We start from the raw sequence: 130,464 nt of genomic DNA on the forward strand, positions 1-130,464 counted from the left end.
CCGGCGGGCGGAGGCGGGCTCTTCGGGGGCAAGGCAGAGGCGGGGCCGGAAGACAGAGGCGGGGCCGGGAAGAAGGGGACGGAACAGGGTGAGGAGGCGGGATCGGCGGGTAGAGGCGGGGCAGGGTAAAGGGGCAGGGCCACGGGCGGGGCGGGGCCGGAAGACAGAGGCGGGGCTGGGAAGAAGGGGGCGGAACCAAGTGAAGAGGAGGGATTCGAGGGCGGAGGAGGGGCCGATGGGCGGGGCGGGGCCGCGGGTGGGGCGGGGCCGGCGTGTGGAGGCGGGGCCGCGGGTGGAGGAAGTGCCAGAGGGCGGGGCGGGGCTGGCGGAGTAAAGCCAGCCCGGCGGGGCGGGGCCGCGGTTGGAGGAGGGGCATCCCTGGGGGGCGGGGCCACGGGCGGGGATGGGCGTGGCGGGTTGGTGTGGGGGCGGGGCCGCTGGCGGAGGCGTGGGCAGCCGGGTAGGGCGGAGCCGGCGGGCGGGGTCGGGATCTCCCGGGCCGCGGTTGCTGGCTGGTCTGCTCGCTGAGGCCCCGCGTAAGACCATGTACTGGCGCCGCGCAGCGCTGGTGGGGACTCGGCTCGTCCGGGTCAGGAGCAGCTCAGCGGGCCGGCTGGAGGGGCCAGCGGGAATTTCGGGCTCCGGGTAAGCGGCTCTGCGAGCAGCACGGGCTGAGCGTGGCTGTGCGGCCTCGCGGGGGTCTGGACCTAGCGGTGGGCTGGGGCGGCTTCTTCCCGGGCGCCCGGTGCACCCCGAGTCGATCGAGCCGCTGAGGCGCCTCGGAGGGCGGGAGGCCGGGAAGGGACCGGGAGAGAAGGAGCCTTAAGCGCTCTTGGCGATTTCGGGACCACGTGATCTTCAGATTGCACAAGCCTAAATCTTGCTGGCTTGAACCTCCCGTCCTCCTCGGTTACTAGATAAAATACAAGATGCCCTAATAAATTGGTATTTCAGATAAACAGCGAATAATGGTTTGGTTTAAGTATATTCCAGATATTGCACGAAACATGCGTAGGCTAAGCAGTTATTCGCTGTTTATCTGAAATTCTAATTTAACGGAGCGATCTGCATATCATTTGCTAAATCTGGCTCCTGAGGCAGGAAGTGGAAGTGGCGCTTTCTACCAAATGGCCAGGTCTTCGAGATAGGACTGTGTCGCCTCTGGCTCCAGCGAGGTCAGTGAACACCCGCGGCCCGCAGGCCTGCGTTGCGAGACCGCCTCCTCTCTGCCGGCCTCACTCCCGCGCGGCCGTTCGGGACTGTCCTACCAGCTCGCCTGTCTGTACACCCATCCCTCTGTCTGGGACGTTATTCCTAACTCCTCGATCTGTTAACTTCTGCCAATTTTGCAAGACTCGAGGAGCCCCTGATTAACCTCTGCTAAACTAGAAACCCCCTCCAGAAGGTGCCAATCACATAGTGTAACTATTTGACAAGTCTTGGAGGTTCAGTGGTGTTTTTACAGTGATAATATCCCTGCGGCATTTCAGCCCTTTGCCTGCTTAGCACATAGTAGGTGTTCCATAAACGTGGCATGGCTAGTGGCTACTTCATTAATGGAGAAGAGAAACGTGTATTGAACAACTTACTTTCTTGCCTGGAATTGGAGAAAAGTGCCTTCCAGCAGCTTTCTCTTTTCTTTGGCAGAGAAGGTGATGTTTCAGAATACACCTTCCACCTCCTCTTTGTATGTAAGGAAATATGGTCTTAGGAAAGTTCTACTAGAATTCCTGCTTCCAGAGTAGATGCAAATAGTAGGTGGTTTGGGAATGCTAATTAAGTGTTGGAACTGAGATGAAAAGGATGTATTCTCTTAGTTGATAAGACAAATAGATGGATGTATTGTTCCAGCAAAGCTCCTACTTAGGTCCACGCCTTCATCCCTTAACCTCCATTTTCTTTCCTGAAAGCTAGATAGGAAAGGATGCAGGCCTTTGTTATATTAGTAAACAAATACTTTGACAATGCTATTTTGTACTGATAGCAAGTAAAACTTTTCTCTTTCATATGTTTGGATATATATTTGCATATTGGGTTTCTCTGAATGGATCTCATCTGATATATTGTCCTTAATGTTTAACTTCACTGCTCTTTAAAATTCATTTTAGGATGGGGAACAGCACATCGTCATCTTTGGGAAACGCAGCAACTGCTCCCGTGAATCAGATCCAAGTGAGTGATGGGGGACATGTAGGAAAAAACTTTCCTTGGTGGAAATAGAATTGTCTTACATATTTAACATGCTTATCCAAACTTGACATAGTCTAATAACTTAATTACTAAGTTAATGTATTTTTAAATCTGCTGTCAAAATCATGCATGTTACAAAGAAATTCTGGATCATTTTCTTAGAATTTATGTGATTTATTCTTTTTCTGGCCGTGCCAAATTGCTTGTGGAATTTTAGTTCCCCGATCTGGGATTGAACGTGTGCCCTCTGCACTGGAAGCACAGAATCCTAACCACTGAACTGCCAGGGAAGTCCCTATGAGGTTTATTCTTCATGGTGCCTTCGCTCCTCTAAGTTGGGTCTATGAGGTTGACTGCTTTTTCCGTCTCACCCACTTCAGGTCTCCTGTTGTTACCAGTCAGGGTGCCTTAGCCAGGCATAGTGTTTGTTTCTGCCCTGGGAAGCTGTTTTTCTAAAACACAGAATCTAATTTGCAGTAGTTATTGTAGGACTGATCCTCTCAAGGATACTGCGCTGCTGTGTTCTCTTGTCTTTCTCTTGCTTGAACTGCAAAGCCCAGTTAAGTCTGCCTCAGAAAATTCCTCTTGTATGTGTTTTTCTACCCTTGTAGCCTATAGGACATATGTATTTCTCTGTTCCTCACCACCAGACACCACTACACACAAACATTTCTGCCTTTGGTTTACTTGACTACAAAAGTATTCACTCACAGCTGCTGAATATAACAGTAATGTTGGAGACCTGTAGTGAGGGATTGCTTCTTTTAAAATAAGAATAGGAAACCATGAGGAACTTCCCTGGCAGTTTCGTGGTTAAGATTCCATGCTTCCACTGCAGGGGGGCACAGGTTCAATCTCTGGTCATGGAACTAACACCTCGCAATTTGGCCAAAACCAAACAAATGAAAAGAATATGAAACCATTTAGCAAGGACAGGGTTGAGAAAAGGTGAGGAGGAAGGTTCAAGACACTGACACTGTCATCCTGAGTTTCTGCTCAGTCTGGAACCTCTCAGTTCAGTTCAGTCGCTCAGTTGTGTCCGACTCTTTGCAACCACATGGACTGCAGCAAGCCAACCTCCCTGTCCATCACCAACTCTCAGAGTTTACTCAAACTCATGTCCATTGAGTCAGTGATGCCATCCAACCATCTCATTCTCTATCGTCCCCTTCTCCCTTTCCCAGCCTTCAATCTTTCCCAGAATCAGGGTCTTTTCAAATGAATCACTTCTTCGAATCAGCTGGCCAAAGGAGTGGAGTTTCAGCTTCAGCATCAGTCCTACCAATGAATATTCAGGACTGATTTCCTTTTAAGATGGACTGGTTGGATCTCCTTGCAGGCCAAGGGACTCTCAAGAGTCTTCTCCAACACCACAGTTCAAAAGCATCAATTCTTCGGCACTCAGCTTTCTTTATAGTCCAACTCTCACATCCATACATGACTACTGGAAAAACCACAGCCTTGACTAGATGGACCTTTGTTGGCAAAGTAATGTCTCTGCTTTTTACTATGCTACCTAGGTTGGTCATAACTTTTCTTCCAAGGAGTAAGCATCTTTTAATTTCATGGCTGCAGTCACCATCTGCTGTGATTTTGGAGCCCCCCAAAATAAGGTCTCACACTATTTCCACTGTTTCCCCATCTATTTGCCATGAAGTGATGAGACCAGATACCATGATCTTAGTTTTCTGAATGTTGAGTTTTAAACCAGCTTTTTCACTCTCCTCTTTCACTTTCATTAAGAGGCTCTTTAGTTCCTCTTCACTTTCTGCTATAAGGGTGGTGTTATCTGCATATCTGAGGTTATTGATATTTCTCCTGGCAATCTTGATTCCAGCTTGTGCTTCATCCAGCCCAGCGTTTCTCATGATGTACTCTGCATATAAGTTAGATAAGCAGGGTGACAATATACAGCCTTGACGTGCTCCTCTCCCAATTTGGAACCAGTCTGTTGTTCCATGTCCAGTTCTAACTGTTCCTTCTTGACCTGCATACAGATTTCTCAGGAGTCAGGTCAGGTGGTCTGATATTCCTGTCTCTTTCAGAATTTTCCAGTTTGTTGTGACCCACAGTCAAAGGCTTTGGTGGAGTCAATAAAGCAGAAGTTGATGTTTTTCTGAAACTCTTTGCTTTTTCTACGATCCAACAGATGTTGGTAATTTGATCTCTGGTTCCTCTGCCTTTTCTAAATCCAGCTTGAACATCTGGAAGTTCACAGTTCACATACTGTTAAAGCCTGGCTTGGAGAATTTTGAGCATTACTTTGCTAGCATGCGAGATGAGTGCAGTTGTGTGGTAGTTTGAACATTCTTTGGCATTGCCTTTTTTGGGATTTGAATGACAAGTGACCTTTTCCAGTCCTGTGGCCACTGCTGAGTTTTCCAAATTTGCTGGCATATTGAGTGCAGCACTTTCACAGCATCATCTTTCAGGATTTGAAATAGCTCAACTGGAATTCCATCACCTCCACTAGCTTTGTTCTTAGTGATGCTTCCTAAGGCCCACTTGACTTCGCATTCCAGGATGTCTGGCTCTAGGTGGGTCATCACACCATCGTGGTAATCTGGGTCATGAAGATCTTTTTTGTATAGTTCTGTGTATTTTTGCCACCTCTTCTTAATATTTTCTGCTTCTGTTAGGTCCATACCATTTCTGTTCTTTATTGTGCCCATCTTTGCATGAAATGTTCCCTTGGTATCTCTTAATTTTCTTGAAGAGATCTCTAGTCTTTCCCATTCTATTGTTTTCCTCTATTTCTTTGCATTGATCACCGAGGAATCTCTACGTCACTGTTTGTCAGGGCTTCCCTGGTGGCTCAGATGGTAAAGAATCTGCCTATGATGCAGGAGACCTAGGTTCAATTCCTGGGTCAGGAAGATCCTTTGGAGAAGGGAATGACCACCCGCTCCAGTATTCTTGCCTGGAGAATCCCATGGACAGTGGAGCCTGGCAGGCTACAGTCCATGGGGTCTCAAAGAATCACATGCAACTGAACGACTTTCACTTTACTGTGTGTCAGCCACCGGGGTGCTCCTCTCTAATTTATGGTCTCATAAGTTAGCACAGTGAAGAAGGAGCACTGAGGCAGACAGTGAGGAAGGAGCACTGGCTTGGGTTTGGGGACAGGGTGGGAGGAATCCCACCCAGTGCTGTGAACTCCTCAACCTCAGTTTTCTCATCTGTAAAATGGATTCAGTAGTACATCTCTGGCCTGCCTAGCTCTCCCTGAGATAGACTTCTGTAGTAAATATTGAGAGTGAGCAGAAGAGAAAGCATGAAAATAGATTTGCAGACACCTAGACTCTTGAGAGTCCCTTGGACAGCTAGGTGATCCAACCAGTCAGTCCTAAAGGAAATGAACCCTGAATATTCATTGGAAGGGCTAATGCTGAAGCTGAAGCTCCAATACTTTGACCACCTGATGTGAAGAGCTGACTCATTAGAAAAGACCCTGATGCTGGGAAAGATTGAGGGCAGGAGAGAAGGGGATGACAGAGGATGAGATGGTTGGATGGCATCACCAACTCAATGGATATAAGTTTGAGCCAATTCCAGGAGATAGTGGGCTGCAGTCCATGGGGTCGAAAGAGTTGAACGTGACTTAGTGATTGAAGAACTGAACAAAGACACTGACTTAGAATCCTTCTGACCCCCTAGGGCGGATGTAACTTCTGAACCACTTTGTCCTACTCCCTGATTTTTGAGTTTCACCTTGAAGGTGCTGCTTATGACTTGCACTAGGACAACCTAGCACTGGGTGCTAGATCTGTCCATTCAGAAATTCCCGAAGGACCTGGGCATTGATACACACAAAGCTCAACAAACTTCACCCGTGAAGTTGTGACACAGATGTACAGCGAAGCCTCGGGGTCTTTTTGATAAAGGCAGGCAGGATAGCTTTCAGGGCTAATATAGCTTCCAGGCTGATGTTAGAATTGTCGGGAATGTTTTTCAGAAATAGTTTCTGACCTCTGCCTCAAACCCACTGAGTCAGCATCTCTGGAAGTAGCTTTTCTAGGAACAATGAATGCTGGGGAATATCTTATCAAAACAGTGATGACAGTTGTTTTTTACTATAAAGATGCACAAGGAAGGAGTGGAAGTTGAAGGGAAAAACTATTGTTTATACCTGGATCCTTGAAAGCCCTACATTTTGAAGAGATAGCATACATCATTGGGGCTTCAGGTGTCACTAGTGGAAAGGAACCTGCTTGCCAGTGCAGGAAATATAAGAGACATGGGTTTGTTCCCTGGGTCAGGAAGATCTCCTGGAGAAGGGCATGGCAACCCACTCTAGTATCCCACAGACAGAGCAGCCTGGCAGGTTTGCAAAGAGTCAGATGTGACTGAAGGAACTCAGCATGCATGTGTACATTATTTCTCACCATTTAACATTAAGGAAGTGGGTTGATCATTTTGAAAAATAAAAAAAGACCAAATCACCATGCTATACACCTAAAACTAATATAATAGTGTAAGTCAGTTATATTTCAATGTTTAAAAAAAAAGCAAAGAAGGGAACTCCCTGGTGGTCCAGTGGTTAGGACTTCAGGCTTCCACTGCCAGGGACATGGGTTTGATCCTCGTTGGGCAGCTAAGACCCCATAAGCTGTGTGGAGCAGACAAAATAAAAACAGAAAGAATGGTTAAGATGGTTAAAAAAAAAATTTAAAAAGACAGTTAGGTAAGGAGTTAATTCCTGAACACCTTCTGAATATTTGAGAAGTATTCAAATACTTAAATACTTCAAATACTTAAGTACCTGGGCTGTGGACTCAGACTTGCACGGGTTCAAATCCCAGCTCACCCACTTACGAGCTGAGGACTCGGGGTAAGTTATTTACCCCCCTCTGTGCCACAGTTTCCTCATGTATGAAGTAGAGGCGATGATAAAGACCTATCTCAGGATTGTAGTGAGGTTTAAGTGAACTAGTGAAGGTAAAGTGTTGAGGATTGTGTTGGCACACAGAAGTGTCTGCTATCTATGAATTGGCTGTGATTATTTGTGTTATTACTCTGTGCCAACACTTTCTACCCACAACATCCCTTTCCCCTAATAATGTTCCTTTGTCCTCAATCTACAGATGAGAATTAGATGATGTTGGCTGATTACTCTGTGCCAACACTTTCTACCCATAACATCCCTTTCCCCTAATAATGTTCCTTTGTCCTCGGTCTACAGATGAGAATTAGATGATGTTGGCTGAGTCTGAGCCCTGAATAGTGAGGCTCCAAAATCTGTACCCTTCCTTCTATATCATGTATCTGCTGTATCATGATTCCTTTCTGAGAGGTAATGTCTAGAATTAAAATGATTTTGTTTTGTTTTGTTTTGACTTTACTTCAGGAGACCATTTCTAATAATTGTGTGGTGATTTTCTCCAAAACATCCTGTTCTTACTGTACGATGGCAAAAAAACTTTTCCATGACATGAATGTTAACTATAAAGTGGTGGAATTGGACATGCTTGAATACGGAAGTCAGTTTCAAGATGCGCTTCACAAAATGACTGGTGAAAGAACTGTGAGTCCAGCCCCTGGGGTGCTTTGCCCCAAAGTGGGTGGTGAGCTGGGTCACCTCGGGCCTGTGTCCTTGTGTTGGGAAAAGTGAGCCAGACGTACTCTGAGACTCTGAATTGATAAACGGCAGATTTGGGAACAGACTCATAGACCAGGAAACAATGAGTTCTATTTTTTTTTTAATGTTTACTGTGGTGTTTGTGAGTAAGTGTGTGAAATGGGTGGGGTAATGGTGTTGGCATGAGTAGTGGTCTATAAATGGTTGACAAACTCCTGGGACTTTTCCAAGATGAAAGTATTCTTCTTTCCTCACTTTAACAGTGCAGATCAAGGGTCCTTCATTTTCTGTACTAATAAGAGTGCTTTCGGGCTCCATGTTTTTAGATTCTTGAAATCTGAGGATATTCCCATAATATGCATTATGGAAAAAAAAGAGGAAATTCCATGGTTGTCCAGTGGTCAGGACTCTTGAGCTTCCACTGCAGGGGGCTTGATCCCTGGCCAGGCAGAATTAAGATCCTGCATGCTGCATGGTGTGGCAAAAAAGAAAAAAAAACAAACCCCAAAGGAACAAAAAGGAAAAATAATGTTGCCATTTTCCTTCCTGTTTATATGTGCCGGTTAAGGAGTTGATAATGTACTCTTCCCCTTTAGTAAACAATGGTAAGAAAGAACCACTTAAATATTATTAATCATTAGAGATTGCTGATTGCTTTATTTTGCCTTTTATATGCTAAAGCAATGAGGAGAAAGGGGTTGAGTCAGTTTGTCCTGGGTTTAAATCCCAGTTCTGTCACTTACTTTGTGATCTTGGGCAAGTTCCTGTGCCTCCTTTGCCTCCAAAATAAGACTAAAAAATAGTACCTACCTGAAAGGTTGTTGTTTAGACGCTAAGTCTGACTTCTTTATGAGCCCATGGGCTGTAGCCCGCAAGGCTCCTCTGTCCACGGGATTTTCCCAGGCAAGAATACTGGAGTGGGTTGCCATTTCCTTCTCCAGGGGACTTTCCCAACCCAGGAATTCAACCTGTCTCCTGCATTGGCAGATGGATTCTTTACCACTGAGCTAACCAGGGAAGCCCCATCAGAAGGGTTGGAAAGTTTAAATAGGTTATTATCAAAGAGCTTTATATGGGCTTTGCCCATAAAAGCACCCACAGTGTAGCATGTATTAGGATCCTATGAATGGCTTTATACTTCTGACACCCAGGGTGACATCTAAACTTTCGTTTACCCAACAGGTACCACGAATATTTGTCAATGGAACTTTTATTGGAGGTGCAACTGACACTCATAGGCTTCACAAAGAAGGGAAATTGCTTCCACTAGTTCACCAGTGTCATTTAAAAAAAAGTAAGAGGGAAGAACTTTAGTGATGTAAGTGCATACAACTCTGCTAGTAATATGTCACTATATATTTAAAATGATGTTGCCTGATAATGCCTTTTAAATATTTGAAGGTGTTTTAAATACATGAATTATCTTCATGAAAAGGTTGTAAAAATAATGAACAATAAATCACTGTGGAAACATCTTATTTGCCAATTCTTCAGTAAAAAAAGATATTTAAAACTGAAGGAGCAGATAATAGGTGACAACCTGGACAGACAGGCATCTGAAGTGAGTGCTTCAAGGGACAGTCCTGTGGGACTAAGCAGCTGCCCAGGTGACATGCCAGTCCCAGATGACTAAGAACTGTAGTCTGACTGACTATGCAGGGACTTGTTACCAAGCGGAGGATTAACAGGAAGACGTTTGGGTCGGGGGACGTAAGTTTTCAGTGGAAAAAAGCATAATTGTTCCTGGGAATGAGGGTTTCAACATAAATTTTGGGGAGATACATTCAGTCTGTAACACCATAAATTACAGCTGGATTAAAGTCTTAATATAAATCTAATGCAAAACTAGGTTTTGGCAGTTGTACTTTCTTTCCAGAATCATAGGTTAGGAAGAAAATGGTAACCTGTTTAAGAAAAAGTATGATCTTTTTTTTGGTCTTTGATTCTTAATGTTAAGATCTGAAACACAAACTGCTTAATATTTTAAAAAAACAGGCTTTTCCCACTCACTTTTACCACTAAACAACTTAGACATGAATTGCCAAAGTATTTAATTGGGAAGCTGAAAAGCTGCTGGGAAAAAAGGGATTTTTTAAATATATTTGAGTTTCATTATTTACTAATAGTAAAAAAAAAATACTGTTTGAACAATGTTTTTTTAAAGGCAAGTTTCCTAATTAAGGTTTAAAATAAAGTTTAGTTTTGCTCATCTGTGAGGAAATATTTACAGTTGACTCCTGAATAAGGCAGGGATTGGGGCTCCGAATACCACCTTGAAAATCCAAGTGTAATTTAGAATCAGTCCTCTGTACCCTCAGATTCATCCCGCTACAGACTGTAGTATTTATTACTGAAAAAAACCCACACAGTTCAAACCCACGTTCCAAGGGTAAGCTGTAGTTTGTGATCTTCCTTTCTCCATACAGCTGTTCACTGCCGTCTTTAAATGGAGAACTCTAATATTGAATGAATGTTTATAAAGTTTGGTGGGTATATTCATATGTAGTTTGTTCTCTTCAATTCCTATGGCTCAGATCTTAGCACTTTTAATATGAAAGTTTGATGGGAATTTAGGGAAAAGAAATCTCTGTAAATTGGCACTTAAAATATTTTTATTTGCATAGTTGAGTTTTGGTGTTACCTTTTCCCAAAGGCAACTTTTATTTTCTATTTTTTAAAATTTTGTAATTGAAGTATTGTTGCTTTTCAGTGTTGTGTTAGTTTCAGGTGCAAAGCAACGTGATTCAGTTACAGATTATATACCTATTTTATATATGTGTGTGTGTATATATGTGTATTCTTTTTCAGATTCTTTTCCCTTATGGGTTATTTCATAGTATTTACTAGTTCCCTGTGCTATACAGTAGGTCTTTGTTAGTCACCTGTTTTACATATAGTAGTGTGTATATGTTAATCCCAAATTCCCAAGTTATCCTTTCCTTCCTCCCAAAGGCAACTTTGAATAATTTTTTTCCCACAAAAGAATCCTTTTTAAACTCTTTAAAAATATGTATTTTTATTAAATCTAGTTTTGATTCTATAATTAATACCCATTGGAAAAGAATCCTCAAGCACATATTTTAAATAAACATTGAGGCATTTCAAGACCAGCATTAATGATCAAATCTTAATTTCATTTTATTCAACTATTATAAGATTGAGTATTCAAATACTGTAAGATTATAAAATATAAGGCCAAGAGCCTTACATCTTTTAAGCCATGCATGCTAAGTCACTTCAGTCATGTCCCACTCTGTGGCCCTATGAATTGCAGCCCGCCAGGCTTCTCTGTCCATGGAATTCTCCAGGCAAGAATACTGGAGTGGGTTGCCGTGCCCTCCTCCAGGGGATCTTCCATCGAACCTGCGTCTCTTATGTCTAACCTGCACTGACAGGTGGGTTCTTTACCACTAGTGCCACCTGGAAGCTTCTTATAAGGCATATAGTAACCTTAAAATTCTTCTTTCAAGAAACAAAAAGACAAATACTTGATGTGCATAGAGTTTATTTGGTACCTCTATCAAATTCTACAATAATACAAGTGACCAGAAACAGTTCACATTGTGCCCACCTGCACTCGATGTCTAGAATGATTTATCCAGTATGTGTTTTGCAGGGCTCGACAGGAGAGTCCAGACTTCACAGTATTGGTGGAAACTATTTTGTCATGAAACAAATTTCATACATTAGTGTTTCATCCATCTTTCTATCAGAAAACAGCAGAATTACATTGTTAGATGTGTTATTTACAGTGATAACTTGGAAGACTCAACAGAGTATCAGTGAGTTTATCACCAGATCTAGGAAAACCCTGCCCCTCCTTTCAGGGTCCTTTTTCTTTGAAATGGAATGTGTTATAAATCAGACTTTATATACTTTAAAGCACCAGCTTGACAATTTAAAGTTTTCTCTCATTTTTATAAAATATTCCTGCTTTAAAAGGCAAAGTGAATGTAAAAATGTGAATGTAATTAAACATCACTGGCCTTGATACTTCTTATTGCAACTGTTTTACAACTGTATTCACTTTTGGAATGAATTGCTGGTAGGCTTGAAAGAAAATATTTGCCTTTTGTCTTGAAAAATTCCCTTAAAAAATTAATCATTTTTGGAACTGTACAATTTTATTTTTCACTCAGAGTGTTTAAATATGCAACTTGGTCCTTGGAGATCATGTTACATAGAGTCCAGCTTCTTGGATAATTTGTTATATAAAACAATAAAAAACCTTAAACTAATACAAGGTATTACTGATGTTAACAGTCATGTATGTATAACACATCAGTGTCCTAGATTATCCTGTTAATGGGTGCTTAAACAACTAATGTACAATCAGATTTTAACACTTGTTAAATTTCCATTCTTTATGTAAAAAGAGAAAGCTGTAAAAGAACCTTCAAGTTCTATACTTCAGAAATACTGACACTATTAAGGCATTACTTAATGAACAGACCCTAAGCAAAGTATGTATGCCTGTGTTGGAGAGCTAGTCATATTTTAAGGCAGTCAGAAGGTTCATTTTTTTCACTTTAAGGCTCTTATATACTTCAGTTTTATTCTATGCGGGCATTAGTCTGTATAATTTAAATACTGAGTGGTCAAATATGGAAATCAAAGCCTTTATATAAAGAAAATGAGATTTTATAACTAGATCATAACAGTTCTTCCCCAACCAATTTTTTTAAAGCTGATTTCATATATCTCATCCCTTAGGAGAATTTCTTCATTATCAGAAGCTGACAATAAAAGGAGGAAAATATAATTCAGACGCATTACAAGTTATGTCTACTCAAACCATACCAAATTACATGCAGTCCATCTTTAGTAGTGCAACAAAAATATTTTTTCTTGGTTATTATTCATTAATTATATAATATCTTTGATTTGGCCGTGTGTGGATTCTAAACAGTTTGCATTGCAAATAAAGCTTAATAAGTAATTTAAACAGAGGTTTTGATACAATGATTGTATTGATATAATGTTCCATCAATTATGTGGTAATGATACATAAAATAGCAAGGCTTTAACCCCATTTACTACCCTTAACAATCCAAATGTTCATCAAGTGAAACGTATCTAACTTACTATTTCTTTTTTCATGTAGAGATTCTGATAGCTTCTAAAAGCAGAAAAATTTAAATATATTTGAAAATGAAATATTTTCACTTCTGTTCATAAAATTACTATAACATGGCGGTACTAATTTTAGTATATGTGCTGCCGAAGCGAGCACAACATGGCAGTACTAAGTTAAATAGAAGCAAATGGAAAAATTTTCTTAGGCTCAGAAATACCTTTTATATGTTTTCATTGTATTTAGAAAATTAACTCTCATTGAAAATAATCACATTAATTTCAGTCATAGAATTCTGCAACATATCTCCTAAATTTATGTTTCTTTTTACCAATTTCCTATATAATTTGGTATTTTCAGAGTTTAGGAAAATGTGTCATTTATTATAATTTCTATTCAAACAGTAAGTTTAACTATATTATTAGTTTTTTTTTAATTATTAGTTTTCTACATGAAAAATACTACCATAGGATTAATTTTTAAATTAACGTCATAATAATTTTTCAGAAGTAAATAAAATACCAAGTAAAAAAATGTCCAATGTGGATACAAAACCTTTTATACTACAAGCCATGTATATACAAGCATCGTCAAGTACTTGGTAGACCAAAGATTTTGTGGGTAGTCTTTATAATTATGGAAATATGAGCACTGAGGTGTGCTACTTTCTGAGAGTCTTCAGTTATTTATTTTTCAAAGAGTGCTTTTTCTAAGAGCCAGGTACACCTGTAATTGCAAACAAAGGCTGAATAACTAACCCTACTCAAAAGGCCACAGAATTTCTGCATACAGCTTATATAAAAGGTATACAAGTTAACTTGATTGGGAAGAATTTATCAATTTGATTATTGTTCCAGGAGACCTGCCTGTTATTAATTTGAAAAAAAATGTGACCTTAACTCTATGTGGAACAAAAAGCAATCTGCAAAAGATGGGTCCCAAACCTAAATACAGGTGACTTTCTTGTCATTCACTTTATTACTCAGGTAGAGCAGGAGTAGAAAAACAAAAGACCAAAATGTCAGAACAAAGAAAGGAATTTTAAAAGGAAAAAAAGATATAGAAGTAATCTTTCAACAAATAAGGGACTAGGGGGCAGGTATATGGGATATACTAGATTAAATGCGTACAGTAAGTTCACCTAATTAATTAGTCCAACTCACCTTTTTCCCTAATTATCCCTTGTGCATGTGTCCATTGCAGCTATCTGACATTTCTCTAGAGGGGTTATCGCCTTAACAAATCTCCCATGTCTGTGGTAGACAAGACTAGAATTTTTCATTTTTGATTACTTACTGTAAGGGCCTTATTGAGAAATGTGTGGGTACCTTTAAGTCAAATTAAAATAAGTCCAATAAGTGATCACAATCATTTTCCTTTATAGTTTAGACATAGCTTTACTGTGCTTCTAAAGACATTTCTCACTTAACTATCAGATCCTCACATTTATTCAGAAATCCTGTCTTAAATTTTCCAAATAACTTTAAATTGTTTTGCAGAAAAAAAGCCTGATTAACTGATATTCTATCATTTATAGATTTACCTATTATTTAAAAGGTTAAGCAAATGTTTGTAAGACCATCTTCTTAGAGTATGAGTTTGTTTTTTAATGGGATCTTAGACTTGGAATATATTACTTCTTTCTCTTACCAGAGAATGATGACATTTCCCATTCAGAACAGGAGTGTTTAAAAAAATTACTCAGCTAATGAGCTGTTTTTCTAAAACATTTTATCTTTCAAAACATATACCCTATTAAAAGTTTTAATTTTAAAGAAGTTCTAATTTGTATTGCAAGCCCTCTTCCCAATTTTGACTTTCATACAGATATAAATTCATTGATTCTTCTATGACCCAATGATCAGATATGTTGTTTTTTAAGGATAGCACAATTGAATCACACAGGTTAAACTGGTTGTCTCCAGTCACACAGTAAGTTAGAGTGAAAGAGGCTCCAGGGAGATGATGGTACATCCCGTTCATTGAGCATTTTCCTCAACAATATTCCCATAAGGTGATCACTAAACTAAACAATACAAGACAGTGTTCCTAAGTGGAATTTCCTAGAAATTTCAACTAACAAGGAAAGGGTAGGATTATAAGATTAGTTTTTGTTTTTACTAATTACAACTATATCCTGAAAATATTTACCTATTTTCTGGGACATAAAGTTTATTTTTCTTAGGGTTGTTTTTTTAAAAGCAACATTTTCCTAATCAGCGGTAATGCTAAAAGTAATTCAGAAAATAAAACTTCTTTATTACTTGAGAATATTTTATTCATAATGAGGTAAAAGTTTTTATTTTTTCTATATGACTATGTTATATAGCAACACAGGTTATTAAGATATTAATTGTGCTTGAGGGTCACTATGAACTACAAAAGTATACATGTTCACAATTTCTCTGTTTTTCTACTCCTAAAGCAATCATGTATATACATTAATTATTTCCTAATACCTAAAAAGATAAAAGTTTTGAATAATTCTATTTTATCCCTTACTCTTGTAAGTAAATGTCCTCCCATTTTGTGGGGAAATGAACACTGGGATGAGAATGAGGAGGCCGTTTCTCGATCTAGGGCTCCAACGTCACACTCTCTTGGACCTCAGGTTCCTAGCCTAAGTCAAAGAATTACCTTTTACGTTTCTAAGGTTATTTCCAGCTCTAAAGCTCCATGATTTGAAAATAAAGCTACCTTGTGTGGTGGTCTTTAGTTTTCTTTCTCAAATCTTAACATTTAATAGACTTTTCTATGTGACTTCAAAAAGGTCACAGCTAATGTTACTTCTCTGATGGATTTATTAATATTAGTTCCTGAATAGTCTGTCTAAAAACAATATAGAAACAGTATTTAACCAAAGGAAATAAGCGTTTATATTATATTCTACTTAATATTTCTATTAGGAATAAAAAGTTAGATCATGTTATAATTTTTAATTTAAGACGACCTTGGGTTTATGTAATGAATTCAAGTACAATTACATGATTCTATTAGGTTCTTTAAACTTTAAATTCAATCTGAGCATAATATTTTAATGTATTGAAAGTAGCTACCATTTCAAATCTAATGCCTGAAGGAGGGTAAAAAAACCAAAGATACCAGAAGCGATGTATTTTTGGGGTGTTGGGTAGTGATGCCACTAGCTTTGTTGACCAGTATCTCAGGTAAATCACAATATTTACAAATTGCTACCAGTTGCCTTGAAGGAATGGCTACATATCAGATAAACCCAATATAAATATGTCAAATAAGTTTGAAAGGGACATTTTCTTGTCACTCCCAGAGCCCAAATTTCTCATGAAACAGAAAACATACAGATTCTAACATTACTTAATCCTTCTGCCCCCAACATAAAATCTCTAACCCTCAAGCACACACACGTGTGTGATTTACACTTATTGTTTGACTTTTCATAGTGAGAAGGCTTTAAAAATCCCCAGTAAATCTTTAAATACATTTAAAGAACAATACATAAAAACTAGGTTTTATGTGCACATTATCTTAGATAACCATGATATAATTATGAGCAAATATATTGGCATTTCAACAGCTTAAAGCTCCCCACACAGAAGGGGTATTTGCTCAAGGAAATAATGCACTTTATAATGAATAGGAAGTTTAATACACACAAATAAGAAAAATTTAATTTCCTATAGACTGGTTAGTGGTAATATGCCACTCAAAAATTGCCTTTCAAACCTGAAAGACCTAGCTTGCTTATTTTTTTACACTATCAAAAAAGAATATTTTGCCACAAATGAATAGTAGGCAAAGAGAGGAGGATGCCAACATGTTTACAATTAGAAATATCTAAAACCCATTTATACTTGGCTAAAAAAAGTAATTAAAATTAAAACAATATTTTAAAGTAAGGTAAAATATTTTAAATTAAGGTATAACCAGATTATGGTTATAGTTGAGATTTTATTTGTCATATTTTTCAGATTATGAGTAGGGGAAAAATGCTTGAAACATCTTATGTTCTCACAAGATGAAACATGTAAAAAGTGTCCCTACACATGGCTATGTTGGTATAAGCCACAGGAAACCATCAAGTCATGCCCCTCACAGCAATAAACAAACAAAAATAAACCAAAATAGACTTCCTCAGCTGACAAACTTTAGTTTCTCTTCTCAAAGGTTTCCATTATGTTTCTGGTTAATGGTAAACAATCCTGTACGTGTTAAGTTAACCCTCAGAAACAGAGCATCTTTTTCAGTGACTGAGAATGCTGCTATCTATGCGACTGGAGAAAACTGTTAAAGCAATTTGTAAAACTCATTCATAAGCATATGTCTTGGTGGTTGTTTTATCCCCTTGGTATAAAGATTTTCAAGGAGTTTTATAATCAATCACAGTACATGGTCCAGTGCATTTCAGATTATTTGGACATTATCAAAGCTGTCCTTTACCAATGAAAACATTTAAGAAAACTTAAAGGCATTTCTCAAACAAATGACATGATATAGGACTACTTACACTTTTGGCTCTCACTTCTTTTAAGTACAAATGTGATCATTCACCAAAGCAGAACTGTTTGACTATTTTACAGTGTCTCAACAAGAAGTTCTCTGTTAGGCAGAGGGGGCTACAGTGTATTCTGAAGCTATTTCCCAAAAGCTAGTTTAGTAGAAAGAACTTTGGGCTCATCTTATTGTTCCTTCCTTTTTTTTTTTGGTAAGGTAACCTTTCCATTATGCACATACTGTACCATTGTCTGACTTCTTTCAGTGGATTAAGATTAGCTGGGAAGTAGCTGTGTGTTTCTAGCGAGATCACTGATGGCAGTGGACCTCTTAGATTGCGCTGGTGCTTATGGTTAAATCATATCTAATGTGAAACTTCGAATCACATCCAGAGCTCCAGTATCAAAGCCACACATGTCCAGCATGCCTCTGTCATCTGGGTCTGCAATGGTAAAGCCACTTGATGTCATTCCACAAACAATCAATTTAGCTGGAATATCCATATTCTGTAGGAAAAGATCAAAGACATTTTAAAAATAGTATGTTAATAAGCAAAAGCAAATAATCTCCAAAATTAAAACATTTTAAATTCTATCATAGCTCTTCATTACAAAGCCAATTTGTTTTTCCTCCATAAAATCTGTCAGTCTTCTAGGGCCAGAAGACTTCAGAAGAACAGAATGTGATCTTTAGAAGTATAGACGATTAAACATGTGAACAACCTGCCTGAAATTCCTGCTTCTCTGCTCATTTTATGGACACAAAATACATTCCTGAGCAGCACAGGGACTCTGTACTCATGAAACCTGTCAGAATATTCAGAGACATCAGACATTTTTACCAGCACATCATACACTGGGGCAGTATGTATGGGTACACATAAGGAAACGGTTCCTGGGGTTATCAATTTTTGTTCTATGGCTTTGCTATGTATGACATATATAAATGTTGTAACTATAATGTCAATGTAATAACTTGTTTTCTGCAACTGTGATTTAAGGCTAGAACACTTGAGTTTTTGAGAAAGACTAACAATCACTGAGTGTGCACTATGTCAGATACCATGAGCTCTTTAGACAACTGATCTAATGTTAACTGTTATAGCGAGGGCTTCCCTGGTGGCTCTGTGGTAAAGAATCCGTCTGCCAATGCAGGTGACAAGGGTTCAATCCCTCGGTGGGGAAGATCCTCTGGAGAAGGAAATGGCAACCCACTCCAGTATTCTTGCCTTGAAAATCCCACGGACAGAGGAGTCTGGATGACTATAGTCCGAGGAATCACAAGAGTAGGACATGACTTAGCAACTAAATAATAATAATTGTTATAACAACCCTAGAAGGTAAGTAGTACTTTTAACCAACATGGTACATACCACAGCAGTGATACACTATCAAGACATGTATCAGTTAAATAATTCACTTGGATCTACAGCTAGTATAAAGAGAAAGATCCAGGACTCAGAACCCAGGCTTCTTGACTCTGAGTTCCATTCTCTCACTTGTTCTCTTAAGCACACACGAGAATCCCCAGAAAGGGTTATTAACACACAGTCCCATCCCCAGAGTTCCTGACTCAGCAGGTCTCCCAGGGTCTCTAGGAACATGCGTTTCTAACAAGGTCCAGGCAGGAAACCACACTCTGAGAACCACCGCTCTTCATCAAGTTCTGGTTCTACTTCCAGTCACACCTGCCACAATTCAAGTGCTCCACATTCTCACCTGACTAGTAGATTCCATACCAGATAGTGCAGATACAGAATAATTAATTCCCTCATTTCAGAAAGTTCAACTGCAGAGCACTGACTGGAACTCAGAAATACTCATAACACTTAAAACACACATTATATTATAGCTTTGCTTTACGTTTATGCAGTTGTTAGCAAAACTCAGAAATGATGTTGAATCATTAAAAAATTTATTGGTTAAATTTAAAAAAATTTTGATTGTTCCTGAAAATACTGTTTGCAAAGGATATTAAAATGTGTACATCTGGAACTGGTTGAAATAAATTATATATGTGTACTCAGTACTTCCTCATTTCAAGTACTGTTGAGTCCAGAACTGGTGTCGCATTCCTTTTACAAAGGTACACAGCTACCTTCAGTATCGTTTAAAAATATATATATTGACTGTTTTAGAACTGAATCTTGTTTGGGGTGAGAAAGAATATTAGAATTTGCTTTACCTTTCGATATTCCCTCAGAGCGGTAGCAGGATGGACACTTCCAGCAAAGGTCTCATTATCAGTGAATACGATGAAGACATCGGCAGCTGTATTTGTCTTTTGAGCCCAGATCATCGGAAGAGAGCAATCAGTTTCACCTGCTGGGATCTAACTCAGAATAAAAACATGGTTAAGAATAAAAGAAAATGCTCTCATTTCCATACTGAGATGTCTTAAATAATTAAATACTTAAAAATACTATTTTACAAAAAAAAAAAAAATACTATTTTACACGTTATCATCTTGTTTAGCACCAATGTATATGCCTTCTGAAAGCTTGTAAATATATTTTTTATTTTGTGCTCGTAAAAAAAACTGAGATGTAACACAATGTATTCTCATATATTGATTAATATCAGGCATGACATCAATACAAAATTATTATAAAATACATGTTAAGTAAACTACATGAAATAGTTTCTTACCTGACTCATAGCCAGTAAAACTTGTTGTAAGGTCATATCTGTAGTCACTGGACATGGTACCATTTCATCTGAAAAAGCAACTATAGAAGAATCTTTCTCTGTTCGTGTGACAACCTGAAAAAATCAATAGAAGGAATTTTTAGTACATTTAGGGGAAACAAATACAGTCTCTTGAAGTTCATCTTTAAAAGAAAGTATGATGATTTATTTCTGAACTTACTGCATTTGAAAACTATAGTAGACTATAGTAAACTAAAGCAGCAGTATAGCTTTCAAAGCACTTTCACAAACTCTTACAAAGAAACTGGTTGTAACAACAATCCTTTGAAGCAAATAGACTATATATTATTATTCTTATTTTATTAAATAGGCAATAAAGCCACAGAAGAGAAGCTAAGAAACTCGCTGACGGTTACTCACTATTGAGTCAGGCTAGAACCGAAGTCTCCTGTCTGTTATTATTAGTCCCTGATCTTTTAACATCTATATTCATTAATAATTTCTCTAAGCATTATCTATTTCTTTAAAAATACCAGTAACATTTAATCTGTTAATGTAAAATTAAAAGTTCTACTCTGATTTTTCTTTAGACATGCTTTTTCAATATACCTACAATATCGTATATACCTAAGTATTAAAGTATATGTAAGAATGTTTTTGTTGTTCACGCGCTAAGTTGTATTTGACTCTTCGCAACCCCATGGACTGCAGCCCGCCAGGGTCCATGGGATTTCCCAGGCAAGAATACTGGAATATATAAGTATACTCAAGTACATATACAATACTTAAAGCTTTGCTTAAAACAAGTGAAAATATAATTTTTGATCATATCTAACTTTATAGTTTTGCGCCAGGTAAATATTTTCAGTATGGCAAAATCCTAAATTGCCTTAGGAGTTCTCACCATGCACATTGCTGCAGCTACTGTGCTTGCATTGAGTACACTACCCAAAACTCTTTGGTCCATAGAAGCACTGACATCGATTGCCAGTAAGAAACGCTTTCCAGTTGGCTCGACTGTCTAAAGAGAAGACAAAACAATCATTAAAAGCAGTCACAGAAACTGTAAATAAATTAAATTTCTAACATATCATATTTCCTTACTTTTCACTTAAAAGACTAAGATAAAAAGCTTGATTTTTGATTTACCAATTGACAAATACTTAGGAATGCTTAGCTTTAACTAGAGGTAAAACAATGAAAATAAGATGGCCTATTTAGTAACTTAAAGAAGTTACAATCTTTCTTTTTTTTTTTTTAACTTTTCCTCATGAAGTAAATTGGGAATTTCTAGCACGGAATTTTTTTTGTAGTAAAATATAAACAACATAAAATTTACTTTCTAATCATTTTTAAGTGTATGATTCAGCAGCATTAAATACATTCACAATGTTTTATATATATATATATGTATGTATATAACCACTATTACTATTTCCAGAACTTTTTCATCATCCCAACAGAAACTCTGTACCCACTGACAATAACTCCTCATTCTTATCCACCTCTAGCCCTAGGCAACTTCTGTTTTACTTTCTACATCTATGAATTTGTGTATTCTGGAAACCTCATGAGTGTAACCATAGTATACTTATCCTTTCCTGTCTGGCTTTTTTTCACCTAGCATAATGTTTTCAAGGTTCATCGCTGCTGTAGCATCTTTCAAGTTCTACTACTTTGTAAGGCTGAATACTCCATTATATGCATATATCATATTTCATTTGTCCATTCACCTCCTGATGAATACTCAGGTTGTTCCCACCTTTTGGCTGCTGTGAATAATGCTTCTATCAACATCTGGGTATAGGTACCTGGGTATAAGTATATGATTTCCGGTTTTCAATTCTTTTGGGTATATACATAGGAGGTGGTATTTTTGGATGGCCAGAGCCATCCAACTAGGTGTGAAGTGGCATCTCACTGTGGTTTTGATTTGCATTTGCCTGATGACTAAAGTTGAGCATCTTTGCATGTGCTTAACTGGCCATCTGTTTACCTTCCTTGGAGAAATGTCTGTTCAAGTACTCTGCCCATATCTTGAATTGGGTTATTTGTATTTTTACTGTTGAGTTGTAGGAGTTTTATATATATACACATATATACACACACACACACATATGTATATAAATATATATATACACATATGTGTGTGTGTGTGTGTATTCTGGATGTTAAACCCCTGTAAAATAGATGATCTGCAAATATTTCCTCCTTCTCTGCAGGTATCTTTTCACTCTGTTGACAGTATCCTTTGATGCACAGAAGATTTGAGTTTTGATGAAGTCAAAATTTATCTACTTTTCCTTTTCTTGTCTGTGCTTTTGGTATCACATCTAAGAATCTACTACCAAACCCAGGGTCATGAGCTTTTTTTTTTTTAATGAGCTTTTATAATATGTCTTATTCTAACAGCTGTGCAGTTTTAAGTCTTATCTACAGGTCACTTTGAGTTAATTTTTATATGTGGTGTAAAGTAACGGTCCAGCTTCACTCTTTTGCATGTGGATATCCAGTCTCCCCAGCACTATTTGTTAAAGACTACATCTTCTCTTCATTGAACTGTCTTGACACTCTATTAAAAAATCAATTGACCATCCATGTGTGAGTTTAATTCTGGGTTCCCTGCTCTATTCTGTTGGTGTACATGTCGTGTTTATGCCAGTACTACACTGTTTTGATTACTGTAGCTTTGTAGTAACTTTTGAAATCCTAAATTTGGAAGTTTGGGTCTTCCAACTTTGTTTTTTTTTTTTTTTCAACATAGGTTTGCCGATTTGGGGTCCTTTGAGAGTCCATATAAATTTTAGGGTGGGGATTTCTGTTTCGGCTAAACATGCCACAGGGATCGCACTGAATCTGTAGACTGCTTTGGGTACACCGGCATTTTAACATCATGAAGTCTTCCAAACTAGGTACAAAGGATGTCTTCTCATTTATTTATTTTTTAAATTTTTTTCAGTAGTGTTTTGCAGTTTTCAGTAAGTCAGTCTTACACCCCATCGTTAAATTTACTCCAAAGTTTCTCATTATTTTTGATGCTGTTGTAAATGGAATGTTTTAATTTTGTTTTTGGACTGTTCATTGCTAGTGTATAGAAATACTACTGATTTTTTTCCTGCTCAATTTATATCCTGCAACTCTGCTGAATCCATTTGCTAGATCTAATATTATTTTGTGGAATTTTAAAAAAAATTCTTTTTGGTCATGCCACGTGGCATGTGGGATCTTAGTTCTCCAACCAGGGATAGAACCTGTGCCCCCTGCAGTGGAAGGGTGGAGCCTTAACTACTAGACTCCAGGAAAATCCTATTTTGTGAATTCTTTATGGTTTTCTCCGTGTAACATCAAATCATCTGAGAACATGACAGTTTCTCTCCCTTTCCAACCTGGACTGAGATTTTCCTGGTGGTTCAGTGGTTAAGATTCTGCGCTTCTCCTGCAGGGGGCATGGGTTCAATCCCTGGTTGAGGAGCTAAGATCCTGCATGCTGCAGGAGTGGACAAAACAATTTTTTTTTAATAAAAAATTTAAAAATGGAAATGAAAACAACCTGGATACATTTTAATATTTCTTTTCCTTTCATAACTGCTAGAACTTCTAGTAAATGTAAATCAAAGTGGGAAAAGTGGGCATCCTGGTCTTGTTTCTGATCTTAAGGGAAAAGATTTCAATCTTTTACTCCTGAGTATGATGATAGCTGTGGGTTTTTTACGCAGGACCTTTATTACACTAAGGAAGCTTACTTCTATTCCTGGTTTATTGAGAAGTGGTTTTTTTTTTAAATCAGAAAGGGTATAGGATTTTGTCAAATGCTTTTTCTGCATCAATTGAGATATCATGTGTTATCTTTTAACATGATGTTATATTACACTGATTTTTCTTTTTTTTTTAATTTTTCTTATATTGTATGATCCTTGTATGTTGAGGGTGACTCTCACTTGTATAATCTCTTTAATCTGCTGCTGAATTTGGTTGCTAATACTTTGTTGAAGAGCAAGATTTTTTAAAAATCAAAAACTTTAACTTATGGCTCTGATATAGAATTTCCATTTGTAAAAAAAATTATTCCCTATCAAGACAGAGGAGATCTACTACTGATTAATGGGGAAAACAGGACAGAAGATCAAGTCCCAGGACTCCACAGGAATGCATATTTTTAAATTTAGTAATTTAACACATCAAAATTTAATGGTTGATGTCTGGTTGTTGTCCAAAGGTAGAGAGAAATACTTTATTCATAAGCTTATGAATATAATCATAATTATATATTCATTTTCACATGAACAAATGAATAATCAAAAGTGGTTAAACTACTAATATCATCTTTAAAATGTGTTTCTAAATCTTAACTGGGTTTTTTGTTTTCAAACAAAAATCAAACCATTACCTTAAATGTTTTATAAAAAGCAGCATCCAAAGCTTGCAGAATTTCTTCATCGGGGCGCCACTTCAGTTTTCCTCTGAGCCCATGACCTGTCTTATAAGTTTCTAACGCAATTAAAACATGAAATGGATGTATACGAGCCTAGAACATGACAGAGACAGAAAGCAAATGTCAAATTCAAGTGAAAAACAGTAATCATGTCTCTTAGATTTTTGTTATTGTAGCTAAAAGATCTATTTCATAAAGAGAAAAATGAGGACATATTAAACTTAAGATTTCAGAGTCAACGCAATATGGTACGGAGAAGGCAATGGCACCCCACTCCAGTACTCTCACCTGGAGAATCCCATGGATGGAGGAGGCTGGTAGGCTGCAGTCCATGGGGTTGCTAAGAGTAGGCCATGACTGAGCGACTTCACTTTCACTTTTAACTTTCATGCATTGGAGAAGGAAATGGCAACCTACTCCAGTGTTCTTGCCTGGAGAATCCCAGGGACCGGGGAGCCTATGGGCTGCCGTCTATGGGGTTGCACAGTCGGACACGACTGAAGCGACTTAGCAGCAGCAGCAGCAATATAGTATGATAAAAGTCTCAAAACACCTAAAAACTTCGCTCACTCCATTTCCAAAATTTAAGAGCCAACTTTTTCAATTAGTAGTAGTTAACAAAGGTAACACCTACCTTTTTTAACAGTTTTTCATTACACAGCTTTTCACATACTAAAGACACTTCTGAGTTTCCTGGTTCAAGCACTGAGTTAGCTGTCATCTTTCCCAGATTCCTTAGTAATGCTGTGAGAGGCATTTCTTGTAACAAAGCCTTCCATACCTATTGCAATAAGACAGGCAGAAATAAAAGCAATTAAGGGGAAATGAATACATGTAACATACACATATCAATTAATAACAGTCTTTAAGGCTTTCTTTTGGGGGTTCGGACCACTTTCTAAATAAAAATTTGTGTGGGTTGGTCAAAGACTCATGGAACAAAGTAACCTGCTCTTTATTAGAGTAATAAAGTTAAGTACATTATATTTTGTGAAGGAACTGTATATAAAAATTTTATTATTTAATTAGCGAGGTAAACTAACCAATACATTTTCTGGAGTGGAGCTAATACTTAAAAATTGCCAACTACATCTGGGCATTGTGCCCAGGTGTTTTAAATAAATGTTAATTTTAAGATATATTTAAGGTTTTTAGGGAATTCCCTGGTGGTCCAGGGGTTAGCACTTGGCACTTTCACTGCCGGGGGCCTGGGTTCAATTCCTGGTCCCCTGGTCAAGGAACTAAGATCCTACAAAGCATGCAGTATGGCAAAAAAAAAAAAAATTTTTAAGTATTAATATAGTTTAAAAGCATTAGCAAAATTTATCCTTTTACTACACAGCCTAAGTTCCTCATGTTAAATGTATTATAACTTTCTTACCTCTTTAGACTTTAAGTGATTTGTTAGGAGATGTTCCCTAACCAGTCTGTGCTCTTCTATCAGATGAATGACTTCCAGTTCATCTTTTGTGTGCTTCACTTTCTCTACAGCCTCGAGATACTTTAATAATTTTTCAGCCTCCACAGAAAGCGCTTTTTCTTTATACAGTTCATGGACCTCTTTCCAGCCCTTTGTAATATATTTGGTGACAATAGCAAGTCCTTCAACAAAATAAAGAATTAAAAAGGCATGTAGGATTAGCAGGTAAAAAACTGGACGTGTTACTGAGAACACCTTCTGTGAATGGCACATCTAGATACACAGGAGTTTTAAGCCCGGATGCTACTTCCCATAATATGACAAACACACTTAAGCAAACGGAGTCAACTAATTTCTGCCTATCCCATGAGACTCTGGAGGTAAAACTCTAACCTAATGTGTTTTGAAGTATAATGACTCCAAAGTCATTTTATTACAGAGCTTTTTTTTTTTGAAGCAGTAGCATTAGAACCTTTAGTACACGGTGGCTATCTCAGGTCCACAATCTCAAATCACAAAAGTATAGATCTTCCTCAGTTAATCTCATATTCACTTGCCCCTTTACCTGCTAAATAAACATGCATTTGTAAATTACAGAGATAAGTGAAGTGGACAGGTAGGTAGGTAACTTGTAATTTTTAACAGCTGAGAAAGTATGACAGGGCTAAATAATGTGTCCATTTCTTCTATAATTCCTTTCAGTAGTTGAAAAAGCTTTGGGTTGGGGGAGTGAGGAAATCTGGGTTCTAGCCTACATGCATGTGTGACATCTGAAGCCTTAGTTTCCACTTCTGTAAAACAGTGGTGGGACATAATTATCAATTTCAAGATCTATAGGGGGAAGGTAGGTAAAATAAATAAAAGAAAGAGGTCATTGATACAATAGTGGTCATGACTATGGTGAATTAAACAGAATACGCCTGACAGATATTTTAGTGAAATATTTGGGAAAAAAAATTGGCTTGGTGCTGCTAAAGGAATGTATTTTCAATATAAGGTACAATATGGATTTTTATGTAATACTGGCAAATAATTCATTTTTTTCCCCCAAAATATAGTTCAGGCCAACTAAAATACACCTCTAAGGCAGATTGAGCCTGTGTGCTATTTCTGAACTCTAAATAATTTGACTAAAAGTTAATATTAACCTGAAGGAACTTCTAAAGTATTGTGACTCTGCTGTCTTACACATCTTAATGTGAAATCTGGAATTCCCTGACAGTCCAGTCGTTGGGACTATGTGCTTTTTCTGCAGGGGGTGTGGATTCAATTCCTCATGGGGGAAACCAAGATCCCACAAGCTACACAGTACCAATAAATAAATAAATAGAATATATATAACAAGCATGTAATTTCTAATAAAAAAATCAAAATATACATGTTTGTATATACAAATATTTACAGTAATTTATTGCTTAAATTTCATCTGAAAAAGTTCATTTGTAGTTTTAGAAAAAAGTGGTAAAAGAGGAACTACTGAGGAGCTTCCATGTATGATGACATCACCACACAAGATGTGTAGGAAGGAGAAGCAACCAACACTGCTCTTTACTTGTGTCAGAAACTGTGTGTGTAAGTATTCTGATACACACTATCACTGTTAGTGACAGTAATTTCAAGGGCTATTCCCTTTCTACGTTTTTTTAATAGATGAAGATACAGAAACTCAGACAGGTTCAGTTCCTTGGTATACGGACACACAGTAATAAGTAGAACTGAAATCTGAACTAATCTGAGGGGCTGTCATTTCAAGTTTCACCTCTGCTGAAAGAAAAAATGTCAAATTTGGACATGTTTATTTTGTGAGTGTTCACATTTAAAATTAATCCTGTGCAAAAGTCTTTCTTATTTCCTTTCTAAGAAGGACTAAAGAGTCATTGTAGAGCCAAATAACTTCTCAAAAGTCTCTTCTCATAGACACAGAAAAACTGCCCCAAGTTACCATGACCCCTGGATGACTGAAGACAGTTCACATTCTGATTTGTTAACTTCAGCACTATTTGAGGTAGCCTTTAGGTTCCACGGAATGTATGTCCAAGGAAGTGCTTAGTTGTTCAGTTGTGTCTGACTCTGGACTGTAGCCCACCAGGCGCCTCTGTCCATGGGATTTTCCAGGCAAGAATACTGGAGTGGGTTGCCATTCCCTACTCTAGGGCATCTTCCTGATCCAGGGATCAAACCTGCATCTCCTGCACTGGTTGGTGGTTTCTTTATCACTGAGCCACCTAGGAAGCCCCAAGATTTAGAATATCAATCTGCAAATCTGTCATTTGATTCTTAATCATTAATGTGTAGGTGTTTAATTCCAAGTTGGCATTAAACATATGAATTAGTCAATCAATGTCTTATGACTGAAAGACTATTTCTAGAAAATGTTACACAGTTGTCTTACAGCAAATAAAAATTTGCCATTTACTGGATATCTGTACCTCACCTCTCGCCATGAAGATCTCACACTTACCTTCACTGGAAGGTTTAAGATGCGACAGTCTTAACAGATCTTTGTGAGACCAGCCATTTCTCTGTTTGTATTTTGTAACTGCCAGGGCGAGGGCCATGCCACCCTTTTCATTGTACCAGTCTGCTACAGCCTTCCGGAGGGCACGACCCCACATGCCACACTTCATGCTTTCCTTTAGATCTTTCTTAAACTGGATAAAAGTAAAGAGGTGTGTAGGGATGCGACAAACTTCAGGAACAGCTTTGAAGGCGGCTTGTTTGGTGCTTATGTCGGAACACTGGGAGCAAATGGCGAGGGCAAAGAGCGTGGGTTCCTGCTTTGCGGTTCTGCCTTCTTGACTAAAGGACTTTATTTCCTGTATCACTTCACATCCTCTGCCATCTTCAATCAATCTGATTAAAGCTTCGGCATTCTCAAGGCCCAGCTTCTGTTCTTTGATATAGTAAGTCCCACCTTCAGAACCAAAACATAAGAACCGGTGTAGCCGATTCATATCAGTGACTTGCCACACATATCCGCCTTCGGAATTAGCTATCTGCTTCTCATTCAGTGGCTGCATTTGGTTTACAGATTCCTCCATTTTTCTGCCTTTAGGAAGTCTATCAAAAAGCAAAATGTTATTACCAGAAAATAATAGAATTCTGTATCACTGAAAACTACCATTTAACAGAAAAACTTGTAGTCACCTTGAAAAATCCAGATGCATTAACAGAATTATCTTGGAATTTTTTGAAAAATACAAATGCCCAAAGTGAAAGTGAAAGCCGCTCAGTTGTGTCCGACTCTTTGAGGCCCCATGGGCTATACAGTCCATGGAATTCTCCAGGCCGGAATACTGGAGTGGGTAGCCTATCTCTTCTCCAGGGGATATTCCAGACCCAGGAATCAAAGTGGGGTCTCCTGAATTGCAGGCGAATTCTTTACCAACTGAGCTATGAGGGAAGCCCCAGTATCACTATTTTCCCCAGAAAAAAAAAAAAAACCAAAATATTATTACAGCTAGATAGAAATGATAAAGACTATAAAAAGGAAAACCATTTATTACTCTAGGCTTATTGAAATCTGCTATGAAATATTTTAATTTAAAAGTATTGTTTAAGTAAGTTATGGTATGATGATCTGAAGTGACAGTCAGGAAGTTGCATTTTTGATGTAGTTTGCTGCTCCAGAGTCTGAGCAGGCAGCTTGGCGTGGAGTCCAGAGGAGCAGACAGGGGAGAGGAAACGGGGTGGGGGCGGGGCAGTAATGGTCTCTGACACAGTGACTGCAGACAAGCTCTGCTTGTGTACCCAACATCTGTTTCTCCTTCCCCGTTTCTAACTATTATCCTCTTTCTGGTAGCAATATCCTTCAGGGGACAGTCCCCAGCCCCAAGGGATGAATCTTGATTGCTCTAAGCCAGTGGTTCTCACAGTCTATGGGCATCAGAATTACTCGAAGTGCTAGTTTAAACAGAAATTGATGCGCCCCACTCACCCTGTTCCCCCCAAGTTTCTTTCACAATTCAGAATGTCTGGCTGAGGCCTGAGTTTTGGTACCAGTTATGAGTTCCCAGGTGATGCTCTCACTCCTCTTGCCATGTGACTGGTACGGGTATTGGGCAAGTATCACAGCTCCTGCCAGTGAGACACAATAAATCTGCTGGTAATACTTCGGAGGTCTCCTTCCCTCTTAAAAAGGGGCCCGGACTCTTAAAAAGGCATGTTCTCTAAAAGAAACAAAAGACCTATATATAGAAAACTATAAAATACTGATGAAAAAAATCAAAGATGACACAAATAGATGGAGACATATACCATCTTCATGGACTGGAAGAATCAATACAGTGAAAATGAGTATACTACCAAAAGCCATCTATAGATTCAATGCAATCCTTATCAAGCTACCAGTGGTATTTTTCAGAGAACTAGAACAAACAATTTCACTATTTGTATGGAAACACAAAAAAAACTTCAAATAGCCAAAGCAATTTTGAGAAAGAAGAATGGAACTGGAGGAATCAACCTGCCTGACTTCAGACTATACTACAAAGCTACAGTCATCAAGACAGAGTATGGTACTGTCACACAGACAGAAATATAGATCAGTGGAACAGAATAGAAAGCCCAGAGATGAATCCAAGCACCTATGGACACCTTATCTTTGACAAAGGAGGCAAGAATATACAATGGAGAAAAGACAATCTCTTTAACAAGTGGTGCTGGGAAAACTGGTCAACCACTTGTAGAAACTAGAAAAGATTCTAACACCAAATACAAAAATAAACTCAAAATGGATTAAAGATCTAAATCTAAGACCAGAAACTATAAAACTCCTAGAGGAAAACATAGACAAAACACTCTCTGACATAAATCACAGCAAGGTCCTCTATGACTTACCTCCCAGAGTAATGGAAATAAAAGCAAAATCAACAAACAGGACCTCATTAAACTTAAAAGCTTTTGCACAACGAAGGAAACTATAAGCAAGGAAACTATAAGACAGCCTTCAGAATGGGAGAAAATAATAGCAAATGAAGCAACTGAAAAAGAATTAATCTCTAAAATATACAAGCAGCTCATGCAGCTTAATACCAAGAAAATAAACCCAATCAAAAAATGGGCCAAAGAACTAAACAGACATTTCTCCAAAGAAGACATATAGATGGCTCACACACACATGAAAAGATGCTCAACATCACTCATTATCAGAGAAATGCAAATCAAAACCACAATGAGGTACCATCTTATGCCAGTCAGAATGGCTGCCATCAAAAAGTCTACAAACAATAAATGCTGGAGAGGGTGTGGAGAAAAGGGAACCTTCTTACACTTTTGGTGGGAATGCAAACTAGTACAGCCTCTATGGAGAACAGTGTGGAGATTCCTTTAAAAACTGAAAATAGAACTGCCATACAACCCAGAAATCCCACTTCTGGGCATATACACCAAGGAAACCAGAACTGAAAGAGACACATGTACCCCAATGTTCATCACAGCACTGTTTACAATAGCCAGGATATGGGAGCAATCTAGATGTCCATCTGCAGACGAATGGATAAGAAAATTGTGGTACATATACACAATGGAATATTACTCAGCTATTACAAAGAACACATCTGAATCAGTTCTAATGAGGTGGATGAAACTGGAGCCTATTATACAGAGTGAAGTAAGTCAGAAAGGAAAACACCAACACCATATATTAACGCATATATATGGAATTTAGAAAGATGGCAATGATGACCCTATGTGCAAGACAGCAAAAGAGACATAGATATAAAGAACAGACTTTTGGATTCTGTGGGAGAAGCCAAGGGTGGGATGATTTGAGAGAATAGCATTGAAACATGTATATTACCATATGTGAAATAGATCACCAGTCCAAGCCTGATGCATGAAACAGGGCACTCAAAGCTGGTGCACTGGGATGACCCAGAGGGATGGGATGGGGAGGGAGGTGGGAGAGGGATTTGGGACAGGGGGACACATGTACTCCTGTGACTGATTCATGTCAACGTATGGCAAGCCCCACAATATTATAAAGTAAATCCAAGTAAATCCAATTAAAATAAATTAATAAAAAAAGGAAAATAAAAAAGGCATGTTCTTTCTGCCTTGAGATATTCATTTGCAGCACATGATGCCTGAAGTGGTGTCAGCTGTCTTGAGTCATGGGGGTAGCCAGTTTAAGATGACATACAAATAAGGATGGCAGAGCCAGAAAAGATAAAAAACAACAAAAAAGAGAGTCTAGGCCATTGATACTATGAAGTTACCTGGAACTTAGAAATGTACTAATATATCATAGCGTGTTAGTGTTAGCTGCTCAGTCGTAGCTGACTCTTTGCAACCCCATGGACTGTAGCCTGCCAGGCTCCTCTATTCATGGGATTTTCCAGGTAAGAAGACTGGAGTGGGTTGCCATTTCCTTCTCCAGGGGATCGTCCCAACCCAGGAATCGAACCCAGGTCTCCTGCATTGCAGGCATATTCTTTACTCTCTGAGCCACCAGGGAAGCCTAATATATCATAAGTGTATCTTTATTGTTTAAATTGTTTATAGGTTTTCTGTTACCTGTAGCTGAGAGCATTCTGATTAATATCCTGTATCAACAGTGCTCATTTATAATTTGTGTCCTCTGTAACTACCCACATTTTCCTCCTTCCATTATCTCTAAAGCTACTAGAACTGACTGTCTGGCAGCAATATCACTTTCTCTCCTCCTAACAGAGTAACCACAATCATCCGCTGCTTCCCACTGCTGTTCTCTGTACAAGTGTTTACTCTCAGGTCTCCTGCCTGCACCACTACAGGTGCACTGGGCTTCTCCCCATGGCCAACAACACAATGACACAGCCAACAAAAAATCCTCAACCAGCATTTACTGCATACTATGTGTAAGGCATGAAGGAGATCTCTGTTCCATTAAAAATAAGATTTTCAAAACTTTTCCTGCCCTCAGGGAAATCACAGTCTGTATGATGTGGTAGAAATTTATTTATTCCTCAATTTAAATTTATATACAATTATGCACAACTTTATATACAATTGATAAAGCACTTGTAATCAAGTGCTTTGATAGAAAAGTGAATAAGCAGAGGAGGATAAACTAATGCTGTCTCAGTAACCCAGGAAGGCTGAAAAACTGGTATATAAAGTTTGGGGAATGCATTCCAGGAAGGGGTACCTGTAATCTTGCTCTGTGTCTTTAAAGTTTAGAAAAGGAAGTAAGAATACTGCAAAGAAATGTTGACAGGTAAGGCAGTAAAATAAAGAGGCAAAAGAACATTTTTTTGAAGACGATAAAACTTTGAGCATGTTTATATACTGTAGGGAAGGCTAAAGATAGAATCTTGGTGAATATCAACAATAAAAGCTAAGGAGAAAAGGGTCCTTTAAAGGAGAAATAGGAGAGGCCCACAGACTTTAAATCAAGAGAAAGTGGTATCACAGATCGTAACAGAGAATTTCACAGAGTGAATGGCTGGTAATGTCAAACACTTGGTAATCAAGTAAATAAGGCTGAAACTGGCAACAGGAATGCTGAAGAGAGGCAATCGCAATCAGGGGCTGTGAGAAATAGCTTGATTCCAGTGTGGTGAAGAGGGCACACAGCAAGGAAGAGCCTTCACGGGTAAATGCTCTTTTATAGAAGGAAAGTTATAAAGGCAAGGGAAAAGCAAGGTGGAAGATACAGGAAAAATCTTTTTACTTTTTCAGATGAGAGGACAGGAGGCTGAGGTTGGAAGTTTAATCTGGAGAGTTGAAGGCAGTGGAGGAAAGGCGTTTAGTGAGGCAATGAGATCCCTGAAAGCTGCTCAGAGCATCCACATGGAGACTGGCCTTGACAGCAAAAGAGCTATCCCCTTCCCTAAGGGTGAAGGTGATGGGTAAGGGCCCCTCTGAGGGAGAAAGAGAAACAAGGAAATGACGGAGTTCCCAGTGGGGAAGTAAGTCTGGTGAGTAAGGCTGGGTCTCAGAGCGGGGAACACACAGTTCCTGGGAGAAGGTAAGTAAGGAGTAAGTGTTTGGGAGAAAGCCTCAGGTTCTGAATGTGACTGAGGGGGACAGAGATTTGGATTGTGTGGAAATAGCAGTGTCAGTATTTCAGTAAGGCTCTGATACAAAGTAGTGAATGTCAGGGCAGGCCTCCCCTCAGGTGGTATCCAGAGGCGGTGGTCACATTGTATCAGTCACTGGGGACCCAGAGCAGCACAGGCTGAAACTCCTGGTGTGGTGGATGGTGCTTTTTCTATGTATTCTTAACCTCTCTTCAACATGGCATTTACCTCTTCTTTTCAATCCAAAAACACTAACTGCCTTCTCAAAGGCTGACAACATTAATAGCTAATTCCAGTAGAAATTATTATTTTGATTTTTATACTGCATTTGACATTAGTGGCCTCTCCTTTAGATTTTACAGAAACATACTCTCTCTGGTGTTACTTCAACCTGGCCATTCTTGCTCACTAGTTATGTTTGTTGGATGAGTGTGAAATGACATTCAATTATTAGATTATACTACTACCCCAGCTTTCCTGCACCAAGGCCCTGGTGGTGAGAGTTCAAGGTCCCAATATAAACCTCAAAACCCCCTCCTCTCCAAATTTTCCCTTGTATTATATTCTTTGTGACACATCCAGCTAACAATGGTTCCCGTGAGAGTGGGGACCAGGTCTTACTTGTGTATCACTCCTCTAGAGTATCATTTTAAAATAATTACTAATATATATTTAAGAATAACTAAGCAGGGCTTCCCTGGTAGTTCAGCTGGTAAAGAATCTGCCTGCAATGCAGGAGAACCCAGTTCGATTCCTGGGTTGGGAATATCCCCTAGTGGAGGACATGGCAAACCACTCCAGTATTCTTGCCTGGAGAATCCCTATGGACAGAAGAGCCTGGGGGGCTACAGTCCATGGGGTCACAAAGACTTGGACATGACTGAGCAACTACACACAGGACAACACCAGTAACATTAAAGTTGATTTTTCTGAACCATTTATGCATGACTTGTTTTTCTTTCCCGTAACGTTTACTTTAAAAATAAGTCTCAATGCATGTAATTAAAAACATAATTCTCTAACATAAATTCTGTAATCAGAATAAAATAATAAACATACTATATGCAGGTAACAGAAATACAGTTAAGAAAAATAAAACATGAAAAAGTTACAAAGTAATGAGTTCTGAGTAAAAAAGTCATCTGAGGATAGTGTTTCTCTGTAAATTCTTCTAATATGTTTAATATTAGGTATTCAAGTATCTTTTGTACAGCAAGCAGCAAAATGAACTTTAATTCTAGGGAAGATGCCTGAAAAAGAAATGTAATTTTTATAATTCCTATTATAAGAAATGAAATTACTTATTCATAGCTGTACCAATGGAATCTCCCCTTGCGTCTTAAATTAATGACAACTCTGACCATGTATCTTTTCAATATTTCTGCAAGAGAAACTGTTCACCTTTTTCATATGCTTCTGTGAAAGTACTTTCCAGGATGCAAGTGGACATATAACATCATTAACAGCTATGGCACCTGTCTACTTGTTTATGTAGATATACCAGAGTCAGAATTTTTAGTTTAATATAAAAAACAGAATGGCAGCATATTCCAAGCTACACTGAGCCTGCAATAGAAATTAACTTCAAAATTGGCTAGGTGAAAAAAATAAATAAAATAGGCTAGGTGATAAAACTTAGTGGTATAATAAAGAATATTTGGTTTTTGTGGGAGGTACAAACTACTGGGGGGAAGGGCTTCCCAGGTGGCGTTAGTGATAAAGATCCAGCCTACCACCAATGCAGAAGATATGAGACATGGGTTCAATCACTGGAGAATCCCATGGATAGAGGAGCCTGGAGGGCTACAGTCCACAGAGTCGCAAAGAGTCAGACAAGACTGAAGCAACTCAGCACACACACAGACTTCTGGGTATAAGACAGGCTACAGTGATGTATTGTACAACACAGGGAATATAGCCAATGTTTTGTAACAACTATAAATGGACTGTAACCTTTAAAAGTATTAGACTATCTGGTTTTTGTCCATGATTCTCAAAAGGCTTCAAAAACCACTTGGGGTTTATATTAAAAAAAAAAAAAAACCTCAAAAATATACATGCATCCAATGTTCACAGCAGCGTTATGTACAATTGCCAAGGTATGGAAGCAACCTAAGTGTCCATCAACAGATGAATGAATAAATAACATGTGGTATATGTATATACAATGGAATACAACTCAGTCATAAACCATAAAAAGGAATGAAATTTTGCCATTTTCGGCAACATGGGTGGACCTGGAGGGCATTATGCTACGTGAAGTAAGACAAAGACAAATATTGTGTGGTATCACTTATGTGGACTCTAAAAAATACAACAAACTAGTGAATGAAGAAACAAGAAACAGGTTCACAGATATGGAGAATAAACTAGTGGTTACCTGTGGGGAGAAAGGGGAGAGGCACAATACAGGTTATAAGGAGAGTTATTATGAGATTATATGAAATCATGTGTGTTGAAACTTAAAAATTGTACAGCAGCATAGAATTTAAAGAATCTTTTATTCAAAACAATGTTAACCAAAAAAAAAAAACAAAAAACCTAGCAATATCCTGATTGATGGGTGTCTTTGTTATGCTAATGAGATGGCTCATTCTGGGCCTTTGGATTGCTTCCAGATGGGATCACCATAAAGACCAATCCTCTGATTAGAAGGCTGGAACTCTGGACCAGATCCTCCTCCCAGGAGGGGAGGACAGCAGCACACTGGGCTCAACCATGTGGTCAATGAATTCATCAATCCTGCTTAATCATAAGGCCCCCACACACAAACTCCGGACCCCCAACTTCAGCACAGACACCAAGTCAGTACTGGTGGGGTGACGTGCCAGGATAGCACAAACAGAAGGGATCCTGCTGCTGCCTCCAGACTGGCCTGGGCATGTCCTCCATTTGGCTGTTCCTAAACTGCGTCCTTTTAAACAAAACTGTAACCATAAGGCTGGTGCTTTTAGGGAGCTGTGCCATCCGGGTGAACTACTGGCCCTGAAAGGGTTGCGGGACGCCCACCTGGGCAGGCAGAAGTGTGGGGAGACTGGGGCCCTCCCAGAAGCTGCTGTCTGAAGGAAGGGCAATCTGTTGGGGTTCCTGCCCTTTAACTTGGGAAATCTGATGGAACTGCACTCTGGAATGGAACTGAGGTGAAATGAACTGTAAGATACTGAGATGACATCAGAGAATTGATCTCAAAACACAGACACCAAAGGCGTAAATGAAAACAGGAAAAAAAACAGACAGGCCTTCATCAAAATTTAAAACTGTGTTTCAAAAGAAAGCAAACAGACATCCCAGAGAAAGGGAGAAAACATTTGCAAATCATACATAAGACAAAGAATTTGTGTCTATAATATATAGAACACTCATAACTACATAATGATAAATACCCCAATTAAAAAATAGGCTAAGAGTCTATATAGGCGTTTCTTCAAAGAAGATATACAAATGGCCAACACACACAAAAAATGCTGAATATCACTGGTCATCAGCAAATAAAAACTGCAATGAGATACCATTTCACATGTACTAGAATGGCTATAATCAAAATGACAATAATAAGCAGCAATGGTGAGGATCTGGAGAAATTAGAACCTTCATACCCCGCTGGTGGAATGTAAAATGTTGGATCATATGATCTCTCTATATTTAACCTTTTGTGGAATTGCTAGATTCTTCTCTAAAGTGTAAGGGGTTTCTTTTGGGGGATGATGAAAATGTTCTGAAATTAGATAGTGGTAATGATTACACAACTCCATATGTGTGTGCGACAACTCTATGAATATACTAAAACTCCTTGAATGGGATGTGTGAAGTCTATCTTAAAAATGTTTTTTAAAAAAAAATTTAAATTGACTAGGCAAAAGATATTTGGGAAGTTATTTAAAAAGATAAGCATTTAAATGATATTTAACCCTATTTTTTATATTTGTCTTTAGAAAGCAATTTGAGATACACATAGACATATATATATCCGTGTGTGTTGTTGTTGAATTGCTAAGTCATGACCGACTCTTTTGTGATCCCATGGACTGTAGCATGGTAGGCTCCTCCGTCCATGGGATTTCCCAGGCAAGAATACTAGAATGGGTTGCCATTTCCTTCTCCAGGGGATCTTCCTCACCCAGGGATTGAGCCCAGGTCTCCTGCACTGGCAGCAGATTCTTTACCACTTAACCACCTGGGAAGCCCATATGTGTACATATATATACATATAAAAATGTGTGTGTGTGTGTGTGTATAATGAGATGGTTGGATGGCATCACTGACTGTATGGACATGAGTTTGAGCAAGCTCTGGGAGTTGGTGATGGACAGGGAAGCCTGGAGTGCTGCAGTCCATGGAGCTGCAAAAGAGTTGGACACGACTGAGCGACTGAACTGATACATATAAACACATGTGTATGTTATACACACATACACATACATATATAGGACCTTAATTTCTTCCTTCCCCAACTGCTTTCATCCCCCTTCTCAAAGCTTAAGCTCCAATGTCAGTGGTTTAGAAGGCAGTTGGGCAGGGAGTTAGGTCAGAGCCTGGTCATCAGTTAATCCACTCCTGAACATACAAGTGTTGTAAATCCAGATTAACAAAGATAGTTAATTCTTCTTTCAGCTGGACTGACACACCCAGTATTCTTAAAGCAAACCCCTCCAAAGAAATTTAATACAGCTAAAGTTTTATTAAACTTCTATAAATTAAAATTTGGGGAAGCAATCAAACAAATCACAATATTACTAAAAGCACAGCCACACTTTGAAATTGGTTGTGCTTCTCTTTTTCCTAATTTTGAATGCAAAATCAGTGAATGCTAGTAATTCACAGTATGTAATAGCATTTATTTCTGCTTCTTATTCACTGGAACTAGAACAATTATTGAAGCTGAAGCTCCAACACGTTGGCCACCTGATGCGAAGAGCTGACTCACTGGAAAAGACCCTGATGCTGGGAAAGATTGAAGGCAGGAGAAAGGGACAATAGAGGATGAGATGGTTGACATCACTGACTCAATGGACATGAGTTTTGAGCAAACTCCAAGAGATGGTGAAGGATGGGAAGCCTGGTGTGCTGCAGTCCATGGGGTTGCAAAGAGTCAGACAAGAACAACTATAGTACTTTTTAATAATGCTAATAATACATGTTTTCTAAGGATTCCTACGTTTTTCTTGAAAGTACACATCTAAGTATCTTTCCAAAGTCTCTTGATCATTTGTTACTTGAAAAGGCTCCCTTTTATCCCAAGAGGTCAAATAAGTTTGCAGCTTACTCCTTTTTAAATGAAGTCAAAACTGACTTACACTTATGAGAGCAAGATCGTTTCAAAAAAGAGGGAATACTGCAAAACCAGGGGCCACACGTTCAGATAACTGTATCACTCAGACTGGTAATGAACATAAGTGGATCAAGTCAAGTGTGATGCAATAAAAATCGGTGAGGAACAGTAGGAGACATAACAGCATGAGATCCTGAAGGCATGCACTTCCAGCCAACTGGTCAACATTGTAGTAAGGGCCTTGTAATTCCAGATCCTCTCATTTTGCCCAAAGACCCAGAAATCTGGATTTTTATGTGAACTCTTAGGATTAAATGTTAACAATATAACTAAGGAAATTTGACCCCCATCCCTTTTCTGATTACTTATAGGTTCTGTCAAGGGCTAATTTTCAGTTTGGTCTCTCTACAACAGGCACCATGTTGAGTGGAGTATCAAATGTTAGTTCTGCTGTATTTACTTAGCACTGAAGTTCTAGGTTCTATTTCAAGTTCACAGCAATATTGCAGATTAAAAAGTACCACAAATTACTGCAAACAGCTCTGGGGTCTGATGACACTCATTCTAGGTGCGGTTCATACGGAAATAAGCCTAGACTCCTCGCCTCACAAACTTTCCCATTTAAGTATACTTAGCAGAACTCCCCAGAGAAGGCAATGGCAACCCACTGCAGTACTTTTGCCTGGAAAATCCCATGGACGGAAGAGCCTGGTAGGCTGCAGTCCATGGGGTCGCAAAGAGTCGGACCCGACTGAGAGACTTCACTTTCACTTTCATGCATTGGAGAAGGAAATGGCAACCCACTCCAGTGTTCTTGCCTGGAGAATCCCAGGGACGGCGGAGCCTGGTGGGCTGCCGTCTATGGGGTCGCACAGAGTCGGACGCGACTGAAGCGACTTAGCAGCAGCCGCAGAACTCCGCCACCCTCCCCCCACCAGCTCGAGGACAGAGTCTTTCAGGTATAAACTTCCAAGAAAGTTTCCAAAAATTTTTTTAAATCCAACACCTGACACAAACTCGGGCTTCTACTCCATAATACAACCATGTCTGTCTTAATATTAAAGCTGTCCCGTTGTTGCTCAATAAAATTTGTCACGTTTATTTTGTGGCTTCACACAGCCCTGTAGGACAAGGTTCCCTTCCAGGTCCACCAAGTTGAGAAGCAAAGAATCAGAGTTCTACCAAGTAAAGATTTTTTTTTCCCCCATGAAAGTCAAGGGCCCCTCCTGGGAACTCAGATTTATTGAGTGATGCAAAAGTACTACCACTCTTAAAGACTTTATCTTAACATCAGTATTCTGCAAGGCCTTGGTGAAGGGGGGCTGTTCGTGATTTAGTGAAGACAGCCATTTTTGGTCCAACGCATCCTTTAGTCTTAGGACCATTATACGTGTTTTCAGATTTAACACACTACATTTTTCAACCTCCTGTGCCTTGGAGGCATCGCACAGCACTTGTCTATCACCCCCCGATGGACGACAGGACAGATTCTTCTCCTCTCCCTCGTCATCCCCCCAGCACAAACTCGTCCTGGGTCTTCTCACAAAGATCCTTGTCCTCAAAGCCTGCAGGCCGGGCAACGCCTCTCGGCGCAGCAGCGGCGGGAGGAGGAAGGAGGAGGAGGAGGAAAGCGGGTCCTCAGAACGTCGGCCGGTGGGAAGCTCCGCGAGCAGCACCGGGACGGGTCCAGTCTTCCCGAAGGGTCCGGTCCAGCGAGGAGGCTCACGGAGCGGCCGGTTCCGCTCCCCCACCCCCGAGACGGGCAGAGCCCCGAGGCGGGGTGGGAGGCGGTCTGCTCCGGCCGCGGAGATGCGGGGCGCGGGCCACGGAGAACCGGCCGGACCCTGCGCGTCCCCCACCCCCACCGCGCGCCGCTCAGACCGCACAAAGGGCCGCGGCCAGCCGGCCTCCCGCGGTTCCCTCACCTTTGCCAGGCGGCCGAGCCTCCGAAGCCGCCGCGCCACCGGGAGAAGCGCTGCGCGGTACCGCGCCGCCGCCGTAAGACGACAACGCACCGCGGCCTGACGGGCGACGACTGCTCCGGGGCCGCCGCCGGGGCCTCGGGGTTCGGCTCCCGGGCGCGAACCCCGCCCCCCGGCCGCGCCCCGCCCCTGCCCCAGACTGGCTAGGGGCCCGGATGTTCCCTCCTCAGGGGCCCCCAGGCCCCGCCCTTTCTCGGCTTTTGCCCAGTTCGCCCGCCCCCCACCCCTTCCGAATCGGCTCCTGGTCCTGAGCGGCCCAGGGAGAGTCTCGCCGGCTCCCGGGTGGCTAGAGCGTCCGCCCTCGCTCTGTCGCGCTCCAGGTGACGGCGCCGCGAAGGCTGTCGGGAAGTAGGCGGGGTGACGTGAGGTGGACGAGCCCGCGGCGGGTTTGCCGAGCTCAGTGGCCGGCGGTGGCAGGAGCGAGGGCCGGGGGCTCCCGGAGCCGGCGGTGGAGCAGGGCGGCGCGCGGCCGGGGCCATGACGGGCAATGCCGGGGAGTGGTGCCTCATGGAGAGCGACCCCGGGGTCTTCACCGAGCTCATTAAAGGATTTGGTGAGAGCCCAAGGGGGCCGTCCTGGGCCGGTGGGGGGTTACGAGAGGAGGCCGAAGCTGGGCACCAGCGCTTGTCTGCGGCTCCGGCCGCCCGGCGTCTGAAGGGAGGCGACTCCCGAACCCTGGAGTCGGGGACAGGCGGGGGAAAGGTAGGGCTTCAGCCCCGGCAAGTCGCGTTTCCGTGGCGATCTGAGAGCCACACCTCGGGGACAGGAAGGTGTCCCCGGGATTCGACGCTCCAGGACTAGGTTCGCTGGCCCGAGCCCTGCGCCCCGGCCGCCACTTTACGCCTTGGAAGCCTCTTCTTTCCACCTCGGGGCGCCCCCATCCCGGGCAGGTGTGTCCAGGTGCGTGTCTCAGGTCATCGGTCCTGCAGAAAAAGTCAGGTGTGCCTTGTCGAGGGTGGGGTGTCCAGGGCCCCAAGCTGCGCGGGAACCTGACATCCGAGTCATTCGAAGCAGAACCTGTCGAGTGTGTGTGATCGGCCCTGCAGCCGTCCGCGCGGGCTGGCTACACGGGACGCGCGGGCCACCTCGCTCCTTCTGCTCGCTTGTGGCTTCCGGGAAAGTGTGGTTTCTCCAGCGAGTGTTCTAGAGGCCACATGCTTGCCTCTTAATTGCTCTCTGACTCTATTCCGTGTCTCCGGTCCCAAGTAACCATCGTATTCGACTTGGTGGCCTTCTCTGCCCTTCTTGTTCCCTGTTCTCTACTTTGGCAGTAAGTTTATTTTTATCTGTTACATTTTTTCAAGTATTATTCATTTTAGCTACCATGTTATTAAAACTTGTACTGAGGGTAGAAATTCAACATTGTATACTGTTTGTCGTCCGTCCGTGCCCAGCCGATTCGGTTGTGTCTGACTCTCCGGGACCACATGGACTGTAGCCTGCCAGGCTCCTGTCCAAGGGATTCTCCAGGCTGACAAGCAATATATAATGGCGTATTAACTGCTGCCTTAGAGTATTTACACACAAGTCCTGGAAGAACACAGGCAGAAGGAAAGGCATAAACAGTAGTTTATTATATATTAAAGTATATGGCTTAGGGAACAGCTGCTCAATCCTGTCCATTAGCTCAGTTCTTTACCACTAGCGCCACCTGGGAAGCCCAGGGAAGTGGCTGGGGAAGTGACTAAAACAGTGTAACAGATTAGAGGAATATTTGAATCCCAAACTGAAAAGATAAACTGAGGCCCAATTGTGTGCCATGCTGTGTTGTGTGGATTGGCCTGTGATCCCCGGGGACTTAACTGTCAGATATTTCAATGCTGAAATGACATTTTTATAATTGAAAAGCATTTACTACATGTAGTGTGCAGTACACTGGAATGGAATGAAGTGAGAGACTAGAAAACTCTTAAGATGGTCAGAATCTGAGAAGGTTAGCTCAATATGAAGTAGTGATTTGGAGAGGAGGTAGTCAATAATTTTGGCTTTATTTAAGTCCACAGGACAGTTAACTGGTGGGATAAAGGGGGAAAGGTGATAATGACTTTAGTCTCTAGCTTAGGAGACTGGTGAAGTAAAAGAGAAGAGTAGGCTTGATGGACAAGGAAATAGGTTCAACTTTGGACATACACTGAATATGAAATGTGCACGGGTTTAACCATGAACTTTTACCTTCAAAACCTTAACTGTTATGACATATTAAAGTTAACCTTAAAAAATGTTGTACCAGGCAAATTTGCTTATTTTAAAGTTAGTCCATTCTATTAACAGATGTTGCTTCGCTTTCATATGTGCAGAAAACTTGGAATTGAAAGTGGTTTAAGTAAAATCATGTGTAAGAGACTGATATGGAACCACACCTCCTGTACCTGCACTTGTGAAGAGTAAAGTGATAGTTATTAATAGATTGGCTCAATTAGCAGGAGACCTTTGCCAAAAGTTAAATGATGGAAGTTGTACATCATTATCAGCTGCTTCAAAGAGACAAAAGTTTATTTCTGTCTTTTTTTTTTCCCCTCATTCATGTCATGGATTTAAAAAAGCTTTTGGAAGTTTATTCTTTCAAAAGTGAAACATCTTATTATTTTATAGGTGGCACTGTAGTTTTAGGTTTCTTCACTGAAGGGGAAATTATTTGTGAGTTCAGTGATTATATAATTAAAAATTCTGGTGGAATATAACATCAGGGTAAAACAAAGTTCTTGTATTAAGAAACTGATGGAACAGAACTATATTTTTAATTGATACGGTGCATACATGATTAATAAATTGAGTAAAATAAACTATGATAGTCTACCAATTAAAAATAGAAGCTGTAAATTTCTGCTTCTAGCCAGGATAGAGTATCAGGGACTGGATTTAGTACAGCAAATCAATGACCCCAGCTTTCCATTCAATAAACTAGAAAAAGAAGAGCAGTTTAAACCTACAGTAAGCAGATAAAAGGAAATAATAGAGATCAGAGTTGAAGTTAGTATAACAGAAAAGAGAAGAATAGTGGAGAAAGTCAGTGACACCAAAAGCCATTGTCTCAAAGATCAGTAAAATGGATAAACCTCTAGTCAGACTGATTGGAAGAAATGAGAGGAGAAAAATGATGAATATCCAGGAATAAGAGAGATGACACCATTACAGATTCTATAGATATTAAAAGGATAAGTGAATAGTCTAATAAATATTTATGCAAGTAAATTTGACAACGTAGCTGATGTGTACACATTTCTTTAGCACAAATTACCAAAGCTCACTCAAGAAGTAATTGATAAACAGTATAGCCTTATGTGTTTTAAAAAAATTGAAATTGTAATTTAAAATTTTCCTGCAAGGAAAACTAGCCAAAATGGATGTCACTAGTAAATTCTTGCAAATATTTAAGGAATAAGTAATACCATTTTTACACAGACTTCTCCAAAGATATTGGAGAATAAGTACTCCTCATCTCATTTTATGAGGGTCAGTATTAATTTTAACACCCAAACCAGACAAAGACATTGTAAGAAAAGGAAACCGCAGGCCCATATCTATTGTCAACATAGACAGAAATATTCTAACCAAAATATTAGCAAATCATATCCAATATTAAATAGACAGTATGTCATGAGTGAGAGGGGTTTATCCCAGGAATTCAGGGTTGGTTTAACATTTGAGATTCAATGTAATTCGCCATATTAAATAAGAAAAACCATATGATTCGATTATCTCAATAATTGCAAAAGATGTTGGACAAAAATCCAGCATCTGTTAAGAATTACAAAGTGTTAGGTTTTAGCCTACTTGCCAGCCAACAAGTGAGCCTGCCACTATATTATAGATGCTGGCAGACAAGTTCAACTTTAGAGGTAAATAATAGTATTACTCATGGCTCGGTAGTCAGCAGGACATTCGTGTTTGTATTGGTGTCCTTATCCTTCGAGTCCATAGGAGTGGAGGTGGACGCCACAGGCATGAGTTTCTGTCAGAGCTGAGGAACCCCTGACCTTTGGGAGCCTTAGCTTTAGAGTCTGCTTGCACACTTGCTCAACCTTTGACTCTAGGGAGATGATACAGTGGACAGCAGATCAGTCTTCTCTCTGCCCCACAGGGAGATACTATCCCTGACTTTCAAGTCTGTTTACTGTTTTGACATTCTTGAAAAGACAGTTCTGAACACATCTCGTAATTTGTCTCAGAAGTCAAGCAGTAACAGTAGAAACTGATTGAGGATTGTCTCCTCGTACAAATCGATCCTTTCTTACTATACCAAACATGCCATTCCGTCAGCTGATTACTCTGACTGGACCTGCAGGACTGGTATCAAACCTGTTTATCCCTTGCGGTGTTTATGTTAGGAAGCCAGGTGACTTTCTCAAGTTTTTGTATTGGCCTTTCCTCTTGGCTTAAGGCATTAAATCAGGCATAACAGTATGTGTTAGTGATCGCACAGACCCTACCTGGGTCTGCAGGGAAGAAGTCTAAAACAATTCCATCATCTACAACTCTGGCCCTTGAGTTGAGGAGTGTCTGAGGGATTCAGGGCCAGTGTGGTGTTTCCTTTACATGGAGGTCTATTTCAAACACTCATAAGGTGTATGTCCATTATTGTGGGGAAAGAGGTGAGTTAATGCCTGGTATTTACACAAAAAATAAAAGAACAGTTGAGTGTGCATGTGGTACCCTTGGAAGTGAGTGTTGATTCTAATCTTTGGGACCTCCAAAAAGGCACCTTCTTATGAGTGAAAGTGAAAGTTGCTCAGTTGTGTCCGACTCTTTGCGACCCCATGGACTGTACAGTCAGTGGAATTCCCTAGGCCAGAATACTGGAGTGGGTAGCCTTTCCCTTCTCCAGGGGATCATCCCAACCCAGGGATCGAACCCAGATCTCCTGAATTGCAGGAGGATTCTTTACCAGCTGAGCCACAAGGGAAACCCAAGAATACTGGAGTGAGTAGCCTATCCCTTCTCCAGGGGATCTTCCTGACCCAGGAATTGAACCAGGGTCTCCTGCATTGCAGGTGGATTCTTTACCAACTGAACTACCAGAGGGGTATACGTTAATAATGCCTCCAACTTGGGGCTCCTTGTTCATTTTCAATAACTGAGTTTAGTCCTTTTTGGAGAGATTGCCTAAGAGTTGACCATATAGTTTTTCCCATTTCGTCACATCACCAGTTGAATGGCATTTGTCTGTGCCATGTAATAACTGAAAATGGGCTTGGGAAAGATATCTGGGGCTGTTTTTGTGGGAGGTGCAGAAGCTGGCACCATGCCTGCTGCTTCTGGTGGAGCTGTTTATACAGTCATGGGTTTGGCAATCAATGTGTCCAAGCTCTTGGTTGAAAGATACCGTCCCTAGCAGTCAATTAAATTTAAGTCATTGATAGTGGCTTAGTGTTAAAGAATCCACCTGTCAATTCAGGCGACACAGGAGATTCTGGTTCAATCCCTGGATTGGGAAGATGCCTCAAAGTAGGAAATGGCAACCCACTCCAGTATTCTTGCCTGAGAAATCCCATGGACAGAGAAACCTGGCAGGCTACAGTCCATGGGGTCACAGAGACACAACTGAGCACGCACAACAGTTAGGAAGCGCTTACCCAGAGGATTTTTCTTGGGGAGAAAGACTTCAGGTATATTGTTAAGAATATTATTTTTAGAATTAGTTTCTCAATAGAGCTATTTTATGGAACCACCAGCACTATAGTACAAATGTGTTTGTCAATATATAAATATTTTTAAACAGTTTAATGAATTAATTAAAATTTTATTTAATGTTTTATTAAGTAAAATCAATTAGATAAAAGCAGTGTTCTGGTTTGAATGGCGGATTATTTGGTTATCCTATTTAAGGCCCAGGTTAGCTGTTCTTCAAAGTTTTTTTCTGACCTGCAGTGATATTCTGCTACCTCTTAACTTGCAGAACGCAGCCCATGTACTTGTCATATGCAAAGTATGCAGACTGCATAGTCTTTGAGTCATATATATTTGTTTCCTACTAGGTTGAAGTTCTTGTATATATCTGTGTGTGCTCATTTGTGTCCTACTCTTTGCCACCCCATGGACTGTAGCCCACCAGGCTTCTCTGTCCGTGGAATGGTTCAGACAAGAATACTGGAGTGGTTTGCCATTTCCTTCTCCAGGGGATCTTCCCAACCCAGGGATCGAACCCGTGTCACTTGCATCTCTTGCACTTGCAGGCGGATTCTTTACTGCTGAGCCATTGGGAGAGCCCCAGGTTGAAGTTTTTAAATATTGTTAAAGTAGTTTATTATTTTTTGTCCTTGTTAGGGCCTAATACCATGCTTGGCATGTGTTTGCAACCTGTGTTTGGTTGACTCATGCATACAGAACCTATGGATACTGAGTGCTGAATGTATTTGTTAAATACCAGCAATTCATTAACTTTTTAAAGCTCAACTCCCACTCAACATTTTACTTAATAAATATTAGAGAAGTCAGCATGGTGATTCTTTGTGCTTGGTATTTGAGAATGTATACCTCACTAGAGAATTTTGAGGATTGGATGAAGCAGGTAGTATTCTCATTTTAAACTTGAGGAAAGTGAGGCTCAAAGACATTTTCATGCTAAAGGCAAAGAACTTAAAGGCATTGCTAGGATTACAACCCAGGCCTCTAGAATAATTGCTTATTTTTATTTCCATTATAACCTGCATTATTTGAAATTGAATGTACATAAAGGGAATATTGGGCTTCCCTGGTGGCTCAGATGGTAAAGAATCTACCTGCAATGCAGGAGACCCGGGTTCGATCTCTGACTTGGGAAGATCCCCTGGAGAAGGGAATGGAAACCCATTGCACTATTCTTGCCAGGAGAATTCAATGGACAGAGGAGGGCCTTTGGGCCACAGTCTGTGGGGATGCAAAGAGCTGGACACGACTGAGTGACTAACACTTTTACATTTTCACAAGGAGACTATTAGATATTATTAGATAGATTAGAAACATCTATCTCCTTATACATCAAATTGGGTACTGTGTTTTCCTTTTACAGAGATGTGCTTGTGTCTAACATAAGGTTATTTAAACATTGCCACCACTTGAAATTATGCCTTTGCAAAAGATTTTGGGACTCTTAGTGACTTTTGTCGTCGTGTTTTTGTGTGATATGAGCAATGTTTTAATGTTTGGCCTTTTTACAGTAGATTTCCAGTAGCATAACCAGTGTTAGCAGTTGCATCACTGCCCTTTTGTGCCCTTTTCTGACACTGGTATAATTATAGGTTCAGTTTCATAAGGTTTTTTTCCCCAGCTTAATTATGTGGACATCTAGCAACATGTTGTACACGTGTGGGTTGTTTCTAGTTCTTCTCTGCTACAAATAACAGAGGGCCTCCCTCGTAGCTCAGCTGGTAAAGAATCCACCTGCAATGCAGGAGACCCCGGTTTGTTTCCGGGGTCAGGAAGGTCCCCTGGAGAAGGGATAGGCTACCCACTCCAATAATCTTGCCTGGAGAATCCCTGTGGACAGAGGAGCCTAGTGGGCTACAGTCCATGGGGTCACAAAGAGTCGGACACAATAGAGTGACTAAGCACACACACAAAAAACATAGTAACTCTCCTCGTACCTGTAACTTTAATGCCTGAGTGGGTGCTAGTAGATATTCGCTGAACAGAGCAAATTGTGGTAGTAAATGGTATAAATTTACTGCCCAAAGTCACAGAGTTGGTTGGTCCAATTTTTTTTTTTAAACCAACTCAGTTTTGCAGTTGGTCTAAAAGCTTCTCCAGCTCTGACTGGAAAATAATCTGGAGTATTAGAAAAATGCCCAGACTTTGGAACCAGACATGTTTTAATTAATTTTTTGGCATATGTTAGTGTAGTGAATTTAGGCAAGACACCTACTATCCCTAAGCCTCTTTCACATAATACTTGCTTTGTAGGAGTTAGAGAAAATCCATTTAAAGCACTTTACCCATTGAAGTTACTGGTAAATATGACTGTTTTTTTTGTTTTTGTTTTTTTCTCTTGTGATAATACTACTACCTGACATTTAGTGAACCCTTAAAGTGTGTGAAAGTGTTAGTCACTCAGTTGTGTCTGGCTATGACCACATGGACTGTAAGCCCACCATGCTCCTCTGTCTGTGGAATTCTCCAGGCAAGAATACTGAAGTGGGTTGCCATGCCCTTCTCCATAAAGTGTGTGGAGGCACTGTATTGAATGTATGTCATGCATAATAAATTATCTTATGAGATAATAAGTAATCTTTATTCCTAACAACAGCTCTATGAGTATGGGGGCAAGAAGTTCAATGGTAATGGAGGCAGGGTTCAGACCCTGGCAATTTGGAGGCCACGTTTTAACCAGAATACAGTTACCACCATATGAACTACTAGAGCTGGATTCTCCACCTTGGTCCTCTTGCCTTTTTGGGATTAGACACTTTGGGTTTGATAATTCATTTTGTTTTGACACTTTGGGCCAAGTAATTATTTGTTTTTGGGTGCTGTCCTGTGCAGGTAGGATATTCAGTATCTCTGGCTTCTATGTACTAGATGCTACCTGCCCCCCCAAGTGACAATAGTGGCAGTAAAAATGTCTTCAGACATTTTGAAATGTTCTGCGAGGGAGAGGGGGATTATCTTGGTTGAGAACCATTGGGGGACTCTGATGTAGTTGACATTAAATTAAAATTTTAATTTGTATAGTATAAAATTTTAATTTGTATAGTAATTTGTATTTTAAAATATATAGTATTGGAATTTTGGAAAGGGATCAGATCTGAATATGTGATCTGAAAGTCACTGTTAAGTGGTAGTTATGTATTCCCACCTTATGGATCAAGTGGACAGTAAGGAAGAAAGAGGGCCACGGGCAGAATTGTGGAAACTTAGCAGCTGAGTGAAGAGGGTGGATGAAGAGGAGCCAGAGATAGAGAGAGACTGAGAAGGGACAGTCATGGGTGGTGCTTCAGTGAAAATAAATGGGGAAAGTTTTTAAAGTTGTCAAAGTAATATACTCCCTTTGTAAATAATTAGAAAATAGTAAAGAAAGGGCTAGGATTTGACTGTGAACTTGATCAGTTTTACCATTTTAATTTGTCATGTTGTATTGCCCCTAAATGTGCATTTCTTTCCATTGGTATTTTATTTAACGGTGAAGGGGAAAATGCGTAGTTCTGTCTCCTGAAGAAATAATTTCTCATTTCAGGTTGCCGAGGCGCCCAAGTAGAAGAAATATGGAGTTTAGAGCCTGAGAATTTTGAAAAATTAAAGTAAGTGTATTTTAAATTATGTTAAAAATATGTCTATACTTAAGCAAACTTAAGCACATTATCTCCTTTATTTTTTTCAACTGTGTAAGGGGCTTCCCTCATAGCTCAGTTGGTAAAGAATCCTCCTGCAATACAGGAGACCCCGGTTCAATTCCTGAATCAGGAAGATCCCCTGGAGAAGGGATAGGCTACCCACTCCAGTATTCTTGGGCTTCCCTTGTGACTCAACTGGTAAAGAATCCTCCTGCAATGCAGGAGACCTGGGTTCGATCCCTGGGTTGGGAAGGTCCCCTGGAGAAGGGAAAGGCTACCCAGTCCAGTATTCTGGCCTAGAGAATTCCATGGACTGTAGAGTCCATGGGGTCGCAAAGACTGGGTGACTTTCAAAAACAGAAAAAAGTCGATATTATTCCTATTTTATAACCAAGAACCTGATGATCATAGATAAGTAATTCACAAGGGATTCAAAACTAGGTCTGTATAATTTCATATCAACAAAGTACTGATTGGTCAACTTTTTTTTAACAACATTCACTTTATAGATCAATAGTGTTAGAATGTGGAACACATTTTAACACAAACACATGAATAATAGGTCAGTCTACAAAACTCTATTTAACAGATAATGTATTTGGCTAACGCAATATATTGATAATAATTCAGAACTTTCTTCCCCTACATTATTACATTGCCTCGTGGGGAGGTGTCAGTTCAGATTCCAAATGTTGATGCCTGGAAGTACCTTCCTCTTACCCCGTCCTTCTGACTGGAGTCACTTGTCTGAGTCTCTCCCTAGCCCTGAAACCTCTGTGTCCACAAGCACCAACCCTGTATTACAGATGGAAGGCTAGAAGAGTTTTCAATGTGGGGAGCATTCTTAGAGTCCTGGAATGGGGACTCTAGGGATATGCTTTTAATATCTTTAGTAAGGAAATAGTTTACCCCCCCCCCCCATTTTTTCCTTCCCCACAAAAGGAACAGTCATTTTAGATGGAGTAAGAGGATGATCAGGGAAGGTTAATTAAAAGTGTATCATTTAAGCTGTCTTTGCGGAATAGGAAAGAATTTGTTGTGTGGAAGGTAGTGGTGAAAAACTGGAGAGACTCCTCACGTGGTGATTTAATTGTTCAGTGGTAACAACCATTGTAGGGAAGTGGGTAACTTTATTATGTGTGAGATGCAGCATCCATCCAATAATTACATAGTTTGCAGTATATATGCCATCAGCTGATTTATCTGTAAGCATCCTACGTGAATTTTGTTCCTGTATATTGGAATTCACTCTAGGGCTAACAACTTCTAGTTTTGCAGCGTTCATTCTGTTTTTAAGTGAGGGTGATAAGAGGTAGAACTGAATAATTCACAAGACCCAGAGGAATCGGGTGGAGAGGGAGGTGGGAGGGGGGATCGGGATTGGGAATACATGTAAATCCATGGCTGATTCATATCAATGTATGACAAAACCCACTGGAAAAAAAAAATAATAAAAAAAAAAAAAAAGAATATACCTTTCATTATAATTCCATTTTAATTGATGTAATTTTAAGTTTTGTTAGCCTTATCTTGGGCAACATTCTAGTAACTATGAGTAGCAATAGAAATTGTAAAAAATTTTCCCACATTTACTTCATTTTCACTGTATTTCTTAAGTAAATGACTAAAACTTAATATATTGACAATGTTTTATAGGAAGTAAAGAATCTTCCCACAATGCGGGAGACCTGGGTTTGATCCCTGGGTTGGGAAGATCCCCTGGAGAAGGGCATGGCAACCCACTCCAGTATTCTTGCCTGGAGAATCCCATGGACAGAGGAGCCTGGCAAGCTACAGTCCATGGGCTCACAAAGAGTTGGACATGACTGAGTGACTAAGCATAGCACATATAGGAAGCAGGGTTTGGTGTCACTAATTTATATTTTATTTTGTAGGCCAGTTCATGGGTTGATTTTTCTTTTCAAGTGGCAGCCAGGAGAAGAACCAGCAGGCTCTGTGGTTCAGGACTCCAGACTGGACACAATCTTTTTTGCCAAGCAGGTATGTTCCTTGGACACTTTGAAGTCTCAAGAGCAACGCTTTTTATAAACAAGATTCTTTTCCACCTGTGTGTCTCTAGTGTAGCAGCTCTCAAGTTTCTTGGTCTTAGGATTCCTTTACATTCTTAAAATTATTGAGATCCCAAAAGATCTTCTTTATTTGAATTTTATTTATTAATATTTATCATTTAGATATTAAACTGAGACATTTAAAATATTAATTGATTTAAAAGAGTAAATTCTGTAAATGATAACATTTTTAAAATAAAACATATGTATATTTACCAAAGCAAAAAAGACTGCATTGCTTTACATTTCTGTAAACCTCTTTAATGTCTGGGTTAATAGCACACAGCTGGCTTCTCCTGTCAGCTTTATTCAGTCTGTTGCAATATTTTTGTTTTGTCTTGTTTTCAGTTGAAATATATGAAGAAAATTTAGTCTCACACATGTACATAGTTGAGGCGGGAGGAGTATGTTCATTTCTTTTCCAGGAAATTATGGATATTCTTTGATATTATATCAAAACTCCAAAAATGTCCCTCTTCTAAAGATTGGTTGCAATGTGAAATCTGAACTCATATTAGTAACCTTTGTACTTCGTTTTATTAAAATCCTTACTCCTGTAGCATGTGATAACATTGTGCGTTGGTCATTTTGAAAATTTACCGACTGATTTTGATTTTGTAAATGTTAGTATATATGAGTATACACATTATAACAAGTCACATTTATTAATATTATCATCTGTATCATCAGAAAAATTGTTAAGTATCATGAAACTTTTAAACTCACAGTGGTGAATCTAAGTCTTAGAAAATTCTAGTTTTCACTTGAAAGCTCAAATTTTATCAAGAATACGAAATGTTATCAGGTGTTTTCCTTAAAGTGACAGACTCAATTCACACATTTCAAGAGAATATCTGCCAGATATAGCTTGAACAACTATTTATCTGCCATATGTCCTTTCAAGTAAAAATGATGTTCCTGGAGAAAACTTAGCTGACAGTTCAAACAGTAACAAGAGTGCCTTTCCTGGAATTGGCTGGCATATTTTGGTTTACAGTAGAAGTGCTTTATTTGTACTTCCTGTTTCACTCAGCAAATATTAAAGAATTGTACTCTGAGGTCAAAATGCAATAAAAATAATTTTTACTGCTTTATCAAAGACGTTCTTCAGTAAAAACTGGTTTTTGTTTTGTTAGTTTTTAGAATTATGCCTATGTGTCAGTGAAAGAATTCAGTGCCACTGCCTAGGTATCTTAATAAAATACCAGCAGTGTTACCCACGATTGCGATTATGCTGCAGTGGCAATATGAAAGCAGGGGAAAACCAGCGGTCCATGTATCCCATTTTGAGAACTGCTGTTGTAATGTATACAATAAACATTTAAGCAACATTATTAGATGCCTACATATTTTAGAGTCCATTGTTTGGAACAGCTGGAAAAGAGAATGCTGAAAAAAAAGAGAAAGAAGCTTGATTAATATATAAAATCTGAGCTAAAGATGATTGCATTTGTTTGAAAATAGCATTTCTTTCTAAGACTCAAAAGATTAAACTGTTAAACCTTTAGAAAGGTGGAAACAATAAAACTGCTAAATCTCATTACTGCCCTTTTAACCAAACGTTTCCTATTCCAGTTAGTAGCTTGTTTTTCTTTTTGCTCTTCTTTTATTACTTCTTGTTTTCCTCCCAGCTTTTAAGAACTGAGTGTTTTTAGAGAAATTAGAATTTTCTTGCTTTACTTCAAGGATTAGAAAAACATTATTTTATCATTGTGTAGTTAAAGTACTTAAGTTACAGAAATGTCATGATGAATATACACCTGTGTCTACTAACCCCACCCAACAGTTTGACTCATTCATTTAATCATCAAATAGCTGTTGAGCACTTCCTTTGTGCCGGACTTTACTTTAGATACTAGGGGTATAATGGTGGGTAAGACGGGCATGTCTCTTTGATTTGTTATTACTGTCATGGTAACGGTACCAATGGAAGCCAATGTTTACCATTCCTGTTGTGTGCCAGATGTTGTGCTTTAGACTATATTATTTATTTAATCCTTGCAGCAGCCCTGTGAGGTTGTTATCCTCATTTCACAGATGAAGAAATTGAGGCCTAGAAAAACTTACTTGGCTGAGGTCCCACAGCTAGTACATGGTGGATCCAGAATTTAAACCCAGGTCTAAAGCCCAGGTTTGTGGTTTCACATTCTGTACTACCTCCCACATTCTCTATGCATCTGTTGACACATTCTTATTATCAGTTTTTTAACTGAAGTTGGACTGTTGTGCAGAATATTTTGCTTCTTTTTTCACTTAAAATTTGATTTTGTTCCCTTTCAGTGCACATAACAATATTAGATAACATATTGAAGGTTTATTAGGTACTTATATATATCTTATTTTTTATTAATTTACTTGTAGTAACTGATCCTCACAACCCTATGTGGTTTTACAGCTTCCTCGTTATTTCACAGATGTGGAAACTGAGTCCCAGAGAGATTAAGGAACTTGCCCAAGTCAGTGGCAGAGCTGGGTGCAAACCCAGGCACTGCTACCTTGAAGTCCATCCCATGTCACACCACCACTTCTTTTAAAAGCATTATTAGTATAGTCAGTTCGGTCAGTTCATTCGCTCAGTGGTGTCTGACTCTGTGATCCCGTGAACCGCAGCACGCTAGGCCTCCCTGTCCATCACCAACTCCCGGAGTTTACCCAAACTCATGTCCTTCGAGTTGGTGATGCCATCCAACCATCTCATCATCTGTCGTCCTTCTTAATATAAGTGTCCTGTAATTTTTTAACTCACTTCTTAAGGATAAACATTTTGAGATTCTTCTAATGTGATGCAGATAGTCCATTTATGAGTTGTAATATTTTGTATTTGTGTAAGTACCATTGTACTACAATAATTATAATAATATAATTATAATCATAGTGTGTGATATTCTAGATAGTTCAGAAGACATAAGGGACAGATAATTTCATCCTTCAAGTGATTTTTCTAATTTTTAAGAACATTTTTGTTATTTTTTAAAGGTATATAAGACTGTATACCCATTATACAAAAATGTAAGCATAATGATTGTATGATGTAGAAAATAAAGACCCTTATAATCCCTACTGCAGAGATAACCACTTAAAACAATTTATATTTTTCAAGATGTTTTTCTTTGTGTATGTCTATTATTTAATTATATTTCTTCCATACTAAATTGTAAACCCAGGAGTCAGGTGTTTTGTTTTCATGTATAGTTCCTGGCACATGGTCAGTATCCAATAAATGTAGAAAGAATATTGTAACTAAAGAGCACTGGAATTCACTAACACTAAAACACTAATGATGTCTGACTTATAGAGGCCTGGGTGTTTTTTTTAAGGTATAAGAAAATCCTCTATAAAGAAAAAAAATGTTACTAAAGTATGAATTTATACTTTGAGTCCTGTGATATTTTTCTAGTTCTGTATTGCATTTCTACCTTACTATAATTTAATGTTTTATTTATATTACACTATTACTGCCATGTTTACTAATATTCCAGATTAGTGATTTCCTAGTTATGTCATATTTTTTATTCTGTACTGTGCCAGCAGTTCCTGGTCAGTAATTCAACATTAATATCAGTTCCTTTGATATATGTATCCTATGAGCCTGTGTGGGAACTTTAATAGTATATATTACCTAACATATAATCCTATGGTTCTAGGCTTTACGAGCTTATAGTAATGATTTCTAATCTGGACTCTGAGGAATATTTTCAGACATTAAAAAAATTAAAATTGTATCTATTTGTGATAAGGTCACATAGATTAACTAAATATATAGTTTTGTTATTTCTGTATGGAATCGCATCAATTTAGAGACTGTTACTGCCTGTCTTAGGCTAATCATATGCTGTAATTGAAAGTATGCAAGTGTGTGGGTCATTGATTAACAAAATATTGAGAAAAGAAATTGTCTTCTGGTAATTATAATTTGTGTTTAAGGATCCAGGAATGACCTTTTTGATAATGCTTCTCTGCAAAACATTGTTGTCGTGTTACTGTTTCGCTGATGAGAAGCTGAGTTCTGTCTGATGTACTGTTGAGGTCATGCTGTGGTGGTGTTGGGTGTGTGTGTGTCTCTGCCTGTTCAGTCTTTCAGGGAAGATCGGTTGCATGTCTGCAATGTGCCAGATACTGTGACAGGTGCTTGGGAGGCAAGCTGCAGTCAGCATCCCTGCCCTCGAAGGTGTTCAGAGTTTAGTGGAGGAGATAGGTTAGGCAGTGAAATGAAAAACTATAGTGGAAATAAATGCTACATGGAGTGAACCATCTTGTGAAGTTTGAAAATAATCTATTAAGACTACGCTCACTTTGGACACTGACTGCAGAGTTTTGGGTCTTCAGTCCACCTTCCCTTCTGACGCTTGCCAGTTTGGGGAGTCCCCAAGACCATCCTCAGGTTCTGTAATTTGTTAGAAAGAGACACAGACCTCACCGTAAGCTATGTAATAAACTGTTATAGTCACACGATGGCTTTATTACAGTGAAAGGACACATTAAACTCAGCCATGTGAAGAGACACATGGGTCAGAGTCCAGGAGCGTTCTCTGCACACTGCTTCCGGCTGTCTTTTCCCAGGGGAGTCACAGACAGCGCCAACTTCACCGGCAGTGATTGTGACAAAGTGCACAGCATTCAGGCCGTCTCAACTGATGCCTGGTATCCAGTTTTTATTGGTCCTCGGTCTCCAGCCCCACGAAGCCTGAGCTGTGGATCCAGAACCCACCCCAGTCACGTTGTGAGACTGTCTGCGTGGTTCCCAACCCCCAGGTGAACACGGACACTTTACCAGGCATGCTCTTCAGGAGCTTAGAGGTCACCGCCCGGGGGCCAACGGCCAGGGCCAGGCCTCTCTTAGGCGAGTCTAAATTCTTCACTACACATGTGAAAATGGGACTGACCTTTCAGGGAGATCTGAGGAAGCTTCTCTGAGTGAGTGACAATTCAGCTGAAATCTAAAGGTTAAGTAGGTATTAAGTGGGGGAAGGAAGCTGAGGATCATCCCCGATTACTACAGCTGTGTGGTAGAAGGGAGCAGGGCTGGGAGCGTGCACTGGAAGAAGGCCAGCGCAGCTGGACTGGCGAGAACACGGCAGGGTGGCGAGAGATACACGCAGCGCGTGAGTCGGTTTAGTGTGATCAACTGTAGAGAAACAGCGGTTTATGAGAAAGACAGGTTTTCCCATCCACTGTCAAAGCCAGCAGGGTGGCAGGCTTTTTTGCTTTGTTCCTGTGCTTTCTATTCCAGAGTCACTTCTTGGTCTGAGATGATAGTTGGAGTCTCAGCTGTTTCGTCTCAACTCCACATTCTCGACAGTAGGAGAGGACAGCACACTCCTTTTTGACAGACGTTTTCTAGAATTTTCCTGTGTCGCCTGCTTTCTTCTCTTTGGCTAGAACTAAGTCACAGGACTGTACTTAGTGGCAGAGGAGAGTGGGGAGCTGTCTTCATTCCAGGTGAATGTGGACCCAGATATATGTGAGTCCTTGGTTCTGGAAGAGCGAGAAGGTGGATATTAGAGACTGACTCTCCGCTTCCTGCCAAGGTGCCGACAGAGGCGGATCATGCTTGAGCCCTTTGTCTGTATCCTAAGAGCAGTAGAAGGTTACTGAGGTGTTTTAAGAAGGGTGATGTGATTAGATTTTCATTTAGAAGAGATCACTTTGGCTCCAGTGTGGGGAATGTGTTTGAGGAAGAAGGAGTGGTATAGGGTATGAGATGACATAGCAGTTAATAGACTTCTGTAGAAGTCCATGCCAGAGTGGGTAACACTCCTAGTAGGGATAGATGTGAACAGATTTGAGTAACACTCGAGATAAAGCAACTAGCACCTTTAATGTGTAACGATTGGGAATGACTAAGGAAGAGAGCTTATCAGTCAATGATGATGCTTGTGCTTTTCTTTTTTCCTTTTTAAAAAATTGACCTTCCAGTACACAAAATGAACATATTGATTATCCCTGATGGATGACATACATTCCTGCCCTCCTTTACTTTAGTTATTCATTTGATTGGCTTTCCTGGTGGCTCAGAGGTTAAAGCATCTGCCTGCAATGTGGGAGACCCAGGATCCCTGGGTTGGGAAGATCCCTGGAGAAGAAAATGGCAACCCACTCCAGTATTCTTGCCTGGAGAATCCCATGGATGGAAGAGCCTGGTGGGCTACAGTCCACGGGATCGCAAAGAGTCGGACACGACTGAGCGACTTCACTTACTCACTCAGTAAGCACCTTAGAACTCACCCTAGTAAACCTACCCAAGTAAACCTGTCATCTGTCATTCCCTGTGTCCCCCCACATAGCTTTCATCCTCCCTTCCTCATCTGAGTAACCTGCATGCTGAATTCTGTATCTCATTTCCTTGCTTTCTACTTTCTGTATTTTTTCTAATCCTGAAACGGCTGTGTATGTATAAAATTTTAACTTTATAAAAAGTATCATGTTCTGTGTATTTATTAAGATTTATCCAGCTTATTTTGCATGGTGTACAATAGTGATTGCATAAACATGCATGCAGAGTAAGCAATTGTTTGCTGTTGTTTAGTCACTGAGTGCTGTCCGACTCTTGTGACCCCGTGGACTGTAGCCCACCAGGCTCCTCTGTCCATGGGATTTCCCAGGGAAGAATACTGGAGTGGGTTTCCATTTCCTCCTCCAGGGGATCTTTCTGATCCAGGGATGGAACCCATGGCTCCTGCATTGGCAGGGAGACTCTACCAATGAGCCACCTGGGGAGCTTAAATAATTGTTTCCTCTTCATAAGTTAGTGTTTTAGTTTTCATTTGCATCACTCTGAACTGTGCAGCTCTTATTTTTGTACATCTATTGTATATGTGTGAATTTCTCCTGGTGTGTAACCAGAAGTACCATACTACATCTGATAGGTAAATGTAAAATTTTAGGAGGAAATACCAAAGTGCTTTCTGAAGTAGAGGCTCGAGTTTATACCTGTACTAGCAATATCTAGGTTACTGTGTAGCCATGTACTCCAATATGTGGTATTGTTAGGCCTCTTTGATTTTTGCCAGCCAGCTCATTCTAAAATGGTACTTCTTCGTGGTCTGGGTTTACATCTCCCTGGTCACTAATCGTGTTGAAAGGGTCTTGATGCCTAGTGGCATATGTGTTTTTTCTGTGAAAGTCTTAAGTTAACTTTTCTGTAGGGTTAATGTACTTTTCTTTTTGATTTATAGGCATTGTTTATATATTCATGATACTGCTTCTCCAAGTTGGTACTTTATTGTTTTACTTGTTATGGGTGTTTTTTGATGATGGAAATTTGTATTTTAAAGCCAGTGCTTTTTGTATCTTGTTTAATAAATTGCTATCTATCTGAAGTTATGAAAGATATTTACCTATACATTTAAGTTTTAATTTTTGATATCTATGTCCATAATTCATCAGGAATTGGATTTTGGTATATCATGTGAGGTAGGGTTTCAATTTTACCTTTTTCCCACATGGATCACCCTTTTTTGAACATCCATATTTCCTTATTTATCTGACATGCCACCCCTGTTGTATATGTGTTCCATACGTGTGTATGTGTTTCCTGAATTGTACTGATCACTTTGTCTGTCTCTGTGCCAATAGCACCCTGACTTAATTCTTTTCACTTCTTTATAAGTTCTTATATCTAATAGATCATGTCTCCCCTACCTGCTCTTTTTTAGAAATATCCTTCCTGTTCTTGACCCTGGGTTCTTCATGTAAATTTTAGTCATCTTATCAAACTGTACAAAAACTTCTGTTGGAATTTTGACTCGAATAACATTGAATATATATATGTGAACTTGGGGAGAATTTATATCTTCATGATATTAAGTCTCAAACATAATATGTTTCTCTATTTAGACTGGCTTTTATTTATTTACTTTTAGATTTGCTTTTATTATCTTTAATATGTTGCATAATTTTCTTGATAAAGATCTTTTACATTTTTTGTTAGAGTTTTTTTAATTCCTTGATATCTCTGTTATAAATCATCTTTTCTTCAATTGTGTTTTCTAGATGTTTGCTGCTAGTATAAAAGATAATTTTTTTGTCTTAATATTATATTTAGCCATCTTCCTAAACTCTGTTATCTCTGTTATTTGTTGGTTTGAGAGAAGTGTTTCTATCTAAATTACTATATCAAATAATACCAGTTTTATTTCCTTATTTTGAATCCCTGTGTCGCTAATTTATTTTTCCTATCTTATTGGTTTAAACCTCCAATAAAATCATTGTGATTTTAGAGGGAATGCTTTTACCATTTCCCATTTCAGATTTTTTTTCCTTAATAGTCTTTTTCAGGTAAGGACATTCTTTTAATAATTCAGTAAGTGTCCTTATTATGGAAAGACTAAGTTTTTTCAAATGTTTTACTGCATCTATTAAGATGATCATTTTTATTTTCCCTCTTAATATGTTAATATGATTAGTTACATTTATGAATTTTTCTAATATTAAATCATTCTTTCATATCTAAGATAAGCCCAGTTGGTCATGATATATTCTTTTTTTATGCACTGTTGAATTTAATTCAATATTGAATTTAATTCAATATTTGTTTAGATTTTTTTTTAACATGTATATTTTTGAATGAAATGGGCCTTAATTTTCCTTTCTTGTAATGACTTTGGCTAGTTTTAATATTAGGGCTATGCTTGTTTCATGAATTGGGTTGAAATTTCTTCTTTTTTATAATTGTCCTGAAGAATTTGTATAAAATTTAAATGGTCTGTTTCTTCAGATTTTGGTAGAATTGGCCTATGAAACCATCTGTGCCTGGTATTTTCTTTGTGAATGTATTTTTAACTACTGTATCCATGTGCTAGTTAAAAGACTTATTTGGGCTACTTATTTTTTCTTGACTTAGTTCTGGTAAGATTTTTTTTTTAATTTCTCCATTTTAGTTTAAGTTTACAAAATTGTTTTGTATGGTTGTTATTAGTATCCCCTTATTTTGTTTTAATCTTGTGCTTAGTTGTATACCTGACACGTTGAGTTCTGACTTGCACATTTGGGTGATCCTGGTTTTGTTTGCTCCATTAACCTATCGCCCTTTATTATTTCATACTAGCATTAAGGTGGGGCTTCCTTGGTGTCTCAGTAGTATAAAATCTGCCTGCCAGTGCTGGAGACATGGGTTTGATCTCTGGGTCAGGAAGATTGCCTGGAGAAGAAAATGGCAACCCACTCCAGTATTTTTGTCTGGGAAATCCCATGGACAGAGGAGGTTGGCAGGCTACAGTCCATGGGGTCACAGAAGAGTCAGATATGGCTTGGTGACTAAACAGCCACGAGCATTAGGGTTGGAGAAGGAAATGGCAGCCCACTCCAGTGTTCTTGCCTGGAGAATCCTGTGGACAGAGGAGCCTGCTGGGCTGCTGTCCGTAGGATCTCACAGAGTCGGACACGACTGAAGCGACTTAGCATGCATGCATGCATTGGAGGAGGAAATGGCAACTGCTCCAGTATTCTTGCCTGGAGAATCCCAGGGACAGAGGAGCCTGGTGGGCTACAGTCCATGGGGTCGCACAGAGTCGGACATGACTGAAGCGACTTAGCAGCGGCAGCATTAGAGTAGCAACCTAGTGGATCTTGTTTGTTTTTAGCCATTTTCAATCCTTTCTGTAAATTGTATTAAACCGAACCTTTCTGAATCACTGTTTTTACTGCTATTTCCTATTTAAAATATCTTACTCCTAGGGTAAGCTCCTAATTGCTTATCAATACTGATTTAGTAGATGACAATGACCCCATACACTGACTAAAAGCATACTAATACAGGCAGACCAATATACTTATTGTATCAAACATCTCATCTTAATTTGTTTCTTTTTGTACCCTTTTCTCTGCCTAGAATGAATTCCCTTCTCTGTTCTCTATGTTCTATTATGTTTTCCGTGCTCTCTTAAAATTTCACATTCATAGAGAAATCTTAGATACTCCAGTCCAAGATGATTTCATCATTTATTATTTTGGTTTTCTATTCATCTCTTTTTCATGTTTTATATTTCTAAATTCTGAATAAGCAGGACATTTATCTTATATAATTGCCTCCCCTTTAGGAACCTAGTTTCATCCTCAGTCTTTTTTTCTCTTGACTACTTTTTTGTTGTTCAGCCACTAAGTCATGTCAGACTCTTTGCAGCCCCATGGACTGCAGCCAGGCCTACCTGTCTTTCACTGTCTTCTGGAGTTTGCTGAAACTCATGTCCATTGAGTTGGTGGTGCCATCCAACCATCTCATCCTCTGTCATCCCCTTCTCCTACCCTCAACCTTTCCCAGCATCAGGGTCTTTTCCAGTGAGTCAGCTCTTCACATCAGGTGGCCAAAGTATCGGAGCTTCAGCCTCAGCGTCAGTCCTTCAGTGAATATTCAGGGTTGATTTCCTCTAGGATGGACTGGTTTGATCTGTTTGGTGTCCAGGGGACTCTCAAGAGTCTTCTCCAACACCACAGTTTGAAAGCATCAGTTCTTCTGTGCTCAGTCTTCTTTATGATCCAGTTCTCACACCTGTACATGACTAATGGAAAAACCATAGCTTTGACTGTATAAACCTTTGTTGGCAAAGTGATGTCTCTGGTTTTAAAAAAATTTTTTATTTATTTTTAAGTGAAACAAAGATGAATATTTTTAATGCTAAAAGTACAATTTACAAAGAAGATAGAAATCATGAACCATTAGACAGTTGACAACGAAGAAAAAAGATACATAGAGCAAAAATCAGAAAAAATATAAGGGAAGAGAAAAATGTATATAATCATAGTGAGACATGTTAACATTTCTCTGAGAATATTTTATCCAGTGCAGAAAAAATAAGAATAGGAGCATCTTACCAGATCTGAAAGAGACACGTGCACCCCAATGTTCATTGCAGCACTGTTTGTAATAGCCAGGACATGGAAGCAACCTAGATGCCCATCAGCAGATGAATGGATAAGGAAGCTGTGGTACATATACACCATGGAATATTACTCAGCCGTTAAAAAGAATTCATTTGAACCAGTCCTAATGAGATGGATGAAACTGGAGCCCCTTATACAGAGTGAAGTAAGCCAGAAAGATAAAGAACATTACAGCATACTAACGCATATATATGGAGTTTAGAAAGATGGTAACGATAACCCTATATGCAAAACAGAAAAAGAGACACAGAAATACAGAACAGACTATTGAACTCTGTGGGAGAATGTGAGGGTGGGATATTTCAAAAGAACAGCATGTATACTATCTATGGTGAAACAGATCCCCAGCCCAGGTGGGATGCATGGGACAAGTGCTCGGGCCTGGTGCACTGGGAAGACCCAGAGGAATCGGGTGGAGAGGGAGGTGGGAGGGGGAATCGGGATGGGGAATACGTGTAAATCTATGGCTGATTCATATCAATGTACGACAAAACCCACTGAAATGTTGTGAAGTAATTAGCCTCCAACTAATAAAAAATTAAAAAAAAAAAAAAAGAATAGGAGCATCTTGAATGATGTCATTAATAATTTAAATATAATAGTTTTTTTGCTTAATTTATATTAATCTTATACCCTACGCAAATATATTTAAAATTTTGTATCTCATATATCTCATACATTGTTATTAAATTTCCATAGGACATTTAGAAAAATTGGCATAAAGATAAACATTACTAAATTTCAAAGAGTAGACTCCTTTTTTTGTGTGTGATTCAGTTATACATATACATGTATATTATTTTTGAAAGTATTTTCCATTATAGGTTATTACAAAATATTGGCTATAGTTCCCTATGCTATATAGTAAACCTTTGTTGCTTGCTGCATATCTACTTATTTAAAATTAGAAATCTAGCATTCTATTCATACTGTCAATTAAGTGGACTCAAAATGTCACAAATATTTTAGTTAGGCAAAAATTTGTAAGTTTTCTAAAATATATGTATTATACTTATTACCTATGTATATATATACAAAAACTTTTCTACTGTGCTTGATAAAGTCTTGAGAAAGAACACAAAAAGAAAAAAGAGATCGAGAAATTGGAAAACATAAACTAAATGAATGGCGACACTGAATTTGAAATAGAAAAAGTGAAACAAACTAGATAAAAGTGAGAGATCCTCATGTAGTTCAGTAGTTTTGAAACATGACTGCTCATTAGAAACATCTGGGGCTCTGGTGAAAAAAAATAATACCTAGGCAGCTGTATTTTTCAAAAAATTCCAAGATAACTGATACGCATCTGGATTTTAAAAAGTGTGATTACAGGTTTTTCTATTAAATGGTAGCTTTGGTGATGGAGAGTTCTGTTATTTTTCTTTTGACGAATCATGATACAATGGTTTTAAGTAATAGTTGCATAATCACAGTAATAAAAGATGTTTATCAATTTTCATGATCAATAGGTAGACAAAAAATAAAAGATAATTGCAATTGCAAGCCATAATGGGAACATGGTTAACCTACAATATAAAATAGTTATGTACAATTTGGGGGATCAAGCAGAGTGATGTGGTAAGTGGAAGTACACACATGCACATGTTTTCATCTCAGCCAGTCTGTGTCTTTTGATTGGTGCATTTAATCCATTTACATTTAAGATAATTATCAATATGTATGATCCTGTTGCTGTTTTAATTGTTTGGGGCTTATTTTCTACAGGTAGGTCTTTTCCTTCTCTTGTTTTCCTATCTAGAGAAGTTCCTTTAGCATTTGTTGTAATGTAATGCTGGTTTGGTGGTGCTGAATTCTCTTAACTTTTGCTTGTCTAGAAAGCTTTTGATTTCTCCATCAAATCTGAAGAAGAGTCTTGCTGGGTAGAGTATTCTTGGTTGTAGGTTCTTCCTTTTCGTCACTTTAAGCATATCATGACATTCTTCTGGCTTGTAGAGTTTCTACTGAGAAATCAGCTGATGGCCTGATGGGAGTTCCCCTTGTAGATTATTTGTCATTTTTCCCTTGTTGCTGTTAATATTTTGTCTCTGTCTTTAATTTTTGTCGTTTTGATTACTTATGTCTCCGTGTATTCCTTCTTGGGTTTATCCTGCCTGAGATTCTCTGTGCTTCCTGGACTTGGTTGACTATTTTCTTTCCCATGTTAGGGAAGTAAGTTTTCAACTATCATCTCTTCACATATTTTCTCATGTCCTTTCTCTCTCTCTCCTCCTTCTAGGACCCCTATAATGCAAACAGTGTGTTTAATGTTGTCCCAGAGGTCTCTTAGTCTGTCTTCATTTATTTTCGTTATTTGTTTCTGTATTCTGTTCTGTGGCAGTGATTTCCACCATTCTGTCCTTCCGGTCATTTATCTGTTCTGCCTCAGTTATTCTGCTGTTGATTCCTTCCAGTGTATTATTCATCTCTGTTGATTTGTTCTTTAGTTCTTCTAGGTCTTTGGTAAACATTTCTTGAATCTTCTCAATCTTTGCCTCCATTATTTTTCCGAGATCCTGTATCATCTTCACTATAATTATTCTGAATTCTTTTTCTGGAACGTTGCCTGTCTCCTCTTAGTTGTTTTTTGGAGTTTTATCTTGTCCCTTCAACTAGGACATAACTTTCTGCTTTTTCATGCAGATTAACTTTCTGTAATGTGGCTTTTGTTTTAGTTACCGTAGGATTGTGGTTCTTCTCTCTTCTGTCTGCCCTCTGATGGAGGAGGCTAAGGGGATTGTGTAAGCTTCTTTATGGGAGGGACTGGTGGTGGGAAAAACTGGCTCTTGCTCTGGTGGGCAGGGCCTTGCTCAGTAAGCTTTAATCCAAGTGCATTCCCTCCCTGGTAGTTTTTTTGGCCTGAGGCGACCCAGCCCTCTGGTCTTCGGGCTCTATGGTCTGGTTAATGGCGACCTCCAAGAGGGTTTATGCCAAAGGGGACCTTCCCAGACTGCTGCTGCCCGTACCCCCATCCCTGTGGTGAGCCCCTGCCAACCCCCACCTCCACAGGAGACCCTTCAACACCAGCAGGTAGTTTTGGTTCCGTATCCCATGGAGTCACTGCTCCTTTCCCCTGAGTCTTGGTGCACACAGGGTTTTGTTTCTACCCTCCAAGACTGGAGTCTCTGTTTCCCCTGGCCTGTGAAAATCTTGTAATCGAATCCTGCTGGCCTTCTAGGTCAGATTCTCTGGGGATTCCCAGTCCCTTTGTCGGATTCTTAGGCTGGGAAGCCTGACATGGGGTTCAGAACCTTCACAACAGTGGGAGAACTTCTTTGATGTTATTTTGTGGGTCACCCACTTTTCTGGAATGGGATTTGATTTTATCATGACTGTGCCCCTCTACTGTCTTTCTGCGGCTTCTTCTTTGTCTCTGGATGTGGGTGTCTCTTTGGTAGATCCCAGTGTCGTCCTGTCGATGGCTGCTCAGCAGCTAGTTGTGACTTTGGTGCTCTCGCAGGAGGGGATGAGTGCACGTTCTTCTGTACCACCATCTTGAACTGGAAGTCCTGTCTCTGCTTTTTAGTTCACTGTCTAGGTTCGTCATAGCTTTTCTTCCAAGGAACAAGTGTCATTTAATTTCATGGCTGCAGTTACCATCAGTAATTTTGGAGCCCAAGAAAATAAAGTCTGTTAATAAATATTAAAAAATTACTAATTTATCCTATAGCTGTGACTCAGTGAAGATTGACTATAATTTATAATGCAGTACTTCAAGCAGTTTTAGATGTGTTTCTCTAGGCATCTGCCATGTTCATTTCTGTGCACCAGGATAAGAAGTTGTTCTTTAGCCTGTGTGTTGTGAAGTCAGGTAGCTGCAGGATCAGATTGGCAGCATGAATGTGTGAACTGGATTTTGTGTAAGAGGTAGAGAGTGAAAGAGCTGAGATGAACTAGAGAATATATGGCCTCTTCAAGGTATTCAGACAAAATTCTTCAGGTTCTGGGGCAACCATTCTTAGTGACCTCCTGGTCTAGCCTTCCTTCTGTTGTTAAACTACTGCTTTATTTAAGTGTGTTATAAGTCAGAATGCTTTTAGTAGAACACTAAGGACTAGGTAAAGATTTAAGCAGTTGGGGACTGTATACATAATTTATACTGCAGAAATTATTTTGTGAAATAAGTTAAAGTTCTTCCAAAAGGATGTATGTAAGGTGATTTTTACATGTTTCATGAGGACAAGGACCACATCTCTTATGTTCACTGTGTGTTCAGTGTTTGTCACAGTGTCTGGCCCGCAGTGGGTGTTTCAGTAAATATTTGAACAACTGAATGGCTGTGCACTTTTTAGTGTCTGAAGAAGAATTTTTTGCTGCTTCTGTGCAGTATTCCCCCCATATCTGCTGTTTTACTTTCTGTGGTTTCGGTCGGCTCTAGCTGGAAATATTAAATGGAAAATTTCAGAAGTAAACCGTAAGTTTTAAACTGTGTGCTGTTCTGGGCAGTGATGGTCTCATGCTGTCCTCCACCCCACATGGGGTGTGGCGCGTCCCTCTGCCCCCCCGTGGGAGCTACCAGCCCATTAGCATAGGAAAGAACGTTTTATTTTTCGGGGTTGGCACTGTGCATGTTTGAGGCATCCCCTGGGGTCTTGGAAGAGCTCCCCCAAGAGTGAGACTAATGTGCTGTTTATAGCCTTACCACTTGGTGGCACTACACTCATTTAAAAACCTGAGGAGGTGTACTCACACCCGTGCACACGCAATGACTTCCTCACACAAACACAGAACAGACTGCAGTAAGTCATGGGCACTGTTAAGTCATTATTAACTCCAGAAGAGGAGTATCAGTAACCACATGATTTTCTCTCTTTTTTTAAACCCAACTTTATTGAAATATAACTGATATACAAAAAAACTGCATATTTAATGTATACAGTTTGATGATTTTGCATAGAGTTCTTTACTAATCCTTTAAAAAAATTTCTGAAGTGATAGATTACAGATTTGAAGTTCTTAGATCATAGGAGTGTTTGTTAGCATTTTCTGCTATAGCCTCAGTGTCTAGCGTAACATTGGGTGTAGAGTATATCTTTAATGTGTCATCATTTTGAAAGAATGTGTGAATGAGTATAAATGTTAACTTCTGTTGATTTCACTCCTACCAACCCATCCCCAGATAATTTTGGCCCAAGATAAGAGAGCCCTAAGTCTTGTTTTAGTTAATGACCTTTATGATGTCTCCTTTAATCATTACAAATTTTCATCCAAATTTACTAAAGAACTGTGATTAAGATCAGAATACATATTAAAAGAAGTCAGCGGCGATGTTAATTGGATTCTAGATCTACTGTTACTTTTCTTTAATCGTCAACCATAAGATAGATTTGAGGACAAAATACTGTAATAAGGGGAATTTCAAGAGTGTGGTGGTATTACTCTTTGAGAGTTGGGAGTAAGAGAGTGTTCTCTAATGGAAAAAGCAGGCTCATCAAGGAATTTCTTGAACATATTGCAGTCAAAAGTGTAAGAACTCATGGATATTTATAAGACTTCAAAAGTCTCTGACCACAAAAAAGTGTAGGAGTGCAAGAGTTAATGAAGGAAGATGATTGAAGGATTTTATTTTGAAATTAGGCAGGATAGAAATAATTTACCAAATTTTAAGATCATAAATGAATTAACATTTTTGGAAAATGGGTTTTAATTACAGTGTAGTAATGAAATATAGCAGTAGGAATAATATTTTAAAAACTAATTTATCAAGTTTAACTTTACAGTGAATCTAGCTGACGTTTGCAATGATGGTCTGAGGCGCTTCCCAGCTCTGTAATCTCAGCCCTGAATAGGTGCTGTAGGGAGTGTGGCAGAAGCCCTTGTCCTAAGTAGGTTATAATCTTGTTGGAGAGACCACAAGTGTGTATGGAGCCAGCCTCCAGTGTTGGCCAAGAACAGCCAATTTCTCACATCAGATCACCTGCCTCTTAGCTCTGTGCCCTCTGGGCAAGTTACTTAACCTCTTTGTTCCTCAGCTTCCACAAATGTAAAATGAGGATATTAATATTACTCCTCCTCCTTAAGCTTTTGACTGACAGGATTAAAAGAAGCCTAGAAAAGGACTTGGCACATAAGTGTTATCTAAATGTTTTCTTCTCTCACTAGAATGTAAGGTCCTCACAGTTGGTTAAATCAACAGTTAATAGCTAGAGGTCAGAGCTGTAAAGATTGCATTGAAAAATATGTGGACAGTATACTGTCATATATGCTGTCGTTTTTAGGAATTCAAATGAGGGAAGAAACTAATATAGATTGTAGCATAATTTTTCTAACAATTACACAGGTAAGTTAGAGTTTGCACTGGATTCTGAAATTTGGATTGAATGTTTGTAGGTAGAAACAGGCTTATTAGGAGGAAGTGAATAGGAGGGAAGGATAGGCTCTTTTGGTTTTATCAGGTATATTTTAGACCAGGAAAGATTGGTTTTGTTACTCTAACTAGATTAGTCTTCACTGATATTATGAGTTCATTTAATTTGATTCAGCTCCAGAATTGCAGAAAATTCCTGAAAATAGATTAAAAGTGGAAATTAATCATGTTTGTTATGTTTATGCTAATACTATATTAAATAAAATTTGGAAGCTGTTATTTTTTTCATATTTTAGGGGTCAGTGTCACCAGTTGAAAGCTGGGTTTTTTTTAAACACATTGATAATATATTTCCTTTAATATTTTATAGGTAATTAATAATGCTTGTGCTACTCAAGCCATAGTAAGTGTGTTATTGAACTGTACCCATCAAGATGTCCATTTAGGAGAGACATTATCAGAGTTTAAAGAATTTTCACAAAGTTTTGATGCAGCTGTGAGTACAATCTTATTATTCCTAAAATACCCTGTTTGTGGTGGTTCTTATTTTAATAGGCTACTTTTAAAACTTATTTCAGATGAAAGGTTTGGCGCTGAGTAATTCCGATGTGATCCGACAAGTGCACAACAGTTTCGCCAGGTAAAGATACTTTATATTAAATAAATATAATATTTGCAGGTTTATCTTTGCTGGTTTGTTTTTCACCATTTTTCTCTTCCCTGTAGACAGCAGATGTTCGAATTTGATGCTAAGACAGCAGCAAAAGAAGAAGATGCTTTTCACTTTGTCAGTTACGTTCCTGTTAATGGAAGGCTGTATGAATTAGATGGATTAAGAGAAGGACCGATTGACTTAGGTAACGTGGTTCCTATTCCTGGCATTTCAATTTTGACAAAGAAAAAAAGATCGGATGTTCACCTTTGTTTCAGTCCCAGTGCTGCATAGGTTTTGAAAGGGGAGGTGACTGAGGTGTGATGTCCTTAAGCTCTTCAGTCTTTTATGAAACTAAGTAACAGGCAGGGAGGACATGTTGACTACTGTAGTTTCATTGGGGCCTTTAATTTTTTCCTATGAGAAAAGTGTTTTTAGTCCCTAGATTACATAATTTATTTTTTATTTTTCAGTTAACTTTTAAAAACTACTTCTTTTAGTGAACCTAAGTTGTCATTGATAAGAAATACTGTCCCATCCCTGTCATCTGTGTTAAAATATTTTCCCTTGGATTTAGGTCTTTCAGAATCTCTGTAATTCAGTGTTCAAGAGTCTATAGAAATGTTTTTCTTCAAAGCTGCTATTTAAATAGTGTAGTAATGTGCTGTCCTTTGTGCCAAAGGGTGAATTTGTCCTGATCCCACCCCAGCTCCAGCCTTGAGCTCATGATAAATGGTTATTGAGTGAGGCTGAGGTGGTTCTGATCTAGTAATGAACAGGCCCACCAAAGAAGTTTAACTCCATATTTCACCTCATTAAGTTTTTTTTTCTTTTTTTAAAGTTAGGTTTAAGTTCAGTGAAACCTGTTTTTATGAAATCTAATGTTATTTGCTGTTCGCAAAACTTTATACTTTCAGATTAAAAAAAAAATTTGCAGTTTTATTTTGCTTATTCTTATTGCCCACACCCATGTCTGGAACCAATAGTTCATCTAATGCAGATTTACATGTTTAAAAATATTTATTTTTCTATGTTTCCTAAAGAAAATTAATAGAATGTTCTTTTAATTATGTAGAAGTTGATTTTCTCTGGTTTGGGGGTTGATCTGATCTCTGCATTTTTTCTCTTGGCATCTGTCTGATCAGCCATTCTCTATTCATTGGATCCATCAGCTATAAAGGACGTAAACTATAAAACAGAACGGCCAGTTTTGCTACACAGCTGGTGGCTATGCTAAAATATAGGTAAAAATGGAGGATTAAAACAATTGGGTAAAATCAGTTTTGCATTGTGTGTGGATTTCAGGATTTTTTTTTCTATAGTTGTGATGGTGGGGAGTCAGATAAGGATTCAGTCCTTACTTTGTCACTAACATGTGAGCAGGCTTTTCTTAGCCCTGAGTTTCATCATCTGTAAAATGAAAGGCAGTCATCCTTATCTCACAGAGACAAGAGTTTTAATGAAATAATTCCCTAATTCATTGCTTTCTCAAACATTTGTCTAGCACCGCAAGTGACACAATAATGTGGCAGTGCAGATTATGATAACTTATCATTTCCTCCTAATCATCACTGAGAAAGTAAGAGTTGAAGCTTAACATAGTTATGCTGAAAAGTTTTTTCACTATACTGAATTTGCCAAAATATTAATAAAAAGATGCTTTGAATAAACTTTTGAAATAATATTGATGTCGGATCTGATATAAATGCTTCATTTCTTCCTAGGTGCATGCAATCAAGATGACTGGATCAGCGCAGTGAGGCCAGTCATAGAAAAAAGGATACAGAAGTAAATGCTCAGCTTATTTTTTTTGCCTAACGAATGTTCTCATTTTAAACATTTCTTTAAGCCTTTTTTTTTTTATTGTTTTAGCTGTACTTACTGCACTTTTTCTTTGGATTGGATTAATATGTTCAGGAAATCATACAGAAAAATCTCTGAATTCTACATAATAATAAGTTATCTTGTCTTTATAGGAGCTAAACGTGCACATCTCTGTTTAGGTAGATACTTTTTACAATTATTTTGTGAAGTTTATTGTTTTAGGACTCTGTCTTTTTTATTAAATTAATTTTTATGTTGAGATAATTATAGATTCACATTATAAAAATAATTCAGAGGGATCCTGTGTACCCTATACCCTTTGGGAGGAACATCTTATAAAACTGTGGTACAGTGTTGCAGCCAGATACTGACGCTGATATAGTCAAGATGCAGGATAATTCCATCACCGCAGTGGTTCTTCATGATGCCCTTTTATAGCTGCAACCACTAAACCCCCCCTTCCACCCCACATCCTTAATCTGTAGTTCTATAATTGTTGTCATTTTAAGAGTGTTACATAAATGGGATCATAAAATATGTGACCTTTTTGGATTGACTTTTCACCCAGTGTAATTCTTCGGAGATTCATCCAGGATGTTTAGTATTATCAGTAGTACCTTCTTTTCTATAGATGAGTAGTAGTCCATGGTATGGATAGTCTATTATTGGGTTTTTTTTTTTTTTTTTGTCCATTCACCTATTGAAGGACATCTGGATTATCCTCTGGTTTTTGCTATTATGAATAAAGCTGCAGTAAACATTTGTGTACATATTTTTATGTGAACATAAATTTTTGTTTCTCTGAGATAATACCTAGCTGTATGGTAAATGCATGTTTAATTTTTTAAAAGAAATTGACAAACTCTTCCAGAGTGGCTGTACTATTTTATGTTACATTTCCACCTGCGGTATAGTATAAGTGATCCAGTTTCTCCACATGCTAGCTAGGACTTGGTTTTGTCAAAATTTTTTATCTTAGCCATTTTAATAGGTGGCTATTAAATCTGGTTTTCATTGTGGTTTTAATCTGAGTTTCCCTAATGACTAATGTTGCAAATCATGCCTTTTGTTTATTTTGTAATTGAATTGTTTTCTGACTGTTGAGCCTTGAGGTTCTTTATATACTCTTGATATCACCAGTCCTTCCTCAGACACTTGACTGAAAACAGTCTCTCCCAGTCCCAGCCACTCATCCTGCCACTGTGGTCTTTCACAGAGCAAAAGTGCTCCATTCCAGTCAAGTCCGGTTTGTCAGTTTTTCCCACTATGAATTTGTATTTTTGTTGTCCAATCTAAGAAATCTTTGCCTAGACCTAGGTCCCAAAGATTTTCACCTTTTTCTCCTGAAGGGTTTATAGGATAACATTTTATGTACAAGTCTGTGATGTATTTTGAGTTAATTTTTGTGTGATGTGAAGTTAGGTCAAGGTTCATTTTTTTGCTTTGTATTTTCAATTGGTTTAACACTATTTGTTAAAAAAGTCTATCCTTTACCGAACTGCTCCTGCACCCTTGTAAAAAAAAATCCAGTTGGGCACATTTGTGTGGGTCTGTTTCTGGGTTCCCTCTTCTGTTCCATTGATCTGTTTTTCTCTTCTCTGCAAGTACCTCACAGTCTTGATTGCTGTAGCTTTATTATAAGTCTTGAAATGCAATAGACTGATGCCTCCAACTTTATTCTTTTTCTTTAAAGTTGTTTTAGCTGTTATAGTTATTCTGCCCTCCATGTAAATTATAGTGTAATTTTATATCTACAAAAGTTCTTGTTGGGATATTGACAGGAATTGTGTCAAACATCAGTTTTAGGAGAACTGGTATTTTTTTTAACTCAGCTGATTCTTCCAATCCATGAGCATGGTATGACCTTGCATTTACTCGGATTTTCTTTCATTTCTTTCATCAGCATTTTGTGGTTTTTAGCATACTAATTCCATACATATTTTTTCAGATTTATACCCCAAGTAGATCATGTTCTTTTGACTGATAATGAATGATACTGTATTTTAATTGATTTCCATGTGATCATTGTTAGTGTATAGAAATAAAGTTTAATTTTTTTCTTTCTTTGTCTCGTATCCTTCAACCTTGCTGAACTCACCCACCAGCTTTAGAAGTTTTTTGTGAATTCCTTGGCATTTCCTACATAGATAATCAGGTCATTTGCAAACAGAGACAGTTTTGAATTTGCCTGTTCCTAATTTTAGTTTTATCAGTTTTTAAAGCTTTATATATTTTTGCAGGTCTGTTGTTTAGTGCATAAACACTTATGATCACTATTTCATGTTGGTGGATTGACATTTTTACCATTACACAATGCTGTCCCTCTCTAGTAATTTTCTTTGAAGTTTACTTTATCTCCGGTTCATAGTCTTTTCTTTCAGCACTTGAGAAATGTTATGCCTCTCCCTTCTGGTCTCCATGGTTTCTGCTGATAAATTCAGTTATTCAGTGTGTTTTCACCCTGTAGATGTGGTTAACTGTATCTGTTAACTTTATTCCTAGGTATTTTATTCTTTTTGAAGTAATTGTACATGGAATTGTTTTCTTGGTTTGTCTTTCTGATAGTTCATTATTAATGTATAGAAATGCAGTAGTTTTTATTAGCTATTAATAGCTCTAATAGTTTTCTGATAGAGTTTTTAGGGTATTTTGTATTTAGTTTCATGTCATCTGCAAATAGTGAGTTTTGCTTCTTCCTTTCCTATTTGGATGCCTTTTATTTCTTTTTACTGTGTGATTGCTGTGGCTAGGACTTCTAATACTGTGTTGAATAAAAGTGGTGAAAGTAGGCATCCTTATCTTGTTCCTGGTCTTAGAGGAAAAGCTTTTTAGCTTTTCACCATTGAGTATGATGTTAGCAGTAGGCTTGGCCCTTACTGTGTTGAGATATGTTCCGTCTATACAAAGTTTGTTAAAGAGTTTTTAATCATGAGTGGATATTGAATTTTGTCAAATAGTTTTTCTGCCTCTATTGAGATGATCATGTGATTTCTCTCCTTTGTTTTGTTGATGCAGTTATCACACTGATTGATTTGTGTATATTGAACCATCTTTATATCCCTAGAATAAATCCCACTTGATCATGATGTGTGATCCTTTTAATGTATTGTTGAATTAGTTTGCTAATATTTTATTGAGAGTTTCTGCATGTGTGTTCACCAGGGATATTGGCCTGTAATTTTCTTTATCTGAAGTGTCTCTGATTTTTGTATCAGGGTAATGCCATACTCAGAATGAGTTTGGAAGTATTCCCTCCTCTTAATATTTTTTAGAATAGTTTGAGAAATATAAGTATTAATATTAGCTGTTCTTTAAATGTTTGGTAAAATTCCCCTGTGAAGTCATCTGGTATTGGATTTTGTCTGTTGGGATTTTTTTTTTTTTTTAGTTACTGATTCAACTGTTGTTACTGTTTGTTGTTTAGTCTTTAAGTCATGTCTGACTGTTGCAACCCTATGTAGCCTGCCAGGATCTTCTGTCCATGGGATTTTTCAGGCAAGAAAATTAGAATGGGTTGCCAGTTCCTTCTCCAGGGGATTTCCCAACCCAGGTATCAAACCCACGTCTCCTGCGTTGGCAGTATATTCTTTACCACTGAGCCACCAGGGAAACCCTACTCATTCAATTATATAATTAGTAATCAGTCTATTCAGCTTTTCTGTTTCTTCCTGATTCAGTCTTAGAAGGTTATTTCTAGGAATTTATCCATTTGTTGGCATATCATTTTTCATAGTATTCTCTTATGATTGTTTGTATTTTTGTGATATTGGTTGTAATGTCTTCTCTTTACGAAAGCTTTCTTAAAATGTCAGTTTTTATGGTTAGCCAATTCGTAGATTTGTGTTTACCCCAGAGAATAAGGGAGTAATCAAAATAGATTATCTTAATTATAACAGTGTTAGATTTCTTTATTACAGTATAAACTATAATTTTTTCTTAGGTACAGTGAAGGTGAAATTCGATTTAACTTAATGGCCATTGTGTCTGACAGAAAAATGATCTATGAACAGAAGATAGCAGAGTTACAAAGACAACTTGCTGAGGTTTGTGGCCATGTGTTTTATGTACAAAGTTCTAGTTATTCTCTCAGGGGAACTATTTTCTTTTCTTCTTTCCTTCCTTTCTTTTTCTAAACTATAGATTTAATCAAGTGTCCTGAGTGGTGGTTAAGATAATGCACCCTGGAGTCAGGCTTCCTAGATTCAGCTCCTGCCTTTGCCACTTAGTGAAAGTATGATTTTGAGTGTATTTCTTTGTGCCTCAGTTTCTTCATGTAAAGTGAAAATAATAGTCTTTACCTTAAATGTTGTTGTGAAGAATAACTGAGATAATATACATATATACAAACCACTTCAAAAAAATGATGGACAAAAGTATGTACTAAATAAGTGTTCACAATTAACTATTTACTGTAATTTTATTATATAATTAAGCAAGTTCGAATATATTTGTTACAGAATTAATTGGGTACATTAGAATCACATGTAATCTTTGTTATTCCTTATGATGATTATCTTTCTAGTAAATATGATTGGCAAAGAGAATTAGTAATAGACAAAGACTTTTGTTTACGTTTCTTTGATCACATTTTCCTGAGTATGTTTAAGCACATTTATTTTATAGCTAACAGAAGATTGTAACAATTCATTACATTATACAATGGATGGTTTTTAGGTAAAAATTCTGATATATTGTAGGACACAGAAATTTGGGAGAAATACTACTTCTTCCTTATACTTACTTATAAGCCCTAATAAGTATTTCTTTCATCCTTTAGTATTACAGTTATTAAGCTGATATTCCATCACCAATATTAAGATCAAAATTGGGAAATGACTATACTATGTTTATCATCTAAAAATGTTTTAGATTTAAGTCTCAGTTATTAGGGTGTGCTGTTTCTTTTTCTTTTCCCCAAGGAGGAACCCATGGATACAGATCAGGGCAGTAATATGTTAAGTGCTATTCAGTCAGAGGTTGCCAAAAATCAAATGCTTATTGAAGAGGAAGTACAGAAATTAAAAAGATATAAGGTAGGTATTTTTCTTTTGTTCCTTAACGTTTTAACATAGAGTAGGGTATTTTGATGTGAAGGTGTATTGACTGCTTGAACTCTTCTCCCCATCACTTACGTGTTTTCAGAATGTGTTATCTGCCTGGCATCCTACAGAGGTAACTAGTAAAGTTTCTTTCCTTTTTATTTTTTTTCAAGTATGACTGTGAACAGATATTTAACACATCTGTTGCTAATGTTCACTGCAGTTATTTTTAATGCTCAAATTACCCCATCTTTGGCCATTAGGAGGCACATCAGGCTGTCTACCAAGTTCTTTGGATTTGACTGTCTTCATGTCTAATAGCTTCCTTGCTTCCTAGCATGACAAGATGTTTCAGACTCTATCTTGTACATTTCCTGCTTCAGACTTGAAACTGGCCATTTTTTCAAGAAGTCCTAAGTGCTTTAGGTGAGAAGTAGTGTTTAGAAACCATTATCTGGTTGCTCAGGGTGCTTAGCAATATTGATTCTTCATTATTTCCAGGACTTTTCAGAGTCAAGAAATACGTTTTTACTTGTTTCTTGTTTTATCTTTGAAGAGAAAATACAATTTGAACTCATGTTAATACTCGAACTGAGGATTAAAGGGCTTTATATTTGAAGTTAAGCATTTGTGTCTTTTCAGTTGAAAATCTTGGTTCCTGTCAGCATTAACATAATTACTTACTTGCTTTCTGCTATCTGTGTATGTATTTATGTATGAAAAGGTTCAGAATAGCAATGCCAGTAGTGTTAACAACTGAGACGTGTTCTCTTAATTTTTTTCCTTAGGATATATTTCATTTTGAATGTGCAATCAAACTAGCATATTTTAAAATTCACTTGAGAAAATTTTCTCTTGGTGTCATTCTGTCAGCAGTTTAGTACATAGCTAGGTTCATTTTTTAAAATTTTCTTTCTAATTTGTTTAGGGTTTTAAAAATTTTAAATTATGTCAACCATTATATAACTCAGGGTGAAATACTAAGCAAGCCTATCTTCAATTATGTCATTTTTCTTCATTTGCGGTCTGTCTGATAAACTTTTCTCAGAGATGGAGAAGAGTGAAGGAAACTTAGTTTTGTGGGATGTTGGAAACAGTACTTAGGTGATCTATCATGTTTGTCACAGTAGAAAAAGCAGTTTTCACCTGAAGCTCAGTTAAGGGCAGGGATTGTTCTTCTTTCTCTTGTTTACCATAGTGTGAGAATGCTGCTCTGTAACATAATTAATAGCCAACAATGTGATTGTTAAAGTACATGGACCCTGGGCAAGTAGGATTTCTTCAGGTGGAGGTGGTAGGGGCTGGCTCCAGAGTGTTCCAGACAGGAAAAAGAAGGGCCAAATTCATGGAGACAGGAAAGTAAGGGATGGAAGCTTGAATGATTTTCTCTTTTATGTGGTATTAAAAAACTTCCTACTATTTATGTATTCTGGTGCAGTGTTGTTACATAATTAACTAATTTTTCATATTTGCTTTAAATATAACACTGAGTTTAGAATGTTTGCTTTGAGAATGCTTTGTTCAAAAATTGGGCTAAAGAATTTAGCCAAAAAGAATTCTCAGACCAGATATAAAATAAACATGCTAAAATTTTGTTTACTTCATTAATTGAGCAAACCTGTAAGATGTAACAACTAGTTCAAAGGAGAAGTCAAAGAAGCTCAAATTTATGTGAACTGTAGGAATGCCGAAATGAATTTGCAAAAGGTGGAAACTTTTTTTTTCCTGTGGAAAGGAAAGTAAATTGAACCTCTACCAGAAGCACAGATTTTTGCCTACAGCTATTCCCTTTTGGTCAAAAATAATCAAAGAAAGATTGTTCTTAATCACACAATAAAACTGGCCTTATTGTTTGCAAAAGTGTAGTAGCAGGAGTATTAATTTATCTTGTGGGCCTTCTTAGTTTGCTTTCATGAGTTACGTTTTCTTTTCTGGGCGCCTGATGACCTCAGCTAGCGATCAGAAGTTGTTTTGTGAAGTTTGCTCTGCGTTCAGATATTCTTTTGATGAATTTGTAGGAGAGAAACTGGTCTCCCCGTCCTACTCCTCCGCCATCTTGACTCCCACTCCATGAGTTACGTTTTCATAGATTATCTCCAATTAGACTTTTAAAAGCCTCTGTTGTTTGCTAAGCCAAGAGTAGGATGCTATACCCCAGAGAATTCTCTTCACATATTTAATTGTAATTAATCTTTATTCTCAGTGGCAGTGAAAATCTCATTATTTCTAATGCTTTTCTTAATGTAAGATTTTCTTTCATTTCTATTTCGAGCTGGATCCAAAAATTAAAATATCAGAAACTTATTGAAAATAGTGTGGTTTGATATGTGTTTTATTTTCAGATTGAAAATATCAGAAGGAAGCACAATTACCTGCCATTCATTATGGAATTGTTAAAGACTTTAGCAGAACACCAGCAGTTAATACCACTAGTAGAAAAGGTAAGTCTTTTACTGGTGAGTACTTAAATTAGATTTAGTCTCCAAAAAATGTTACTTGACTTGAGTACAGATAAAATTTGTTGAAGCTTTGCTTTTACCTGCTTGTTTTTCAGCTTGAGAAATGCTGGGTCAGTGTCATATTGCAAAATAAAAATAAGGAATTGCTTTGTTGCTTTAGCTTTCTGGAATGCTTAATGTTAGAAATTCAGATTGTGCTATATTAGAATGAAATTTAAAACATCTTTCTTTAGCTGAAAACAAATTTAATTATTGAAGTGATGTTTCTCATTTAATTTAGCAAAAATTTGAATTATCATAGAATTTAGAACTAGAATGAGCATTGAAAGGGGGAAAACAGCATAACCTAGCCTGAGAAATAGATTTCCTTATTCCCAAGCTGTTATCCTTTGCACTAAGGGAAAACTACTACAGGTTAGTGAAAAATTCTGATTACTAGGATTTTTTTCTTCCATATAAGGCACTTTAAGAAAAATTTTGAATAAATGAAGTGTAGTAGTTTTTTAAGTTTATACAATAAATCAGTGTTTCTGAAAGTGACCACTGGATACTCTTTTATTTATTTATTTTATTTTTAATTGGAGGATGATTGCTTTACAATGTTGTATTGGTTTCTGCAACACAGCATAGATCTCTTTACAACACATGTTACCTGGCCCCTCCCCAGATAGTCTGGTATAGGGAGGGAATCTGTAATAAGTTCTCTCAGGGGATTCTAATTAAGCTGGTCTGTTTACCACATTTTGACAAGACATTACTAGGCAAGTACCATTTTGGACCCTTAACTTAAAGACCAGAATACATTGTAGATGTTTTTTCTTATTAACTTTAAAGTTCATGAAGCACAGATATATTTCAACCCAACTCTTTGATACCATCATGCTGCTGCTGCGAAGTCGCTTCAGTCGTGTCCGACTCTGTGCGACCCCATAGACGGCAGCCCACCAGGCTCCCTCGTCCCTGGGGTTCTCCAGGCAAGAACACTGGAGTGGGTTGCCATTTCCTTCTCCAATGCATGAAAGTGAAAAGTGAAAGTGAAGTCACTCGGTCGTGTCCGACTCTTCGGGACCCCATGGACTGCAGCCTACCAGGCTCCTCCGTCCATGGGATTTTCCAGACAACAGTACTGGAGTGGGGTGCCATTGCCCTCTCCAGTACCATCATGAAATCTGAATAATTCAAGATGTGTGTTCAGCTTTTTGTTTATACTTTATTATCTAGATCCTGAACATGCTATGTATTGTACTTGGTCACTCAGTTGTGTCCAATTGTTTGCGACCCCATGGACTGCAGCCCGCCAGACTCCTCTGTCCATGGGCATTCTCCAGGCAAGAATATTGGAGTGGGTTGCCATACCCTCCTCCAGGGTGGTCAAACCCAGGTCTCCCACATTGCAGGCAGATTCTTTACTGTATGAGCCCCCAGAGAAGCCCAAGGATACTGGGGTGGGTAGTCGATCCCTTTTCCAGGGAAACTTCCTGACCCAGGAACTGAACCATGGTCTCCTGCATTGCAGGTGGATTCTTTACCAGCTGAGCTACCAGGGAAGCCTGAATTACCAAGGAAGTCTGAAGCATATGAACATGTGCTTCAGCTTTTAACATTAAAAGTAAAATTGTTGCAGGAACACTGCTAAATCTTCTCTGTATCCATATAGATTTTTTTCTATTTATGTATCTCAAGGTAGTAAAAATCATAAAAGTCCAAGATGTGAAACTAATTTTTAAAGGTTTAGATTAACAGTTAGGGTCCTGTAATCCTCAAGATTGCCTGGTTAACCAAATATCTAAATATTAATATTACTTGTATGAAGCACTGTGAAATATTTCTCTGTTGAAAATACTAGAATATAGACTGCTGTGGCAAATTGTATGATATATCTGTTATTAAATGTAGATAAATATTATCAGGAACCAGACAAATACTTTCGAGAAATTTTAAATGTATGTATTTTGCTTTAAAATTGGTCACTGAGTAAACTTTTTTGTGCAACTTAAGAATAGGACCATTTTTATATAACTTTAATGATAGTATACTTCCATAATTTTTTAAAAGCATAGTTAAAACACCTTTCAGCTTTTTGCATTAGAACCATAATTCCTTAATTCCTTAGTTCACATTATTTTGGACACAGGGTGGCAGTATATGAATGCCTAGTGTTGGTGGAATACCAACCCAGTCTGTTCTTCATCTGTATTTGTTTTACTGAAAGAGTAGTTACTGACTTTCTTGTTCTTTGACTAATAATACTGCACAGGCAATATTGAGATACATTTATTTCTTGTATATATGCACCATCTGTTATGTGCATAGATTCTGAAGGGAATTCAGATTCATTATTTGATTAGAGTTTTTGAGATGTTTTGATTATCCAACATTTATCTAACTGAAACTGTATTTGAAGCAGTCTGTTAAAGTCAACAGATGTACACATAATTAAGACACATCTCCTGTCTTAAGCAACCCAGTTGGGGAGAGGATAGGAATACATAATTATAGTACTGTGCTGTATAGTAGTATTCTGATAAGTGCCAGAATAAAGTCATGCTAGAGATTCTGGGGGAAGCACAGGGTAGCTCCTAAATATTAACTTTATGCCATTTAAAATTTCATATCCTCAAATTTTTAAATCTGTGGTTAGAATTAGATGCTTAATTTTGACCAGTGAATCAGCTTCTTTAGTACAAATATATTTTTGTTCATCTTATTTTGAAAAATCATATCATACTGAAATATCAGTTTCTGCTGATAACTGCAAATATTAAAAATTAAAAACAACAGATCAAGATTAAATTTTATAGTTATATCCAATATAAAGATTTTGGTAGTGAAAGTTACTTAATAAATAAGTGACACTTCTAGGAAAAAATTACATGTAGAGTTCAGAAATGGATTATTACATTGAAACCCACCCCTCTTCCCCGCAATGCCAAGTGAAAGAAAAATTAGGGACAAAGTGTGGAAGGGGTGGAAGGAACCGGACAGGAAGGTGTGGCTACTCTTGGCAGAGTTGCTAAGAGCTAAAGCTGTCCAGGATCAGATTTCTGAGAACAGTGGCATTTACTTACTGCCTGTGATGGCTTGGAAATATTTGAGCTGTGAAAATCTTTTCATTTTACAGAATAATAAAGAGTGCAGACTTTGATTCTCTCAAGGGCCTGTGCCTTTAATGAATTAGGTTAAGATCTTGCCTTATAAGTGTTCTTGTTCTATGAAGCTTCTATTCTTATCTGATGAGTTCCTTGAGTGTATGTTACATAAAAACTGCTCAGGAGGTAATATAAAAATGTATAGTTATAAAATTTCTTGTGCCATACATCAAATCTGTTCCTTAAAGTATGAAATAAAATCAGCAGATTAACGTTTCACTTGTGAAACTTTTACTTATTCAGATATAATTCTTTAAAAATTTTATCCCAACTTTTAGATGTGTTTCTGAATCATTGTCTGTCTCAGGTTTTTAGCAACCACCGATACCTACCATAATTTAAAATCATAGATTTTGTTACTGTGGGGGGTTCAGAGCAACCTCACAGTATTGAATTTTGTCCAGATTTTACGAAGACATTATAATTCAACTTGTAATAAATAACTGATGTACAGAATTTACTTTTTCTATCCCTTAATAGAAACAAGGTAGAACATAGTTAAGTTGTTCACAATAATATCTATATTAATACCTATGATTACAGAATTATCTGACTTGAGTCAACAATTTTTAATATCTCAATAGCACACTAAATAGAAGGAACATATTTCTGAACAGTGAACATTTTTTCGATGCTATTTTGAAATACAGTATTTTTTATGCTTCAGTAAAGGCCAGAATACAAACTTGGTTTAAATCTCAGAAATGTTATTTATTGTTAGCTGTTGCTTTTAGGCAAGTTATTTATTTTACTATAGAATCTATTTCCTCATGTATAATTTGGGAATCATACTTAGTTCACATTCTTGGGGATTAAATGAGATCTTATTGGTCAAGGTATATAATTATTTTTAACTTATTTTATTTAACTTACCTTTAGTTTTATCTTAATTACATATTTTAATACATGAATGGATACTCTACATGTCTTTGGTTATTTAATTACGTTGTGAAATTTGTTATTAACCATTTTTTTCATTCTTATTAATCCTAGTAAGGTACCTGTGTATTCAGACATCATTAAGAAAAGAAGTACACATTTTTATTTCCCAGTTACATCAAAAATGGAATTGTGTTTTTATTATTTGGAAACAGAAAACTTCTTTGAGAAATCATATGCATCAAATTACAAATTATTCTTGTTAACTGAAAATGTTTACATACACAGTTTAAAAAACTATATGGTACATACAACATATTTACTTTAATATATTGTAAGGCCTAGCACTCAGTTTTATCATACAGTTGTGTAATAATTTTATTACCTAATGCAATATAAAAAAAGATTATAGTTCTAATCAAGGAAGGTTTTTTTCCTTAATTGTATAATATCAAGGGTTTAATTTATTTGTTCCTTTCTGATTCAAGTGCCATAGTGAAAAGAACATTATGTTCTAGTCTTGTAAAATGTTGCTTCTTAAAGTGTCGCCTGAGGGCCAGCAGAATTGGCGTCACCTGAGAGTTAGAAATTTAGATCCTCAGGCATTTTACTGAGTTAGTCTGCATTTTGACATGGTTCCCAGGTTATTAGTTTGATAACACTTGTTAGCTCTGGCCTCCTCATCTGCTAAAAAGTAAAATGGAATTACTGTGTTCAAGCTCTATACTTGTTATGAGCTTCAAGTGAACAACTCTTGAAAATATTTTTTGAGTCATTTTAGTGAGGTTTATCAACATTAAGGGTATGTGATCCTTTTAGTTAAGTTAAACTCATTTAAACTATTATGTTAAACTCATTTATTCAAATATACAGAAATCAGTGTAGGATTTTTCTTATACTTGGTTTGTATGAGTAATGGACACATACGTAAATATATTGTTGTGAAATAGTTATGAATGAATATGACTTTATGGAATGAGTAATTTTTTAGTTTAAAATTATTATCATTATAATAATACATTTTCAACTTCAGGTAAGAAATAACTGCAAACCAAATATGATCCTTTTTTATTGAGGACAAAGAGTCACTATATAATTGTCCAGGAGGAGTTCATTGTGAGTCTCAAGTTATAAAAGATAATACTTTAAACATCTTATAAACAATGTATTTTAAGCATTTTAGCTTAAGAGTGTCCTCTTAGACACATTTTAATATGACCTGAAACATACTTTTTTTTTTTTTTGAAACATACTTTTAAGATGTTATTGTGTGCTATCTTTAATTTCTAGGCAAAAGAAAAGCAGAATGCAAAGAAAGCACAGGAAACCAAATGAAGAGGACGCTTTGGGATGTGCATACATTTCTGCTTCTGCACTTATCTTCATGGAAACCATTAAGTATAAAGAACCTTGAGCAACTTTCTCACTGACTCAGTGCACGTTTGGCAATAGTACCAGTCTGTCTTGTCTTTAATGCATGGATTCATAAACTCTCCCTACCTGCATCATGTGCATGTGATGCGTACTAAATAAAAGCGGTGTTCAGAGCACTTGCCCAAATTCCATTATTTGACCTTGGATCTGAGAACTCCTGTTGGTTCTCTGGATAGATAACCGTCATAATGAACCGAGAAAATGGACAAATGCTATTCTCTACCTGTAATTGTTATAATTAATCTTTCATTCAATCTTCCAGCTCGGTTAAATGCTTAATATTTATAAATGTCAGATCTTGATTAAACTGAATCTGTTTTCTTCTCATCATTAATGGAAAAAAAATCAATATTTCTATCTTATAGTATCTTAAGTATTTTGAAGATTTAAAAATGATTTTATCTTCTATACCAATTATTTAAAAAAGCTTGATTTTTAAGCAGATCATTTGAAAAGAACAAAAGTATAATTTCTAGTGATTTTCATTGCTACCAGTAGAAAAAGTAATAAACATCCCAATTTTATTTTAGCAAACTTTTTTCAGTGTTTGGAATTATTTATGTATTGTAGAATTGTTTCAGGAAGGTGTATTATGCGTCAAAGCAAAATTTTAGGTAAAGAGCAAATTGTGAAATCTTCAAGATTTTGGGTGTTATTGTTTGGCAACATTTTTTCAAGCTGGTAAGCTCTATCTTTATAAAAAATCAAAGGTTGGTCAATTTTGGCTATTACCTGCTTTTTTATAAAAAAGGTGATGGTGGTGATGGAAGATCCTTGTTTGCCAATTTGAACAAAATTAGTACAGCCCAGTAGTTTATAAGAGCCATCTATAGTTTGCCCACAATGGAATTTGCTATTGCTTTGGAGAATTGCTTTGTTCTTTATTTTATAAAATGATACTGTATTCTTGCTCTGAATCTTCTTTTTCGAGTTAAACTTTATAAAGGAAATTTTATAAAACTTCTATTTATAAAGGAAATAATCTACTTTTTTTCTTTACTAGGTACTTTTATAAAATTGATTCATGACTCTTTAGTATTTTATTATGGAAAAATTTAAATATATGTAGAGAGACTGTATGCATCCTCTAATTTGAGACATATGAATTTTTTAAGATTTTTTTTGTTGTTGCTGCAAAAAGCTTTATTGTTTCCATTTGGTCCAAGGCTTGGAAGAGGGCCCCAGGGTGGTTAATAAACTGCCTAGTGGCTGCAGAGAGGGGCTTTAGGCAGAAGTCCTGACACCAGTGGAGCTCCTCAAAGGCCACTGGGCTCCAGGGTCTCCTAACTGTGCTCGAGGGTGGGCCTCTCAAAGAGATACTCATTCGGGTCAGCCTGGGGACCTCCAGCCTGGGGAGGTTAGCCAGGTGGTGGCTTATCTCCTGGATGTTTCACCCACTCGTCTAGGAAGTGGCTCTCTAGAAAGTCACAGAGGTGGGAGTCCACCCGGGCAGAACCCAGGGCACGCAGACCCAAAAGGGCCTGGTTCATAGCGTCCTGGGTTTTGCCCCATTCATCTTGGGATGGCTTCTGCACCTCATGGAAGAGGGTGTGGTCGCCCCTATGGTTTTGCACCCTTCAAGAGTCGCTGGGGGCCCTGTTGCTTCATCTTGGCCAATTCACAGAAAAAGTGGCCCACACTCTCCAGAACCACATTGTCGCGGTGGGAGCAGAAGCCCAGAGAGGTAAGTGTGGGAGACCTGCAGGTGCATGTTGACAGGTGGTGAACCATGGTCTCTCCGTCTGTGGAATCGGATGAATCTCGGATCTCATGACTATTCCGGTAACAAGGAGTTCAGTTCAAAAAAGAGAGTTGGCTGGTTCCGGACACCGAGTGACTGATTCTGAGGGTTGAAACTGAATTAAAGCTTGGAGGGTGGTCGAAAGCTGGAGTACAGGGGCGTCCCTAGGTCTGTTCTGTCCAAACACTGTTGAAATAAGAGACAAATCCACAAGTAGCCAAGCGCACTGCTTAAGGATTGTTTTTATGCTTACTATATTGTGGTATTTTTAAAATAATGTGAGAAAACCTGGTGGGAAATTGAGTAGTGAAATTAATGAAATATTTTTCATACATGATTTCAATTAAAGGTCATAAAGAAAATTGAGTTTTTCGTTTGTTCATGAGTAAATAGATTTTGCTTTGGATACAATAGTGATTATGGAGTGTTTTCAAAACCATGATAGAGTTTAAAAATGATTTCATAAGGATTACTTTAGGTCCGTCTTGATCTATACATTTATTTCAACTTTATATATTTTGAAAAGCAATGCTAGGAGTGTTGTAGTAAGTAGTATCCAGTGATCAAAGACAGTGTGATACTGGCATTGTTGTCCTTTAGTTGCCAAGTTGTCCCTGACTCTTTGCGACCTAATGGACTGTGGCCTGCCCTGCTCCTCTGTCCAGGGAATTCTCCAGGCAAGAATGCTGGAGTGGGTTGCCATTTCCTTCTCCAGGGGATCTTCCCGACCCAAATTGAACCCACAGTCTCTTGCATTGGCAGGCAGATTCTATACCACTTAGCCACCAAATCTGTATTTATAAGGTTACTTGAGTTTTGACAGAGATAGCAAAGTAATCCAACAGAGAAGGAAACTCTTTTCAACAAATGGAGCCAGAAGAGCTGAATATTCCCATGGAAAAGATGAACTGTGATCTTCTACCTCACAAAAGTGATTTTGAGGTGAATCCCAGACCTACATGGAATAGCTATAATACAAAGCTTTTTATAAGAAAGCAACAGGTGAATATCTTAGGTCACAGAAAGCAGTGACCATAAAAGATCTAAAATTAGTGTTCATGATAATTAAAAACTTGTCATTGAAAGATTCTTTTAACAAAAGTAACTAGTATCAAATGACATTTAAAAAATGTGTCATAGTGAATTAAGTCAGAAAAAATATATTAATTCATTTATGTGGAATCTAGAAAAATGGTACGTTTCTGTCTCTCAGTCATGTCAGACTCTTTGCGGCCCCATGGACCATGCCAGGTTTGCTGTCCATCACCAACTACCAGAGCTTGCCCAAACTCATGTCCGTAGAGTTGGTGATGCCATCCAACCATCTCATCCTCTGTTGCCCCCTTCTCCTCCTGCCTTCAGTCTTTCCCAGTATCAGGGTCTTTTCCAATGAGTCAGCTCTTTGCATCAGGTGGCCAAAGTATTGGAGTTTCAGCGTCAATCCTTCCAAAGAATATTCAGGACTGATTTCCTTTAGGATGGACTGGTTGGATCTCCTTGCAGTCCAAGGGACTCTCAAGAGTCTTCTCCAACACCACAGTTCAAAAGCATCGATTCAGCGCTCAGCCTTCTTTATGGTCCAACTCTCATATCCATACATGACTACGGGAAAAACCATAGCTTTGGCTAGATGGACCTTTGTTGGCAAAGTAATGTCTCTGCTTTTTAATATGCTTTCTAGGTTTGTCATAGCTTTTCTTCCAAGGAGCAGGCGTCTTTTAATTTCATGGTTATAGTCATCATGTACAGTGATTTTGGAGCCCCCCAAAATGAAGTCTGTCACTGTTTTTTGTTGCTTCCCCATCTATTTGCCATGAAGTGATGGGACCAGATGCCATGATCTTTGTTTTCTGAATGTTGAGTTTTAAGCCAGCTTTCTCACTCTTCTCTTTCATTTTCATCAAGAGGCTCTTTAGTTCTTCACTTTCTGCCGTAAGGGTGGTGTCATCTGCACATGTGAGGTTATTTTATTTCTCCCGGCATCTTGATTCCAGCTTGTGCTTCATTCAGCTCAACATTTCGCATGATGTACTCTTCATAGAAGTTAAATAAGCAGGGTGACAATATACTGCCTTGACATACTCCTTTCCCAATTTGGAACCAGTCTGTTGTTCCATGTCCAGTTCTAACTGTTCCTTTTTGACCTGCATACAGATTTCTCAGGAGGCAGGTAGGGTAGACTGATATTTCCATCTCTTTAAGAATTTCCCACAATTTGTTGTGATCCACACAATCAAAGGCTTTGGCATAGTCAATAAAGCAGAAGTTGATGTTTTTCTGGAACTCTCTTGCTCTTTCAATGATCTAGTGGATGTTAGCAATTTGATCTCTGGTTCTTCTGCCTTTTCTAAATCTAGCTTGAACATCTGGAAGTTCTCGGTTCACGTATTGCTGAAGCCTGGCTTGGAGAATTTTGAGTATTACTTTACTAGCATGTGAGATGAGTGCAATTGTGCCATGGTTCAAACATTCTTTGGCATTGCCTTTCCTTGGGATTGTAATGAAAACCAACATTTTTCCAGTCCTGTGGCCACTGCTGAATTTCCCAAATTTTCTGGCATATTGAGTGCAGCACTTTCATAGCATCATCTTTTAGGATTTGAAATAGCTCAAGTGGAATTCCATCACCTAGCTTTGTTCGTAGTGATGCTTCCTAAGGCCCACTTGACTTTGCATTCCAGGATGTCTGAGTGATTACACCATCATTTTTATCTGGATCATGAAGATCTTTTTTGTATAGTTCTTCTGTTGTATTCTTAATATCTTAAGAATTATTAAGATATTCTTAATATCTTAATACCTCTTCTTAACATTTTCTGCTTCTGTTAGATCCATGCTATTTCTGTCCTTTATTGTGCCCATCTTTGCATGGTATAGATGAACCTATCTGTAGAGCAGAAATAGAGGCCCAGATGTAGAGAACAGATGTGTGGCCACGGACTGGGGGAGAATGGGGCGTGGGATGAATTGGGAGGTTGTGAGTGACACATATATACTAACTGCCGTGTGTAACATGGACAGCTGGTGGGAAGCCTCTGTATGGCACAGGGCACTCAGCTCAGTGCTCTGTGATGACCCAGAGGAGTGCGGTGAAAGTCCAAGAGGGAAGGGATGTGTGTATACTTACAGCTGATTCATGCTGTTATACAGCAGAAACTCACATTGTAAACCAACTATATCCCAGTTTTTTAAAAAAAAATTAACTGTATAAAGCCACTGAATTAATAGCTATAAGGGTATTTTCTTATTAACCTAATTCTAATAAATTCCTTGATAGGCATGCACATACCTTAAGAATGGTTTATTTTATCGGCTCCTTCTTTGATGGAATGCAAATGCATTGTGACCCTGCATGATAATTTCTGGCTTTGAATAAAGAAGTATGTTATCCTTTCCTGTGTCCTAAATCATGAAGCTAGTGGAGAAAATTGAGGAATAGGAGCAATTCAACAATATATAAACTTTGGTTATGTGGAAATTTTTTTTTTTAAGTTTTTAAAAAGAAAGTCTTATTTGCTCATTTCACTTCTGCCCTTTCTTTTCTAAAATCTGGTTTAGTGATTGGGTAGATAAAGGCACTTCCATTCTGTTTTATTCCTTTTAATATAGCCAGTCGTAAGGGATATACTTCTACTGTTTTAAACAAAGAAAGCTTGCCAACAGCTGCGGTACTGGTTAGTCTCACTTCATATGTTTAGTTCCCAAGATAGCTGCCCTTTTTCTAGCAGAGAGCAGTCAGCTTGACTGTGTCACTGGAATAGACAAATATTTGTTCTGAGATCATGTGCTGTGGGGACTTGCTCCCCTATTTAGATCATGATGAATACTCCTGTGTGTCTTGTGGTCTTACATGTAGATTAATACCATTTAGTTACTAATCCTAGTTGCCTCAAACATTTCAAGGTACATTAAGAAATTGCTGTTTTCCTGTAAGATGATAACTGTTGCTTATGTTTAAGGGGGAAAAATGGCTTTTAAAAGTTTTCCCCTTAAAAGAAAACTTAAAGAAAGATAAGCAAAATAAAATATAAATTATTCTTGATTCTACCACCAGAGATGACTACATTAACATTTTAGAACCCTGAATATTGATTGGAAGGACTGATGGTGAAGCTGAAGCTTCAATAATTTGGCCACCTGATGAGAAGAGCTGACTCATTAGAAAGGATTTCGCTGCTGGGAAAGATTGAAGGCAAATGAGAAGGGGGCAGCAGAGGGTGAGAGGGTTGGGTAGCAGCACCGATTCAATGGACAGGAGTTGGAGCAAACTCATGGAGATAGTGGAGAACAGGGAAGCCAGGCATGCTGTAGCCCCAGGGGTCGCAAAGAGTTGGACACAACTTAGCGCCTGAACAACGAAAGTGATCCTTTTCCCTACATGTTTTTATGTGTTGGTCTTACATGCCCTCTCCACATCTGAAATAGATTTAGGTAGTATACATTATTTTTAAAGTTAGTGGTACTTTTTCTGTATCATTGATGACTTCCTTGCAGGAAATAAACCACTCTAGCTAGTTTAAGAGGAATGGGAATTAATATTGGGAATTTTGAAACTTAGTCCCTTACAAAGTCATTAGAATGTATGGAGGAATGAGCTCAAGTTTGGGTCTCCAGAAATGACATGTAGGAAAATTGCTGGCCAACCAGGGCAACTGCCACTGCTGCAGTGTCAAGGTGTTCTCCACTGGGTTCCTGACATCAGAACAGGTTACAGTGGCTGTGTTCTGGGAGTGGGAACCTGCTGCACCGTCTACGGGCAACGAGTGACCATACATGGGAAAGCAGAAAACCGCCACCTCTCCATGGCTGCACATGCCATGGAGATGGCTTCCACCTTACCTGTCTCTTCCAAGTCTTAGATTTTCTGCAAAGGGAGTCTGGGAAATTAAGTGTTTAGCACTTCAGTCTGCAGAGTAGGAAGGCTTCCCAGAGATGGATGAAGAGATCGATGTGTGTGCTGGGTGCAAATCCATTTCATCCCACACTGCTGTGTTCTCCACCAAAATAAACAAGTCCTTTTTACATGAGTGAAACATGTTTATTTTAGAGAAATGAGAAAATACAGAGAAGGAAAAATGTGTAAAAATAAAATTTAATCCCATTAACCAGAGATTAATAGTGTGATACAGATTTCTCCAGAGACTGTGTGTTTACACTCACACATGTAATAGATTTTTTCTTTTTCTGAAAACGGGACTTTGTTGCATGTGTTTTCACCCCAAACATCTTTTCATATTGGTAATTATACTTATGTCACACATTTTTTCAGTGGTTGCTTTGAATTCCACTATCTAAATATGTTTTAATGTATTTAACAAGCCCCCATGGGGGCTTATAAGGAATAAAACTTAGAAATAAAATGGGCAAACTGGATACCTCAGTTTTTAGGGAGAAATTTCATTTTTCATTTTTATTTTTTAAACAATGCATTTTTTGCCAAAAACCACTACAATATTGTAAAGTAATTAGCCTCCAACTGATAAAAATAAATGAAAAAAAAAAAAAAAAGAACCAACACAGTGGTCAAAAGAAAAAGAAAATGCATTTTTTTTTTTAAGTCTGTTTTGAATTTGTTACAGTGTTACTTCTGTTTATTTTCTGTTTTTTTTCCTGCAAGGCATGTTGGGATCTTAGTTCCCCCACCGGGGACCAAGGGCCTCCTTGGTGGCTCAGTGATAAAGAATCCGCATGCAGTGCAGGAGATGCAAGACACGGGTTCAGTCCCTGGGTCGGGAAGATCCCCGAGAGAAGGAAATGGCAACCTGTTCCAGTACTCTTGCCTGGGAAGTCCCATGACAGAGAGCCTGGTGGGCTGCAGTCCATGGGGTCGCCAGAGTCAGACACGACTTAGTGACTAAACCACCAGCACCATCGGAAGTCAAACCAGCACCACCAGCATTGGAAGGCAGAGTCTTAACTACTGGACCACCAGGGAAGTTCTTATTTTTTAAAGTAAATTCAGCTCCTAGATCAGTCAATGATACATATCTTTAATTTGTTGTTTTCCTTATCACATGGTTACTGGCACTAAATCCAGTGACCAACTAAAGATTGATCACTCTTAGCGTACCTAGGACTTTTGATTTTGACTTGATATGTTAGTATCTTGACATATCTTTCTAGATACATTAATATCTTTGGTAATTTATTCTTATGGTCATTTATTCAGCATACCTGAGTTGTTCTAGATGCTGGAGATATAGTGGCGAAAGAGATAAGGCCCACTATCATGGTAAGACCAGTAATAGACAAGCCTGTATAATACCGTTTTTCAAGTAGTAGTGAGAACTATAAAAAGAAACCAGGACAAAAGGATGAAGGGAATTGAGGCTTAATAGGATGGCCATGGAAAATCCCTTTAAAGAGATGATATTTAAGCAGAGACCTGAATGAAGAGAATTTTCTTTCTGAAGTACTGACTCAGCAATATGAAAGTAAATTGCATATAAGCACAACTAATGTAATAATTCAGAATATTAATTTGCAGTAATGTTTGATGCTGTGGTTTTTCCAGTGGTCATGTATGGATGTGAGAGTTGGACTGTGAGGAAAGCTGAGTGCTGAAAAATTGATGCTTTTGAACTATGGTGTTGGAGAAGACTCTTGAGAGTCCCTTGGACTGCAAGGAGATCCAACCAGTCCATCCTAAAGGAGATCAGTCCTGGGTGTTCATTGGAAGGACTGATGTTGAAGCTGAAACTCCAGTACTTTGGCCACCTCATGCGAAGAGTTGACTTTTTGGAAAAGACCCTGATGCTGGGAGGGATTGGGGGCAGGAGGAGAAGGGGATGACGGAGGTTGAGATGGCTGGATGGCATCACCAACTCGATGGGCAAGAGTTTGAGTAAACTCCAGAAGTTGGTGATGCACGGGGAGGCCTGGTGTGCTGCGATTCATGGGGTCGCAAAGAGTCAGACACGACTGAGCGTCTGAACTGAACTGGACTGAATGTTTGATGACATATGATTTGGGGTGTCAAGGTGAAAATAATAGGTTGAATAAAAGTTACATTGAGAAAAGGCTAGGACTGCTGGCCTGTGCTTTTTAGGCTATCCAGATATTTACATAATAAACTTCTTTAACCCTTTATTGTAACAGTAATGTAGTACTGACTAAATTGTAAAATCTAGTGATAAAAGCCTCATGCAAATATATTTTTAAAAATAGTTTGAGATATGACTAATGATTTAGATGATACAACTAAAATTACTAGAAAAATATATTTTATCTATAAATTTATAATATTTTATTATTACTAGAAGAATATTTTATTATTTGGGAGTCAGGAAAAGCTTCTAAGCAAGAAATAAAACATAAAAAAACATTAAAAAAGAATCCAGAAATGAAATGCTTGATTCTATGAAAACTTCTGTACAATAACATACACCATAAAACTTTAAAAAGACAGCAAGCCAACAAAATCTTACCATAAAAAATGCAATATGTATATTAGAAGTATAATATCTAATATGCAGAGAGCTCTTACCAAAAAAAAAGGTAACCTAGGAGAAAAATTGGCAAGTGATATAAAACAAACAATTCACAGAAGAAATTAAAATGGCTAGTGATATTTTAAAAGATAGCAAATCCCACTAGTGATTAAGAAAATGAAAGTTAAAATAATAAAAGGATGCCTTTTTCCTGATTATGAAGGCAGTTAAAGTGATTGCCAATGTCTTTTTCACAGTGTGGACATAAGACAGGCTCCTGAAACAGTGGTAGAAGCTGTTTTGAAAAGCAGTTTGGCAATTCTCATGTTTAAGAAAATTCATCATTGTATTATTTGTGAGTGTGTGTGTGTGTGTGTGTGTGTGGCTCAGTCATGTCTGACCCTTGTGGCCCCATGGATATAGTCCACCAGGCTCCTCTCTTCATGGGATTTCTCAGGCAAGAATACCAGAGTGGGTTGCCGTTTCCTACTCCAGGGGGTCATGCCAACCCAGAAATTGAACCTGAGTCTCGTGTTTTCTGTATTGGCAGATGGATTCTTTATCATTGCCACCTGTAATTGCAAGTAATTGGAGACATCCTAAACACACAGCAATAGGGAAGGATAAATGAGTTATAGTATGTTGGAATACTGTGCAGTCACTGAAAAGGAGGAGGTGAATTTTTGTGTATTAAGATGGAAGGATGTTTGTGATATATTTTTGAAGACAGAACAAGTTGCATTATAGTAATGTAGCAAGAATCCATTTTCGGAAGAAAAATCTTACATGGATTTATAAGAAAAAATACTTTAAAGTATCATACCAAACTCTTTAAAGTTTTCAGTCTAGGAGCTTAGAACTTTAAGGGTGAAGTAGGGGGATTTTTCCATCTTAAATTTATAGGTTTCTGAGATAATTGAGGTTTTCCTACCAGAATATATTACTTTTGTATTCTAAACAATAAGTAAATTATCAGTAAATTAGCTAATTATTGTCATAACAAGAGTATTGGCAGAATTTTTTTCAATAAGATGCTCCCTAAGTACAGTTAAATATGAACAAAACAAACAAATGTAGCTATATGCATATATATATAGACACATATATAAATAAGACATATATTTGAAATAGATATATTTATTGTGCAATCTAAGGCATACCTAGAATGCCTTCTGAGCAATAATAATACAACGGATTATGGAGTTCTCCTCTCTAGTGACCATTCCCCTCGCATTTTTTTTTTTCTTTTTTTTTTAAAAATATGGAACGCTTCACGAATTTGCGTGTCATCCTTGCGCAGGGGCCATGCTAATCTTCTCTGTATCGTTCCAATTTTAGTATATGTGCTGCCGAAGCGAGCACTCCCCTCGCATTTTAAAGATATTCTTTGATTTTACTTTCTTCCTCCTAGTTATTTTTTCCTTCGAAGCAAACCATCTATATATAGCTGAGCTACTCACAGACCAGCAGCATCAGCATCACCTGGAAGCTTGTAAGAAATGCAGAATCTCCTTGCCTTAGACCAGGGGAATCAGAACCTGCATTTTAACAAGATGCCCAGTTGTTCCTTATGCACATGAAAATTTAATAAGCACAGCCTCACTTGTTATGTTTATGGAAATGTTTTTATAATCAGTGGGCATTGGGCTTTATTTGTTGCACTTAAGAAATTGGTTTTAGGATTTTTACAGTTTCTGTGGCAAAATACAAAAGTGCAGTTGATTAGAAAATTTATTAGAAATCAAATGCAAAAGCATCCATAATGTGCCAGGCACTGTCCTGTGTATTTTTACATAGTAGCTCTAACCCCCTACGAGATTCAAAGTAAATCCTGTTATACCCGTTTTTCAGACGAGGACACTAAAGCACTAAGATAGTTCCTTGCTCAAGTTCACACAGCTAGTAAGGAGTGGTCCTAGGATTCAAACTCAGGCTGAGGCTGCTCAATTCATACTTCTTTCCTTCTCTCCCTCCCTCCTCCTTCCGTCTCTCCTTTTTTTCCTCCCTTTCTCTCTTTTCTCTATCTCCCTCTTCCTTTTTTTCCCTATCCCACTCTTCCTCCCAGCCACCTTTTCCTTCTCGCCGCCCTTCTACTCTCTTTCTTCCACCCCACCTCCCATTCTTAGAGGTGATGTTGCTGTTGTTGAGTCACTGAATTATGTCTAACTCTTTGCAACCCCCTGGACTTCAGCACACCAGGCTTCCCTGTCCTTCAGCATCTCCAGGAGTTTACTCAAACACATGTCCATTGAGTCGGTGATGCCATCCAACCATCTGATCCTCTGTCACCCCCTCCTCCTGCCTTCAGTCTTTCCCAGCATCAGGGTCTTTTCCAGTGGGTCAGCTCTTTGCATCAGGTGGCCAAAGTATTGGAGCTTCAGCTTCAGTCCTTCCAATGAATATTGAGGGTTGATTTCCTTTAGGATTGACTGATTTGATTTCCTTACTGTCCAAGGGAGTCTCAAGAGTCTTTTACAGCACCGCAGTTCAAGAGGTGAAGTTGCATTATCACAAAGTCTCAGAGTGGAAGCACTCCCATGAGAAAATTATCTCTGGATTTATTAGAAGCTTTGCAGGAGATGCTGATGACCTTTGCTGGGTTATTCAGGAATGCACATAAGCGGTAACCAGAGCTCTGGGGCCTGGTTATTATAATGATTCTGATTAGAGACTAACAAACTCTCCAGCTTGGGCTGTGTCTCCTAGTGAGATTACCAAAGTCCAAGATCTGCCCTTTAGGCTTATGATTTGAGGCTTTGAGTATACACAGTGAAGGTGATAAGGACATTGGATAGTTGAGACAACTTAATAAAACTTGCAGGAGGCTAATGTACACCTGGAAGACAATTTATTAATTTACTTTACAATTAAAACTGCCAAGAGAGCCAAATATTCCTGATTGCCTATCAGTACATTCTCTCTCGGGTTACCAAGAAAACATAATTAAGACCAGGAGGTTCGTTGACTGTGGTGGTGTGGTTTAGTTGCTAAGTTGTACCCAACTATTGTGACGACTGTCCCCCCTCCCCTATGGACTGTAGCCCACCAGGCTCCTCTGTCCCTGGGATTTCCCAGGCAAGAATGCTGGAGTGGGTTGCCATTTTCTTATCCTGGGAGTCTTCCTGACCCATTAGAAGTGATCCCAAAGGAAAGTACTTGTGTTTTAGAGGTACTGGCTGTTGTAGCCTGTGACGTGTTTTGCCATACTTAATGTATGTCAACCAAATCTGCCTGGTTCACTACATACCTCCTTGGTCAGAGTTACTATATCCTTTTCCTACATGTTGCTAGGACTCAATGATAAAGTTTTAAACTCCACAATTATCACTGGTTGATATTTTCCTACTACTCATATCACATGTTTTCAAATATGTTTTAAGTTAGGTTTATTTATTTCAATGTTGTGCTAATCTTATTTCTAATGACATGTGGAGGGAACTCTTATATTTTTTAAAGTTTAGTATTTTAAACTGTCTCTAAATAAGGGGACTGTTTCCTATAACCTGTATAACATCTGGGTTCAGGCCCTGGGTTAGGAAGATCCTCTGGAGAAGGAAATGGCAACCCACTCCAGTATTCTCTGGGAAATCCCATGGACAGAGGAGCCTGTCCATGGGGTTGCAAAGAGTCGGACACAACTAAGCACACACACGTTTAACACCTATGGACAAGGAATCAGTGCTTCTGTCCTAACGTGGCCGGCAGGATCTTTCTTAATATCACCTTCCTGAGAAAATTTATGTCTAATTTATGTATTTGGAATGCCATGCACACTTCTGTGGAAAGTTTTTCTCTTAGAGCACACAAGTTTGTTAATTGGGATAGTTGTTAATACTGTGAACATTTGGTGACACAGTTACTTTTTCAGATTTTCTGGCAAACTTCATTTGGATGAACATTTTCAATCACAAACACTGATGTGTCCACGTAAGTCCCCTCTTTATATCTTCTGTGAATCACTTGATCACTGTAGCCTCGACTGTCATCCTAAGAACTGAGCGTAGTTGCTAACTTGCTTAAAGCTGGTAAACACAGCTTCACAGTTAAAACACTGACCTTTCTGCATAAAATTTTCTTCCCAGATTGTAACTTCCTGGTGCAAAATATTACCAGCTACTGTACTTGGACTTGAGAGGCCTAGGATTCTAGTCTTCCCACACTACTAACTATCGTGTGACTGTGACCTATATTTTGTTTTCTGCTTTTGAAACGTACTTTGTCCTTTGTTATACATTTCAAGTAGCCCTTCTGGGGCAAACAGATGGCTTTCACATCCGTTTATACAACTAACCCTTAAAACAAATACTGCTTTATTAAAGCTTCATTGTTTTAGACACACACTTCTGGCCCTCTCTTGCTCTCATGGTTGAGTCTAAACATAAGAAATCAAGGCTGTGAGTATAAGCTGTATAAACTATGTATTCTGACACAGCATCTCCAATCTGACCCTTAGTTGTTTGTATATACCATCTTTATAGCTTCTTTCCAAATGTATTCACCAAAATGAAAATCAGCTGCTTTCTGGATGTGTCTTTAAATAAATGCAAACAGTCTGGGGGCCTTGGGATAGAACTACCATTTTAAAAAATTTGAGGGACTTGGCTGGTGGCTAATAGTCTGCACTCCCAATATAGGGGGCCAGGTTCAGTCCCTGGTCAGGGAACTAGATCCCACATGCCACAGCTAGGAGTTTGCTTTCCACAACTGAAAAGATCCCACGTGCTGCAACTCAGACCTGGTGTAGCCAAACAAATAAATACTTAAAAAATTGAATTCTATATATTAGCATCAGTAAATGTCAGAACAGAAGCCCTGATTTTATAAATGCCACATGATAGTATTCTAATAGAAGGAAGATTGAGAATAGGCTTTACCCTCTGCTTGCCCGTTCACTGGCTCATTCAATCTGAGGTTCACTGCTTTGTTGGGAAAATATGGATGAAGAGACATGGTCTTGCTCTGTAGTCTTGGGCTGTGTTTTATCTTGAGAGATTATAATAGTCACTGGTGATAACTTCCCCAGAGAGCAGGGACAACATGATGATAAGTAACTATTACCCACCCATTAGACAAAACAGTCTAAATGAAGTCTAGTTACTGCCGCACATGCAGTAATAATATTTATGTAGTTCGAACAAATGTTTATGAGAATCAACTTCCACTTCAGATACCGACTTACTATTATATGTTGTGGTCATGGTGTAAATACTGCTGTCAACATTTTTCTTTTTTCAGATTCAGTAACAGCTTCTTGTGGGGGGCAAGAAATAGGAGAAAAGAGAATAGAGGTGTTAGCTGGTCTTCAGTTTAGGTTCTAGATAAACAATATGTAACAATGGTGACTTTTAAGTTCTATCAGCATTTGGGGGCTAGAGAAATACTCCCCAGGAACTGGGGAATTAAGGAAATAAGATTGCATTCTGCACGTTAAATTGTAAGGTCAACACCTTAACAGAGTATTGAAGTAGACAGTCCCCAGAATGAGGCAGACTGTTTCCAGGCCATTTGCATATGACATATACCAGAGGTCACACTTGGGCCTGCAGACCCAGGCAGGTCATATAAAATAGTGAAGCTATTCAGGTTTAACATACTGAGCACAAAGTGATAGTCGTCACTTTTCACAAAAATACATGCTTTCTTCTGTTGTTCTTTGACATATACATCCCCCTTTGTTCAATTTCCTTTTCTCTCTCATCTGTGAGATACAACAGCACATATTTTATTTTTCTCTCAAGTTTGAGGGGGAGAAAGAAGAACACAAACAGATTAATGGCAGGTGACCCGTGGCCAGAGTGGCAGAAGTCTAGTGAGCAGGAGAACTCCCACCTTACCTGAAGGGCACAGCCATTCCTCAGACATGGCTGATTATTTCAGGTGAAAACCAGGGCTGTTAATTGCAGATCTGTTTTTGAAAGAAGCCCCCAAACCAGGATTTACTAGAATTTCTCAATTTGGCAGTGTTGGTTTCCGTTTCCTTTGAAACACCATGCACCAAACAAAAACCATCTGTGGGCTGAGTTTGACCCAGTCTCCACTTTAAAACCTCAGCTATAACGTAACTGAATGTAGTAATATTTTATGAACATAGCTCACCCAAAAGGAGTTAGTCAAAAAAGAATGGCCAACTGTAGACATGCAGTTATAATACAGTCATAGTATATATTGAAGTACGTCTGGAGGAAGAGTCTTTCCCGCTAAATGCCTGGGTGTCTCTGATCTCAACACTTAGGTATATCTAATGTTAAACCCATCTTCCATTTCTTGGATAAAACCTAATTTGTTCCTGCTATAGTAGGTGTTTTTATATATTACTGAATCCTGTTTGCTAACATTTTGCTTGGGATTTTTGTCTCTATAACTGTGAGTAATATTGGTCTTATTTTATCTTTCTCTTACTACTTTGCTTTGATTTTGATAATAAGGTTTTGATGCCACATAATCAGTCTGATCATTCCAAAATCTGGAGTCTTAGTGGATCTTTTTTTAGGTTTCTGTTAGTTCTTGCTTGAGTTGCCGTGTGTGTTACTTATCTAATTGTTCTTGAAAAGTTATTTGTAGGAATATTTTGAGGCCTGGGCTGCAGGTTTCCTCCAGAAAAGGTTTACATTGCTTATACCAGGAACCCAGGGTTTCCGTGGTGGCTCAGGGGGTAAAGACACTGCCTTCAATGTGGATTCAATCCCTGGATCGGGAAGACCCCCTGGAGAATGGAATGTCAACCCACTCCAGTATTCTTGCCTGGAGAACTCCATGGACAGAGGAGCCTGGTGGGCTACAGATGGGGTTGCAAAGACTTGAACATGACTAACACACACACATATACCAGGTACCCAAGGCTCAGCAAGTTTGGAATAACTTTAATCTGTGTTGAAGACCAGAGGTTTCTTGAGCTTCCTGAATGGTGCAGACCTGGGCTATTGGACTGTGCAAAGGCTGATTTAAGTATGTATCATACTTTGGAGTCAAATTTTTTTTTTTTTTTTTTTTTTTTTTGTGGAGAGAATTTACAATTGAATCCTTATTGTACAGAAGACAGGGCTTTGATTTCTCTTCCTGTTGACCTGGGTGGCCATAACAATTAGTTTAAATTTTCAGAGCTTGACATATGTGTAAAGAGCAAAGGCATCTTTCATGGGTTCTTGTCTCTTTTTTCTTTGGCTTGGTAATTTCTTATTACCTTGTTGGTACTTTGATAATTTCATCCATTGTTTTTTGTTTAAAGTTGTTCTAAGCAGGAGATTTAGTCCACTACCAGAATAGCATTAGTAGACAATTAAGTTCCTGCTCTGTTCATTTCTACATGTAAAGACTGTCAAGGTTTACTAGTAGAGTTCTTTTTGTTTTAATTTAAATGTAATTGACATACAACATTATATTAGTTTCAACTACCCAATATAGTGATTAGACATATACTTTATGAGGTGATTGCCATGATAAGACTAGTTATCATCTGTCACCATATAAAGTTACTTTGATATTATTGACTATATTACCTATATTACATCCCTGTGACTTAATTATTTTAGAGCTGGACATTTGTGACTCTTAATCCCCTTTACCTGTTTCACTCACCCTCAGGCACCTACCCTATGGTGACCACCAGTTTGTTCGCTGTCTCTATGAATCTATCTCTGTTTTGTCTTGCTTTTTAGATTCCAACTAGTAGTTCTTACTTATTTTGAAAGTCACTCAGTCGTGTCTGATTCTTTGCAACCCCATGGACTATACAGTCCATGGAATTCTCCATGTGAGAGTACTAGAGTGGGTAGCCTTTCCCTTCTCTAGAGGATCTTCCCAACCCAGGGATCAAACCCAGGTCTCCTGCATTGCAGGCAGATTCTTTACCAGCTGAGCCACAAGGGAAGCCCAAGAATACTGGAGTGGGTAGCCTATACCTTCTCCAGCTGATCTTCCCAGCCTAGGAATCAAACCGGGGTCTCCTGCATTGCAGGCAGATTCTTTACCAACTGAGCTATCAGGGAAGCAATAAAGAGGAGGAATATTGGTATGGGTGGCTTAAGGCTAATGATATTTGTCTCATTATAGTGCTGGAGACAGTGTCCTCTAAATATTTACTCACCATACTAAGCATCAGGTACTTAATGAAGTTCTGGGCATATAATAGTAAAAACAAGTTATGACCTTCATCTTCATTAAGTTTGCTCTTTAGTGAGGTTGACAAACCTGAAAAAGTCATATGTATAGATACACACACACACCCACACATATAGATACACACACACATTTGTTACTGTTCAGTCACTCAGTCATGTCCGACTCCTCTCGACCCCATGGGCTGCAGCACATTAGGCCTCCTTTTCCTTCACCATCTCCCAGAGCTTGCTCAAACTCATGTCTATTGAGTCAGTGATGCCATCCAACCATCTCATCCTCTGTTACCCCCTTCTCCTCCTGCCCTCAATCTTTCTCTGTATCAGGGTCTTTTCTAATGAGTCAGCTCTTCCATCAGGTGGCCAAAGTATTGGAGCTTCAGTTTCACCATCAGTCCTTCCACTGAACATTCAGGACTGATTTCCTTTAGGATGGACTGGTTGGATCTCCTTGCAGTCCAAGGGACTCTCAAGAGTTTTTTCCAACACCACAGTTCAAAAGCATCAATTCGTGCTCAGCCTTCTTTATGGTCCAACTCTCACATCCATACATGACTGCTGGAACAACCATAGCTTTGACTAGATGGACCTTTGTTGGTAAAGTAATGTCTCTGCTTTTTAATATGCTGTCTAGGTTCATCATAGCTTTCCTTCTAAGGAGCAAGGTTCTTTTACTTTCATGGTTGCAGTCATCATCTGCAGTCATTTTGGAGCCCAAGAAAATAAAGTCTGTCACTGTTTCCATTGTTTCCGCATCTATGTGCCTTGAAGTGATGGGACCAGATGCCATGATCTTCGTTTTTTGAATATTGAATTTTAACCCAGCCTTTTCACTCTTCTCTTTCACTTTCATCAAGAGGCTCTTTAGTTCCTTTTCACTTTCTTCCACAAGGGTGGTGTCATCTGCATATCTGAGGTTATTGATATATCTGCCAGCAATCATATGTATATATAAAATCAATATATTTCTCCTGGCAATTATATATATATAATTATGAACCAATGTAAGTGCTATATGAGTAAAGATCTCTGTGAGATTATAATAGATCATAGGAGACCTGACCTGGAGGCTTTCCTGATGGCTCATTTAAAGAATACACCTGCAATGCAGAAGACACAGGAGATGAGGGTTCGATCCCTGGGCTGGGAAGATCCCCTGAAGGAGGAAATGGCAACACATTCCAGTATTCTTGCCTGGATAATCCCATGGACAGAGGAGCCTGGTAGGCCACAGTCCATGGGATCACGAAGAATCAGACACGACTGAGTGACAGCACACACCCCTGAGTTGACCTCTCTGGGGGAACTTTGAGCTGAAATCTGAAGGAGAAGAGGGAGTTTAGTAGACAAACCTGGGGGTTGTGTGTAGAGGGCAGTGTCCCAGACAGAAGGAAGGATGAAGGCTGTAGATAGAATAGAGCTAAGGAGGTTTAGCAATGCTATGGTATGCCTGGGGTGTACAAAGTGAACGAATGTGTTGAGTCTGGAGAACTAGCTACAGTGATTGTGCAGATTTTTGTGAGTTACTCCAAGGAGTCTGGTCCTCAAACTGACATGAATAGAAACCATTCAAGGGGCTGAAGCAGGAGAATGATGTGGTCGTCACGTTGGGATCTTCTTCAACCAGAGGTGACTCTGGCCTACTTAAGTCTCCATCTGTGTCTTTTTGGTGATACCTCCCTGCCACGATTGAGTTATGACTTAAGTGTCTTCTGACTCATGGCTTTCAGCTTCCCTGTTCTTCCTACACTTATCACATTCTGCCCCCACACAAGGGTGGGCCCTCCTCAGAAACAGGTTACTCTATTTCTTGTGAAGTCTGGGAGCACACTTCCTTTCAGCCACAGGAGCCTGTGATGACATCCAGGGAGAATTCAGGTTCCTGCATGAGCCATTGGGTAAATGATGAATGCAGTTGTCTACTACCCTTGAACTCTGCCACTGCCCAGTTCCCACTTACACATGCTCACTTCATTAGCATCTACATCCACTTCCCTTCTCCAACATAATAAGTGGGGAGCAACGCTTTTCATTTTGTTAGGCTGAGATTAGAAAAAAGATTCTACGACTTTTAAGAAAAATAACATTGCTTCTCCTCTCAGTTCAGTCGCTTAGTCGGGTCCGACTCTCTGCAGCCCCATGGACTGCAGCACACCAGACCTCCCTGTCCATCACCAACTCCTGGGGCTTACTCAAACTCCTGTCCATTGAGTCAGTGATGCCATCCCACCATCTCATCCTCTGTCGTCCCCTTTTCCTCTCACCTTCAATCTTTCCCAGCAGCAGGGTCTTTTGTAGTGAGTCAGTTCTTCACATCAGGTGGCCAAATTATTGGAGTTTCAGCTTCAGCATCAGTCCTTCCAATGAATATTCAGGACTAATTTCTTTTAGGATAGACTGGTTAGATCTCCTTGCAGTCCAAAAGACTCTCAAGAGTCTTCTCCAACACCACAGTTCAAAAGCATCCATTCTTCGGCGCTCAGCTTTCTTTATAGTCCAACTCTCACATTCATACGTGACTACTGGAAAAACCATAGCTTTGACTAGACGGACCTTTATTGGCAAAGTAATGTCTCTGCTTTTTAGTATGCTGTCTAGGTTGATCATAGGTTTCCTTCCAAGGTGCAAGTGTCTTTTACTTTCATGGCTTCAGTCACCATCTGCAGTGATTATGGAGCCCCCCAAAATAAAGTCTGTCACTGTTTCCATTGTTTCCCCATCTTTTTGCCATGAAGTGATGGGATTGGATGCCATGATCTTACTTTTCTGAATATTGAGTTTTAAGCCAACTTTTTCACTCTTCTCTTTCACTTTCATCAAGAGGCTCTTTAGTTCTACTTCAAAGACTTTCTCCCATAAGGGTGGTGTCATCTGCATATCTGAGGTTATTGATATTTCTCCCGGCAGTTTTGATTCCAGCTTGTGTTTCCTCCAGCCCAGTGTTTCTCATGATGTACTCTGCATATAAGTTAAATAAGCAGGGTGACAATATACAGCCTTGACGTATTCCTTTCCCTATTTGGAACCTGTCTGTTGTTCCATGTCCAGTTCTAACTGTTGCTTCTTGACCTGCATACAGATTTCTCAAAAGGCAGGTCAGGTGGTCTAGTGTTCCCATCTCTAAGAATTTTCCAGTTTGTTGTGATTCACACAAAGGCTTTGGCATAGTCAATGAAGCAGAAATAGATGTTTTTCTGGAACTCTCTTTTTCAATGATCCAGCAGATGTTGGCAACTTGGGCTCTGGTTCCTCTGCCTTTTCTAAAACCAGCTTGAACATCTGGAAGTTCACAGTTCATATATTGCTGAAGCCTGGCTTGGAGAATTTTGAGCATTACTTTACTAGCGTGTGAGATGAGTGCAATTGTGCGGTAGTTTGAGCATTCTTTGGCATTGCCTTTCTTTGGGATTGGGATGAAAACTGACCTTTTCCAGTCTTGTGACCACTGCTGAGTTTTCCAAATTTTCTGGCATATTGAGTGCAGCACTTTCACAGCATCATCTTTCAGGATTTGAAATAGCTCAACTGGAATTCCATCACCTCCACTAGCTTTGTTCGTAGTGATGCTTCCTAAGGCCCACTTGACTTCACATTCCAGGATTTTGGGCTCTAGGTGAGTGATCATACCATTGTGGTTATCTGGGTCATGAAGATCTTTTTTGTACAGTTCTTCTGTGTATTCTTGCTACCTCTTCTTAATATCTTCTGCTTCTGTTGGGTCCATACCATTTCTGTCCTTTATTGCGCCCATCTTTGCATGAAACATTCCCTTGGTATCTCTAATTTTCTTGAAGAGATCTCTAGTCTTTCCCATTCTATTGTATTCCTCTATTTCTTTGCACTGATCACAGAGTAAGGCTTTCTTATCCCTCCTCGCTATTCTCTTCTCACAGTGTTCTATTTTCTTTGTTAGGCTCCTCCATTCTTACAGGTTCAACACAGAGATCTAGATGACTTCCAAGGTACGGTTCCTCTCCCAAGTGCTGTCCGACTACTGCTGAACTTCTCTTTCTAGATAGTCTTCTGTAATCTCAAAACCATTGTGGCTAAAAATACACTCACATCTTCCTTCCTGACTTATCTGTTCCCTTACTGGTAATTAGACACCCAAAATGAAAAGTGATAGTCATGTTTGAGTTCCTTTTGCCTTCTACTCATTGTGGAGGTCTTGAGGAGATATTTCACCTCTGTAATGGCTCATCATCACTAGCTTGCATTTCCTATGCCACCACCCTGACACTGGCAGGGCTATCTTTAAAGCTTTAAGAACCATACTCAAGTTTGAAGCTCTGCCAGGACTTCTCTGGCAGTCCAGTGGTTAAGACTTTGCCTTCCAGTGCAGGGGGTGTGGGTTCAATCCCTAGTGGGAAGCTAAGATCCCACATGTCTCATGGTCAAAGAGTGAAAACATAAAACAGAAGCAATATTATGACAAATTCAATAAAATACTTTTTAAATGGTCCACATTAAAAAAAAAAACCTTTAAAAAATAAAATAAAGTTATGTTCAACCCTAACATAGGAAGATTAACTTGCACATTAAAATTTTAGAAATAATTTACTAGACTTTATTAAAGCAAAAGCAAGTGTCAGACACGACTGATGAAAGTAAAATTCTGTATATATTCACTGATAGTGAACTTTTTGTTTTCTTGCTATCTCAGCTTTATTGTTGCCTTAAGTTAGTGGACAGAGTTCAGCCTTACCCAGACTAATACAGATATTTTGCTTTTTAATTCTGTAACTGCATATATTTCCCTTTGATTTATTCTCTTCTTTAAATTAATCTTCCCCAATCAGAACTCTTCTCAGGAAAATTGAAATGCTCTCTCTCTCACTTACCAAATAAATAAACTAACCAGACGGCTAAGACTTGGTGCTTCCACGGCTGGGCTCGCAGGTTTGATGCCGGGTTGTGAAACTAAGATCCTGCATGCCACAGTGGGGCCAAAAAGAAAAAAAAAGTGAGTGGTTTATAGGCTGCTCATGTTGAATTTCTGGGCTGCTCTCCAGAAGTTCACCAAGACTCAGAACCAAAGGTGTCCCAGATATTTGTTGGAATGCAAATGAAGCTGAGTGCCAACTTTTTCTGAACTTGAACTCTGGCTTGGGCTTTCAATTTCTTCCCACCTGTTTTAAGTAAGTTCTGCTTACCAGATTCTTCTCTTCCCACATGCTGTTGAATTTCAGACTAAGTGTCCACTGCTTACACATTTATAAAAATATTGAATTGCTCCCTCAAGAGAGCTAGCAGATTTAGGGCAAGTGAGTTGCTTGGACCTAGCAGATTTAGGGCAAGTGAGTGAGATTAATTTCCATTTTACTAAGCAGCCCAGAGCCCATCATTGGGTGCTCCTTTTCACTTTCCTTTTATTGTTATTTATCTTTTAAATCAAAAGTAAGTGGAGAGTATTTTTTCATCTGTCCTATAACACATTTTTCTCTTCTTTTCTCTCTGTGTCTTTTTAACACTGAAAACTCTTTGCCAACAGCTACAGAGCTGCCTGACTCTCAAACCAAAAACCCACCCCAGGACTGGGTGAGAATCTGTGAGACTGGAACAAGTTTGGGGTAGAAAGACTTCCAGAACCCATCTGTTTTAGGGAGAATGAGAGTTCCTTCCTTGCTGGAGAGAGGAAAGTGGATTTGAGGGAGAATGGGGAGTATTTCTGTCACAAACCAGCTGCTAAGTGTTGACTAAAGTCTTCTGGTAATTAGCCACATTGTTTATAGCATATACATCGTATAGATGTATTCTGCCCATTTCTGAGGAATTCAGTAGGTTTTCAAAAATCATCTCTTCTTAATTTTTTGAATAATTTTTAAGTCTTTGTTTGCCTTTTGAGATGGGAGAATAATCATTTTTTCAACACACTTTACCACTGAAGAAAACAGAGAAAGGCATATTTACATCAATTTCCCAAGGTTATGCAGAGACATGTAGAGCAGAGTCCTTTCTATATATTTCTTAAGTATTTTTGGATTTTAGGCTATTTCAGTGGACTCCATAACTTCCACTTGCTTTGTTGTTCAGTTGCTAAGTCGTTCCCAACTCTTTGCAACTCCATGCCATTGCAACATGCTAGGCTTCCCTGTCTTTCACCATCTCCTAGAGTTTGTTCGAACTCATTTCCATCGAGTTGGTGATGTCATCCAACCATCTTGTCCTCTGTTGTCCCCTTCTTTCTTGCCCTCAATCTTTCTCAGTGTCAGGGTCTTTTCTAATGAGTCAGCTCTTTGCACCAGGTGGCCAAAGTATTGGAGCTTCAGCTTCAGCATCAGGCCTTCCAGTGAATATTCAGGTTTGATTTCCTTTAGGACTGACTCGTTTGCTGGCATTTATACTTGCTACTGCAGAAAATAAAACAGTTAACACTTCCCCTCTCAACTCATCAGAATCAAAGGAAACTTTAATACTTTTTGTGTAACACCATTGTGGTCATTTAAAAAAATTAAATTGCAGGAGTAAATTATAACATCATAGCAAAAAGTAAAGGGTAGCTTCTCCCATATTACAAATGTTAATAATGCAGTTGTCTGCTCCTGAGAAGAACTAAGGAACACAGAAGGCAGTCCTTTTGTCAGTCAGTAAACCAGTGTTTATTGAACACAAACTACACTACTGGCCCAGGTCTGGGATCCAGCCTGACAAGCCTGTGGCATGCAGCACGCACGCCTGCTAGTGCACACAGTCCAGGAAGATGGGGCGTTCTTGGCTGTAACTTCCTTGTTGAACTTCAACATCCTTTCTGACAGTGTTCCAGCAGCCCCTGCTGGAGAACTGGCTAGGGAGGTAACTGACTTTCCTTCTCTATCTGAAGTAATCACTATTAATCACTGAATTAATCACTTTGTAAAAATAAAACTGAATGGTGTAGTACTGCGATCATAGACTTTGAAGAGAGATAAAGCTGGGTTTGGAGATTATAGACTTTGAAGAGAGAGACAGCTGGATTCGAGTCATGACTTTTTGATGGTTGTGTATCCGTAAGCAAGTCAGTTAATCTCCCTGAGCCTCAGTTTCCCCATCGGTAAAACAGATGAAAATAACCTCCCAGGACAGGCAGTGTGAACACTAGTGGTAATGGCATGTAGAAAGTGCTCAGTGAATGTATGAAATGGAAACTTACTCTTCATAAACATTTGAATGATAAAATGGGTTGATTAGTTTTCATCTGTGTTTGGCATCATATAGGTATCATTACTTTGCCAACGAAAGTCTGTCTAGTCAAAGCTATGATTTTTCCAGTAGTCGTGTATGGGTGTGAGAGTTGGACTACAAAGAAAGCTGAGTGCCGAAGAATTGATGCTTTTGAACTGTGGTGTTGGAGAAGACTCTTGAGAGTCCCTTGGCCTGCAAGGAGATCTAACCAGTCTATCCTAAAGGAAGTCGGTTCTGAATATTCATTGGAAGGACTGATGTTGTAAATGAAACTCCAATCCTTTGCCTACCTGATACGAAGAACTGACTCATTTGAAAAGACCCTGATGCTGGGAAAGATTGAAGGCGGGAGGAGAAGGGGATGACAGAGGATGAGATGGTTGGATGGCATCACCGACTCAATGGACATGAGTTTGAGTAGGCTCTGGGAGTTGGTGACGGACAGGGAAGCCTGGCCTGCTGCAGTCCATGGGTTTGCAAAGAGTTGGACACGACTGAGTGACTGAACTGACTGAAGTGTAGCCCTTGTGGCTCACCTGGTAAGGAATCCGCCTACAATGTGGGAGACCTGGGTTTGATCCCTGGGTGGGAAAATCCCCTGGAGAAGAGAATGGCTCCCCACTCCAGTATTCTTGCCTGGGAAATCCCATGGACAGAGGAGCCAGGTAGGCTACAGTCCATGGGTCGCAAAGAGTCAGACACGATTGAGTGACTTCACTTTCACTTTTCATTCTTTCCAACAGTGTATGAGGTTGCTGTTATAATTTTCATTTTACATGTGAGGACATGAAGCTAAATTTGGTTAAGGGAGTTATCCTAAATCATATGACTAAAAAGTGGTAAAATCTAGCTCCAAAACTTCTATCATTTTAAGTACTCATGTAAGATCAATGAATTGTTTATATCTAAGACATGAGTTTCTGAAACTCCACAATCATATGTCTGAGTATTCAGGCAGTGAGGTATTGACTGCCTATGTCCACTGAAAGCTTCTGTCCCAACAAAGAGGCTTTCAAATTTGACAAAGGATCCTAATGGTCAAGTAAACCTTGATGATATAAATTGAAAAATAAAATATCCAGGCCAGCACCAACTATTTTAGTTTTCTTACAGTTTTTCAAAAAGTGTAAGTAAATTTGGAATCTTTGATACTTTGGGAAAATAATCAATGATGTTAAGGTGTATCCTTGGAATGGGGAAAATTTTCTAACTTTAGAGTCACTACTACAGGTATAAATAAAGACAGATTTCTCCTGATTATAAAAGTAATATTTGCCTATTAGAAAATGTTTAGAAATAAGGAAAATATAAAAAGTGCTTTTCCATTGCCCCAGCTCCTAAAGACTACTGTTATTATTTTGGTTATTCTGTATATTTAAAAATTAAAGAGTTTTTGAAAAAGTTAACTGGATAATTTTTAAGATTAGAAAACAAGGTTGAGAAAGCTTACATGCCTTACCTAAGGATTTGTTGTTGCTGTTTAGTCGCTAAGTTGTGTCCTACTCTTTGTGACCCCGTGGACTGTAGCCCACCAGGCCTCTCTGCCCATCAGATTTTCCAGGCAAGAATACTGGAGTGGGTTGCCATTTCCTTTTCCAGGGGATCTTCCCAACCCAAGGATTGAACCTGCATCTCCTGCATTGGCAGGTGGGTTCTTTACCATTGAGCCACCAGGGAAGCCCTACCTACAGATACTAAAAAAACAAGTATTCATTTTGATCAAAAGTAAATAATCATGTGCTAATTTACATGACTTCATTGCAAAGATTGGAATGCATTTAATTATCATTAATAAGTGTATTGCCCTGTTTAAATACTCAGATGAGGTATGGAACTTTTACAGCAATCACTCCCAAGTCTTTCTTTTTTTCAGTTAATGAAAGCAGGTAACATTTAGGGCCTTCCAAGAACACTCACCAGTGAGAAATTCCAAGTGAAATATGAAGTAACAGAAACAATGACCTTAGGGACTATTTTAATGGCCCATGTGGTTGTTCCCTTCTCCTACCCTCAATGTTCAAAAAGGCACTTTTGTTCTAGAATGAAAATAAGAAGCAATGTGCTAGATGAAATAGGATCTTTTTGCACCTTGACTCAGAGAAACGAGCTGCTCTAAGAAACTCTTCTGGGAACTACACAATTCTGTTCTCATAAATTTGCAAAATAATATATTTCTTAAAAGTTTGGTAACCTGAGGTTTAAAAAAAGGCCTTATTGAATCTAGGGTGAGTCAGAACACTTTTTATTTTGATGGAACCAGTTATTTTTATTTGTTCAAAAGCCATCTTTGTTCTAGTTAATTTGTCTTCTGTTTCTTTTCTATTTTTATTTTGTTTTGTGGAAATAAAACATGGTAAAGAGACGCGTGTTCGGTTCCTGGGTCGGGAAGATCTCCTGAGTAGGAAACAGCAACCCATTCCAGTATTCTTGCCTGGAAAATTACATGGACAGAGGAGCCTGGTGAGCTCCAGTCCATGGGTCACAAAGTGCTGGACACGACTGGGCAATTGAGCGCATACACATGCACACAATTATAGGGTGGAGTAGAACTTTGTTCATGAAAATGAATTCAAACCCTATTTTATTACACATTGGGTGATGCCAAGTCACTCACTTTCTCTCTAGGTCTCAATTTCTTTAATTTTAAAAAATTTTATTATTTTTATTATTGGTATATACTTACTTGCTTTACAATGTTGTGTTGGTTTCTGTTGCACATCTAAGTGAATCAACTATATGTAAACATATACCCCCTCCCTCTTGGAGCTCCCTCCCACCCACCTCCCATTCAACTTCTTTCAACTAGCGGTGATGTTGTCTACCTTGTAGAGTTATGGTGAAGATTTTAATCTCTGCTTAAATGACAAATGTAAGCTCTTAACAAGTGTTTTGTCCCGTTTCCCTTCTGAATGAATATAATAGCATCACTATTGTTGTGTTGTAAGTCTTGGTCATGGGAAGCAAGGCTAAGTTAACATTTTGCCTTTGTTTCCATTCATTTTCATACAGAGGACTATCCTATCACTATATATACATAATAATGATTACTTGAAACTGAAAGTAGTCACACATGAAGAGTAATGGCTTAAAAAGGACACCTGCAGAGGAAGGTAGGCCTGAGCAGTATGGTGTTTCCATGGAATCAGAAACAGAGTTTCTTTCTAGTTTGTTTTTCTGTCAAACATGGCTCCACCTCCCAAGGTCACCTTTTTGGGAGCTCTACAACAGGAAGGGGGACCCCTTTCAGGGTCCAAGATTGGGGTCTTGTCTAACACTCGGAAATGAATTGTCTGAGGAAATACACGTGCTGACGAAGCAAGAGACTTTATTGGGAAGGGACTCTTGGGCAGAGAGCAGAAGCATAAGGGAACCCAGGAGAACTGCTTTGCCCCATGGCTCACAGTCTCAGGTTTTATAGTAACTGGGTTAGTTTCTGAGTTGTCTCTGGCCACCTAGGATCCTTCCTGGTGACACATACATCACTCAGCCTAGAGGGATACCAGTGAAGATTCTGGAAGATTGGTAGGACATATGGACTGGAGTCTCCTTTCTCCATTTGACCTTTCTGGAATTCTGGATGGTGGTAGCTTGTTAGTTTCACACTTCTTACAGGACCTCCTGTTTACGATAACTCATGCCAGCAGTTACTACTGGGCCTGGCCAGCATGGGCGGTGTCAGTCAGTGGTTCCCCTAACAGTTCCACCTGGATGTTGGAGCCTAACTCATAACAACCATGGTCCCGGAAGGAGGAAAGGGAGTGTTAGGAGATAGTTCTCCCTCTCTTTTAAGTAAGGTCCTTCCCGGGAAATACCGCATGGTGTTTATTTTGATTGTTTCAATTAATCTAGTTAATAAAAAGAGGTCAACATATAGTGGCAGGTAGGTAGGACTCTGCTCCATGAAGTAATCCAAGGGACCCAGGCTAGTGAGGTGGCCCTGCCACCATCAACACAAGGGTTAAAAGGCTGCCGCAGATGTTGCCTGTGGCTATTTCTTAGCCAACAAGGAGACAGGTAGTTGTAGTGAGACCAGGGCAATCGTCCTGGGAGGCTGACACATTGCTCCAGTCTTACTGTGATGGTCAAACAGTGTAATGTCTGAGGCTGGCTGTCTGTGACTACAATTTAACTTGGTGAGAAGTTTGTATTACCCACAGGAAAAAGAGAACGGTTACTGGGGTATGGTCAGCAGTCTTCATTCCACGTGTCAGTGGCCAGAACTTAGACATCAGTCCCTCCCACCTTCAGTGGGGGCTGGGGAGTGTAGTCTTTGGGTTGGGTGGCAAAATATATCTGAAGAACAGAGGTACTTTTATTATAAAAGGAAGGCAGAATGAATAGGGAGAGGAAACTGACAATCTCCATCACAGTATGTGATTAAACTGCTGGATTACTAACACTTGCATTACTAGAATCTCAAAAAGTTAAGGGCTGGGTTTTTCAAACAGTGAATCAGTATTCTCAGGTATTTAGATCGAAGGCAAAATGACTCGTGATACAGTAAAACCTGTGAGTCTTTAAGATACACACAGTTTATCTATTATCACTGAAAATAAGTTGATTTCCATGTTGATTTTGATACAAAGTAAAGCTATTCTTACTAAGTTTATTGACTTTTAAATTGCCATGTCCGTAATTACCTGTCATTTCTTGTGTGACTTTACCTTGCTAGTGAACTTGGTGTTGATTATTTCCTCCTCAGGAAACATCCTACCCCTTGTGTTTCTGAATTTGACTTTCTCTTTGCTCTTCTGAAACTTCTGAGATTGCTCCTTTTAAAGGCCACCTATTTTTTAAATGTTTGTGCTCCCTAAGCCTCTGTCTGGGGAGCTCACGTCTTCCCATGTGTTCTCTGTACAGTCTCATGCTCATGGCTCTGCTGCTGCCTTCAGGGCATAGCTCCAGTGTTGGCTTCTTCAGCCCAGGCTTCTCCTCTGAAAATCTCATCTGGACATTAAACACCTAAGTTACAATTGCTGGTCTTTTAAAATGTTTTTTAAAATTAAGGAATGCAAAATATATTATGCCAGAAAAGTGCACAAATCATAAATGTGTAGTGTGCTACCTCTTCTTTATCCATTCATCTGTTGATGGACCTTTAGGTTGCTTCCATGTCCTGCCTTTTGTAAATAGTGCTGCAAGAAGATATGGTACATATACACAATGGAATGCTACTCAGCCATAAAAAAGAATGAAACTGGGTCATTTGTAGAACTGTGGATGAACCTAGAGTCTGTTGTACAGAGTGAAGTAAGTCAGACAGAAAAATATCATATATTAACGCAGATGTGTGAAATCTATAAAAATGGTACTGGTGAACCTATTTGTAGGGCAGGAATAGAGATGCAGACATAGAAAATGGATGTGTGGGTCCAGTGAAGGGAGGGATGAATTGGGAGATTAGGATTGACATATACACTATCATGTGTAAAACAGATAGCTAGTGGGAACCTGCAGTATAGCACAGGGACCTCAGCTTGATGTTCGGTGATGATGACCTAGATGGGTGGAATGGGAGGGGTGGGTCCAAGAGGGAGGGAATATATGTATATACATATAGCTGATTCAGTTCATTGTTGAGCTTAAACTACACAATGTTGTAAAGTAATTATGAAAAGTGAATTTGTTAGTTGCCCAATTGTGTCCAACTCTTTGTGACCCCATGGACTGTAGCCCACCAGGCTCCTCTGTCCATGGGATTTCCCAGGCAAGAACACTGGAGTGGGTAGCCATTCCCTTCTCCAGGGGATGTTCCCATCCCAGGGATCGAACCTGGGTATTCTGCATTGCAGGCAGATCTTTACCGATTGAGCTACCAGGTCTAAAACAATTATACTCCAATAAAAAAGAAAACAGCGATAGATGAAAAATAAATGTGCAGGGTAGTGAACAGTTAAAACACAGACACCTCTGGAAACATACCCTTCAAAAGATAGAACTTTTTCAGCCCTGCTGAAGGCTCCTGGATATTCCTTACTAACTATATGACCCTTTCTCTGTCCTGGAAGTATTATTGTGGTGTTTGTGATAAAGTCTTTCTTGCTTGTTCAATATAGTCTTAGAAACTATGTATGTACCTCTAAAGAATAAAATGCAATGTTGTCCATTATAACTCTTGTAAATACAATAATACTGTATTTATTCTTATGAAGCATGTTATTAAGCACATATAAATTTAAAATTATTAACCCTCAGAGTACTAAATCTTTTATCTTAATGAAGAAAACCTCTTTATTGTCAGTAATGTATTTATCTTGCTTTTGATATAATTACTACAACATTATTGTAGTTAGTATTTGAATTTTTCCCACTTTAAAATTTTCAATACTCTGTACAATTATGTTTTGGAAGTCACACATAGCAAAAGTTAAATCTAGGGTCTTAATATTTGTCTTCTACTTGGAGCATTTAGTACATTTAATGTAATTGCTGATATGAGGAATTTTAAATCTGCCACTTTAGTTTCATTTTCTACTTGTCTCATCCAATTGATGTTTCTTTAATGTCTTTTTTCTTGCCTTCTTTTGATTTAAGTTGGGTTTTTTATTTGTTATATCATTCTATTTTTTTCTCCCCCTGTTGGTTTTTGAAGTTATAAATTCCCTCCTTTATTTGCTTGGTAAACACCTTCTGATCGTTCAAAATACAGCTTAAGTCTATCTCTGGAGAACATCTCTCTTGAATCCTGGCCGTTTCCCACCATGAACTAAACAGAGATGATTGTAGTTCCATTGTTCCACACTGTACATAAGTCATGTGTACTATATGTATATGTGTATGTATATGTGTATATAGTCATGTGTATACTTATCAGCCTTCCCTGACGGCTCAAATGGTAAAGAATCTGCCTGCAAAGCAGGAGGCCCAGGTTTGATCCCTGTGTCAGGAAGATCCCCTGGAGAAGGAAATGGCAACCCACTCTAGTATTCTTGCCTGGAAAATCCCATGGACAGAGGAGGCTGGCTGGACAGCCATGGACAAATCCCATGAAAACCCCATGGACAAAGAGCTGAACATGACTGAGTGACTAACATAGCATAGCGCTTATCACCCTGCAAGTCAACCGTCACTTACATGTCTTTCTCTCCTAACAGACAGTGATATATTTAATGACAGAGAAAACACCTAATGTATCCTTGTCAGTCTTTTAACATAGTCATTTTGGGACCAGATATTATATAAATGGAAATCATGCCTCTATCCAAGTAGCTCAGTGGTAAAGAATCCGCCTGCCAATACAGGAGACACAGGTTCCTGACCCGGGGGTCAGGAAGATCCCCCGGAGGAAGAAACGGCACCCACTCCAGTGTTCTTGCCTGGGAAATCCCATGGACAGAGGAGCCTGGCAGGCTGCAGTCCATGGAGTCGCAAAGAGTCTGACATGACTGAACGACTGAACACACAGACACACACACACATTCTATAAATAAATTTCAGTTGAGACCAGCAACTCAACTTATATCAAAGTACTTATATCAAAAGTACTTATATTAAAACTTTGAAGTACTTAATCAAAACTTTAGTCCTAAGTAAAATGTACTTTGTGTGTGTGTGTGTGTGTATATATATATATATATATACACACATATATATGGCCTTCTCTCGTGGCTCAGCTGGTAAAATATCTGCCTGCAAAGTGGGAGACCTGGGTTCGATCCCTGGGGTGGGAAGATCCCTTGGAGAAGGGGAAATCTACCCGCTCCAGTATTCTGGCCTAGAGAATTCCATGGACTGCCTGAGTCCATGGGGTCGAGTTGGACACGACTGAGCAACTTTCACTTTCCTATATATATATATGTATATATATATATTGCAATTCTCTGAAATTTTAAATACTTGGCCATAGGGTAAAAATGAGCTCTTTCCTTTTAATGATCTTTTCCCATCAATTTAGATGTCATAATTTATTATAGTGCTATATTTGCCAAATATCTAAATGAGTGGTTCTCAGATTTTAGTTTGCACAAGAATTACTGGGGAGAGTTTGTTAAAAAGGGTATGCTCCTGGGATCATCTCCAATCTCCTTTCTTCTCTTCTTTACTTACCCAAATTATGCTAATCCTCAAGGTCTGTTCACAGGCAGCTTCTCTGCAAATCCCATTTCTCATGGAATCCTTTCTTGCTACCCACCGCCTCCCTCAACCCTTCAAGTCCCTTTCCCACCTGGATTCCTAGCCTGAGCTGACAAGTGCTGCTGCTTCTTCTTGTTCCCAGAGGAGTGTGCCAGGTGAGATTCCAGTTCACATTTTATCCTCAGGGCCTAATCTATATTCTTCCTGTTCTCAGGTCTCCAAAGCTGACTATCTCTCTCTTTTTCTCTTACCCTTCCTTGAAGGTAAATGTAGTGTTGTCAAGAGTAACTGAACCTGGAAAAAGAAAAATGGGTTTCAGATCTCAGCCCTCCTGCTGCTATCTCTGTGTCTCTGTCCAGCCACATTCATCTCACTGGGTTTCATTTTCCTTCTTTCATCATATGTTGGAGGAATATTATGAAATTATTAAATATATGGTAGCACATTAAAGGTACACAAAAGGTTCTAAGTAAATGTTACTTCAGTTTAAATATTATTTGACTTCCTGATTAAAGCATGAGGGTGGAGCCTACGTCTTACTTATATTTGTGACCCCTCAGGTTTTGCAGTGTTGGTAAAAATGAACTAAATGTAATGAATCCAACTGACTATAAATAATTAGAAAGCATTTGGGACCCTGTGTACAAATCTGAGAGGCTGTTAAGCCACAAACTTAGTTTACTGCTGCTGCTCCAGAAACACAAGATAACATGAAACATTTTGAAATGGAGGTTTAATTATGGCACTTGCATTAGAGAAGTCTTGAAAATAATGTTTTATCTCAAGTTGACATTTTCTTCATAATTTTTAGAAAAAAGAACTTCATTTTTCTTTTAACTTGATATCCACCCTCCCCCCACTAATACCAAATAATCTACCTTGATTTTTTTTACCCCCATTTATTATTTGCTTAATGTAATATGAACAAGCCTTAAGATATTTAAGTCCCTGGGGTTTAGGGAAACACATATAACATCACAGGCCTTGTTCAGATTTCTGCTGACTTAAGAACATGTCTTCAACATTTGGCTTAACTTTGCTACCCGTAGGGAGATGCAGTTTCAAGATAACAAACAAATTGAGGATAATCTGTTGTATAATCTGTGACAATAAGACTCACCATTATTTTAATCAATTATTCATTTAGATTCAGAAGAGTAAGAAACTGCTATCATCAGAATTGAATTATTCAACCACTCAAGTACCAATTAACTAGTCTGAGGGTGATCCATGTCTTTGACTTAATTATATATGTCCTTAGAATTGTTCTCTAATTATTTAAGGACTGTGAATTTATCTGTTCTTGACCAACCAGACATGCTCCTTCAGAATAGGGATTGTATTTTCCAATGCAGTTTCATGGAAAAGAGCCATAAAGTGAAACTTACATACTTGAGTGTCTGTTCTTGACTCTGCCACTGACCAGCAGTGTGGAATCAGACAACTGCCTTGGAACTTGGATCCCCTACTGTACAATAAATGTGTTAAAGAATGATCTCTAAATTCATTTATTTTTACTTTTTTCCTACTTTTAAAATAACATTATACTCTATATAACTGTGTGGATCACAACAAACTGTGAAAAATTCTTAAAGAGATAAGAATACTAGACCACCTTACCTGTCTCCTGAGAAACCTGTACGTGGGTCAAGAAGCAACAGTTAGAACTGGACATGGAACAATGGACTGGTTCATCCTGGGAAAGGAGTATGACAAGGTTTCTATTGTCACCCTGCTTGTTGAATTTCTATGCTGAGTACATCATGTGAAATGCTTGGCTGGATGAATCACAAACTGAAATCAAGACTGCTGGGAGAAATATCAACAACCTCAGATTTGCAGATACCACTCTAGTGTCAGAAAGTGAAAAACTAAAGAGCCTCTTGATGAGGGTGAAAGAGGAGAGTGAAAATTCAAGCTAGCTTAAAACTCAACATTCAAAAAACTAAGATCATGGCGTCTGGTCTCATTGCTTCTTGACAAATAGAAGGGGGAAGTGTGGAAACAGTCACAGATTTTATTTTCTTGGGCTCCAAAATCACTGCAGATGGTGACTACAACCATGAAATTAAAAGATGGTCCTTCTAGTAGTCTTGTACAGATGTGAGAGTTGGACCATAAAAAAGACTGAGTGCTGAAGAATTGATGCTTTTTAACTGTGGTGTTGGAGAAGACTCTTGAGAGTCCCTTGGACTGTAAGGAGATCAAACCAGTCAATCCTAGAGGAAATCAGTTCTGAACATTCTTTGGAAGGACTGATGCTGAAACTGAAGCTCCAATACTTTGGCCACCTGATGTGAAGAGCCATCTCATTGGAAAAGACCCTGATGCTGGGAAGGATTGAAGGCATGAGGAGAAGGGGCAACAGAAAATAAGATGGTTGGATGGCATCACTGACTCACTGGACATGAGTTTGAGCAAGCTCTGGGAGAAAGTGATGGACAGGGAAACCCTGGCATGCTGTAGTCCATGGGGTCACAAAGAGTTGGACATGACTGAGTGGCTTTCACTTGGTGTCAAATAAAAAAAAATCATCACCAAGACTATTGTCAGAGAGCTTACTGCTTATATTTTCTTCTAGGGGTTTTATAGTTTCAGATCTTACATTCAAGTCTTTACCATTTTGGGTTCGAACCCAAGGGTATGAACCCAAAGGTAGTGTTCTAGTTTCCTCTTTTGCATGTAGGTGTCCAGTTTTTCCCAATATTTTTTATAGAAACTGCCCTTTCACCATTGTATATTCTTGATTCTGTAGTCATAAATTAATTGACTATATATATGTGGATGCATTTCTGGGCTCTCTAATCTGTTCCACTAATCTGTTTGCCTGTTTTATGCTAATGACATACTATTTTGATTACAGTAGCTTTGTAAACATAGTTTGAAATCAGAGAGTTTGATGCCTCCAGCTTTGTTCTTTCTCAAAATTGTTTGGCTATATGGGATCTTTTGTGTTTTCATACAAATTTTAATATTGTTTGTTCTGTATCTGTGAAAATGCCATTACAATTTCAATAGGGATTTTATTGAATCTATTGATTGCTTTGGGTAGTATGGACATTTTATTTTGAACTTTTTATTTTGTATTGGAGTTTAGCTGATTAACAATGTTGTATCAACATTTTATTTTGAACTTTTTTACTTTGTATTGAGGCTTTTTTTTTTTTTTTACTTTTTAAAACTATTTGTTTTATATTGGAATATAGCTGATTAACAATGTTGTGATAGTTTCAGGTGAACAGATGGGACTCAGCCATACATATATATGTATCCATTCTCCCCTAACATTGAAAAAGCATTTCCACACATAACATTGTGTGTTATGTGTACACATAACATTTCTACATGTAACTTTCTACAAATAACATTGAGTAGAGTTCCATGTAGGACCTTGTCAGTTATCCATTTTAAATACAGGAGTGTGTATATGACCACCCCAAACTCCTTTCACTGTCCCTTCCCCCCATCAACCATAAGTTCATTTTCTAAGCCTGTGAGTCTCTGTTTTATAAGTAAGTTCATTTGTATCATTTCCTTTTAGATAGCATGGACATTTTAACAATATTAATTCTGATCCATGAGCATGGAATAACTTTCCATTTATTTGTGTGTTCTTACAGTTTCTTTCATGAATGTCTCATGGTATTCAGTGTACAGGTCTCTCATCTCTTTGGTTAACTTTATTCCTAGGTATTTTATTATTTTAGATGAAATTATAAATGGGATTATTAATTTCTTTCTATGATAGTTCATTATTAGTGTATAGAAATACAAGAGATTTGTGTTTATTTATTCTGTATCCTGCAACTTTACTAAATTCTTTCATTAGTTCTAACAGTTGTTTTGGTGGCGTGATTAGGTTTTATACATTTGATATGTCACTTGCAAATAATGACAGTTTTACTTCTTCCTTTCCAATTTGGATGCCTTTTGTTTCTTTAATGCTCTGGCTAGGAATCCCAATACCATGTTGAATAAAATGATGTGAGTGGGCATCTTTGTCTTGTCCCTCTTCTTAGAGGAAAGCTTTTAGTCTTTCATCATTAAATATGATGTTAGCTCTGGTTTGTCATATATGGCCTGTTATACTGAGGTACATTCCCTCTGTACCCACTTTGTTGAGTTTTTTTAAAAAAGATCATAAATAAAAGTTGATTTTATAAAATCCTCTTTCTTCATCTATTGAGATGATCAAATGATTTTTGTTCCTCAATTTGTTTAGTAGTGTATCACATTGATTGATTTGTGGATACTGAACCACCCTTGCATTGCTGGAATAAATCCCAGAGATGATACACTTGATCATAGTGTATAATCCTTTTCATGTACTATTGAGTTCAGTTTGCTAATATTTGGTTGAGGATTTTTGCATCTATGTTCATGAGGAATATTGGCTGTACTTTTCTTGTAGTGTCCTTGTTTTGGTAATATTTGCCTCATAAAATGAGTTCAGAAGTGTTCCCTCCTATTTTATTTCTTGAAAAAGTTTGACAAGTGTTGCTATTAACTCTTCTTTGAATGTTTGGTAGAATTCACCAGTGAAGCCATCTGATTCTGGACTTTTGTTCATTGGGAGATTTTTGATTACTGATTCAGTCTCCTTACTAATAATTGGTCTGTTCAAATTTTTTATTTCTTCATGAAACTTTCTAGGAATTTATCCATTTCTTCCAGTTGTCCAATTTGTTGTCATTTAATTGTTCATAGTGTTCTATTATGATCCTTTGTGTTTCTGTGGTTGCAGATATACTATGAGACTTTTAAGGATCTGCCCTGTCGCCTTTGACAGCACTGTAGTCCCATCAGACCCTCTGTTGTTTACATTCCAGCAATCCTGAATCACTTATATTTCCCCAGAGAATGCCATACCTAGTTATTTTCCTTGGCATCGACTTTGCTGTTTTTGCTTAGCTTTATTTCTTCTTTGCTTCTTTCGTAGTGTCTTCTTTTCCTTGTGTGTGCATATGTTCCTTTCTCCACACTTCTGTCCTGGGCTTCACTGTAACCACTTTTCTTGAGTGATCTGTCTCATTCGCTCCTGAGGGTTTGATTGCCATCTATATATTCCTCCCTTCACACTCTTAATTTCCAAATGGATGTTGCACAGACGTTCTAATCTTAATGTGTCAAATACTGCTGTTTGTTTATTTAAAACTCATTCCTGTTTTTTTCCACATTGACTGTAAGAGATTTAAGACTCAGTTTTCGAGCCTCCTCTGCAGTTAAAGGTGGCCATGTTAAAAGTTCTACAAATGTCACACATTTGGGAATCTCTTGGTGCCACTTCTTGTCCTTACTTCTTTCCCTAGAACTCTGGAGGCACAGGAGTCACTTGTGATCACAGGAAATGAAAACTATGCAGTAAGGGTGGAGAAGAGAAAGACTAAAGGAAATGAGTCCCCGGTGGCCTTATTTAAACACAGAATCCAGCCTGTGTTGTCTGCTCCCAGGTGTTTTGTGTGAGTAAACAAGAATTGGCCACTACTGTAGAGCTTCTTGTATCTGGTTGAATGCAGTCCTAATGCGACACTCAACATATCTCATCCTTCTCCTTAATTCTCACCTTTTCTCATATCAGTGAGTGATACTGCAATTAACCCAGGATCCCAAATCAGAATTAGGGAGTGAAACTCAGTTCTTCCCTTTTCTGATGATCCTGTCCTTCTGAATATTACATCTTTAATATTATTAATATTAAATATAATAATCAGTCCATCTGCCTCTCTTTATCTCCACTGCCATAGGTCCTGTGGGGACATGAATTTTGTGAAGACATTATTCAACCCATCACATAAAGTTGAGAGTCTCATAAGGACTTTTTAGTCAAGGCCTTTTAAAATACAGTGTATATTTTTGCAGTGTATCCATCCTGCAAATCTCTCTTACAAATTTACTGTCAGGAAGTAGCAGGATAGGACTCAGATATCCTTTTTTACTTGCTGCCCTATGGTAATAAGTATATCTAACTTTGTCATTCCTTAAATTTCTTAGGTCTGGCCTAATTTATTTATATCTAATGTGCAATTTGGTACTTCCCTGGTGGCTCAGTGGTAAAGAACCTGCCTGCCAGTGCAGGAGATGCAGGTTCAATCCCTGGGTCAGGATAATCTCCTGGAGAAGGGAATGGCAACCCACTCCAGTATTCTTGCCTGGGAAGTCCCGTGGACAGAGGAGCCTGGGGGGCTCCACGGGGTCACCAAAGAGACACAACTGAGTGACTAAATAACAAATGTGTCATTTAAATATTTTCTACTGACCAAAGTCAATGATTACCTAGCAAAATACCATCTAAACAAAAGACTGGTGTAGGCTTATTAAGGGCTCATTAAATATGGATGATGATAAATATTAAGTCAAGAGAATCAGCCAGATAATAAAAGAGGGGGCCTAGTGCTTTATTCTCAAAACTCAAACCCACATTTCTCCTATTTGGGCATAAATACTTCATCACCCCAACCTAAACTTGTTTTAGAGCATTATCAAAGAAATCTCAAATACTTAGAGGGGTTTTCTTTTTAAAGTAGTGATTAAAAAACTCAGGAATTCAGAATTGCTGGTTTTGTTAGTATTTCTTGAAGGGAGCTAGATAAAGAGGGTTTTGGAACCAGACTTCTAGTGGGAGGCATTACTGTAAGCTGTACCTCGGGTGTCATCTGGAGTGATTTGAAACCATAGAAACAAATCAAGGCTAATGCTGGTGTTTGCCTTGAGCTGAGATTGCATGCACATGACTGTTCACACTGCCAAAAATGGTGAGAGTGTTCACCAGCCAAAAATAGATTCAGGTACGTTTGCCCTGTCTCTATGCATTTATAGTTGCTGAATTACTTTAGCATGTATGCAGTCATCTCTCTGGTCTCCTGACATGGTTGAAAAAGTGACTTTATTTGTCTTTTACGGTAATTTCAGTTGAGGTAAGAAGAAGCAAGACTGTAAAGCTGAGCTGCAGGATGACCATTAGTACTGTGTCTCTTAAGCAAAACACCCCTTAAAGTGGCATAGGAAACTACTCACACCTCTTTGTTTGAATATGGTTGGCACATGGAGTACAGAGTGCTTAAAGAAGGGTTGGAAAGCAGTCATCGTTGATAAACTGAATAGAAAAAATAAACCATATTAAATTTCTGCTAGATCCAATACCACTCAAGTAGAAATAAACAATATGATTGAATTTCCTAGGCATGAAAAAATCTTACTGTTGAGGAACGTGAACTGCTTATTTTTTTATGTTGAGAATCAGTCTTGAAAACAAAACTTTGGGAGATAATAGTTTAGGGAATCTTTTTATATTTTACATTATATGTGAAATGATCCATACAAATGAAATAGAACCTAACAGAACTCATTTTTAATATATGGAAGTTGTTATTTTCTTTTTTCACAATAGTTTTTTTTTCTTTTTTTAAAGATTAAACTTTAGACTTTTGCAAATGTCTCTCCATTTGACTCTACTTGACTAGAAATTATTCTTCAGTGACTCTCTTCAACTACTCTGTTATTAGTAACATAGTGACAGGCCAAGGCCAAATCTGGCTCTCAAGTGTGTTTCTTTAAACCTGTTTTGAATGTGAATGTACTTCATTTCAACTTTGCTCTTTGGTTGCCCATATTTTGCCCAACTTTCCTCATGTGTTCATTCCCATTTCCTATGGTAGTTGAAGTCTATCTGATGCCACTTTCTCTATCTCAGTCTTCCTCAGTCTTCCAAAGTGATGCTCCTCTTCTTATTAAATTCTTGAAATCTGTTTTCTCCATTCAACTTTGTATGTCATAACTCTGTATGTCTTGCTCTTCTGTTTCCCAGCTTGGCTTCTCCCTGGAGCAGCATGATAGCAAAGGAACAAAAAACCCAGGATGCTGACAAAACTCAAAATACCTTTTCTAGGACTGACAAGCTGGACCCTGAACTGGCATCAATACATAGTTTGTCCTCTTCTTCCATCAGGACTACCACCTTTGTTGATCATTGCTCCTGAGAGGCGAGACTGCTGACAGAGACACAACAGTGAGAAAGCTTATGGCAGCAGAATCCTCTGAGTCCATCCTTCCTAATTTCGCTCAAGCATCCACCCCTCCACTATACACTTAAGCATGAGGAAAGTCTGGCTCCATCTCCAACTCAGGTTAATGTGTCCTGATTCTTTTTTTATAGCCAGCATTTAAAAAAATGTTTATTTGTCTATGCTGGGTCTTATTTGTGGCACTCCGGATCTTACGCTGCAGCACGTAGGATCTAGGGTTCAATCCCTAACCAGGGGTTGAACTCAGGCCCCTGGCATTGGGAGTGCAGAGTCTTACTGCTGGACCACCTGGGAAGCTGCTATCCTGATTATTTTATTTTACTTATTTATGTATTTATTTTGGAATTTAGATTTAAACATTTTTGTATTGGAGTATAGTTGCTGTACAATGTTGTGTTGATTTCTACTGTACAGCAAAGTGAGTCAGCTGTACATTTACATATATCCCCCCTTTTTGGGATTTCCTTTAGGTCACCACAGAGAATTGGGTGAGTTCCTTGTGCTAGACAGTGGGTTCTCATTTGTTATCTATTTTATACATAGTATCAATAGTGCATATATGTCAATCCCAGTATCCCAATTCATCCCATCCCACCCTTCCCCATTGGTACCTGTGTGTTTGTTCACAACGTCTGTGCCTCTATTTCTGCTTTATAAATGAGATCATGTATACCAATTTTTCAGGTACCTTTGTACTGATTTATTTTAAGCCATTTGTAGTACTTCCATGGTATCCATTTCAGGCCACAGAAGTACGAGGGGCGTTCTGCTGGTATGATTTCTTCAGTTTTAAGTAGGTGACGCTGAAGAAGCAGGGCTTTTCAACCTCTGAACTTTACCCCGTCAGGATATGGTGGCTGGAAAGGTTGCCACCATCCAAGAAGAAGCCAATATATGGAGGAGGGTGGAACCAAGAGAATCACAGAGATGCTGAACTGAGACCTTGACAAACCCCAGCTGGAGTTGCCCGACCTCCATCGTTTCAGACCCTGTGAGTCAGGTCTTCTTGGTCCCCTCAGTTCAAGGCACCCTCAATAGTAAATCTTCCAAATTCACCACCTCTTTGTTTAATGGGTAAAATACTCTTGACTTACGACACAACCTCCAGAAATCTATTTATTCATTTGTTGTCCTTTGAAATGTCAAACTCTTCTAGATATGTGTTCTCTTTCTAGGAAGAAAGCCTGCAGACAAAGAGCTCAGTGTTCTGCTGAGAACAGTTGACTGCAGCTCGCTGTTACCTGCTTTTTCCTTTTATACCACTATTACGATGTGGTTAGAATTATTTCACTTTGCATCTGCAAACTGATTTATAGTTTGCAAAGTGCTTTGTGTCACTTATTTAGTTCCAATGACAGCCCTGTGAGATAGAAGAAAAGTTGAAGAGACAAAAAATGGAGCCCAGAAAGGTCAGGCGACTTGACCAGGGTCACACATCTACAAAGTGTCAAGGCTCGGGCTTAAATCTGGGTTCTATAACCCAAGACCTAGTGCTTTTGCCACAAAACCACAGCTAGAGTTTGGAGCTAACCTATGGGTTATGGGGAAGGAACAGTTTACGAAAGGGAAGTAGTCAAGTGGCTCCAGACATACTGCACAGAAACTGTATTCTGCTCCTGGCTGTGTCAACCGCTAGCTGTGAAATATCAGGTGAATCATTTTATCTCCAAGAGCCTCAATTTCAAAGAATTACACTAGGCAATCTATTATGTGCTTCCTGATTCTAGCATCCTGTGATTCTGTAACCGAGAGCTGCTTATGCAAATAGAGTACAAATCGTGCTTTATATGAGCTGTAAAGCTTCCCCAGTGACCAAAGAGGAACCGACTTTGTGTGTTTGGCTTGGGGTTCTATTTTCGCCTTCACGTTCATGCCTCTTGAGCACCCGTGAAAATGTCAGCAGTTAACAGATGGGTTGAACATCAACATAAACTCATAACCCAAGTCACAGGCTTTTTTGTTTGCAGAACAGTTTTAATCTAGAGCTGCAAAAATAATCTGTTGATGAGCTAATCTTGTCACCATGATTCTTGGGGCGTATTTAAGATGGTATATAAGTCATCCCTGTCATGTTTTGGGGATGCTTCTTTATTAGGCACTTGAACGGCAGTTTTCCACAATTAATTGTCCCATGACTGGCTTCACTATTTTAATGAAGCATGTGATATTTGCTGCCTCAACAGATTTAGGTTTGCAAATTTAGCACTACAGGGGCTATTTTCTCCTAAGCAATATGTCAGCAATTTGAGAAAACTGCCATCGGGGAAACTGTGTTGCTTTGGTTGCAGTTTCATGATCCTAAAACTCACCTTGCCACAGGCAAATTATTATTAAAAAAAAAGAAAAAAAATGTAGCACACCAGGAGGTAGGTCTCTTAAATAGAAACTGGTCTATTTCAGAAACCGGGAACTATTTGCTGCAAGGTTATAAAGTAGTGCTTTATGAAGATATAGAAGCACTGGCTGAGTAAAAATGTCACGTACTATGACCACATAAGGAAAACAGCTAAAGGAGCCTGGGAAAGTGATTGCAGTGAGTCTAATTGTGTGTGGAATACAGTGGACGTTGAAAAATAATGCTGGAAATGGAGTCCTCAGAGGGATGTTTTAGTTTTTAATGAGAAAAAATTTTTTCTTCCAGCTTTATTGAGGTATAATTGACATATGGCACTGGATAAATTTAAGGTGAGCAGCACAATGATTTGATTTACATACATCATGAAATGGTTATCACAAGTTAGTGGACATCCATTGTCTTGCATACATGAAAAAGAAATAGAAAAAAAATTTCCTGGTAATGAGAACTCAGAATTTACTCTCAGCAACTTTAATATACAACCTAAAGCAACATTAATTATATTTATGATGTTGAATATTACATCCCTCACTGTTGTTGCTCAGTCCCTTAGTTGTGTCCAACGCTTTGCAACCCCATGGACTGTAGCATGCCAGGCTTCCCTGTCCTTCACCATCTCCTGGAACTTGCTCAAACTCATGTCCATTGAGTTGGTGATGCCATCCAACTATCTCGTCCTCTGTTGTCCCCTTCTCCTTCTGCCTTCAATCTTTGCCAGCATCAGGGTCTTTCCTGATGAGTTGGCTCCTCACATCAGGTGGCCAAAGTATTGGAGATTCAGCTTCAGCATCAGTCGTTCCAATGAATATTCAGGGTTCATTTCCTTCAGGATTGACTGGTTGGATATCCTTGCAGTCCAAGGGACTCTCAAGAGTATTCTCCAACACCACAGTTCAAAAGCATCAATTCTTTGGCGCTCAGCCTTCTTTATGGTCCAATTCTCCCATCCATACATGACTACTGGAAACACTATAGCTTTGACATAGCTAGACAGACCTTTGTTGGCAAAGTAATGTCTCTGCTTTTTAATATGTTGTCTAGGTTTGTCCTAGCTTTTCTTCCAAGAAGCAAACATCTTTTAATTTCATGGCTGCAGTCACCATCTGCAGTGATTTTGGATCCCAAGAAGATAAAGTCTGTCACTGTTTCCATTGTTTCCCCATCTATTTGCCATGAAGTGATGGGACTGGAAGCCATGATCTTAGTTTTTTGAATGCTGAGTTTTATGCTAGTTTTTTCACTCTCCTCTTTCACCTTCATCAAGAGGCTCTTTATTTCCTCTTCACTTTCTATTAGGGTAGTGTCATCTGTGTATCTGAGGTTATTGATATTTCTCTTGGCAATTGTGATTCCAGCTTGTGCTTCATCCAGCCCAGCATATTACATGATGTACTCTGCATATAAGTTAAATAAGCAGAGTGACAATATACAGCCTTGACATCCCTCATGCCTGTGTGCTAAGTTGCTCAAGTTGTGTCCAACTCATTGTGAGGAAACTGCCCAGCCTCTCTCTCCACGGGATTCTCCAGGCAAGAGTACTGGAGTGGGTTGTCATGCCCTGGAGGGCATCTACCCGACCCAAGGATCAAACCCACGTCTCATGTCTCCTGCATCGGCAGGCAGGTTCTTTACCACTAGTGCCACCTGGGAAGCCTGACGTCCCTTACTTATAACTGGAAATGTACCTTTGACCACCTTCATCTTATTCCCTCGCCTTATCTCCCACCTCTCTTGACCACAAATCTGATCACTTTTTCTATGTGTTTGTTTTGTTTCTTTCTGAAGTAAAATTGACCTATAACTAACTATGTTAGTTCCTGATACACAACATAGTAATTTTATATTTCTACTCATTTCAAATGATCACCACAATAAGCCTAGTTACCATCTGTCACAAAGATATTACATAATTATTGACTATATTCCCCACACTTACATTTCATACCAGTGACTCATTCATTTTGGAGCTGAAAATTTAATCTCCTTAGAGGGATGATTCTGAGTGTAAGGATGGTGACTGATGCAAATAATTGTAAATCTGTGCATTAGGTGTCTTTTTAAGTGACAAAACCCCAACTTGCACTAGTCAAGTAGATTAGAATTTATTGGTTTATGTAAGTGGGGAGTCCAAAATGCAGGCTGGACCCCTCTGACTGCAACCAGGGACTCAACTCATATCACTTTTTGACTTTGCTTTTCTCAATGTTGGCTTCATTCTGTTCATAAGACCTTGGTACACAAACTAAAGCTGCCTATAGGAAACTCAGAGATGTTCCAAGGCTATGTCCTTTTTCTCCCTCAGGATGTGTATATGAATTCCAAGGAAGAATCTTGCTAGCCTTATCTGGGTCATAAATTCTCTCTGGCCCAAGGAGATAGAGTACTCTTTATTTATTTATTCAAGTATAATTGATTAACAATGCTGTGTTAGTTTCTGGTGTAGGGCAACATGATTAAGTTATAAATACATATACATATATTCTTTGTCATAATCTTTTCCATTATGGTTTATCATAGGATATTGAGTATTGTTCCCTGTGCTACACAGTAGGACCTTGTTGTTTATCCAT

The 130,464-nt window shown here is 38.7% G+C and overlaps 3 protein-coding genes, 1 long non-coding RNA gene and 1 other non-coding gene across 12 annotated transcripts; 3 read left to right on the forward strand and 2 right to left on the reverse strand.

Annotated features, from left to right (window-relative positions):
• Positions 1-457: 457 nt before the first annotated feature.
• On the forward strand, positions 458-22,556 carry GLRX2 (glutaredoxin 2). Of its 7 annotated transcripts, none has more exons than XM_043924606.1 (6): positions 458-645; positions 2,109-2,172; positions 7,538-7,714; positions 8,951-9,062; positions 18,467-18,651; positions 19,515-19,690. In XM_043924606.1, exons 1-5 carry the CDS (start codon positions 545-547, stop codon positions 18,622-18,624), a joined length of 612 nt encoding a protein of 203 aa, XP_043780541.1. In that variant the 5' UTR covers positions 458-544; the 3' UTR covers positions 18,625-18,651; positions 19,515-19,690. The 7 variants fall into 7 exon arrangements, 6 of the variants coding, with proteins under 6 accessions (XP_043780541.1, XP_043780546.1, XP_043780547.1 ...); XR_006345105.1 differs by having other exon boundaries at positions 461-645; positions 8,951-9,086; XM_043924611.1 differs by lacking the exons at positions 18,467-18,651; positions 19,515-19,690 and adding an exon at positions 22,183-22,556 and having other exon boundaries at positions 460-645.
• Positions 11,257-41,142, reverse strand: RO60 (Ro60, Y RNA binding protein). The gene is made up of 9 exons (XM_043924603.1): positions 41,010-41,142; positions 28,274-28,872; positions 25,774-25,994; positions 25,027-25,173; positions 24,348-24,485; positions 20,865-20,981; positions 19,961-20,074; positions 19,497-19,643; positions 11,257-17,818 (listed from the first exon to the last, which is right to left on the reverse strand). The coding sequence occupies exons 2-9, from the start codon at positions 28,851-28,853 to the stop codon at positions 17,666-17,668; spliced, it is 1,617 nt and encodes a 538-aa protein (XP_043780538.1). The 5' UTR covers positions 28,854-28,872; positions 41,010-41,142; the 3' UTR covers positions 11,257-17,665.
• A 170-nt stretch (positions 41,143-41,312) lies between these two features.
• Positions 41,313-85,114, forward strand: UCHL5 (ubiquitin C-terminal hydrolase L5). 2 transcript variants are annotated; one of them, XM_043924604.1, is made up of 11 exons: positions 41,313-41,619; positions 50,215-50,278; positions 52,207-52,312; positions 69,933-70,058; positions 70,141-70,202; positions 70,289-70,419; positions 71,939-72,002; positions 75,979-76,081; positions 76,958-77,071; positions 79,420-79,518; positions 84,855-85,114. In XM_043924604.1, exons 1-11 carry the CDS (start codon positions 41,544-41,546, stop codon positions 84,897-84,899), a joined length of 990 nt encoding a protein of 329 aa, XP_043780539.1. In that variant the 5' UTR covers positions 41,313-41,543; the 3' UTR covers positions 84,900-85,114. The 2 variants fall into 2 exon arrangements, with proteins under 2 accessions (XP_043780539.1, XP_043780540.1); XM_043924605.1 differs by having other exon boundaries at positions 76,961-77,071.
• A 10,310-nt stretch (positions 85,115-95,424) lies between these two features.
• LOC122708427 lies at positions 95,425-95,531 on the reverse strand. The gene has a single exon (XR_006345199.1). It is a non-coding gene; the product is annotated as a U6 spliceosomal RNA (small nuclear RNA).
• A 21,656-nt stretch (positions 95,532-117,187) lies between these two features.
• LOC122708183 lies at positions 117,188-125,832 on the forward strand. Its single transcript, XR_006345037.1, has 3 exons — positions 117,188-117,672; positions 122,827-122,976; positions 125,322-125,832. It is a non-coding gene; the product is annotated as an uncharacterized LOC122708183 (long non-coding RNA).
• The last annotated feature ends 4,632 nt before the right edge of the window (positions 125,833-130,464 follow it).

The sequence above is a fragment of the Cervus elaphus genome, chromosome 14 (genome assembly GCF_910594005.1).
Source record: "Cervus elaphus chromosome 14, mCerEla1.1, whole genome shotgun sequence".
Lineage (NCBI taxonomy): Eukaryota > Metazoa > Chordata > Mammalia > Artiodactyla > Cervidae > Cervus > Cervus elaphus.

What these genes read in the sequence shown, in the direction of transcription:
- UCHL5 (XM_043924604.1), top strand. Translation starts at nt 41,544, where the DNA reads ATGACGGGCAATGCCGGGGAGTGGTGCCTCATGGAGAGCGACCCCGGG. An exon ending in CAATCTTTTTTGCCAAGCAG is followed by an intron (nt 52,313 to 69,932) that starts GTATGTTCCTTG and finishes AATATTTTATAG; the next exon opens with GTAATTAATAATGCTTGTGC. An exon ending in AGAAGGACCGATTGACTTAG is followed by an intron (nt 70,420 to 71,938) that starts GTAACGTGGTTC and finishes ATTTCTTCCTAG; the next exon opens with GTGCATGCAATCAAGATGAC.
- GLRX2 (XM_043924606.1), top strand. Translation starts at nt 545, where the DNA reads ATGTACTGGCGCCGCGCAGCGCTGGTGGGGACTCGGCTCGTCCGGGTC. An exon ending in GCGGGAATTTCGGGCTCCGG is followed by an intron (nt 646 to 2,108) that starts GTAAGCGGCTCT and finishes AATTCATTTTAG; the next exon opens with GATGGGGAACAGCACATCGT. An exon ending in AAATGACTGGTGAAAGAACT is followed by an intron (nt 7,715 to 8,950) that starts GTGAGTCCAGCC and finishes TTTACCCAACAG; the next exon opens with GTACCACGAATATTTGTCAA.
- RO60 (XM_043924603.1), bottom strand. Translation starts at nt 28,853, where the DNA reads ATGGAGGAATCTGTAAACCAAATGCAGCCACTGAATGAGAAGCAGATA. An exon ending in TCTTAAACCTTCCAGTGAAG is followed by an intron (nt 25,995 to 28,273) that starts GTAAGTGTGAGA and finishes ATTTTGTTGAAG; the next exon opens with GACTTGCTATTGTCACCAAA. An exon ending in CTCTGAGGGAATATCGAAAG is followed by an intron (nt 17,819 to 19,496) that starts GTAAAGCAAATT and finishes CTTTTCCTACAG; the next exon opens with AATATGGATATTCCAGCTAA.